Raw genomic sequence first — 144,179 nt, forward strand, 5'->3', positions numbered from 1 at the left:
CGTGTCTAAATTGAAAACTAAAAGATGGAAGGGTAGACGAAACGGAGACATAATCTCAGGATCAAGTAATCCCTTTTCCTATATTCAACCAAAATTCCAAAATTCCAAAATTCCAAAATTCTTTCTACATTCTACAACGAACCGTTTGAAGATTAAAAAAAAACACCTTGTATATGGCCGGTACTGTACGCACGTATGTATGTATGTACGTATAGAGATGGTGAAGGGTGGGGATACGCCCGTTTCCTCCCACAGCTTATCCACCTCCATCACCCTGAAGCCCACGGAGAGAAGGGAAGAAGGAAGCCTGGACAGAAATAAAGCAGAAAGAGGGGGGAACGGAGGGACGCAACACGCCGAAGAATTGTCTGCGATTTTGTTTTACCTCTCGCGGCTACCTCTCGATCGCGTTCATCGATTTCTCACACTAGCGTCCCCTTTAGGGGCCGTCGTCCCCGCAGGGACAGAACCCGTGTCTACGTATGCGTACACACCTACGTCTACGTCCGTGTAAAAGAACGCAAAGTGGCCTGAAATCCTGGTACGCGAATCCTTTCGCTCGGATCTGCGTGCTGTTCCACACAGCCTATGTGTCTATCTTCCTCCCTGAGAAGGGTTGCTGTGATCTTCGCCAGAGAAGCAAGCTTGTGGTAAATGCCTGGAATTAGTTCCACGTATCGCTGCTGACGCGTCCGGGTGGTTGATCGTTGCTTCTCGCGTACACTGACGCAACAAGGGGAGAATTCTTACGGGGGGTTAGGTTGGAGGGATTCTCAAACGGACTGCTTTCTGATCGATCTCTTTGCCTCGATACCAACGAAACGTTCAAGAGTTTCGATAGACAAAGCGCAATCTTTCTCGTTGCTGTTTCCGTTGGTAAGACAAAACTCGACAAAAACACCTCTCGTACCTCTAATCCCTCGATCTCGCCATATCCAACCAAGCTAGGCCTCGAACAAAGAATTACGCGAAATCTGTCAAAAACCAGACTACATCGTTTCGACCAACCATCAAACTTACTACTTGTCCGAAAGAATCGGCTGGAAAGGACGGGCAAGCCACTCTCGATGTGGCAGGCACGACTTAGGGAGTATCCTATGCTGCAACCTGACAAGCAACGGCTGATTCCAATGTCCAGAGTCTAGAGTAGATTGTTTTTTCATCCTCCAGGAAAATGTATGAATCGTGTCGTAGAGAGCTTTGCAAGTGTGCGGCTAATGGCTGCGGAGAACTTCTCTCTACACCCTAAATCCATTCTATGCACGCGCGCGCGCTCTCACACACACACGTACGAGATGCTTCGCGCGTGTAAATCTGCTGGCGTACGTCGGCCGACTAGCAGAAATCTCATTTCATGCCGGAAGCCCGAAAAAGGGATTAACATTGACCATTTTCCGCGGAGCCGGTTTTAACTTTCTCGATGGACCGCCTATTAAACCGATTACTCGTGGCTAGCCAGCTACGGAAAAGCCTGCAACTCCCAGCAGCCCCCTGTAGTGTGTCTCCCCTGTAGACACCGAACGAGCTTCGCCTTCCAGGCACCCCTTGACCATGAAAAACGAACGAGACTGATCTTTCGTTGCCGTTTTATCTCGCGGGATTAGCCCACGTCCGTGTTTTTCGCGTCCGGGATTCAACCTTTTTCTGGAATAACGCGTCGTCGTCGTTGCGTGATAATTGCGAAGCGAAAGGGAAATTGAAGGCGCGTGAACGGTAAAAAGCCTGATTGTGGTAGGTGGAAAAGTGAGCCAAGTCGAGCGGAGGTTGGTGAATGGTGCCAGGAATTTGATCGATTTCGATTTACTCTGCCCTTTCCCCTCTTTTCCTCCCTTTTCCTCTCTTTTCCTCTCTTCTGCAGAGTTAGGATGGTAATCGATCGATAAAAGTCGACGGATTCGTGCCCTTTTTAATTGATCTATTTTATTTTAGTTATTTATCGGCTCTACGCCCTGTACTATCGTAACGATCGATACGATAAAATAAGTAATCAGCATAAAAGTAGAGAAAGTAAGCTACTATTAATTATTGATACAATTATATCGTGCGTAACCGGTTCGGCGGATTGCTTGCGAGAGAAGGAGACGATGTCTGATGGAAGACCAGCGGGAAAGCTGAACGTCGAAATGCGTTAGAATTTCGTGACAATCTATCGAGCCGGTCGGTATTTTATCCGCGAGGAACGATGCTTAGAGCAGTAGAGGCAGACGACCAAATATCCCCAGACAAATGCGGCTTCAGCTTCTAAACGATCTAAAATCTAAAACTTGCGAAGAAACCCAACTGACATTCTCTCTTACTTCATGTTTCCTACGAAATTCCAATTTCCTCGTATCATTGATACCGATTTCAGTTGGCAGTTGTTGGGTTTTCAGCATACAATTTCTATTACGAAAATAAAGGGTAGGCAGAAACGAACATTTTGACGCAGAATGTTGGAATTTCGCTTGGCCCTGATATTCGTTCGATGATCCTCTCGATAAACAGATGTCGACGAGAAAAGAAGAGCACGTTTATGCAACAGTTCCAAGAGCCACGGATTCTCACAAACTCTCATGCTGATTATCAATTATTAAAAACACGTGGTCGTGCCGGTCTCCGCTCTCATCTTGCCGTTTCGTTCCACGAACACACCATCGTGTGTTGGCTAACTCCCACGAACTCGATCTAAGAATACTATCGTTGATTTTAATAGCATTAGAGTCGCACGATTTAACTCGTCGACCACCAAGAGATCGTCAGATGATTTCTTCTATCTATATGCGCCTGTATACATGTATAACCATGTATACCTATACCGATACAATAAAATTACATAGAGTAAAATTTTCACATTTGCCGCTTTCCAATTAGTTTCTATTGGTTTAAACAGAATTTGACCCGCTGCTAGACTTGCGTTTATCACGTTACAAGAAGAGCAACAAGAGTTACAAGAAGAAGCGGCTGTTTAATTATGCGCGGCGTATGGAATCATATTTTCCATCTGCGACGGCATAATTCATTTGGGGTAGCGTGTTTCGGCTTTCGCGGAATGAGAATCGGTCGAGCCGGAAATCCAGCGAATTTTTTTCATTCGAATTGTCGTCATGCGCGTCGTAATATGCCGATAATTCTGCAAAGCATGCGCGCGTTATTCGATGCACGACCAGTCACGATAACTATCGCAAATGTTGAAGCTCTTATGGCCACGTGACGAACGTGCAGATCGAGTAACGGTACATCTTCGGTTGCATCTTGCACGCGCGATCGTGCAAAATAGACGACCTTGATTCCTTCGAGGCTCACGATCGTCTACCTTTGGAAATTCCATGGCCTTCCATACATCGTCGAAAAATATCTGACCGAAAGATCGTCAAATTAGTTTGATTACCTTAGTCAGCTACTTGGTAGGTTCAAAATACGAGAGAAAGTGTTAACTAGGTTAACGTTAGCCAGGACCAACAATCGAGGCTTGAAACATGTACCAAAGAAATCAAATCGGCAGATATACGATGTATAATATACGTATATAAAAGTATAATATACGTATGTACGCCGTACTAACTAAATTAAGGCCAGAACATTTTTCACGATAAATCGTAAATTCATCGTTTCGACAATTTGACTACTAGACATTTTCCAAAAATCTATACCGATCGAGAGTTTCTAATTCCCAATTCCTAATTCCTAATTCCATAATTCCGTATAATTCTGTCACAGTTGTGAAATTCCCAAATGACAAATATCTCACAGCGTCGCTGGGATACGATTAAAATGTTCGCCAACAGCAAACGCACTTGTATCCAACAGAGTATCCATAGTAGAGCTTTCCCACCGTAGAATACACGAAACACAGCAGACATATGCGCTTCTCTAAAGTCCAGCAATAACGGTAATTGCGTTATTAAGGTCGAGGGTGAACGATTCCTGGGGTCTCTGACGAGTTCTCTGGGTTCAACGAAGCGAACGCTTGACCCCAGCGGCCAAGTGGAGAGAAAGGACCTAAGTATGGTCAGCGGACGAAGGACGCGTTATACGTCATTAGACTCGGACAGGGTGGTTTTCATGAAGTATCCGTGGGTGTCAGGGAATCGCCAGATGGTCCTCTCTGGCAAACAGCAGCGATACGCTCGCTAAATGAAGTGCTTTCTCTCTGAAATTCGTTCGATGTTCGTTAACGGAGAAATGTTTCGTCTTGAGACTGATGGCGAACCCTCTTCCCACTTACTCCTACCCTTATCGAGATCGTTTCATCATATACATATAAAAGCTTTCCTGCTTCCTATCTCGGTATTTTAGTATTTTACTAATTTAATGTTCCTTCGATCCCTTACCCACTATATAATTGAATCACACAGATGGCAGGAATTTTTTTACATTACCTACTTGTTCGCCCTTTCCAACGTTCAAATTATTTTCTTCGTCTGCATCGATATGCGAAGGTTTACGAATCGAACATTACGAATGATCGATAGAAATTTTGTTGAAAAAAATTCCTAAACTACAGACCTATATGATATCTAAATGATTGTTCTTCTCGTAAAGAAAATACATTCCCAATATTTTCCATGATATTTTTCTCACGTTTAACGGTAAATCTAAGAAGTTTCGGATCTTTTCACAAGATTACAGACAATTCGGCCTAGCTCTTGACAGCGAACATTCGAATATTCTTCGTGCCTGACACGATCATTGAAAAATTACACGGTAATTCATGCCGAGCAATTACCAATTCGATACTTGGAAACAAGAAGATCATCTTGAAAGAGAAAACCGGCCCAGTACTGTGACCGACCAATCGGTCGGAAAGGGTAAACGAGCGCCTCTCGCAGATGTTTCAACCCCTGCAGCGAACACGTATCAGGAACAACGGTTCTAATTCTTGTACGGCGGCGATTGGCAGTCGCGCGTCGTTGGCAGGAGCTGACGAGAGCAAAAAGGGGCCATGGAATATCACGAAACGCTGATGATGATTGCGAGTCCACATGTTCGGCCACACGATTGCTAGACAAGGGGGAGGGGGATGATCTTTCGTTCCTTTGGGAGATTTTCGAATCCTCCGAGTATCCAGGCTCGATCCTCCACCCTCCCCCCATCCCCTCTCGCCCCCCCCCGGTCACTCCATAGGTCCTGACTAATCGGTTGACGCGTCGAACTGCAAACACGGAGATGGACAGTTTGCACGTGAATTGCCGTTTCACAAGCAGAATCACACTCGAAGAGATCGCGAAGAATAAGACAGTAGAAGATCAGAGAATAGTCGATGAAGCGGTGAGTGGAAGATTAACGATTATATACAGTCACGCTACTGTTTAAAAGCATTCGAACAATTGGCCATCTTTGAAAATTAGAAACCAAGTTAAAATGATTTTATCGTTTACAATCGTCATAGATACGTATTATGATAAAATATATATGACGCGATATATAATATACGATACGATGAAATTGATGCATATACATATAATTGACGAAATGTATATATATATATATATATATATATATAGTAAAACGTTGTAACGACAACTCGGGCTTTAGCATCTTCTATCGTTTTGAAATTCAGAGAGACTATCATGGCTATCATGGCTATCATGGCTATCATGGTCGGCATTCTTACGGCATTCGAATGGCAACAAGAGTAGGAATCAGGTAGATATACTATAACGTGAGCCGTCGTTCGTTGCGTATTCACAGATGTCGTTGGACCGTTCGATTCGCAAGCTCCTGGAGGAAAGAAAAGCAACACGGGCTGCAGGATTCAGAGGGGGCGAAACAACACGCGGGGCTTCAGAGAAGGCCAGATAACCGGTTTCGATCGGTCCAACACGCCCGAAACATAAACGGAACAGAAACCGTCGGACCCGTGTAACCGTTCGCAATCTGTATACATCAATACGTGTAATTTCGAGCTGACGGTATCAGCGTACGGCGTGGCAGTGTATGATGCCGTCGGTGCAGCTGCATCCCCCGAGCTTGCAGTCCTCTATAGCCACGAATTGTACGCGATGTTCTATACGGCTCACAAGTTTCCCAGGAGGGGGAGGTGGGTGAGGGGCTGAGCGAGGTTTCCCGGAACCCGTCGACTATACAGCCTTCCTGGATGGATACAGAGGCCAGGATTAGAGCTGATTGGGCCGGCCTCGTCGTGATTAGAGATGTTATCAGGCCGGTTACGCTCTCACCAGCGTTCGCCCTCTGTATCGTGGCTACGTGTTTGTGTTCTTCCTCTGCTTCACCCCTTCCCAACCCATTCGGAATGCGTACTCTCTATCGTCGAATTGTCGTTCCTTCTCTCTCTCTCTCTCTCTCTCTCTCTCTCTCTCTCTCTCTCTCTCTCTCTCTCTCTCTCTCTCTCTCTCTCTCTCTATGTCTATCTGTCTCTATCTCTCTCTGCCACTCTCCCACCTCCCTTCGCGTCTATATCTATTTCGTTTCTTTGTCTTTCTCTCGATTATGCCGGATGTCGGACTTAATCGCTGGATTTTACCATTTGTCGGGTAAAATTGTATCGCGCGACGATAGGGTTCTCAAGGTTTTCAAAGTGAAAGTAGAATTTCGATCGACGGTTTAGCTGGGGGTGTGAAATGCCTAGCGATGGTTGTGCCAAGTATGAGAATCGCGAGAGAAAGGAAGAAACTGTTTGAGAACAAAACGTCGGTGAACGCGTTACGTAGCTTTGAAATATTTCTTCCATACATTTCTTCGATCTATCGATTCTGCATTCCTTCGCAAAGTTCTCGAACGTTCGACAGCGAATATTTTCGAGAATAATATCATATTTCGATGATCAAAGTGCAAAGGGACATGTTTGGAGTACAACGTAAAGATACATCGCCTGAGAGATTAGTGAACATCGGAAATTTCATCGGCAGAACTATCGTGTCGTCGAGCATCTTGAACTGAATCATTGATGACGTTACTTACACAGCGACGGTACACCACTGGTCGACATGGTTTTGGACACGTACATACGCGACAGGCTCGTGTACTATCGCGCTTTCTTCGCTTTCAGTGTCAATTCCCTGCTATATCTCCGTGGAAAATCTTGTTACCGGACATCGGTTCCTGCATCTTTTATGATCGCCTTCGATACACCGGTCCCCTGACGCTCAAAAAACGTGCGAGAGGACAGATCGAGAAAGCTTTTCTCGCAAAATCGCTCTCTGTTTCTCGTTTACGATCTTTCCCGCAACATATTTCCGTCATTCTGCCCTTTATCGTACTTGTATTTGAAGATACTAGATAGATTGTCCGGAAAATTTGTACGCCTTTCGATAGCTGCTATTCCATGAAATTACTTAATCTTTGGACAGATTGAAAGAGAGTTTCTTACTATCAAGCTGTACTTATTAAGAAACTCGACTCTTCGTTTCTTCGCTTCGAACCATGCGTTAAAACAGTCTTCTATCCATATGATTATGACGAACTGATAACGATTAAATTATACACAGAATACGTAGATTAATATGTATCGTGTGTAAAATATGAATTCGATCCTTTATCTGCGTGTCCTTGTTACAGCCGTGAAAAGTTCAAAAGAAATTTCACTCGCATCGATCTAACCCTATCTTGTATGAAAAGTTCGATTCTCAGCGATGCAAAGATCATCGACGATGATTTAAAAGGCGCGGACACGTGTCAGCGCGAAAAACGTCAACATATTAGGAACGATGAACAGGCGAGATAGAGGCGTACTCGAAAGAGTCCCTCGTTCATATCGAGGCACCGGCTCCACTCGAGTGCCATTTCAATTACTCTGAAAACGATTCTCGAGTACCTCTTCATGTCCGTAGATAAAGTATCGCGAAGGCACATGCTCTCGGACGGTCGAACTGATCCACGCACGAAGCCTGTAAAACGCGATGGGTCCGATAATCAGGACGCTGGATCGTATCGTTCAGTTGTAGAGTATGCCTCTCGAGTCACAGATTCTCGCCGATATCGCGTACTTTCGTTTTTACGTGGGCCCCGTAACATCTATTTCGAAAATAGAGTACGAGTAGTAAATGACCCGTGCTTGCCAGCTCTCTCGCCTTTATATATATCTATTCTCATGCGAACGAATACCATATAAACGGTCCCTTTGCTAGACAACCAGCTTAAGACTCATTTAGGCGCGTATACATAGCCCGTTAAGATCAAAGGTAAAGGGACAAAGGCGATCTTTGGCAATTACAAACGAGAGATCCTATCGACAACGTGTCGTTCTGCTTCGAACGATAATAACGGCAAAATTTCGTTCGAATCTAATCTAATTGTAAGAAATTTACGATGCCTTGTTTCTTTTTTCTTTTTTCTTTTTTCTTTTTTCCTTCGAATTTGTAAATTTCAACGCTCGCGTTAAACTTATTTACGCGTATTCGTGTGCACAATAAGATATATCCGCAGAATCTATCCGAATACATAGACAGAGAAAGTAATTCGAAATTTTTGGTCGACAATGCGCATCTTTATCTCGACTGAACGCACAAAGATCTCTGAAAGCATTCGTCACCTCGAAGACGGCGTGCGCCGCGGTACTTTCCAGCGCTCATTAGCGTCTGACGGCAGCCACGCGTTCTTCCCCCCTTAAGGTCGAGTCATAAATATAACTTACGGGCGAGTACCTATGAAAAATTTGTCGCGGCTTAGCCGCCAGACAGATTGCGCCACGGCGTGCGACTACGTCTCTTAATTTCGTTGGTCGCCTCTCTAAATCTGGCGCTTACAGGCCCGTGTTTATGTTACCAAGTGTTCGCAACATTGCACCTTCTACGTATCTATCATATCAACTTTCTATTCGTTTTCCCTATCCTTTCGACAACAAGAAAAGCAAGGAAAAGCATTTAAGAAAATGTAAAATGATTTCAGTCTTTTATTAAAAAACCTTATTTCACACCAACTGATTCTCTAACAGCAATGAAACTTTTTTTCTTTTTTTCAAGTTTTAGAACCTAAAGAACCAAATCAGTCAGGGCGACCGATTCGTATCGCTATCTCTGTTTGATATTATTTGGAATATGTATGTATACGAGTATTCGAGCAAAGAATTTTTGACTCATTCGTAGACATATTCAACGCAATCGTCCGTCCGTCAACTATAAACTCGCGTCATTCGCGTAATTCAAGTCAGAATTCTCTTACCTATGAGGCTGACACAGCAAACAACCCCCTGTTAGCAGTGCGAAAAGGTGTGAGGAAGCACCGTGTACGACATGCTTCGCTAAAATATCGAGTAAACAATCACGCCGTGGGTGTCGAGAGAAAAAAGGAGACTTATCGGGCGATTTTTACGTTCACGGGTTCGAAAGGTACGGCTTCGTTAACGATCCGTTCGATGATTATTATAGAAGGTTTATGGCGAGACTCAAATCGATGGATGTCCAGCACCGTCACGTCGGTCGGACCGGCGCCGTCTCGACTCCCAATTAGCAGCTTATCGTTTATTGGTTTTCGATATTTGTTTTTCTTTTGGGAGTTGGAGCTGGGCCTCGGATAGTTCAGAATTTCCCGAAACATGGAAATCGGTCGAACATCCGTCAGAAAACAACAACGATGCTTCTAACTATCTCGCGTTTGACTGTAAAAATGTTCAGTCGATGCACCGTTCTTTTGCTCACGGATAATTAAGCAACGTTAGGAAATGTACCGTAGTTGCTTTATTTTTACCTTTACTTTACTTTATACGTTACCAGAGGAGTGACACGAATAGGGAATAAGGTTAATTATATAAAAAAATTGTCAGAAAATTATTAATTACTCGATGAGTAACGGTCATGATCTGGATTATCGATTTAGATATAACTAGATAAATAGACCAATAGACTTAATAGCCGATAGAAAATTGTTAATTATATCGAGCTATTTGTACAGATAGATAATATAAGTAGTCTGTGATTTTTCGGAATCTCTAAAGAAATATCTATCATCGAGAAGAACGGTCGATAAGATCGAATCTCTACGATAATATCCTTCCTTTCACATCTATCTAATACGTATATCTATTATAGGTAATTTTATTGTATGGCACTTTTATACTAGCTCGCTTTTACGATTAATTAGTCAAAGGATCTGCAAACATTTGGAGTTGGATCGTTACTCCGGCAACACCGACGGTAAGTATGCGAGTATATACGGTTCGACGCGAACGAAATCGTATTCGGCGCGAAAAAAGACGGACGAAGATTCTCCGAAAAGACGGAGAAGGGATTGTAGGATGGCGAAACGGAAAAGCGTCCGGGGAAGATCCACGGCATCCCAAACACCGGGCTAAAGGGGGGAAATAGCCTTGCTACCCCCGCTGTTTCTGGGCAGGGAGCGGTTGGGAAGAGGGCCAATATATATATATCAAACAAGTAAAACAAAAGCTTCGGACAAACAACGAACGGTGATGTGTCTACCTCAAGGATGGTGGAGCCGAGGGAAATGAGGGTTGCACAGGGGAAGGGAGCGAGAGGAGGGCTGGAGGGACGCACGGGTTAAGAGGAGAGAGGGTTGCGAGAAAGAGAAGAGTGAGATATATGGGGAGGCTTTTAGTTTCGTTAATGGGTATCTCGTAGACCGATAAGTGCTGAGATCTGTCTACCTCTGCTTGCTTTACACCTTTTCCCGCTCCGTGATGCACGCTTGGTGCGTACCTAGCCGTTTTCCGGGAAAAATCGTAACATCGTAGGTATAAAGTCGTTGAACCCTCTTACGATAGACGTCGCGTCGAGTATTCGAAGCGAGATTCTATACTCTACGATTCTACCGATCATCGCGATGACGTTCATTCCGTTATGTTCTCTTTCCCTTTACTCTATATACCCTTATATACTCTACAACGTATTACTGTATACCATACATCGTTGAAGAATCTCTCGAGTTCAAGAAACACACGATAGAATCGCCGATACGTGGATACGTAAGATTTCCCTTTTAAGATTTTCTCCTTTTTTAGATTCTTTCTTAAATCGATCGTTTGCAAACACTGATGTGCTTTACCGTCCAATTTAATCTACTTTGATACGGTTGGAAATTTCCAACGATGATCGATCAGCGAGCAAAGAATCCTCGATCTTGCCCATTCTTCGATTATTTGTAAGAATTTCTCGATAAATAGAAGAATCAATGCTGCAGCTCGTCAGACAGTTTGTTGCTTGTCGGTCGGTGAAATGGCCAAAGGGGCTGGAAAAGTCTTTCCAACGACTTTCTGTCCGTATACAAAGGGGTTAGAGGTGGCACCGACGAGGATTTGCCAAACAAAGCAGCACGGTTGATTTGATTACAACTGGAAAACGATCGATTCCACGAAACGGTGCATACGAGAATAATCAGACGCAATCAGGCAAGTCGGCCGGCATCGAATAACGTCAACAATTGGAAATCTAATCAGAATCGGCTGCTACAATTTGACGGTGCCGATTGATCGGTCCGCTATCGTTTACAAAGCTTGCAAACCGCGTGCTTGCCATCCAACATCCCTGCCCCCTGCCCTCAAATCACCACCCATCCACCACCCTCTCTACGTTTCTCTGCGTTAAACCGTTATCAACGCGAACCCGGAACACACCTGCTCGGATGCAAACAACCCGGCCTGTATTTTCGAACGCACTCGCTACACCGCTATTAAAAATAGTTGTTAATGTTCGGCCTGCATTCGACCGGCGACGTTGTTTGATGTCGTTCCGTGAGGAAAATTAACGCGATGCAATTAAATTAAAATGAAATTAAACGACCGAGAAAGGGAGCTGGCTTGTGCGACGATCGTGTAGGATCCTATAGAATCGTACAGAATTTGATATTTCTAGGGTATTGTGCTGAAAAAGGAAAGTCAGCATGGCGAAAAAATGAAATTTATAGTGTCCACTTGACAACTGGTACTAGAAAGCTTAATTTCCAATTAAACGCGACACAATCAAACAAATTTGAAATTCTGGAAAAGAAATACATTTTTTCGATCGGTGCAACGACTCGATCGAACAAGATTTGCCGGCAGGTGGACATGAAAATCGAAAAGGGAGGAAACAGAGGAAAGAAAGGAACGGACGCTGAATGAAGATTCTATCGGTTGTCCGAGCAACAATGCCGCAGCGGTGAAACGATGGAGCAACCTCGGCAAAGACAAATTGCACTTCAGATTGGACGACGCGCGTGTGCGACAACGTGTAGGAAAACGCGCGTAATACCGTGGCTCGCAGACTCTTGCAAACGGGATTTCGTGGCCCGTAGCAACCTGCCCGTTTGCATGTTCCACGTGCTAACAATTCGGTCGCGGTTGCGATGCTATTTAACTGCTCCACCGCTCTGATTACTCCCCCGTCCCTCCGGGCACGAATCAGGATTTAACGCGATGATCAGTCCTCGGGAATGATCGTTCGCGGGCATCGATCTCAAAACCGCCCACGGTTCTGCCCCGAATCCAGATAACCGTGACGTTTGTTCTTCGGTTTGCCATTATACGTACAACTTTGTTCCCGTCGCTCACGTTCGTTGATGGACTTGCCCTTCTAAAGCAATTTCTCTCTCTTCTTACGCAAGATTCCACGAATTTTTACGCCGAAGCATATTCTTCATAAAGTGATTTGTCTTTACAATACAAGTATTTGTCTTCCTGTCGATTTTCGCTATCGGATCTACCATCCTTCGATCGTTATAATTAAAAGCTAACACGGTGGCAGTAACTAGAAAATTCTATCTCGACGGAATGTTTTTCGATTTAATTATTTGCAAACAAGGCGACATTTTCTTCCACGAGAACATCGACGAGCTACTCGTTCCGGTGAAATACGTTACCTCTGCTAAAATAACCGAATCCGACTTTCACTTTCAGCCCCTGGTTCAAGAGGGCAGCCCGTCCCCTTCCTCCACACGCTAAAATATTCCTCTCGAGGGAAACTCGAAACTTTTCGGTGACTCGTGATTTTTCTCCTTCTTCCACGATCCTAAAAATGTACCTACATAATATAGGCACGATACTAGCCATAATATACCTTTTAATATCGATTAAAAATTAACTCTATACAACTAGAAGCAGAAGCCTAGCAATAATTAATGACTATAATTAATCACTTACCACCTATTACGGCAAGAACGGACAAGCGGACACATTGGTTTGTAGAGCGATATTCACAACGAATATTTTCTATATTGGGGAAAAATATTATTTTACAAGATATTTCCTTTACACGTATAAACAAAAACTTAAACTTTATTAATAGAATAATTCAAGCAGTTGACTTGACTTTTCTTGCTGAATTTAAAAAGAAATGGCCTACTATGTCCGGAAATTGGCGAAAGGCCAATCCCAACACTCAACCTTGCAATCACGCAACCGAAACACGCAAAGTCGAATCCCGAATTTTCTCAAGAATTATTATCATCATCATCAGCAGCAGCAACAGCAGCAGCATCATCATCATTGTCATCCTCATTATTATTATTACATATGTACACGTGTGTGTAATATTTTTTGCGGTATGGCCATCTCATTGTCCCTCTTTAGGAAGGAAGTGGTATTCCGCGTGGTTCCTCGGGAATCGCTGAAAAGCTGCCGACGTCATTTCCGCGACCAGGCGGTGTATAACAGGCCGTGACGTGATTTGCTTATTGCTGATTGGATCGGCCCCGTAATAAACGAGGGGCCGTGAAACGCGTGAACGGCACGAGATGAGCCCACGGACCTCCCATCGAATTCCCTTCAACATGTTCGCGGAACAAAAGAATTCGTAACACCGTGTCAGAAAAAACCGGCCACTGACGGAGGATCGATCTCTTCTTTATCGAATATTCTCATTCGGCTGGCCAGGATTTATTATTTGCCTTCGATCGTACCGATAACTCACATCGAGAAAAACGGGGTGAAAGGGATATGCCTTTGATCCGGTCTTTTCGAGGGTATTTATGTGATTCAGCACTGTTTGCCACGTTATCTTGCGGCTGAAATTGCCTTCGAACCTGGACCGAGGATATGATTCGATCGTATTCATTTTAATTATCGGTCTCGGTATCTCTTAAGGAAGGAACTGAGAATCGTGTTTAATCGTTTTTTCATCGATTTGAACAATACTCTGGTGGAAATTATTTATCATCGATTTTGAATATATTTCCGACAATTCCGTTTTCCAACAAACGATACGCGACAAAATATTTTTCAAAATACCTATACATGTACGTATACCGCAGTCATCGAGTACGTTATCTAACACAGTGTTGATCAAAAGTTACCGTCGCAATTATTAACTGCTCATTGTAGGCTTACTACAGGCTTATTACAGGCTTATTACAGTCTTGTTAGAGGATTGTTACAGGCTATAGATTGGCTTTCTTTCGCGGTATCCTTCGGTTTCGAAAACTGGCAACGAGCAACGGGTGATCAGCGAGCAACCTTTCGATCGAGACTGTATAATTAGACAGGTGAAATTCGATTTTGAAAAGGGACTGTGAATGACCAGATAAAAATAATGCGAATCCGTGTACCGTCTGCCAGCCAGAAGATAGATGGAACGAAGGTATTTGGCACGATGGTCGAGCATAAGACTTGGCAGACGACGAGATGAAATACGCCGATAAGAAAGTAGAAATTCGATCGGCTACCTATAGACTTCCTACTTTCTTAATAAAAACACTGCGATTCTTGAGACGATTCGTTTTTCAACTCGAACGCGTGTCATTGTTCGCCAGTATCTCTGTATAAAATCATCTTGGTGAAATGGTTTATACGGCGCAATATTTCCGAGATGGATACCAGAGCCGCGATCTCGCGATGCTCGATCCTAGGAAACTATGAAATTTTCTGGCTGTGCAAATACGCGATAAATCAGGTCCAATAATAGTCGGGCGGCCAGGGCGCGGATCGAGCAGCTGGCCATTCGACTGGTTCACTGGTTATTGTTCAACGAGACGGACTTCATTTTTCATCGACACGCCGCAGAATCGATCGTCAAGCGACCGGAATGTTTCCCGAGATCCATCAAATTCCGCGTGGGCTAGTCGTGCAATAAAGTTTTCTGTTTACAAGCACACCGTCACGCCGCGCCATGCCGCGCCACGCCGCGCCACGCCGCGCCGAGAATAGTACGTACGAACCACCACCGCGAAGAACGCTTCTTATCCAAAACGCCATCGAAACGTCTAATTTCGTCCAAAATCCTTCAAAATCATTCTACATTTTGTCATTGGCTGTCGCAGGTACCGTTTTATCTTATTGATACGGATCATTCACCACAAAACGTATCGTCCCCGTTACGCCGAAAGCACAAGTACGCAGTTGCACTCTTCTTCCTAATTAGATATCTATAACGATAAACGAAGAATATGGAATGATAAGCATAAAATAACCGCAATTACCATACAGCCAACTCGACTCGTTTTCGCTATTGTCTAACTAACCTTTCAATTAATAAATGTACTTTGGATGCCACGGCCGCTGCCGTGAGATTGATGATTGCAGATCTTCTCGTTCGCGGATACGTAACTCGTTTAAAAAGCAACTGCAAATAAAATGGCGGAACTGACGATTCTCTCTCATAAATCTGGAATAGCGCGCCGATGTTGGGAAAATATAAGCACCGAATCACATGGAAATTATTTCAGTAAAATATATACAGTTTTGAAACAACTATTGGATGAAAACAAGTAATCGAGTGTCCTAACCAACTTACCTTCATATTTTCGATGATTTCCATGAAACAGAAATCGATCGCAAAACTATATACGTTACAACAAATACGTACAGCCAACTGATAGAAAATTCATCGGAATCTAAATGCGGTCCGCCAGTCAGTGCGTTGACGTTACATCCCGTCTTCCTAAGTCGAGGAACAATTCTCGCGAGAAGCGTTGTTTGGGAATACCAAAGTGGCGATGCGTTTCGCGTGCACACTGTCATCGTGCGTGATTTTCGCACGCGAGCAAACGGATCTTTTTCGCGACTGCTGAGCAAAAAGGGGCGATGAAAGACGATGGCGCGAGAAGAAAGGAGCAGAGACGAAAAGAAACATAGAGGATCGTAGCGAGGGGAAGAGAAACCAAGAGAAAGAGAATAGAAGAGAAGGGAAGAGAAGGGAAGAGAAGGTAAGAGAAGGGAAGAGAAGGGAAGAGAAGGGAAGAGAAGGAAGCGGACGAAAGAGCGGAGACGAGGTGACTTTTGAACGAATTCCGCTCACTCGGTTCGCGGCTGCTACGCATATTGTTCTATTTATGTAACCATTGTTCATCCATCGTTTAGGATAAATTTAGATGGTCGACTGAGAGAGCCCGTCTCTCGCTCTCGGAATGCCGGGTCGACTTCTTAAACGTTTCTTCTCCCGGCTTCGATTCCTCACTCTTTCTAGCTGCCACCCTCTCCTCGCGCCACCTCCCTCAAACACTTTTCTCTCTCTCTCTCTCTCTCTCTCTCTCTCTCTCTCTCTCTCTCTCTTTCTCTATCTATCTATCTATCTGTCTGTCTGTCTCTCTGCCTCTCTCTCTCTCTCTCTCTCTCTCTCTCTCTCTCTCTCTCTCTCTCTCTCTCTCTCTCTCCGTGTCTCTCTTTCTTTCGGTACTGCTCGCGTGCTATTAATGATACCGATTAATTTAGAACTATTGGGTTTCCCAATTAGCCAATCGGAGCCCGCGATATGCAGCCGCCTCTGCCTTTCCGCGGCTTTCTTCTGCCCTGCCCGGCCAAACATGGACACAATTTCGGGGAAAAGAACATCCCTCCGCGATTCGATCTTAACAAGGGATCATTTCCAAGATTGTCGCCTCTTTTTGCGTTGATAGATCGATGACTGTTTCTATCGATCGTGCGTCTTCTAAAGCTAAGATATATCCTTTTCATTGTCACATCTCGTTCAACCATCAAATTACCACTTTCTTCTTTCTAATTTAATTAATTGCTTTCCTTTTTATAATTTACTTTCGTATGTACACGTTAAGTACAGACGGTATAATTTAATTGTGCAGTGAACTATTTATAGAGAACGTCGTTAGTTTTTTCCTAATCCTTTAAACTAAAAGTCATTTATAAATCGGTGAATTAATTGACAGTATATTTTGAGACTTACCTCGGTTTTCGATGGTATATACTTTTCACTGTATAGAGTGTATTTCCGTAAAGCGTCGTCCAACTAGGTAGAGCTAAGGGTTAGCTCAAATCAATCCTTTATAACAGCTTGTAAGATATCTCTATTTCTTCAAGTCTCATTTCCTATACTTATCGGCCTATTATACCATATAACTGTAATCTAAGAATCCTATTCATCTAGATTGAACATTCTCCTGATCCAGCTTCTGCATGTGACTGATCGACACGAAGGGGACACTCCTTGTAAACGTACTAATCGAAAGAGAGATGTGCACGATTTGGCTCGACGTCAACCTAGTAGTCGCGTTCGTATCGTAAAGCCGGTTCCGTGCTGACACATTTAACTCTTTAGTTCTTGCACAGAACTTTTATCTTGCTTCAACGATCGGCATTCAGCTAGAACGTATCGCGTACTAGACAAATTTATAGCTCTAACTCTTCCAGTATATTCATAAGAACTTCTGATCTGCCTACCGAAAGATTTACGGGCCTTCAAATACGGAATAAGCTATGGAGATTTTTTCTTTCGAAGGGAAATTATGAAAACCTCTTAACCTCTTAAAGGATTACATTTCTTCTCGCACGATCAAAGTTCGTTGCACGAGATTGGAGCGTAGAATTCATGGTCTTCCAATCCAAGATCGTTCGTCTTATATAAAGTAACGAAAGGTCTAGCGATGGATCGATCCTTTGCCATTCTGTCTCTACGACGCCCGATTACCGGCATATTGCAAATTGTTAACAGATTCTATCTCTCTCGACCTACATTTTTGAAGGAACCTGCTGGCTCGAAATTCTTCATATCGGAATGTTTCGATTTTCGATTTTCGATTTTCGATTTTCGATGCGCGAACGCGTCTTTATGAATAAAAAAAAGTCAAAAAAAAAAAAAAAAGAAAAAGGAAAAAAGAAAAAGACGAGAAAAAACAGAAAGAAGACATTCGTTGGCTGCCGGTCGGATGATCGCATAAATCCATGCCGCGACGATGGAGTCCGCGACGAGCGAGCGAGTAAGATAAAGGACGTATAAATACGTACCCGGGACGTGTTGTGATATTAATACAATCACGGATCACTCCCGGGTTGGCCGGCAGCCGTGCGCAGACACTAGATTATCTGAATCGGGGTGAACGACTTGATATAGCATAGCACTGATCGTGAGTGTCTTTTGCCGCTGCTTGCTTCTCGCTTTGTTGTCGGGATTCGGTTGTTCGAGCACACGTTGAATCAAAGGGTCGCAGAAAAAGAGATAAAGAGAAAGGGAGGAAAATAGTGGAGACGGGGACGGAGAGGTTGGGAATGGAACGCACGGAAGTATTCGAACGGCGGAAAGTTCCTTCGGGGGTTGACGCTTTTAATTTCTTCGCAGATTTTTTGCCCGACTCCGAAGATTTGTGGAGTCTTCGTCGCTCTTGGCTCGCCCCTGTCTTTTTCAAATTGAACCTCCTCTCGGTCTCGTTTTCTCCAGCGAATAGCAGCTTTCGCGATTGGTTGAGACTCTGACAATGAGATGGCAAGGAGAAATTCGCCAAAAAGACAGAGGAGCAGAACAAGGTAGAATAACGTGCATAGAAATTGTACGAAATGATTCGATCGACACGAATATTTTGACACGACGTTGAATAGAAGACAAACAAGGAAGGAATGTATTTTACGATTACATTTTTATTTAACAATTGAAGAAAGAGAAGTAGAAACGAAGAAAAGATAGCCGACAGTCTTGCGTCTGTACAAGTGAATAAACGAGGGATAGCAAACGTAAGCAAGCATAAAATCATATAAAACAGTTCCCGAAACATACGACTTAATTATCTAGGTAATGCTTTAAATTTTCTTCATCTATGTATTTCCGTTCTTGCCTTGCACCTTGTTAACCGCACCCTTACACAATCGGTCTTCATAACTTGAAACAGACGACGTTCTACCGTTCCTACAATACTCCACGAATTGAGCGACGCATAAACGCAACATAGTACAACGGCGTTAGCCACTTATCCCTCCTTCCATCGTCATTAACCTGTCAAGCTGTTAAAACTTACTATTAAAACCAGTCCACAATGTCGTTTCTGATCCGCAATAAGATTGGACAAGCTGCTATATACACGAGCGCGAGCAATTCTCCAGGCGTTCTTTACATTTTGAACATGCGATCGTTAGAACACCGATTCAGGATCGAACGTCAGTCATCCCTTAGCGAAAAGAAAGAAGCCCGCGGCCACGCTCTCGTTTTTCTGCCGGGCACTTGACCTCGCGTCAGTCAGCTTAGCGTGAACAATGCGGACGATTAACGAATCAACGGAAGAGACGTAGCCGCGGAGTGTTCTAGTGCGCTTCGTGGAGCGGAAGTGATCCCCTGCCTGGTTCTGCCCCTCCTCGACTTTCAGTTCCCTATCATGCCATCGAGTTTTACCTCTTGCGCTGCCCAACCGCCCCTCCCCTCCTCTCCATCCCTTCCTCTCCTCCCTGCAACGAGCAACAGTCTCCCTCCGGCAATCGGCGATCCGATGAACCGGAACCTCTCGAATTCACCGAGCCAGCCCACGAGTATCTCGCTGAAGACCGCTCCTTCGACGGCATCGACTGCCAATCATGCGTTTACTCGGACGGGTCTAATCCCTCGAGCACTCTTCTTTGGGATAGGCTACGGAAATGTTCCACCGATTGTCTGGCGCTACGCGAGCAAAGGATTCACTTTTCACGCCGATTGACGTCTGCGCGTATACGCTACGGTTGATGAATGACATTTTCATCCGATAACAACAATTTTCTTCTTTTCCCAACATCCTCGAATTTACGATTTATAGATTCTTTATAATACGTTTCACCGTGATTCCTTTGTGACATTCCAGCGTACATTTCAATCGATTAAAATCGAAAGAGTCCTGCGAATCCATAAAAATTGTCAATAAAATATCGAATCGAAGAACAGAGTCAGAAAATTTAGGCACTTCTTTAGTTCCAAATTTAGCAACGAAACTACAAGTTCAGGATAGCTAATGAAATCGAAAAATACAATTTTCTTCAAATGCAATGAAACTGGTGGAACAAAGTTTCATATGGAAACGAACAGAATCCAAGACTTTCTTAAAGTAGAATACGCGTATATGCTGGTGTACTGATTAGATATTTTATCAACAGCGGTTATTAGCACGCATCTACTTTTATAACATTAACAACGTCATTTTCCAAATATTATTCGTTAATTGTCGGTATAAGTGGACGCGTGCTCGTAAGAGATAAATATTTCATCATGTACCGATCTATGTACGGAAGAGCGCACAAAGAATCCGCACAAATGCAACAATTTCGAATGACGATGGTATCGATAACATCGAAACTGGGTCCGCATCCATCGCTGTTCGTTCGAAAAACGCATAATAGCAAACCGCTCGAGTTACACATGGTCCCATAGAGCCACCAGCGCTACAGCGTATTAACTGACGTTATTGAATTGCACCGGTATTGAATAAGTGCGACGAAGCCTATCGTGTCATGATACCCGTGCTTCCGGTTCCCGACGTCCACGAAACCTCCGGATCTATCCGATCAAACATCATTCTCGTAACACGCACACAGAGGCGTGCGCGCACAGGTTACAAGTTCATAACAGAATATTTTAGAATTGTTATGGCGCATGTCGATGCTACACGAGTACGTTCGATTAATTTTTCATATACTATACGTATGTAGTACAAGAATTGTCCCTCCACCAATTGAACGTGTATAAAATTTTCCGAAAATATATGTGATTCCCTACCGTTAACAGAATATTTCCGAATTAATCGAGTCTTTGTAGATCAAAGTATTCTTTGAACGAAATTTTTTACGAGTATCTTCGCGTCATCATCATTGCGCGAAACTATGGCGAGTGTTCCCGACAAAGCAGCGACGACGAAAAAACGACGGATCGGTCTGTTCGATGGCTGTTTTGACAGGAATACGGAGTTTTTTCGCGAGTTCGATCCGCTCGTTACGACGACCGAGTAGCCGGGATCATCATCCGTGACCAACACCTGGAGGAATAGCTCCTCTTCAAGGACGCCGAACAACAGATATCTGCTCGGTCATCATCCAGTCGTCAACGATCCTTTCATTCACCTTGTCGATGTCTTTTTTCTATTTCGACGCGCGCCGGTGTTCGTTCATTGATCCAAAACCTATTATGCAGATATACGATACTTTTCGATTCTAATCAAAATTCGATAAATCATCGACCGTAACCCGATCGAAAGGCGAAAGGAAATCGTCCAGCGTACAATATGCTTGAGATATTGAAAGCAGCTATGATATCGATTTCGATTCTTGAAACGGTTGTAGATCATCTTTACTCCGAACGTGTAATCGTTGTATGAGAAATTGAAACTTGCCAACTATTAATTTCTTTCGATCGTAATTCTTACAGCCACATGTTTTCGTATCTCGTATCATTCTAAAATAGTTACCTTTCTTTCTCTAAATATGCATATTGGCTTTTGGAAGAAATAATGCCACGATCTTATGTTGTCAGTTTTCAACCAAGTATTTAAAATTATACAACAAAGAAATTAAGATTACGAAATAAAAGTTGGCAGAAGGAAAATTCCAAGATAGATAGAAGAAATGATAAAATTCGATTTTCTCAATGATCGCTATGGTCTATCAGCACAGACCACGAAATAACGGTGTATGTATGTACGTACCTTAGTTTGTTTTCGCTTAAAATTATTCCTGTTGTGTCACACAGACAACTGACGCAATTGGAAAACGAAGTCGACTAAGCTCGTTCCTTGTCGAAAGCTAAAAGTAGAAGACCGATAAGAAGCAGTCCTTAATTGATTACTAGGGAAACTTTACAAATGACCTATTCCGCTTCTAGCCACTAACGCGTTCGCATACACGTATCGTTATATTAAAATGTCTATTGAAACGATAAATTATGCGCAAATTATGTGCGAAAATAAAACTAAACGTAGGAACGAATTTATCCCTATGTGGTTTTTAGACGATTCGTTGATGTTACAAACTCATTGTCATACATTCCGACTTAATTTATACCTATACCTGATTATTACGTACGTAATTTTCCTTTTATATTTAAACAATTGGATAGAATTTACGTATCTAATTTAAGGGTCATCTCTTTACTTGGAACTGTTTCACATGGATAATTTCCAATTTCTAATTGTATATTTAATATTTGATATTTTAAAACTCCTAAACCATACATAAATAATACATAGTAAATGGATAAATAAGAAAATAAATAAATAATTTTCTACCTATTTACATTTACATCGACTGGAAGCAGACGAGTAAAAAGTGAAAGGAACGTGGCAAAAAGTACGATTTGCTACACGAAGAGAACAGATCACATTTCCACTAATAATTCGAACGTGAAGTTGATCAGGTCAACTTTCCTTTTCTCTGGCACGCACGGATGAAGAACACGGACTCGCGTGTTTTCGACCCTGCCGCTATCGATACATCTGCCATTTGTCACGTCAAATTACATTCGTCGGCCGGCCGATTTATGAGATACACGACGGACACGTCGCATCGGCCAAACGGATGGCCACGATTTAACGCCGATCCTATCGTTAAACACGAAGAGTTCCATGGTACCTGCGCCCCTCGTGCTTCGACTTGTACGAACTGTTCCAGCGGCTGCGGCTGTGCCCGGATCTTCCGGATTTACGTATTAAAATCACCACGATATTCCTGTCCGAATCATCTTCTCCTTCACTTTCCGACTATATTATACTTTCCGTCGAATCTCTTCTTGTTACAGTATGCCTACCTAAGATTATCTATCGTCTATTGATTTATTTTTATTTCAAACGGCAAAACAACTTCAATTCAAATTTCAAATTTCGCTCGTATGATTAAAGAATGTTCCGCTTTGATATTAAATTCTGATAGAAATCACGGGATAAAAATGTTCAAGTGACACCAAATGAGAACCGCTAAGGTCACAACTGGTCTGCGTGTATTTCGACTGAATGAAATTCTATTTTCATGACGAACACATCCCGGTAAAGACACGAGCATCGCGTACAGTAGAGTGTTTGATGCACCGTGGCTAATCGGACGAGTGAAAAATGAAAAATCAGATTTGGACATCAATAATACCTGCATATACTTCTTCTCTTTAATATGAAAAATAGACAAATAACGAATTCTAGAAGATACTATAGATAAATACTCCAGTTTATAAGTACATTCTATAAGTACATTCTCGTCGCAGGACTTCATTACTAGAGGAGGTTCGCTTTCTCCTCCCTCCCCCCCCCCCCTTTTTTTCCTAGACTTGGGCGATGGATCGTGCGAAGTAGAATGTTGCGCGTTCTCATCGATTCGAGAAATGTGTAGTAGGTAAAAGAAGAGACAACGTAATCGATACGTCTCGAACGTTTTTACAAGGTTCCAAGTTATTGGGTGGTTTGAAATATGACCGAGTCATCGTGCAATCTGCTAGTCAAGTTTGCCTTCTTCGCTACCTGTTATAGCTGTAGCAAGGCACGGTATAAGTGAACGAAAGTCATAAACAGAGAGAATATCAGATTTTTGTCAAATCGGTTTGTACAATTAGGGAAAAAAACATTACCGTTTCTCTGTACAAGAACCTAATACAATTTCAAAAATGTACCTATCGATTCGTATGATTCTTATTTTTGTTCAAAATTTTCATTTTAAAACAATATCACGATCATAGGTACTTGTTTGTTACGTTAGTCGCAACGTGTCGAGTTAACAGAATGCTAGAGAGTTAATCCACATTTCAAAGCTACTTCTACATCTGTATCATACGCATATCGTAGAATAAAGTTATCAAGTATCGATCCAGATTCGAGTTTCATGCAGAAATTACTGTGTAAACGAGCAGCCAACAGTTTCTTGGACTGCATCTCAAACATCCAGAAACTAAATGAACTCTAACGATACGGATAAATAAAAGTAAAGCGGCAATCCCAAAAATGGTAGCTTCTAAAATTAATTCCGGGCTTTCTTTCAAATCGTCGAATAGAAGAGGAAAGCAAGGCCGTCGTAGTCTCATCGATAATGGTCAGCCGGTTAATTTGCACGGTCGGATGGCTGCTCGTGTACGCGATGGAACAAAGCTATAATTATTAGTGCGCGTCGTCTGTGCACTTACCGTGGTTATTTATTACGGGGCACGGCCGGCGCGCGTCCCGTGACTGCGACGCTTATGACACACACCTCTCGTCCATTCTCACCGAGATTATGAACTGCCGGCGAAGATGAAATTCCTTTGTTCTAATCCGCATTCGCGCTGCCGGTTAATTTGTCTGGGGCAGCTGCGTATATATAGACTGAACCGAGACCGAACCGCGAGTTCATCGTTTATCCGGCGTACTACGATTACGGCGAATATAGACCGGTTCATTGAAAAATCGATAACGACTACCGCCGAGAACATTGAATTTTCAGCGTAATATTTTCGAAAATGCCTGCGAGACTCGAGTACCTTGTCTCGAGTTGCTTGTCATTTCGAGGTACGATAATTGCTGTTGAATAACTGGGTGAACAGTTCTTTAATATTAGCAATTTACGCGTAAAGTTGAATATGTCGTGGGTCTTGTTCGATATACCAGCATAGAGTGATCTCAATGATTTTTCAATTTGTTGTCGGGGCTTGGATTTACAACTTTCTTCTTACATATAAGCAGCCGAAGGCCCTAGTTTCCGAGATATTCGCAAAAAGTATCGATACAGCGAATTCTGCTTATAATTGCGCGCCCGTGGCAGAATACGTGTCAGTATTAGCCGTTAACCGCTTTGCGAGATACAATGAACTAACCCAAAGCTAACTCCGTCCCTTTAGTTTATAGTATATACGAGGTGTTCACCGATAACTGTCGACCGAGCGAACGATCAACGGCAGTCCAACGTCCATGTAACACTAAGTAACTAATAACCGAAGAATCGACAATCGCACGCCTCCTAGGTAAACATTGTATCGCATACAAAGAAGCTGTTTTAAGAAACGCAGAAAGATCTCAACTCCCTATGTTTACAAATTGAAACGTTAGACATATAAACGGATCGCTCACGAGCATATAATATAATCACGTCCGTAGATAAACCGCCGTAAACCGTAAGCCAGCCGGCAACCGATATTAACGTTATTAACGCATATACCGATGTATCGTGCACGCACGATAATCATACGAAGAATTCACTGTAACGGTATCGATAGTAGATGTTTCGAATATCTCCGATAGATAGGGCCGTTTACTGCTTATATATAAGGAAAAAGTTGTTCAACATATACGTATGCGTGAACAACTTCTTATTTAAAAAATCATTGAAATCGTTCTTTGTTGGTATATCACATATCACAGCTGAGTATAGAATTGAAGAATTTGTTTTGATAAATGTTGCATCTTTTAAGATTCTTTCTAATTAATTTAAATTTAATTAATTAAAAAAAGCTGCGTACCGAGCTAAGGAATTCGAATTTTTGGTATTCACAAAATTGAATATAAAAAATCTTATACACGTAGAGTGGCCCGTCTCACCAACTTTGTCCATCTGAAATATCTTCGTTATTTCAAATAAGATGTGAAAATATTACTGGTAAAAGTCGTAGTCGTTCGAAGAAATACACGGATATGGTTGTATTGAGAATTAATTTTAACAGAGAAAATGTTGATTTTCAGTTAAGTAAATTAAGTGCAATCGCGAATTCTGAATATAAAACTTATTTAACATTTATCGTGGGACAGCATAAAGAACTGTCATACAAGTGTTATACGCGATAACGAAGGTATTTCAAATGGACAAAAGCGGTGGGATAGGCTAGATATAAAAAAATTTTTGCATTAAAAATCTAGTGGACCGAATTTTGGAAATTTGGAAACGTTGAATATTGTAAATTCATACAGTTAGATATTAGATATTCATGTCATAACGAATAAGATCTTGTATTTCGAAAATTTGTTGTTTCAGGAACTGAAAACTAACGGGAGCTAATTTGGTAAGAAATTTACGTTAAAAATGTATACGACTAACGCCAAAAGTGACAAAAAGAAAACGATGAAAATAATATTCGCGCATATTCCATTCTTGCTTATTTTGAATGCACGATCGTTCCAACGACGCAACGGCGCGACGGTCGTATCATTCGTATATATTATAGAACTGTGCATCGCCTATAGCAAATGATTGATAGACCACAACTGCAAGCATCAAGTACATGAAATACCAAGCAAGTTCTCCTCGCATCTCTCATGAAAATGAAAGGACAGAAAACACAACGGTACTCTATTCTTACATCCCATTGTCCAATTAATAATTTTTAATTGTAATTTATGAAATTATTAAAAAATTAACCTGCCGCTCATCCGTTTCAAATAGTCCATACTGTCGATGGTTCTCCTATTCATACAGAAATGAATCGTAAAGTATAATTCGTATCACAAACGAAAGCATAAACAGTCACTTTACACTGTTCCACGTTTAAACTATCGGACTTTGAATTATTCTATACCAAAACATCAAGAAACGAAATATTCAGTCGCGCACCTTTTTCACGAAATCTTGTTACGGAACAACTGTTACCAACTGCCATCTATCGGCAAGGCAACGGACTACTTGCGCGTTTTTATGTGCTTCTCGCAAAAAAGGCGGGTTTCACGGGATTCAGTGTTGGTCGCGTGACAGTTATTTTATCCTAAAATTGTCAAACGATTTGTCATTGATACACAGGTAAGCTTATATCGTAATACGCTACTAAGTATTTGGATTAGTTGAAATATTTCGAAAATTAAATTCCATATTAGCATGGAAAAGAAGCATATGGCATAGTTGCATTCTTTCGTGCATACATATATGAATAGTTTGTGCACTTTAACCTGTATTCCATTATCAATCAACGCTAACATCCAACGATAAGTATACGTATGTCGTTTCTTCAACGAAATCATATTTTAAAAGAATCATATTCTTAACGTTGAAAAATGTACTTGCTACTGTATCTTCTTGGAGAATTTGAATCAGGATGCTTACACACTGTTTACACTGCTTATGCATGCTTTGTCTTTTCGACTTTTCGATAATCCAACTATGTCGCGAAAGTAAAAAAGAGTGTTAGGTTAGGTAAAATAGTTAAATTGTTGCTTGTTATCCTATTCGCTATTGTTATTTCATGCTACTTTATTATTTATCAAATATACGTATGTGACGATATTAGTCGTCCAAATCATGCAAATATATTGAAAATATCAAAACGGTATAATATATTTAATATATATATAGTATATAGTATACTCGTTATTTAATATAGTATTTAATATAGATATGCATCTTAGGAAACAAAGCATTGTTACATATTTTCTATGAAAATTTTCTAAGCCTGTTAGAATCTTTACATCATTCATATTTTTGTGTGTTTTAAAACTATTATCCGCTTATTATAACCGTTATAAGATACTGTGAAAAACGAACGTAACGTTTGCTCGCCAACTCACTTACAAACATTGTTTAAACAATCATTTCCAAAATATCTCACTCATGATTTTTAATATTCGATGAAACAACATAATGTCAACAGATTCGATAAACATGTTAAAAGATGGTAGTATATTTTCACGAATGTATCCGCTGTTGTAGAAACGAGATGCATCAAGGCAAAGTTCAAAGTGAGATTCCTCGACGACAGGGGTAACGAGTGTCCAGCAATCTTCTAAAGAGAAGTCTTCCTGGAGTCCTTTTCCGTACTGTCGTGGAACCAAGTCCCAGGAGGAGCCAGAACACCGTAGGTAGACCAGATTTATGTGCAAAACTCGAACCGTCGCGTCCCCCTTCGTTCGAGCTGACGGGGATGCAAGAAACGATCCCGGAGGATTCCAGGATAAACTTGCTTCTAACGATCGACGGATCTGCATGGACGACAACCTGGAGATTTGCTGTTTGAAATTTTCGTCACCCTCAAAGAGATTGCCAGTACATCGATGCGGTGAGTCACATAGATATCAAACAATTATATCGTTCTTTAGGCGTGCTTTAGCAAAAATATGCAAAATATAATGAAACTATTTTGCATATTTTATATATTCTTGCGTGTGCGTTTTGCGCATTTTCGCACTTTGCGATTTCCTAGACACGCGGATCTAGACGTAAGAAACTCGAATCTAATGAAAAAACATAAATGCAAGCGTCTCGTGGGATAAAAGTTTCTCACGCGACACTGAAAACGAATCTGTCAACTATAAAAGGGAGATTTAGTAATTTTTGTTTCGCGTCTTTTCTGGCAAAGTTACGGCCACCTGTTTTCAAACATTAAATATTCCGCGCAACAGTGTTACATTCTGTAATATTCAACTCGTATAGCTACTCTGGATGCGCCTTCAGTTTTGTTTCAATCTTTTCTGCTTCCATTTACATGACTTTCTCTCTTTATGCCTCTTAGATGATATCGCTGTTGCTTTTCTTATGTCCAGATACATGACTGGAACTTACAAAAGGAGTAGGTATTTTGGCCACGGTGTCCGGTTTAAATATTAAAATTTAAGAGTGGGAACTTTGTAACTACATACATATGTACGTCCATCCAGTGCTATTTAATATTCCGCTCGGTGGCTTCCATCGGTTTTAAGAACTTTTCGTTATAAATTCTTACCTTCGCTTTGTCCAAATAAATTAACCCCGAAAGACTATCATGGCTGAAATTTCACCCCATTCCGTTTCATTATTATCGTCGCCGTGTTATTTGTAACCGCTGGAAATAACAACTTTTCTACGTCTCAGCATAGTACACCGCTGTATACGTTATTTATTTCTATAGGCAATATCATAGAAAGGATAATGGAAAGTACCGGAGTAAAATTTCACGCGTGATAGCGTGAACGTGATTTTCTTTGGCGATAGCTTCTAAGGGTTAATGTTTCTACTGTTTGAAAAATCGAATAGCACTCGTCTAACGCCAAGACTATTTCGTTTTCCTCCGACACGCCGTTTATTCATGCATGTATCGAACGATTCGACTCTTGAACGAACCGACAATCCGTAAATACAGACGCATGAAAATCCAACATGAGGCTTAACGATCCAGTAGACCCGATTGGTGGTTACTTGCTCGTCTAGTCACCTAATTGTAATTTCCAAGGGGCGCGCGATGCATTAGAACATGATCACGTATGTATGTGACACGTCAGCCGGTTGCGACGATGTTCCGTGTCCTGCGTGGGAACCGTCCAGGTCACGCGTCTAAGATCCGCGCGCGGAATCGCCAAGTGGCCGAGTAGCAGACGTCGCGTACTCGCCCGCTGGAAAACGACCAGCCGGGCCCTCTCCGCTTTCGATATCTATGCTTTCCAGTGCACTCGAATTGTCACGTTTGCGCTTTAAAGAACCAAGCTATTTATTTCCATAGCCTCTACGCGTTCGCCGCGATTCACCGAGTTAACGTACCAACGAATACGGAACCGCGTTTCTATCTTATAATATAATGTTATTATATAATCTTATAATATAATGTTATAAAACGATGTTTCGTGTACACCTTGATTTTACCGAATCGATATTCATCAATTTTTCTTTCGTAGCTCATTATTATTATCATCGTCATTGTATTTATTTATACGGATAATGAGTCGTCGCTGTTATGTTTATTATATCGGTCAAGTTTGAAATTTCACATTCGAAGATGCACGTACGAGACAGCTATTTCAAACATACGAGATACTTTCAGAGATTATAAAGGTATATGAACAGTCATCTATTTATTACATCGATAAACTTCAATTCAATAGTATTTAGTAAGTATGATGTATGTATGTAAGTATGATATACGTATATACACATATATCAAGATATCAACTCGTCAACGTATCACAGTGTTATCCGACACATTGTTCGTATAGACGAGATAGAGATGTTACATCGAGGCTTTTGATCTCAACTACAAGGTGTAACTAATTGTTCGATAACAAACTGCGACGTTAGATCTTAAGAGCAAACTGTGACTTGACTTGAACCGAAGTGTAACTAGTGTCAAATGTAATCAACTGAACTTCCAAACTATGTACCAAAGAAATGTAAACTCGATTCTCTGTTTTCACAAAGTTACGAGGTTGAATTCACAAGTCAAAGGATCCTATTCTTCGGCTAGGAATAGAAAGATCCTGTTTAAAAAATCTTCTGTCAAAAAAATGATTCGACCGTTCTTTTTCGCTCGGAAAGTTTAGCTTTATTCGTTTCTTCGAAAAATCAAAGATCAACTAGAACGTACGAAGGAACAAATATAGACAGGACGTTCGAAAAAATAATATGAATTTTAATATTTCAAGACTTGGTCAAAGTAGAAGCTCGGCATGCTATTCCTTTTGCCTTTTTCACCCAAATAACCGATATTTTTAGAAACTTGCAACAGATCGAACTTTGAAATTTGAATCGCAAAATTCTTTCAACGTGTTGTGTGAGTCTTCATTCGCCTTTTTCCTCTTTTCTTATTTTCAAGAATCAGATACTAATTTAAATTTTCGGTCAATTCGTATAGATAAAAATGCAAGTTTTGCCACATGAATGACAGGAATACTGATTTTCGATAAGAAATACGAGGCAAATGTTGTTCGGACGTAGTTGAGACACATTTGGGCCTGACGTATTCGATTTTCGACTCATTCAAAGTCAACGGGGGCGACACTCAAATATCAGGAAATTGCTAGGTGAATGAATAAGAGAAAGGAACAACAGTATTCACACAGGCTACGTTACTCTTTGTTTTACGATCAACGAAAATAGAGAGTCAGAATCAGAATCAGAATCAGAATCAGAATCAATGGTCATAGATTCTGTACATGTTTAAGGAAATTCAAGTTTTCATCGTATCTTTCTAAATATTATAACATATTATATGTAATAATATATCTCACATATCTTTGCGTATTATCTAAATTTTCAACGCGCGCGTAAACACCCGCAGTCTAATCGTCGATTCTCGTTCATCATTGAACTTTCCACGTATTCCTACATATTTTATTTTCTGCCTTTCTCCCCAAGATATCTGTAGGTACGTGCTTTTTAAACTCTAAGGGTTAAACGAGACTCCACTGTTTGTAGCATGCAGTTTATAGTATGCTCGGGCATACGATACGACGAGTCCATTCAATGATTCGAACGTTTCCGAAAGCGTGCGCGTTCGTGGATAAAAAAGAAATTCGGCACATTCATTCAGCATCGATCATACATACGGATCGGAACACGTGAATCATATTCATATCTGATTCGAATAACAATGGCGGTGAAGGATCGCGAGTATTGTTATGCGGCAACATGACGGGCCGGTGGCATTCCGTCATGCTCGCGTTTCCCAGATCGAAATAATGCTATGCGGACATTATAATCGTAAATATGGGGCCTCCAGCCCCGTTAGGAATCTGCCTGGCACCCACCTATTTCAAAAGAGAATCATAATTTATTATTACATCGGTTCCGAGCTGAATAATAATCGGCCGCGAGCAACTCTTCCGAGAATCAGGTCGAGTTTCGATCGATCTTTGAATACTTACGCGAGCCTCGATCCTCATCCGCGCGCTTCCTTTGCTTGTTCTCCTGTTTCCTTTTACTTACTCGCCATTCCAATCGATCGTAGAAATTTTCTATGAAAAGTAACATCTTTCCTACCTTTATAATGTATGTATACTTTGGACGTGAACTATCTGTCTGTCCGTCGATGCATACAGATAAATAGAGCTCCACTATGATTTATATTTCATATGTTTCTCTAATTACATATTGTTAATTGCGAAATAATTACATACTGTTGCTGTTCGGTAATATGCCTGTCCACGTATCCTTTTGCCAATATCGCAAACACGTACCGCTACACGATGTACTCGAATCGATTCATATTATTAATCTATAAAGGAATATCTATGGATGTAAGGTTTATAAGAATGAACGAAACGTCTGTTCACGAATGAGGTACTTGTTATTTTATCATTTTAGTTGAACATTAACACGATTTAGAACTGGATTTCTGTCAAAATTGTAAACACGATTATTACATAGCGTTAAACAGTCATTTTCTAAAACATAAACTTAAACTTCCGCGTCGAGACAAACTCCTAGACATTTTGATGGTTACAACCAGGTTGAATATCTCTTAAAGCGTTCAACGCAGAAATAATCAAGAGCATGATTTTTTCCGACTTTTTCCGAGCAACGATTACAACGAACTGATCCAAGTAGTTAATCGAATTTTTCCCAGGCAACCGTCCACTCTCCTATTCCGAACGTGGAACTTATGGTAGTTATAGGAGCGTCCGATAAATCGAAGAAACCAGTCATGGAATACCAATCGAACCAATGGCCTCCAGTGGACGTGGCGCGACATTGAAAGGAATGTAAATGCGTTATGAACGTCGGCCCAGTTCCACACGGTGTCACAGATCGTCTGCAGCTTACAGATTGCCCCATAAACGGAGCTCGGTTCGAAAACGCACGACTCGAGCCATGGACGATGTACGTGATACGCGGTATTCGAGAATTTTGTCAGCAGAAACCGTTTGGGAATACGCTGGATCGACGAAATTTTTATTACCGACTAGCAATGGGCGCACCCATTCGCTCTGTCACTTGGCGATTTCTCAAGAAATTTATGTTATTCGATCTTTCTAAAAAACAATCAGAATGTTGGGTGGTCTGGAAAATTAGCGGCAAACTATCCTTATCGTACGATAATTCTGAAGGATAGTCCAAAATGATTGATTATATGGAAAACTCGGCGAGATTTTTTGAACATTTTTTATTGTAAGAAGCGTAGGAAAAGTGGTAATTTTTGATCATCGAAGCATTGATTTGTTGAAAGAATCCACAGTGCTTGAAAATCTATATAAATTATCGATATATATAATATATCGAATTCAGGGATTTCAGAAGGTTTGGTAGAGAGCGTGCAAAGAAATTCGAAAATTTTCAAGTCCATTGCTAGCGGATACCAGCTTGTGCATTCGTAGCACGTAGCATCTTTCTGAATATCGCACGAAATGTGCTGTTTAACACGAACCGATTTCGCAACCACGGAATTCGCGCGTAGCTATTTCGGTTCCGACACGTAAACGTTCCTGTGGTTTCTGAATTTTATACGGAATTACCATTATACCTGTATATCGTTATTATCGTTATTATCGTTGTTATTATTAAATCTAAATAGACGAAACAAATGAATTCCGAAAAAATCTTGCACCAGCCATCGACATCCACCAGTATTATTCTCGCGCCAAGCAAACCACGAAAGAAGCGCTCGCCCAACCGTTAACACGTCGCATTAGTGTCGCAATCGCGATGCAGTGGTTAACCAGATAAATCGACTCGTTGATCGCGAAAGAAAACTTGTCTAGGGAATTTCCCGATTTTTGCCGCGTGGTCAGCCTCGCGGGGTTCCCTGGACGTCGCGTCTCGCCGCATCGATGGTCGATCGCATTCGAGAATCGATGTTTCGTTAAAGGCTGCTTGGACCACCATGATCGACGGGACGAGCATCGCGGTGTCAATTAATGAGTCGAGAGGGGGGGGGGCGGGCGGAAGGAAGAGGAGGAGGAGGAACGGTACGTGGAACGAGGACCGCGGGACCAAAGCAAAAGACCGAGGCTCCGCTGGTTTTGTCGCTCGGTTCCTGGTAGTCAGCCATAATAAATACATAATATACACATAAAGGCGAGCCGGCGCGATCGAAATGATCAAGAGAAATCGTCGATCGTCCTGGCAGGGCGCCGTGGGTGGCTCCGGCTACCGATCGTTTCGAACCTCGAATGAAAATCTCCACGCTATCTGCCTTGCTTGAGCGATTACACTCTACTCTTTTCGGCCACCTAATCGACCAACTACGCTTCTTTCGGTCGTTCCTTATTCGATCGCTATCCCTTTCGCGACCGGTTTGTTCGAAATCGTTCCAACAAACATGGGCATTACATCGACGGATCTCTAGGTGATGACGGGCCTCTTCATTTTATCCGTTCGAAGCTGGCATTAAGCTTGATTTCAGAATCAAGCAAGAAGTTAGAAGCGAAGAGATTTGAACTGGTACCACCTTGGATGAAATTAATCTTACATGTATTCGAGTAGTAGCGGCTCTTTCGCGTTAAGATAAGATTGAATTATTAAACATTCGTAAGTCGAGCGTGACAAACTTGTTGCCTCGATTATAATCGTCTCGCTATTAACTCGGAGAATAATTGACCGATATTCGATTCCACTATATCTTTCTACTACTGTCGCTACGTGGCGCATTAAAATTACGCGTATTTTAACGAAAACATCGTGCATGATATACGATAGCAAGTAGGAAAAATTTCAAACGCTATTTACACTTGACCCATCGTCAGCTGACTACGTTTCACCGCGTCTGGTAACGATTCGTCGTCAGTGGATGTACGAAGCCGTCGTCAGCGTTTTTGTGCTCCCTAATTTCGGACGGTCCGTGTTCATTTTTATTGCGATTCCTGCGATCCGTTCAGTTCCCGCTTTGGATTTTACGGCGGTTTCTTTCTGCAATGTCCCCGATTCTGATGATCGCGCGCGTGAGAATTGTGCGAAACAGCCGGTGAACATCAGCAAACGCGAAAAACGAGGGTCAGAGGGGTTAGCTACAGCAACGGAGGACAGCTTCATCTCCGAGGTGGTCTCGTGTGCCAGCAAAAACTTCCACGCGCAATATCTCTCTCCTTTAATTTCCTCTAAATATGCACAATTTTTCGGAAATTTGAAAAATTCGATTCCTAAGCAGAAATACGTTCTATACGACCAATTGATATTATCAAATAGATGTTGTAGCAAGTATTTTGTACATTTTTTTTTTACTGTTAAATTTCCACGAGCAACTCACCCGATTATCGTCGTTCTTTTTTCATATCGAACATCTTATCGAATATCTTTACAAGCTTAACAATAAGCATAATAAGCAATTGAACATGTTCGCATCTCCGTGTAAATAAGAAACAGCCAAGCTCTGCTGCAAAGTAACACAATTTTCAACAAACACGAAACCAATCGTGACAACTTTTTTCACTGGTGCAAATAGCACTTTTAGTTAGCCTTAGCGTTCGCTTATCTGGTCGATGGATCGGCCGGTCGATTCGAGGGATCCGTTCTTACCGATCGATAAATAACGAGCACGCATGCGCTTCTGGCGTAGACTTATTTAATAATTTATATTATGCGCGTGCACATAAATCGACCTGGCCTGGCGAAGAAAGCCATGATGTATGGGATAATTTGACGTATAGCGAGGCCACCGATCGTACCGGCCATGTACGGCTGAATGACCGACTGTAAATTACTGGCACGTCGCGTAAAAACAACAACGGGGCTGGCTGTCCGGCCTCCCTTGACCGACGCACGTCGACGTCCATCGGCGTCGATGCCTCATCGACACTCGAATCCCCATTAACTGTTGCCTGACGCGAACGCTGAATCCACTTCGTCCTGCAAGATGCTCGCGTAGACTGTGTACACCGCGATTCCAACGTGTTCCGATTCACCTTTGCCTTCTTTGCCGGCGAGAAAAACGCGAGATCAAGCGCTCGATAGGGTTGCAAAGCGTTTCGCATTGATTTTTCTGACGGAGCAATATTTTACCATTTTCTCAGTCATCTGTTTGTATCTCGGCGCTTGATCTTTGATTCCGGGTTCCGTTCTTCAAGAGTCGAGAAATATTCATCTCCATCATATTATATATATATATATATATATATATATATATATATATATATATATGTTTATCACGCTGCGTCCCTAGCCAATATCGTTTTCTTCATTTTTTCATTTAATTTCTTATACTTTCCTGTTATACCTAGACGAATGTGCCACGTTCACAGTTTCGCCAATATAGGTACTATAGGTACTATAGGTAATAGGAGCGCGTGTTATCAAATGAACCCATCAATAGGCTTGCTTTGCAAACGATTTATTCGAGAGGAAAATTAAAAGAAGAAGAAAACATGGAGCAACTATACGTAAGTGGTGTTCTTCTTATCTAAAATATCGTTATTCGTTCCTGCCAATTAACTCGAAATTCTCTCAGAAAAAATTTGGAAAGTAAAAACCATCTAGCCCAAATGTATAGGGATTGAGCGAAAGAGGAGAGCAGCGAGAAAGTTGGTGGCGAACCTCGTTAATTTATAACGCGTCTTCCGTCTCCCGTCTCCCGTCTCCCGTCTCCCGTCTCCCGTCTTCCGTCTTCCGTCTTCCGTCTTCCGTCTTCCGTCTTCCGTCTTCCGTGGTAAACGAAATTACGTAAAGGGCGTTAAAAACATTTCGAAAGCGGAGCACGAAGACGGCGCAAAGATGGCGGAAAAACAAGCAGGGCGAAATGGCCAGCTAACGTATTCGCCTCGAGTAGACGGTAGACAGTAGACAGGGATCTCAGGTAACGATTTTAACGGCATCGTCCATTAAAGGCTCCGTCATTATTCACAATTTGAGCTAAACCCTCCGTTTCCGGGATCAGCACCCCGAACGACTTTTAATTACCTACATATCAAACGACACGACGGAGGGACACGATTATTGATTGTTTCCCTGTTTATTGTATATTTTAAATTTAATTCGGAGTCGCAGGGAGGCGAGCTCTACCGGCAATAGCTGTCAAACGGTGCCTCGTTTTTAAATCCCTCTTGTAAAGTAAAATGAGACAAGTCTCCTACTCTCTACCACCCCTGCTCTTTCTGTTACTTCGGGCTAGACTCGTCCCCTTGCCACCCCCTACCCGCCCGCCCGCTCGTCGTCCCCCCCCCCTGCCTACCCCCTTCCTGCCCCCTTCCTCACCCTTTCTTTGTCTCTGATAATTCGCATCGATACGACATACGAAAGACGAATCGAGACGGAAGATGTTGCCGAAGATTCGACGTTTCGACTTTTTATTGGCTGAGCCGTGATTGCGTTTCCCCATCATACTTGATCGCGCCGACGCGACGTCGATATCGATCGTAGTGTTCCTTCGCTTTCTATCGAATTTATTGAAAATAACGAGTAACGAGATCAACTAATTACTCGAATAAAAGAAGAAAAACCGAGTAAACGAACTATCGACGACAAACGCTTAACAGTCAGTTGAAAACCAAAGATACGAGTATAGATGTATGATAAATGAATTCAAACGTATATCGTTTTACGAATAATGAGCAAATAAGAATAAGCCAAGGAACCACGCACGCAAATAGCAATAATTGTCTTTAGCTCTTTCGAATAACGCGTCGCTGTTTCTCCGATTCTCGCAAAAGTTGTTACGGGATCGCAGATAGCTCGCTTCCGGTCGCGCAGTGACTCCTCATCCGTTGCAGCATACTAGTTCTTCCGGTCATTAAGTAGGGGGTCACCCTGTAATTTGCAGAGACATTATACGAGTTGATTAAAATAATAATGCCGAGCTGGCATGGTACGGCACAGTCGATGAGCGGCAGACCGGGTCGAAACGAATCGGCTTATGAATATTGATCCCCATCCGGTGTTCGGTAATAAACATATCGTGCGGCATCGTTTTTACATTCGCATCACAATGGAGTCGAGCGAATGTAATGTCACCGGTGGCCACGGATTATTGTAATCGAATTATTTCACGTCCGCTTTTTCGCCGCTCTTCTTTTTCCATCAGCGCCAATTGAATATTTATAGTTGCCACAAGTCCACGGCTAATTACGCAGCTCGAGGCACGATGTTACGCTGACTATAAGTGAGACTGCCTTTTTGCAGTCGAGTGGCTCGTCTGTAAATCGAAATGGAGCCACTGGACAGTTTGATGAGTTTGACGATTCTGTTTTCTTTCTTCCGAATGGATGGATATCTGGCACCTTGTTAACAAAATTGATTGGTCTTGGCGAAGCTACAAGTACTTAATATAATGTACAAGTTACGCAACCGACCGTAAGAAGCAATAATTTCTTTTCTTGTATCATTTATAGCCGATAATCTTTGAATTTTCAGAGTTGAGCTCTATGAAGAATGTCATTTATATAAATTCGTTGCATCTGTGTTAATTGTAACAATAATAATGGTAATAATGATAATAATAATAATAATAATAATAATTGTAAGACAGAAAACGCGTAAAACTATATGAAACGAATGAAGATGAAATAGCGAAAAGCCAGCAATATAAGGACGGGGGTCCATGTAAGATCGCAGGGGGCCGTCGAACAAGCGAGGGCAACTCTTACTACCGTTAGGTAGCGGAACCCCCGCTGACAATTCGGCCCCCCCATCGACACCTGACAACCTGCTGGCTGCTACCTACAAATTGCCTTGCGTCCTGACCCCTGCCATTCCGATACTTATCATCGGTTGTCTGATACGAGCGTCTCAACCTGCGCCAACTTTCAAAGTTTTCAACGATTTCTAAAAATTGGAAACAAAAAAAAAAAAAGGTAAAAATTTTCTCATTAGTAAAAAGATATAATCTAAGATATGATCTAATCAAAAAGCAGAAGTGACGGTAACTAGACAGGCGCGTATGTATTAGTGAAAGTTTATATCAACGTAAAATTGATCGTTGAGTGTTGTAACAGACGAAAGAAATTTCAAACTCTCTATTGTATGGTACAAAAGGTTAAACGTGGACATTCGCGTACGATTAATAAACACGATAGAATTAACGTAGAATTTTGAAATTACTTTATTCCGCTTACGTTATCGACTACTGCTATGATCGTTCAATCTGAATCGACTGATCGCAAAAACTGATACATGTAAATAAGTAACTCGAAATAGCTTGAAGTACCTTTCTAACGGCTCTCTGTTTATTTTCATAAAAATGTGAAGATAAAATAGAACGAAATTTCTGTGGAACGAAATTCGGAAGATCGTTACATGTATGTACAACGTTCCATATTATGTTCGACGAACAGGAGGGCAGATCCGCGAACAGATACGAAAGAAATAACAAGAACGATGGGTCAAGTATATAAATCCAAGAGCGAATACCACACGGTGGCCCCCACACTGTTAATTACTGGACCACACATCTCGCCACGTTGTCCTTTCAACGTGTAAATTCCAGGTATAACATTCTATGACGAATCGGTGCAAGAAAAGAACCCATTCCCTCCTATCCTCGAATGGACTGGTCTTCTCTTCTCCCTAAACGAGCCAATGACGGATCAAATATTAAGAATATCCAACCGTCTAATTAGAAATCAGATTTCTCTGCCTCCGTTAATTCCTTTCCCGAACATCATTGAATTCTGTTTTCTTTTTTTTTTTTTCTTCTCTTTTTCTTTCTTTTTTACACGGTGCTTATGAAAAGAAATTCCAGAGATTCGTTTAACCGGTATCTTTTCGTCCATTTTTTTCGTCCATTCTGTTAGATCTTATATTTTTATAAAGTTTAATGAAATCGAGGAACTTACAAACGCTATGATAAGCTATTGTCCATCTTTTATGCCTCTAATTTGTGCGATGGTCCTCTAGTAAAGTATCTACTACTTCAATTTTGACAAGTACAATCGTCACGCGTTATTTTACTTCATCTTACCGTTAATCTCTTAACCGGTTAAAATAAAATAATAATCTCCGACGAGAAAAGGTAACTCGAGCGGATGCGTCGAACCAAGTTCGAATCACGCGGAATATCGAGTCTGTCTATCTTTTTCATCCATCTATCTGTAACGTCCGAAATCTATGGCGCGATAAGAATAATCCGAGCGAGAAAGAAATCTGCACTGCATTAAAACCCCAGAGGGGTAGCGCGTAAACCGATCGAGTCGGGGGCGGTTACGTAGCGAGCTATAATAATCCCATAGGGCCGGATTCGTAACGCGACAATTTCTCGGTGCATTAAGGGGACTTGCATATTTTATGAGGACTTTTGCATATAATTTTACGCCGTGTTAAAGCGACATTAAAACACGCCAGCTGGATAAACAAGGCGCGACTTTTCTTTTTAGAAAAGCTAGGGACGTTGATGTTGCTGCCCGAGAGATGGAACATGGGCAAGGGAGGAAAAAGAGGTGGGGCGAACGCGAGGTAGCACCCCCTGGGAGAAACGAGAGATAGAGCTTTATGGCAGGCACGGAGAAGGGGTGTTTGCACAACCTACGATACATGTGTCTATGAACCCTCCGGCCAAGGGGTGGCAGAAACGATTCGACGATTCACTCAAGAGCTACTCCTCGCCTTATCAGCGATCGGACTAAAGATAATCGGTGCACTTTCACGGCAATCTTTTTCTCCACGAAATGCAATCATATCGGCATCGAATAGATCTTGAATAGAGAATAGTCCGAGGGTGAACACCGAGGCGCGAAGAGAAGAAAGCAGCCAGACTCTACAGCCGGTTGGATAACTCGCCTCGAGTAACTTTATCGAGCAAAGTAGGATTATTTCGGTGGTGTGCTGTTGTTCAATGTGGCGGTTTTGTTCAGAACTAGAGAATTTCACACATTTATTTCACTAGGTTCTGAGCTTATGTCGAAGTAGTTGTATTATAATTTGCTTTCTGTTATTAACACGTATCGCACCGGGACAATTTCTGCAATATGCCGCTACTGGTTAGACGGCAGCAAATCCGAAGAATTTTACGAATGAATTTATGAGCCGCGCTCATGCGTGCACCCTGTGCACGTATCGTATCGTACAGATGCGTGTTGATGTTGTTGTTCGAAAAGTTGATAGTTTCTTTTAGTAGTAGAATTTAAGAAATATCGTGTTCGATGAAATGCTGTATTCTGCATATGAATTTTTCAACCGCCAAAACGATCATTTTCATTGACAAAATTTCCAGAAAAAATTGGATCTTCCTTCCTCTCAAAGCCACAATCGAACCCCCGAAACCCCGTTTTAAATAGAGAGCGCTGCAATTCGGCAAAGATTTTTTTTTCTTTTATAAAGAAACGGAATCGACACTTGACGCGCTTTAATTAAGTTCGTTGATTTCCGGATTCGATTCGGCAGTCGAAGCTGGACAAGCGAATTCGATAGATAGATAGAAGGTGAGTGGTGAGTGGTGTGTGTGTGTGTGTGTGTGTGTGTGTGCGCGCGCTTTTGTGTGCGTGTGTGTGCGTGTGTGTGTGTGTGTGAGAGAGAGAGAGAGAGGCGAAACGGCGTAGGGGTTGCAGGGGTTGCCGGATCGCGTAATGAAATATGCGTGACGAGAGGTCCCACGAGTCCTCGACTCGCACCATTACTCAGTTCGGTTCAGCTCGATGCGGTTCCAGTTTCTGCTCCGGCAAGGGTGGCTGCGCGCGTTATATTATTCAATTATGTCATTCCAGTTATACGGGCGCGACGGAGGGACTCGTTCTCGTGGAAGGAAAGAGAGACAAAGGGACGATCTCCCCTCAGAGGCGAAGCAGTGCTGACGAGGACCAGGGGGCGGCCATTATGAAATTGTAGTTACTCGATTAATTTCAACCCTGCCGCGCGAATTATCATAAGATAATGGGCCCGGTTTAATTCGCCGACGGCAGAGGTAGGGGAAAAGGGGTGGAGAGGTGGGCGATTCAGCCAAGTGTTTTATCGCTGATTACGCGCGCCGTACTCTTTCTCTCTCTCTCTCTCTCTCTCTCTCTCTCTCTCTTCCTCTCTCTCACTCACTCACTCACTCACTCACTCACTCACTCACTCCCTCACGCTTTCGTTCTTTTAATCAGGAAATTAATCGTGAAATTTTAGAGGATGTTTCCACCAGGATGAATCTAATTTCTTTTCTCGTAGCGTTCGGAATTAGATCGAATTTTCTTTTTATTTCTCAAGACGCTGTTGTTAGGATACTGTTTAAAAGAACCTTGTTCCGAAATGGCTTCCGTTTCAAGTTTTTGGCATACCGTGAGATTACCGATGCTGATTTGTCAACGTTTATCAAAGTTTCTTAATAAAATTTACTAAAACTATGGCACATCTTAATAAGCAATTGTTGTAGATTCGTATGACACAACAATTACCAATTAACAATTGATCAAGGTTACATCAGATTTTTCTATTTCTTTCACATATCCTTGTATATTTATTGTGTCGTGCTATAACGTTCTCGTTTCGATCATTTACGGCATAAATCTAGACAATTTCATGAAAATCAGGGCCGCGCGTTCCTAGAAAAAGGTCTTTTGTCAAGATCCGTTTCGCTTCCTCTTAAACGATACAAGCTCGACGTCGCCTCTATCTTCCTCAATTTCCCGCAATAGTGCAAAACCTTGCCCCTCTCGTTTAAAGTCCCTTTCAACCCTCCTACTTTGAGCGTGGCGCGTGGACCGATCCTTAGGTAGTTCCTGTCCGCGGAATTCCAGAGGCAGAATCAAAAGAGGACCTCCGGTTCCCGGGGGAACGTTGCCGGCGCGGTGCCGTGTCCGGGACGCTCGTCCTTCGCTTTGATTTATGTCATTGTAAGTGACGTCACTCGTGTGTATCCGTCGAGCCACCCCTCCGGTAGGTCCTGTGTGCACAAAGGATCCAGCGTCATATTATCCCGGGCGTACCGTATATAAATGACCGAAATTGGGACTTATTGTGTTTGTCATCGATGCCGGAAAACTGCCCTACTGATTTATCATCCGGCTTCGCCTTTTCCGATCCTTGCACTTTATACACCCTTTCCGAGTCCAGATCCCCCGCCGTCTCGTTACTTCTTTTTACTTGCCCGTCTAGGAACGAGCGTTTATTGAAAAAATGGGAAATTTTAATAAAGAAACGCGTATCAGAATCTCGTGGTGTTAATATTAACGATATGAATAATATTATCCGGAAATGGTACGTTTAAACAAGCAATGGAACCGATTTTTTTTAAATTATGAATTACTGCATCGTTCTTTCAAGGGGTTCGAGCTAACTTTGGGACTAAAAGATTTCTACATCTTCTATTATTTATTTGCACTACAGAGGTCGACACAAATTTTCAACACAAAAAGCACCTTGGAACGAAATTGAATTTCAACAAAATCTATACATAACGTCTCTTCGTTTGCTTTACTTTTCAATCTATAAAGTTGATCAGTACAGGTCGGATATACTAGTTTCTCGGTCTTCATATGCGTCAGAAACGACAAAACTGTCAACACCTTTCCCTTCTATGAGTCATAGAACCAGATTCGTTACGTTTCCGTCGCAAAACTCCTCTAAAGCTCATCTACATGTTTCTTGCTCTGGTCTGGCTTTATCGCCGTGCCGCGTCGGTATGCTAATTCTCGGGCGGAAAGATGCAGCCGCGTTAAAGCGATCGCGCGAATAAGATATACCGTGCAGATATCTCCGGTATAATCCGTGGTATTAGTAAGCGTCCCCGTGACACTAGCATATTCTGCCGGGCCACTCCATTTGCACCCGGACCCCTATCTCGACGTCCTTCCAGTTCGATATAATACCCGGTAATTCCCCCGGGAAACGATTCTACGCGAATCCAAGGGGACGTACGACTCCTTCCATCCCCGGTTCAGATTCAAACCCCGTAAAATAACGGGACGGATACGTTTTGACAATTCTATTACGATTATTTCGTCGTGACCGACAGCTGCTCCACGCCTAACCCTAACGCTAACAGGTACTCTTTCGTTCCGTTTTATCGCGTAATTGAAAGAAGGGGGCGCGTGAATCGAAAAACGAGCCAAAAAGAAGCTTACCCGATTGCGTTCGCTCTGCACTTGATAGGAATTTGAATACGAAACGTGGTATCGTCGGCTTGATAAATACAACGGATATCGTCGACTTTCAGATAATTTTGATCCTGTTCCAGATCTTGTTGCCGATCCAGTCCCAGTTGTAAATATAAGACGTACCCATGTACGGAATTAAATATAATTTCTAGCGATAAAAATCTTGAAAGAAGCCGAAGAGCTATCGAAAGTAAGAAACCTCAACGATGATTACTCCATGTAATAAACATACGGTATTCTGGTCTCCGCAATGATCGTTGATTTAATAAAGAGCGGGAGAATCATAGTAGCCGATTGTTTCCGTTCGATATCATACGGCATCCAGTTTGCACAACAACGAAAACGTTGCAACGGTGCTACCTACTGCCACGAATTACGTGGATATTCCGTTTCCTGGTCAGCCAAGCCAAGAACAGTAAATGCAAATGCGATGGGTTCCCGCGTGGTTAATATTAATGAATGAATTTTCTCTTCGCGCCTTCGACCGCGCGTCCTTAAATGCGCTCTTTCGAATATCGCGGACAGGGAATTTGATGCGGGAATTATTGCGAATCCGCGCATAATTTTCACATTAGTGCAGCTCACGCGTGTAACGAGGATTCTTGAAATTTGTTTGCCAGAGTTTCAATTGCTTTCTTTTATCGTTGATTCTAATGCTTGGTCTCCTGATGCTATCGCGCTTCGTAGAAATTTGTCTACCTACTATTTCCTATTTAAACGTGTTTCATATGTATACGACATATGTACATGTATATGTATATGTATATGTATATGTACGGTAGATTTTATATCTTGGATTCGATCTAATTGTAAGTTCTACCATATGGCAAGAAGAACGTACATACATAAATGTATAACGTATACAGGATGTGCCGGTTTCCTGCAAACATATTCTATCAAAGAGCAAGCAAAAGATAGGAAGATGTAAGAGCAGTTGTAAGAAAAACATGAAATGACAACGGATAGATCAAAGATCGATTTTACAAACTGGAGAAAACTTGTAGAAACCTTTGAAAGTGAAACGGAATAACGGAACAAGGATCGACTGGCAATTTAATTCAGCGAAATTCAAAGCGGCGAGCAAAAACTATACAACGTAATGAATTCAATTCTTACGCTTCGACGGTTTCAAGTATGAACACTGTCATAAGGAAATGAATTTTCTACCGTTTGCTCTATCATTATTAATTCGTATTTGTCTTGTAACTTTTCAGCAAAGTATTTACGAGCTTACATTTACATGACATTTCCTTCTTATCTTTACTCGCGCAACATGCTCTAGCACCACTTTGCGCAAACAAGCCAACACACCCTGACCCTGTATAATGCCTTTTGAATACGAAAAACATGCTTACCAGCTTCCCTAACAGCGAAACGTCCTCAGAAGTAGAGACTGCATCACGTAGAGCAATACCTAAAAAGAATAATACTTATTCTCGATGCAGCATCCCGTTTAGATTCCTTTTATGTGCCTTTCTGAATACTGTTAAAGCACAGGGAGCATCTTAGAAGTTACATTTACCCCCCCGGTGGCAGTGGTCGTTAAGAGGTAGAATTTTAGAGTGTCCCCCGTTGATCTTTCTGCTTTTTCGTGTTCTCTCGCTATCGTTCGCTCGGACTGGTTGTTATTCCCGACAGCTGTAGTTGCAGCAACGGGGATTGGCGATATTTTATCGAGACGGTGGAGCGCGCGCGTTTCTCTCGGGGCCGACAGGTGAGCACTGTGCACGTGGACAGAGGCGCATCGAATAAGGAATGCAGCTCCCGACAGCCGGAAAAGGCAGCCTGGACCAGAGGGAGAAGAACCACTGACCGGAACACATGTACAGGACCGTATATGGGAAGACATTGTGAGCGCAATCGCGTGCCACATGAGCGGTACATATTGCCTTCACAACCGACTGCTCCATTTAGGGATGTCGCCTTTCATATCGTAGCAGTTTCACCACTTGTCCCGATAGCTGATCGCTATCGGCTCACGCACGCGCGCACGCGCATGCCCACACTTCCACGACGTCTCGTCCAGTTCGTCCTCCGTGCTGCTTCAGCCAGGCTTCTTTCAAAGAAAAATTCGTCGAAATGAAACGAGTTTCGCGCACAGATTCGAGTTTGGATCGATTACTTTAACGCAAGGGTCGTTCGATCGTTCGAGACGAACAGGTAAATGATCAATGTTTTAATCCTTTACTTGCCATAACTCGAGTTGCGATACACAGGGGAATTTCAATTAATTATCGCCCTTTCGATGCAACTCAATAGCTCGACCCAAACTATTGTAGCTATAAAGAAGAATACTTGTCCTATTTCTTCTTTATTACAAGTTACAAGCTATCTTCTTCTATCGTATTTCATTATTTTAGCCAACCGTATAGAAACGAACAGGTCGTTAAAGGAGCAAATAAATCTCAACGAATACAGATGCTGATACGGTTGACGGATTAACGATTCGATTAACGATTCGATTAACGATTCAGGGAAACCAGTATCCAAAATTCAAGCCAGTCCTAAAGAGTTAGAACAGTTAGCGCTGCGTGGAAAAAATCAGTTTTACCGATCGCACAAGTCAATCGTCAGTCTCGAGGGAGGATCATTAAATTCGAAATGTAAATCGCGAAGGGTGCGGCAAGTGGGTGCTAATATGCGCCAGATCCATTAATCATAATGCACGGGGATACCACGCAACCCCTGTTCGTGTCCACGGGGGTTGGAAAACTGTGCGAGCGGTCCGTAACTGAAACAGGTTAACGTTAGACATACCCCATCGCGTCGCTCGTTTGAGGGACAGCCGGCATTGTTCATGGCGCTGCACTACCCTAAATATTAACAACGAGCGAACAGGGGTCAGCACAACCCCTCGAAAACTTTTCCCCGGCTGCTGTTCCCTTTCGGTTGTTCCTCCTCGTGTTCGCCAACATCCCCGTGCGGGCCACAGCCGATTTTCTTTATGGCTTTATGAGAACGTTGGAATGCCAAAAGTTTAATCTTCTATCGGGAGAAATTTTTCACCGATGTTGCTTCTTCACTTTGCCTTGACCCTTCCAGTAGTTTTTCACAGAAGAAAGCGTGTTTCGGTTCGCGACGGTTTATCTAGAAAATATCATTTCTAGCCATTTCTAGAAAATACCAAGAAGAAATTAAACATAAAAGCTCAGATAGACGCGATAGACTGGCATGGAACGCAGTACCTGCAACGAGCAGCTGTTAAATGTTTAAAAGTATAATAGGCCACGATATTTAGTAAATAACAGCAAATGATAATATTATACTATCGCGAGATCGCTTCTTCTTCTATCGTACCCTGTTCTTAATATTATTATATCCCTTCTTCTTAATATTATTATACTCCTTCTTCTTAATATTATTATAGTCCTTCTTCTTAATATTTTTCTTTAGAATTTTATACGATGTACGATACCGTATTGTGTGGCCATTTCACAAACGACTAGTTTCTGTTTCGATTCAATCGGTATGCCGGATATCGCGGTAAAGATCAAGCATCTTCTCTTGTTCTCATCTTCTCTGATTACCGTTGCCACATTCTGACTTTCAGATATTCGCGACGGCAGTAGCTTTAGCGGATAGCGGGCAAACTTGATTAAATACTTATTTTACCAAAACTTTCTACAGACAACGATCGACAAACGCTTGCGACAAAATGGTTCAAACTGGGGGTTCGAGTAACGCAGCTCGGTTGCTCGATGAATAATAAACTGGACCATGCGAAGAAACACAGAATATATTCTTCGCTAGGTCGCATCTGACGGGCAAGATTCGCGTCGAATGGGTCCTTGGGAATACGTCCAGCCTGAATTCCTTGTAAACGATGCCGATGCAGTTGATGACGCCGCTGGTACGTGCGGCAGCGGCCGCTGGGTCAGCAGATGGACCAAACTGACCGACGCTTTCAGGGGAACAATAAAGTTTCATGCACATTGTATCCCACTAGAGTGTCCTATTGTCGTCGATATATATGAGCTGACCGATATAATTGTGATTTCACCCACGAATCGATCCGGCTGTTCTTCAATTTTCTAGAGGACCGTGAACGTTTCTCGGGTCCACGGTGAATCACAGATGAAAGCTGTATATTCTCGATCGATAGCCACGTGCTTCGACTCGACGATGAAACGATTGGCTGAAAATTTGGAAACAGGCAGATTCGCAAAACGATGAAACATTTTCATAGCGTTGTTGCCACCGTTTAATCGGCGACACGACACAAAAATTCCATCAGACCTTTTCCAACTTGCACTTTTCCATTATTTGACGTTCCCAGGCCGCGTGGTTCCCGCGTCACGTTCCCTGTTAGATGCGAGATTAGCAGGCGCAGGATCCCGGGTCCGTTTCACGCGCGATGCCGATCGACAACCCCTTACACGTGTTTCTAAACAGTTTAATCCGACGATATCGCTGGCCGTAGCTCACATGCGTGAAATTACGCAATTTCGGCCGATTCCAAGCGAGTAGCAAGCGTGAGCGAGTCGTACTGCACAGGCGGCCGCCGTAAAAATGAAACTAATCAGCGCAGATCAAACAGGTGCATCGGGGTTCCACGCTCCGATGGACTTTGACTTTCGTTCAGGTTCCTTAGCCGCGTCTTCCTGCCGATAAATATCGCGCCAACTAAACCATCGTATAGATCGTAGGTACTTATACGTCGCAACTCTTTCGCTTCTCTTTCTCGATCGCGACAAGAATGTTCGCCCTCTGACAGGCTAATTTCTTTGGTCAACGGCCGTGACATCTTCCATAGCGAATCTACGTGTTTGTAATTTATTGAAAAATCCCAGACGCTTTATAATTTCATTGCAACTGGATTTCACGAAAAATTTGCCTTCCACGATTAAACATTTAGATATTAACGGCATAATTACGTTAAGAAGGGCTACATAGGTTTGCGTTAAATATCCAAATATTAAAGCTTCGGATCTCCACGTATCCAGCACATGAGGGCTCCGAATGCGCAAATATCCAAGTACCAAATATTTGATATTATTCTATTATCTCTATTATATATAATAGATTATAATATATGTCGATGATCGCTGACGACGAAAACTGACCGATCAATCTTTCCAATTTCCATCTGCACATGCTGGTGGAACGAAGGCGAATGAAAGGTTGCGGGATGACCTGTGGGCCCTCGAAGCCGGCGCGCGGTACGCAAATCGAAATAATTAGGGGCATCGAAAGGCAATGTAGTCCCGATGTCCATCTGGCACGGCTGGTCGATCTCGCGCCACGGGCATCGATCTATCGCACGCGATGGCCGCGCGCAAAGAGGAAACACGGACGAGACTAATGATCGAGCATCGACGTTAGCTGGCGTGCAACGATCCAGCACGAGACACGCAAAGCCCGGGGCAACCTGGACTCGTGTGTCAGTCGGCTGATTGACAAGCAGAAAGATTTAGCCGCGATTATTATGATCGTCGTATCGGCCGGTTGCTGAAATTGCCGCCGGGTCGCGGCCAGGTCAACGTTAATTATAGTGGTACCAGCCGGATATCTATCAGTTTATCGGATCACCGAGTCGCCCTCCAGTCGTTCTGTATTTGTTCCGAGCGATGCCAACGAGAACCGAGCTACCTTTGTGGGAACAAAGAATCTCGACGCGAACTTTCCTTCGAATGGTTGCGTGGAATTATCGCGAACAGGTGTTACAGGTACTCGTAGTTACCGAAAGAAATATGCCAAAGTCATAAAAGTCGGTCGGTCGTTGAGGTTTATACGTCTCGAGAATTGAAAGTGTAACGCGGAACGTAGAAGGATAGATAAGGGGACGGACGATGAGAATCGCGCAGAATCGTACCATGCCAATTCAGAATTAGTTCTTCTTTACAGTACATTTGACACGTTCACCGCGCATCGCACGGACCATGCTCTTAATTACCGCGTATGATATCAACAGAAACGTGGAATCCGACTGCAAAATAATAATCATTTGTCGTCATAGAACGTTTTTGACGATGGAAGGAAATTTGCGCAGCGATTACGGTTCCTACAGATCCGTAATTTAAGGAGAAGCGAATAAGCGCGTAAAAGCGTATAGCGCGTAAAAATGGTTTGACCATCGCATCGCGTAGAAAAAAAAGATTATCGTAATTCGAGTAGCCCGAACGATGTTGCTCTCGTAGGAATCGTTAGACTCGCTGAGACACGTGGAAGCGGCGATTATAAGCATGGTGGTAGGGGTGCGCGAAGGGGTTGACGGTTTGCCGGGGCTGCCTTGCCCGGCTACACAGGGGCTCGTTGTTATTTACGGTATTTAGATAACCGGCTTACGGAACAGTCTCGCGGCCCCATCGGACCTGATCCCATGCACGAGATAACGGCGACATTGCCACCACCGACAACCTGCCACTAGGCTATACGTGCATTCCGTTCGCAGATTATTATAACGAGCATGCTGTTGCATTAACACGCGTATCTGCTCTCACGGGAAAGCTTGGAGCGTCTGCCGGCAAGCGCTATCGCGTTTTCGAGAAACGTCGTTGGGAAAATTCTTGTTTCTTTTCGGTCACTCGATGTATCCTTCTCAAACAACCTAAAACTATACGATAGAAACTATCGTTAATTCATCCAGACAATCCGCACTCTGTTTTCGACTGGTTCGTCCAACTTGCCACGAAATTTCTTCCACCGTCCGAAAATCAACGCTAGTAACCGTAGTAACCAAGGGACGCGACACGTAGTCCGTAGTCCAGGGTGCATCGTTCGCGACCAGTTGAGATTGAGAGAGCGGCAACGATTAATAACACCGGTCCGTGTCATGTTTCTAACTGTTTCCTTGCTGTCCAACCTCTCTCTCTCTCTCTCTCTCTCTCTCTCTCTCTCTCTCTCTCTCTCTCTCTCTCTCTCTCTCTCTTTCTCTTTCTCTCCGTCCAAGCCAGCAACCAACTGGCAGACAAATGAACGAACGGTGACGAGCAGCATTTCCCGCTTGGTCTGTCGTGAAAACGTCTGCCAGAGCCACCCCTTTCGATACCGATCGTCGGATAAAAACGTAATCGTCATCTCATAAATATCTTTAATCTTCGTCGAGGACGAGGTCGCCCGTTTACGAATACAAGATCCGACGATGCTATCGACGGATTATTTTCTGGATAAATGGACCTGTCTCCGGCCCGTGTCGCGATTCTATCGATCTCGTTTTGAATTAGGGGAAGCGTTACGGATTAGGGGCCTAGACCATATTTATGGTACGAACATTGTTACAATATATGTATATGGAATATATGTATGAATATGGAAGAATAAGAAACGCAACTGTGAGAAAAGTCGTGTTTCATTTTCCAGGAAACGAGGAGAGAACCGAAATATTTCTAAACCTACGACTAACTCGTATTCATCGACAACGTTCCCAAACGCAATCTATAACTTTTTCTCGCATTGCGACTTTTCATAACTTCTTATAGGATAACTTTATAATATATGCATAAATTCTGGATCTGTAAATTCTGATTCGATATCTCTTTGCGGAGCAATAACTATATTTTCCGAGAATAGGTTCTTTCGTAAACGTCATTGCTTACATCGCGCAATAATTTACACGGATACAGTTCCTAAACGAGTCGCCTGAATGAACATTTGGCCGTTACCACGATCAGCCGGATCATATTACTCGAAAGAATATTTCGAAAGAAACTCGGTTCTACGAACTTAAAGGTTAAAAACTCCGTCTCCAAGAAATTGACAAATGGGTGACGAAAGAAAAATTGCGAGGCCTCAAATGTGGCATTCGCGAGTTCGTCGCATCGCGAGAGACAGGCTTGTCCATGGAGGTAATAATAGAAAGGAGCTTATAGCCCTCCAAGTTCTTGCATTCCAGCACGATCCACAATGACACTGGCGCGGCGTGGGTGAAGGTGCTCGGTGGAAAACAGCCCTTCGAATAAGGCGTGGTGAAAACGTTGCGCGATATTAGGCACGGTTGGTAAACGCGATAAATCTGGAAAGACGTAGTTAGACGAGTGTCAGCGTGATGTATGAGGGGTTGGGCAGGCGACGACCCACCCCTGCGTGTTTCCTCCTCCGCGCATAAGCGAACGGGAGCAGAGTCTTGTTCCTTCGTTCGTTCGTGAAACGTTTTCCGCGCTCGACTCTGTATCGAGGATAAGGCCAGGGAAGGATTTCGCGGGAGGAATCGATGCATCACCAGACCGAAGTAGTAGGCATCAGTTCGCTCGACAGTCGCGTTATCTGGAATAGACGAGCCATCATGGCTGCTGCTGCTCGATTTTACATCCGCGCTGCCAATACATTTTCCACGGACTCGGAATTTGATGTTTCGTTGGAATAGACAGCCTTCGAAGATCTATTTTTTCCAGAATATTAGACAAGCGAGCAATGGTAGGTTCAATCTAAATTGGTTTCATCGATTTATTCTAGATTTTAATTGGAAAGACAATTTTGCGATATCTAAAATATCAAATGAATACTTATCTGTGCCACGTATATAAACCTCTTCTTTCAAAAGATATTGGCAAAATCTGTCTCTCCACGTTACCGTGGAAAAGTGAATTCTCCCAATCGTATACAACGTAGATAACGTAACTGCTAAATAGATACCTAAAATTGGTCTTTGCTAAAACGCAATTGAAAGTTCAATTATTTGAATTTGTAATTCGCGATTCACAGAGTTGCGACTACATTTTCCAAGATTTTTATCGCGCTAATATTTTCAACTCAAACTAATCGTAAATGCGTCTCGACGTCCGTTTAAAGTCAACAATATTTTAACGCTTCGCCAGGAATTTCTCATTTGCAAGCTTCATTTCAACCCCTCAAAAGGAAAAATTTCGTGAGAGCTACTAGGTGCGAGCCGCCATCTTCGAATTCGCCTGACAATGAGAATCGTCACGAAGGGACGAGGACGATGAATTTTATTTTATAGCCGGCGTGGGGAAGAAGCCTTCGGGATCTTCAGGGTGGAATATGTTTCGTATCATCATAGAGGGGTAACCCGCCATCTCCTTCCCATCCATAACGCTTCGAGCCGTTGTGGCAGCCATTTTGAATACATTCTCACCCAAGGAGAGTTATCTCCGAAACGTTTCGATTTCCCATTTAAAGGATCTTATATATACACGTGCTAGAGGTGGCAGGGGTGACGAGGTGAGCATCGAGAAACCGGCTAGGGGTTGGTGGTGTCTAAAAATATTAGCTGACTGCCACCACCCCGACGCCATCCTCTCTCACCCCTTCTCGCACAAACCTATATATACTTTGCTTACTTCCGAGGGAAACCGAGTATCCCTCCATCCTGTTGCCCGCGTACCTTCTCGCTTGTACGTGTTATATCCGGCTTAGAATCGTATTTATTTCGTTGGAATTATTTCACACTATATACTATTGTACTAAAATACCTTTGCAATTACTCATTCACGAATATCGTTCGATATACGTTCCATAGAATTTAGAAAGTTGCGTCGCTCGGCAGAGGTAAAGAGGACGATGGGTTTCGCAGAAACCAAATGGAAGATTACGTACGTAGAATTTACAAAAGTTGGAAAATATGCAAGAGAGTAGAGTTTTCAGTTCTTTATTATTTCAGATCTTTATTTTTATAGAATATCGAGCGTCGATGCTATTGGTCGTTTCTCTATCGATCGATCAAATCATAAGAGTAACTATTAGAATAGTTACACGTGCTTACTTGTCTATATTAACTAAACAACGCGTATCCCAGATGCAAACAACTTCGTCATCGACGCTAATCAACGATAGAGCAAAACATACTCGATAGCGAGCAAAACATATCCCGATCAAAAACCGCGCGGGTCTTCCACGCGAACGCAGAAAAGGAAAACACTAATGCTCCCGACTTTTTACCGGTTGCTTTCGCATTCAGTCCTCGACGGTGGCGAGCAATATGGGAAAGCCGAGGGGGTATCTTCTTTTCCCCGTCGTTGCCCTTGGAAGGGGTGGGCGTTGAGGCGCGGCACAACGTGGCGCAACGTGGCGCAACGGGAGTTACCGCATCACCGGCGTATGCTTATTTCGATTGAAACAGTCCAGCACCTCTGCTGGCCGAGCCGTCGAAGAGACAACCCCTCCCGAGGATATTGTTTCAAACGAATATGCAAATCATGAGAGCTAGTCGAGTACGTGGTCCGCTGTAATTTCTATTACCAACGCGAATGGATATCCTTAATGCTCTCCAGATCTAAAGGAAAAACGTGCGCCGAATGTGCTGCCAGCTAACCTGCCAGCTAACCTTCCGCCCCCACGTACAACCAATTCCCCCGCTGAAGATCGCCGTTAACGGTGTAAACAATTTTCATTAAAGAAAACTGGGGTTGGAGTTTCTCTTTTTCTTTTCTTCTCTCTTTTTCTTCTCCTTTCCTTTCCTTTTTTCGGAGGCGGTGCGAAAGTTCGAGGATAGAGGTATCGATTGACAGTATGCGTACGTTTCGCCGATTCTTTCGTACATAAAGTTCTTGGTGTAAACCACTTTTGTGTTAACTTAATTCCTACGTTCGATCAGGTTACCGATCCTGTCTTTTTTCTTTCTTTTTTTCTCTCTCCCTTTTTTTAATCTTTCAGCGTTAAAATGTTTCTCAAGCCTATGCATAGAACGTATATTAAGGAACGAAACGCAAACGAAAGTAGAAGAGGAAGGATTCTTTTAACGCTAGATCGATCGATATTCAATGTCTATTTGAAATTTATTTTTAAATAAAGCATTGTATGTGAAGCGATACCGCGAAGACAAATAGACAAATATGGATTTAGATTTGCAAGGTAGTCTTGTCATAGAAGTAAGTCTATATTAGATATAAGTGATTTAAAGGTTAGCGGATATTTTAAGAAACGATTACAGATTTCGTATGAAAGGAGGTGATAGGAAAAACTGTTTCATAGGGCGCAATAACTATGCGCGTCGGTTTCTCTCAATGATCACGGAGTCTATTATCAAGCACCTTGAAACGGGACTGGCTATCTGAAAACAGCGGCGAAAAGAAGCAACTGCGAAAATCAGATTTGTCCAGACCAAGAAGGAAACGAAATTGATGTCCCCGGGGCTGCAACCCCCGGCCGCCGGGGGTTAACTAAGTGAGCGAGTGACCCGTACTTTGTTCTCCCGCGGCCGGCAAGAATATATTGATAGTCAGCTCAAAACTCCATTACGACCGGGCCGACTATTCTCTCGTAAATACGGAAATGCTATCCCATTATTTACTGGTTAATTGGATTAATGAGACTCGTTATTTCGTAGAGGGCGCCGCGAGTCTTCCGGCATGGCAACCAGAGTAGAGAAGAGAATTAAGAGGGGTGAGAGGTTCTGGGGTCGGAGGTTCAGGGCAAAGGGTAAGACCGTCACAAGTACGTGGACAAATACGGTTCGGAACAATGTTCACGCTTTTCTCTTCCTTCTTCGTGGATGAACATACCACCACGATATATGGAGCATACGGAGAATCGCTAAAATTTTGCGATCGTGTTCTTCTCCGTATATTATCTAGGAATTCCGCAATCGAGTACTCCATAGTACACACTTCCCTTACTTTTCTTCCTAAGTAAAATCTCTTATCTGTGAATTTCTTCATTTTCAATATGTTCTCAGATATTTGAAACTCGGCGTATCTTTTCTTCTTTGCACGTAATTAGAATGGCCTGCATGCTTTATTAACAAATTTTGTCTCTCTCGAGGGTAACGCTATCGATAAAAAAGAAAAAATGAAAAAAATTGAAAATCAATCAACAGTCGAAAACGAAAGATAAACTTGTATCCTTATGACTCTATCTTCAATGCGATTAAGAGAAATTCTAAAGGCTGCTAAACACGTCGAAAACAAAACGAGGTATTCTTATTGTGATTTAAAGTATAAAGTAAGATCGGCAGTAAAACTGATAACATAACATTGTACAAAGTTAGTTATTCATCTAAGAAGAATCACCGTGGCTCGATTAGAAATAAAAGTTGCCAACATAAAAAGAGTCAAAGTGACCTCTAAGAAGTTTCCACCCTACGACCCCGCAATCCCATTTCAATCAGAGTAAAAAATGCCACAGACACTTGCTTGACATCGATTAATTATTCTTAATGATTCTGTACGGTTTAGTTGGCGAATTTCGATTATTCGCGCGATATTGACGCGATAAATCAAAGATTCTGGTTACTCGTTCGAACACCCTCACTACAGAATTGTACTTCCGAAGCTGTGACTCGATTCCATTAATCAGCGTCGCCAGTGGCCCCATATTATATAGAATAAAATTAATGAGATACACAGAAACGCACTCGACTTCCGGCTCGCAGTTCCGGCAGACCGGGACACCCTTTGCTCGAGCGGTTAATGTTATGGGTGTTGAATGGAGGACACGGCTCTCCACGCGCCGATGAATTTCAATACTTACGTGTTTAAAGATTGCTTATGGCGATCGTTACTTATGTATTTTCTATGAAAATCATTCCCCTTACATTCGGAGTTTCGAAACGGACTTTCAAAATTCAATGTTTTACGGTAATGTTTCGTCCTCTGTATACCGTACAATGCTTATATATGCACAAGTACCAGTAAGTAGAAGTATCAAGCATACAAATTAGTAGATAATTTGTATATTCAAATAATTGTTTTCACATTTTAGAATAAGCGTGTAAAGCATACTTTGATAGTTGAACTAATTACGAAAATGATCGATTATTTCCAAGTATCGCGTTTAATCTTCGCTTATATTAGGTTGTTCGGAAAGTGTCATTCTTTTACAGACACGTTCTTTACAACGACGCATCTTTATACAAACATGAAACCTAATCTTTCGAACGTTGTAATCTTTATCTTGATAGAACAAAATGGATCATACGTAATTCGATAAAATAATATAAAACGGAAAATGTTGTGTATCCATTATTTCCTTATAAAATGAAAGATAAAAATTCCGTACTAAAGTAGATAGGCAATTTTAATCGAATTTCTACTTTCCACGAACCGACTGACCCAAACCAAAAAGCCAAATCCGAACGCAACAGCCTAATGTTTCTCTCGCTGTGCTCGCGAGTTCACGAGCCGAGAGCACGAAAAAGAGAAGTCTACTAAACCAACCATCCGTGAAATCCAACCTCCGACGACTAGTAATAAGAATTTCTCGAAGCTCCTTATCTCGGACAAAAATCGAGGGGATGCAAAAACTAAAAGCAGCTCGTTCCCCTTTTTACTTGACCATCCGGTAGAGCGTAGACGGTCGAGCAGGCAAAGAACAGAGAAGCGTCCCATCCCCGGAAACTCATCAAAGACAACTAATCCTCGCGACGATGGCAGGTTGGACGGCTCGACGGAGGAACGGCGGAGGCTGGTAGCCAGCAGGAGGATCTTCTGGCTATACGTGGTATGTATATATAGTACGTGGACGCGTATACGAAAGGGCGCAAGCAAGAACTCCCCTCCTTCGTCATCGGCACGCACGTGACCACCGGCCACAAGCAGCACACACACGGAAGGGCGAAAGGGGGAAGAGAGACAGAGAGAGACAGATAGATAGATAGATAGATAGATAGATAGATAGATAGAGACAGATAGAGATTTTGTGTGTGTGTGTGTGTGTGTGTGTGTGTGAGGGAGAGAGAGAGAAAGACAGACAGACAGACAGACAGAGAGTCGGAGGCAGAGAGATAGATAGATAGATAGAGAGAGTGAGGGAGGGGGGAGAGCAGAGAAAGAGAGAGAGGCAGGGAGCGCCGGTGGTCGTACAAAGAGAGGTTTTCAGAGGGATTGGAAAGAGAGGGCTATGACGCGCGAGAGAACGAAGGGTCGCTGCGGGGTGGCGGAGACTACGAGCTTGCTGCTCCCCGGCTGCTGTTACTACTGCTGCTGCTGCTACTGCTGCTGCTGCTACTGCTGCTGCTGCTGCTGCTGCTGCTGCTGTTGCTGCTGCTACTGCTACTGCTGCTGCTACTGGTATCCAGGGAGGGACGAGAGGGTGTAAAGATGGCGGCCAGGGAGGGGGAGAGAGAGAGAGAAAGGCCGCGCGTCGGTTATGATAAGGCGATGCTTTAATGACAGCGCGTTTCTATGGCAACGGGCGTGTAGGGGCCGGCCGCCGCGACGCCCGGCGTCGGTCAGCACCAGGGTGGAGGGCGCATTGAGCGGCCAGCCGCCATACTAGTGGACACACAGCCTCGATTCTCAGGGATGAATTTCTGTGTGCGCGTGCTATTCTCACCCCCTTGGTTACCCTGCCACCCTTCTCGATGTATACGTGCTCTTATTCTCTCTGCCTCGCCCTCTTCTCTGCCTCCTCAGCCGCCGTCTGCTGCTCCTCTTCGACCCTCTTTCTACACCCCCTCGACGTATATACCCCCACACGCCCACCCCCTCCTCTCTTGTCCTCGTCCTCCTCATCATCCTCCTCGTACTCTTCGCTGGCTTCCACAGCAGGGCCGCAACAATGCTGCGCTATCTGAAAACTGGACCGGTGACGAGTCTCGCGTTTCAAACAGAGCGAAAGGTTCTTCCACGATTCGCCAAACATTTGTCCCTCGGTGGTATCTATCGACGTATCTTTGAACGCTTTCAGCAGCGTTCATACACATATTTATATACATATCTTGTATTATCAATATTTATCGACATACGCAACCATATCCGATTGATTTTGCCAACTGCATCTTCTTCGAAACCTAAGCCTTCCAGTGAAACCTCGCTATTTTCAATTTTCGTTTCGATTTTAATTTTGATTTTCACTTTGATTTTATCCAGCCCGAACTATCTATTTCGAATATTCCTCGCCTGTAATACGATCTACAACCGATCCTGTATTCTAGCAAGTCGAACTTTATCCAAATTAATCGATTATAATAAAATATCGTCCGAGAATAATACGCTTCGCGTCATTTTCGAACGGCCATAACTTTGACACAAGATACGAAAGAACCATTCTGTTTTTGCATCTAAATGGGATAATCTAAAAACTAAAACGAGTTATTCCACGCGAGAGCACTCATAACACGCCACTTTCTGAGCCATCTTTCGCGCCAGATTTATATCCTTTTTCAACTTCTCGATTATCGAATAGTTGGGGGAATACCAAGCAATTTTGCGTACACATCCGGTTGACCGGATGCGGTGTGTTAATTTCAATTTGTACGGTCCTAGGGCAATATCGTGTCGGTAGGTAGGATGTACATAAGGATTTCCCAAGTTATTAAGCGGCTTCAGAAGTTTCCCCGTAAGGTTCGGATTCCCACAATTAAATGAACCGTAGGAAGCCCCCGTTGCGTGCGAGAAGGCAACGGGCTGCTCACCTGCCGGAATTGCTTGGGACAAGGTCGCCTTTCAGCAGCAACATTTTAGACAACATCAAAGAATCTTTAATCGCCCCCGCGTGCGATCCCCTCCGCGCCATCTCTCGGTGAATACCCGCGATAATCGGGTTGCCCTTCACCAGGCGGAAATTTTCAAAGGGGGAAACTTTGCGACACCAAAGTCAATTCTAATATTAAAAGCTGCCACCGCGAATCGTTTGATAGCCGTCCTTCCCGCTCGTCGGTCACCTCTCCATTTACTCTTCATTCTCTTCCAGTATTCGCATCTCTATAATCACAAGAACGTTGTCATTTTCCTAGTTCTCCAAAAAACCGTAGATCTAGGAATATTCAAGTCTTAAAATCAAACGACTTAAAATAAAATCCGCATATAGAGTTTTTGGTAGCCGCGAAACACCGAATGTAAAATGATAAGAGTCTAACCTGCTGAAACTTGAAAACGAAGCGAAATCTGGAAAACGCGCACGGAAGGTGGACGGAACCGGAGATAGTCTCGCGTGGAAGTAAAGACAGGAATAGATAGAGCGACGATCACAGAATTTCGAAGGGTGCCCAAGCCGATTGCCGCGGACAAACCGAGTATCAAGTATCCGGGAACACACACGGGGGATGTTTAGGGGAACGCAAACATACCGTGTCTCTGCATTATGGATGCAACGGAGTGGACCGCCGCCACCACCCCGTTCTCCCACCCACTTCGGCCTTCACCCTCGTCGTGTACACCGTGCGAGATGGTTGGCTGGAGCTACGCTGCCGCTCGCATTTATTTATAATCAAATTCCGTGTATACCGGCGACCGATGCCCGACTGAATTTCTATCCCCCTGAATGTGTACACGCGCCCGAACTCGCGCGAGTACGAGCGCGAGCGCGAGCGCGAGCGCGGACGCGAACACGAGAGCGCGAGCGCACGCGTGCAACCATCTCACGAATAGAAATGCCAGACAGAGATGGAAAAATGAAACTGTACGTCTGATAGAGGGAAACGCAAGACGAGCAAGAGGGTTCGGATAGAGAAAGATGGAAGGGCAGAGAGTGAGAGAGAAAGGCAGAGCGACACGGACGGATTCGGCACAAACAAACGTGTACAAATACGTGTACGCTGTACACCCTCCTGATCGAGGATAGATTCTACCGTCCAGCCCCAGCAGCCGTGTGGGTGGCGACGAGGAAGGGGCGGAGGGGCAGAGCGCGGATTCGCTCGGCGGTCAATTTAAAAATCAATATTGACCGAGGAGCAGCCAATCCTTTATTTATCGACGCGGATTGTTGGCTGCAGAGACGCGGCAAGTAGATTGCTCACCCCTCGCTCTTCCACCCCCCCCCTCCCTATCCTACCCGTTGCCATGTTGCTTCAAACGCGTCCTGAATAATGCGGTCATTCTTGTTACAGCCCGAACGAAAGACGGCCGTGCCGCTTTTGCAATAACAATCGTGACTGGGTTTCTTTTCGTTTTCCATGCTATTCCGGGGTTCGTTGCTCGTCGACCATGGCACCCGAAGTCGCTTCGAGAGTCGGGGCCGGATTTACGGAGACGGTTTACCTTTTGCGTCTCGTGCAATGATACGACTTTTCAAAGGAAAAATCTTTTCTTTATGCGTAAACTGTTTTCAAAACTTTATGAATTAATAAAATAATTGATATTTATTGTCATTCAACCACATAACCCCAAATACGTACAATCTCTGTCGCTGTATAGTCTGCGAGTCTATATAATACGCGTTCGTTTCTGCTCGTTTGCTTGGTAAAGTAAAAGCATTCGCATCGACGATCGTCTTCTTGCCTGAGATAGTGAGATACTCGTTACTCATACCCCATGTGAAATAATCTCGACAACTGTAACAACCTTTAAACCACCACTAACGATAGCTGCAAAAATGTAAAGAGGTAATCGACAATTTGTAATTTCGTAAATGATAAAACGTCGAGAAATCGCCTTCTATTTAACGTTGTGCATTTGCAATATGGACGCGACGCTTCGCGACCAAAATACCGCCATCGAATCCGATTGTCTTTAAATAGTATCGGATACGGATAAAAGCCAGGAAGCCGTAAAAAATGGCTCCCTCTTTCTCGAACGAGTAACCGATCGAACAAAGGGAAATCGTTAACCGGTTTACTTAGGAGAGTAAACGTTCGGTGTTGCGAGAGGTGATCTCGCCGATCATCCCCGCGTAGAGGGTAGAAGACTACCGTGGAGGGTAGTACATAATCATGGCATGGTGGTCAGCTTTGGGGTGGCCTGGCTCCATTTTTTGGATTGATTGTCCATAATAGTGGGTGTTTGGGGTTGTGGCCTGATCAAAGGCGGCAGAGTCAAGGCGGAGTCCGGAAGATGCGAGGCTCAGCATCGAGGGTTCAACCCTCGGAGGCGAACTTCGAGTAGACGCGATCAAGAAACCTGATATCGCTAACTCAAAAAGAGATGACTCTTTTCACAATGGTCACACGAGCTTCTACGACGTATACGGTTATACAGTGACGTTCAGATTTCTTTTTCTTTTTTTCACGTATGCCTACCATTAAGAGATCAAGCGCGTCTTCGTCTATTCGGCGGACTAAAGTCGGATTAAAGTATCGTCTTAGTAATGGTTCTTCGAACGAGTCAAACGATTGCTATCGACTTGTCTTCTTTGAACATATTCATCTTCAACTATGACGACTAAGCGGCGAAAGTTATCATTTTCGTTTGTATTCCACTAGCGTATTCTTTTCTCTCCTCTTTGCGTACGTTCCGTTGGAAAGAATGACGGCAGATTATTCGTTAACGGAATAAACCTTGATATTTTTACTGTCGCAACACTCGTAAGAATGTTTCATACACACACACGCACGTGCGCGCGCTCACACATAATATGCGTTGTACAATGTAGAAGGTATAGAACGTTTGTAATAACATCGACGAAAACAGAGTTTCCACTTGTGTGCGTGCAGTAAGAAAACAGGAAACCAAACGAAGAGATTGACGTGACAGCCCTATCTTATTCCAAGTCTTCCAACCGACTTGTTAATATTTGTTCAACCCTTTGGTGCCATTTGTTTTCATATGACAGGGAGATATTAGACAGAAATCGAAATCTAATATCGATCTATCAATATCCTTTCTCCACTAACATAAATATTTCCGTATGTTTGCCGAACGTTTCCGATTGTGAGAAAATTTGCTAGAAAATGCAACCGGCCGGCTTTATATGATCGAATGTTTCGCGAATAGAGAGAAACGTTGGTAGGATAGCTAGGATACTGGGACGAAAAGAAAGATCAACGGACCAATTATTCGGAACATAGACATCTCCGAATTGGCCTGATCAAAGTGAAAGTTTTCCAGTCCATCTGGGATCAGGATGGACAGAACGGTAGCAGCACGGAACAGCCAGTCAACCAGGGTGGCTGTTGGGGGTGGGTGGTTGGCTGGACGCAGTCAGCTCGGTGTGAAATTAGCGCAGATGTCGCGGTGACGGCTCATGGTGCAGCTTCTCTGTTCATTTTCCAGGAGACTGGATCGGAAAGGGGACGCAATTCCTGCGAGTCTGGATTTTCAGTCGCCGCGCACTACCGGTATTAAATGGTCGTTGACCCAATTAATCCTTGCCCGAGGAATTGGCCAAGAAAATGTAATTCCCTCGTATTATTGTTGTTAATCGGTAAGACGTTTCCCGACCAACTTCCAATTAAGCGGAGTACTCGCTCGATTTAGAAAGAATATTCTTAGATTTATCGTCTTCGAATAGCTTTATGTTCCGCATGGCTACGAATCCGATCGATATTTTAGGAACACGTACGCGTTTTCATTCGAAAGAGGGCATAAAAAGACAATTTTCTTCGATGGAAGACATTGATCATTACTAATACCTACGGATAATTATTCGACTATATTCAGTTTAATTTCCTCGGGACGAAGATTTCCTCGCGTTTTCTGTGAATCCTGCTCTCTGCTCGCGAATCAAGCGACAGATACATCGGCGAATATTGCTATTTAATTGTAAAAGAAAAGCAAACGTTCGCCAAGGTTCTCGACCCGCGATAGAAATTTAGAGTTTAGAATCATCCGAATAGATAAGAAAGTATTAATGGCTACTTCTACCATTATCTTAATTTACGATTAATTTATATTATATCTTAGTCTTACCTTAGTCTTATCTCCTATTATATTTTAGACAATCTATATCTGCAACCCCTTTGAGGATTGCCGCTCCTGGTTGGTCGTTTCAACTCACTTACCCTATTGCACCGTCATCGAGAGCGGAAACACAAGCACGGTAACTCACGACGACTGAGAAAGCTGTCGCGTGTACGTGTACAATATCGTAGATGTACGTACACGCGTGTATCAAGGAGCTTCGGTCCCTGGCTGGCACATAATACAGCATCGACAGCGGAGTTTTCGCGAGGCCGTCTGGGCAAAGGATCGAACGGTTGTATGGCGCGGGGTCGGAAGGAAGCGGGGGCGGAACAGGAAGCCAACCACCCCTCCCTCTACCCTTGGAGGTTCGCTCGTGCCGCGCAGTACAATATCGCGGCAACATAACTCTTCTCCCCTCGTTCATTCTCCGCAGCCCGGCAGAAACATCAACCCTCATCCTCCTCGGTAGCCATGTGCCCCCGCTGCAACCCCTCCGTGCCAGCAAACTTCGTCCAGCTACACCTCCCGTCCGCTTTGTTTCAATAATACTGTTTATATTGGAACGTGGAGCATTGATCTGTTTGCGCGGCACGGCAGCCGGCTCGCGTCCACGTCGCGCTAAAAGATGGACATATCGGACGCGATTTTCAGATCCGGGTTCGCACCATCCCCCGATCCTGCTGCCTATGCGTAGCAAGATGGGCCGAGGTGATCTCACCTGTATAGTCGCGTACTGAAATAATCACGAATCGTCCTTTTGTCTTTAAGTCGATGATCTTTCGAACTGCTCGTTTTTAAAATCGTAGAATCGTCGCTTCCTTCTCCCGCCTCCCCGAATCATGTACTTTTTTGAGTCGTTCGTTTATGAGACGCAAGGATCTATTTTAAATCGGCGATCGAAATTTTAGCGTCACTTTCTCTATCGTACGGTGGAAAGCATACATAATCGAAACTTTGCCAGTTCTTAGTTCTTAGACATATTAAGTGATTCTTATACAAGCATTCGACGCGTATTTCTTTATTGCCCAAGGGGTGAACATTATTTTTCTGACGGACAAAAATAGACGAATATGTTTAATAACCATGTAATAGTCTAATGCAACCTAGAATAACAGGATGACGGTAGAATACAAAGAACGTCACGTTAAAGAAGAAAACCGACGATCGTTTTCACTTATTTGGAAATAAAATTCATCGCTCGGTAACGCTTACTGTAAGGTTAAATACGAAAAAGATGTATTCAGCGAGGCAACACTTTTCATCCGCCAGGCCGTTTGCCCGTGAACCGTGTGTCGCCATACGATGAATCCAATGAATTCCACGGCTTTCCAATTCCGTTCTTAGAAATGGAGTTTGGATGGAGTTGATGAGGTTTCCTCTGGAAAATACACACTCGAGTGGCGGAGAGAAGCGGCAGGAGGGAGTGGATGGCGGCAACGGGAGGGGGGTCGTTCTCAAACTTTCTTTTTTCTTCGCGGGGAATGTATCTCGGGGGCAAGAGTGGTACGAGTCAAGGGGTTTGGTCAGCGGCAGAGATGGACCACGCGATTCTATTGGTCAGATGTGATGCGCATGAGCCGTAGGGGTGAATGAGAAACGACGGGAACCTGCAATATAACCTGAAGAAAGACTCGATCGGAGTCAGGTCACGTAATGTTCCTCCACCTCTTCGGGCTCTACTTTATAACTTCTATTAATCCTTTCGCATCGGGGCTTAGGTTGCCCTAATGAAAAATCCTTTCCCCACGACCCAACACCACCCCCGGTCCATGGTCCCTGGTCCCCGATCCCTGGTCCCTGGTCCGTTTCTATTTTTCCTACTTCACCGATATATGGCACCGTTGAGCACCGATGCCCGATATTGCGTCGAGCGTTCGATCCTTTCACCGTTGAATATTTCCGATAGAAATCGTACGGCCGCCTTGCCTTCGTATCGATTTAAAAACTCGCTGAAAACCAGTGAAACTCGTTAGGTGATCGTTAAACGCGAAAGAACATTTAGTCGACATAAGGAGGGCAAGCTCCATCGAACCGTTTTCGAGTCGACTTTCGAGAAAATTCAAGTAATTCGAAAAGTCAAAATCCCCGGCTGATTCGAACAAAACAGTTTTGAAACTCGCGCGACTCTGAACTTGCGAACTCGTTACATTTTACACCATATCTGCCACGCTTCTACACTCTCAAGATTTAAAAAGATAACCGTTCGAGAAACCGTTAACGCGATGCGACGTCCCCGTTAAAATATCCACTAAAAGCTATATTGATATTGTCCGCGATACCAAAGTGTTAGAAAAACGCAGCAATCGCGAGAAATCGTCTGGAATATTACGAAATGACGCGAAACCGAATTGAAATTCAACGAAGGGATGTTCGTCGGAGCTGGCGGTCCAAGGAGCCGAAAGTTGTTCAACGGAACGAAAACAAACCCGAAGTCGAGATGCGTGCTGGAAAAGCGGCAGCCAGGAACAATGCGGCTAGACCGAGTCTCTCGGTCCCTCGTCGAAAGAACAGAAACAGCTTTTCACGGCATTGGGAACACGGAAAACTAGCTAACGACTCGACAATTCGCCCTTATTCGCCAATCTTGGCCCCGGCTTTCGGGGGCCACTGTTTATCCGACCGTGTCGAGCATGACTAGAGTACGACATGAATAACCGAGTAGTTGAATTCTGCTTGTCGCGGTTCTATAATATTATCAGAGCATTGTGCCCGACTAATTAGCTGTACTAATGCAATCTTGCCTGATTACGCATTCCGCTCGCCGATCTCGAAGCCTCGGCCTCAACTTACGTAGAACGGTAGAAACGACATCTCGACGTCTTGCCTAGGTGGCAAGATCGTGAAGTGTTTCCGAAAACACGAGCCAAACGTCGAAGAGGCGCCTTCTTTCATCATTACGTTGAAATTTCTATCCTCGAAATTTATTTCTCTTCTCAAATCTTTATCAAATCTTTGCTAATTTACGTGATTGTTCGTTTTTTAACACTTGAAAAAGCTGCAAGGTAATTCGTCGAATTTTCTAGTAGCAAAACTAGCGTTTCAAAAACGCTATTAATATCGTACGTGGCTTTGGCTGCGAAACGAATCGGTTTAACCTCGAAAGAGAATCACTGCAATTTCATGCATATTCAACCGTTCTAAAAAGAATTTTCAACTATCTCAAACAAAAGATACACGAGACGATATTTTATTTCGTATAAACCACACAGCAAGCAAACGCGACAATAGTGTAGAAATTATACAAAAATATATGAATATACTTCTTGATACGATCCAGATGAAGAATCGGGCTCTGATCAAATAAACATGCGTGTGATGTGTAACAAAGAGTATATAACGTGGATAACATCACGTTTCCGAAGATGCGGCTTTAAAAAACGGATTCAAATTATCGTTTCGAAATTTAAAGTACAGCCTGCTACATACCGGATTCCAAACTTGGAAACTCGTCGCTTCGAACTTTGAAATTCGAATTGTTCGTGAGACGACAGATTTCGAACTGAAAATTATACGGCGCGATCCTTGCCATTGTCACAAACCGAGTAACTGTCATTTCAAGTTCAGTCTCAGATTCCGATCGATTCAAAAACTATCTCTCTTCCCACTCTATTATTCTACGTCGACATCTTTTCGCATCTTTTGATACGTCCAAGATGTGGTTTAATTTTCTTCTTGGCTATTTAGCCGGCTTGCATCGAAATATTACAAGCGATTTTATCTGCTGCACTTTACGTGCACGAACCTACCAATTTATATCAAGTCCGAGCGCCGACAATTTTTATATCCTTAGACAATATTTACAATACCGTGTTTTTATCTTTGGAAGCTCTCAGGAAATGAGCGGAGGTAAACGTAAAAAGAGTACGAAATAAAGAATCGATCGATGGTTACCGGCTGGCTACGCGACTTTCATTCTGTTCGGCAAATATTTGATCAAAACTGACGTCAGAGTGGAAATCCACGGTCTCCGGGGCCGTTGGGGGAGGCAGTGGGGGAGAGGGGTGTCATTGTTTCGAAAAAATTTGTAAAGATCCAAGCCGATCACAATGATGCAAACGTGTAATCACCGACTTTTCTTTTTCCTTTTTTTATCTTCCTTTTTTTTTTTTTTCGCCCATTGAATATTTTTGGTGCGCCGCGCAATTCTTCGACCGGGCCGATTCGAGCTTTTTCCAGGCCATCTGAAAAGCTGTGATCACCGATTGTCACCGTCGGACCACCCGGTACCGGACCAGTTGGAATGAAAAATAGATGAACGCATTGAACCCTCAACCCCCCGGCCACGCGGGATTTTTTAGCAAAAACGGGAACGCGTCGGCTAAACGTTTCGCTGCGTGGACGCTCGTTTTAAGAGAGATTGAGTTACGTTGTTTTTTGAATTTTCTGTCCACCCCCTTCTTTTTTCCTTTTTTTTTTTACTGCCGTTTTTCCTTTTTCCCTTTTTTCTTTTTTTTTTTCGTTTTTGCGATTGAATTGTCGGGTAGCAATTAAGCGGAACTGTCGATGGAAATATTTGAACGGGCGAAAATTGTCCGCGTAATGAAGATGCACCGGAGGATTGTATTTCGTCAAACAGATATTGTAACGACGCAGCGAATCGATCGTAATAACGTGATTGAAGCGGGAAATATTACAAGTTGAATAATTAATTGGAAAATTTAGGCCATCTAATACGGTAACAAGTAGCGAAATGAAAAACGGTAAAGTCGTACTTGAGGTATGTTCAATATTAAACAGATCCTTGATAGATCCTGGATACGGAACCGTAGAATGCAGAAACGAGGACATGGGCTTTAGTCTGGAGGAGATTTTTTATGAGACAAAGAGAAGAAATAGTAATTTTAAATAAGTTGATACGATTGTATCAACTAGTTATTTTACGAGGTTGGACGTTAGTCACTCGTAAAACCGATCCGTGGTCTGTCCCCCGTAATTAATTCAGAATTTAAGAAACGTGACACTAGAAAATATTCCAAAGTTTATTAAAGTTTATTTCTAACGGATTAGTAATAGTCATAGACGTGAAAGGAATTAATAAGATAAAATATTTGAAAATATCCTCCATTATGCATAAACGTTTCATCTTCGAGTTGTCATGGTGCATGGCAATCAAAATCGATTGGTAACTGACATCGCCGATATTATCTAGCAACGATTAGTTTCACGGGTTCACGAGTCCGGGGATCACTCGTTGTTTGCACAGTTACGCGTAAATCTGTGGTGTAAGCATCGGTTCCATATTAACACCCCTATGCTATTCTCCGATGGTAACAAATAATAGCCGCGACAAGGGTCGAAGAGGGTCATCCTCCTCTCACCTTCTCGTTCTACGATCTGTGTCCGATTTTTCCAGTTTCTCGTCTCTCTTTCCCTCATCCTATCCCCCATGCCGTTCTCCACGGAGCAATTTATCCGCGTTATACCCTCGGTTAGCCACGGTGCGTGTTTTGACAAGGAACAGCATTATTAAATGCCCCGGATATCTGATCCTCAGACGAACACCCATAATCTACATAATATGCGTTTACGTCACGCGTGAACGGTCATCGTCCAGTGCCATCCATCATGACCACTAGGTGGGATTATTTTCTGTCCTGTGCTTCTGTCCTGCTTTGGGTGGAAACGACGTTTAGTTTATTTATCTTGCCTTCGTTACCGTCTTCGGTGAGTTAGTAGTAACTGAAGAAATGCAAAATGCGTCGATCCTTAACACGGTAATTTGTATCGGAAAGCGTCCTTGACAGTTCGTGGCAACTTTAAACGTGTAAATAGGTGTAACACGTAATATTACATGTAACGATAACGCGGAAAATATTAAAGGCACAATATTCGCTACGTAATAAGTAGGTATTTAAATGACGAAACAAATGTCCGTTAATACGCATTTACGTAAATATTCGCAGTTCGATGATTATTAACGAAAAATTAAACAACTTGGTAAATTACCAATTTACCAATTCGCGCATTGTATCAAGGATAGTAGAACAAATGCAAGAGCTATGCACTTTAATCGTAGGCGGAAAGACGTCGGCCTTAAATATAATCGCATAACGCGCGAAAATTGAAAGACGCAAAGGGAGCAAAGGAAAGGAAAATGTTAAAGGTACAGGAGGACCGTAGAAATCTGCAAAAGGGAAATTAAAGGTCTGCGAAATGCTAAAAGCTCCGTGTTAAACGGTCCTACTCGGCCGATCAAAAAGGTGGCTTCTTTGAAAAGGAGTGACGACGTGGAAAAGCGAGCAACCCTCCCCCAAGCCTGGTTTGGCTGGCAGTCTGGCAGTCTGGCAGTCTGGCAGTCTGGTGGGCCTGGCAGCCTGGCAGCCGACAGCAACCCCTGAGTAACGGGGTGTCTTGTCATAATACAGGCCGTAGTACAACTTAATGATCTATTGGTGCAGCGCAGTCGGGGATGTAGCATAATTCTCGACACGCTTCCTGTCACGTGGATCGGCCATTCGATACGTCCTCCTGCCATTGAACGGGATTACAGCCGTACATGGCTAATTTTTCTCATGCCCACTGTCAGCCTGTTATCTCTGGATGATCCGGCTTCCATTTGGCCCACGACATCCTGTCGCTCCATAAAGAACGTGGGATTTCGCCCATTTCCGCCGATGACGCGAAAATGACCAAAAGAGATAAGGATGATTGGTGACTTTCCTGATCGAACTCTGATTTATCGTTGGATGAAAGAATCCTAGCGTTTGTGAATACTGGAATCATATACGTCACCGTTCATTTTCTCGACACTTTGGTCGATTTGTATCAACGGGATCTAAATTTCGCTATAGTATAGAAATTAATGGTGAATTAATAATTAGCAGCGGTACTTCTTATCCCGCAGATATAGAATCCGCAGATTAAGTTTAAATAATATAATAGAGCAATAATAGAATAATATAACAATAATAATAATCCGCACATTTTATCAGTTACTGCATTGCGTATTACGTAGTCATATAGTTGTACGTATCGCTTGCATTGATGTTCAAAGTATTTCCATCGGCTTCGAAAAATTCTACCACCTTCTTAATCCTCGATTGAATAGAATAATAAATTAAGATCCGAAAATGAACTTTTACCGAGCGCTTTGTTTTCCAAATAATAACTAATCATTTGCCAAATATTTGATTTAAATATCCCAAGCCTAAATACTTTTATAACTTGTAGAACTCTCAAAGTTTTCTCTTCGACTTTATCCTCCTGTTGCCTACCATTACCCCAGCCGACATTCGATATCTCCTTAATTTTGGTTGTCGAAAAGGAGCCTAACATTTCATTTTCCCCCAAGGCTCTCTTGCATTGACGTGTCCCGTGCCGCGCTGCGGCCAATGAATCACTTTTTAACCAGCCTGATAACCCGTTCGTCGAAGCTCATCCTCACTGACATCGATTCCCGATTTATCGGGGCCGCCATTTCATTTCGAACGAATCACGTGTCTTGGAATCGAAAACCGAACTCCTTGCTGGTTTTGCGTGTAATAACACGAGAGGAAGAGGAGGGAGGGAGGGAGGAAGGGCCCTAGGAAATAATTGCGGTACAAGTACGTGCTCGCGCCGAGCACAGTTTAATTCTGGGCGATATTATAATTAAGTGGTTCGAACCGTAATGGCTGGCGTCACGTAAACCGCCAACACCGGGACTTGGTGCTCATCATACTGCTTTGTTCAAACAATCAGCAACCCGATGGTGGCCGTCACGCGAACGTTTTGCCTCGGTGAAAGTGGCCTTCCTGCCTTCGAGCCGTCCCATCTCGAATCGCACGCTTGAAACATTTATTTCCCACTCCTCACCTGATTGACGTACAAAAGCCCGAAATTTATGCTCCGATGGACAGTTGACTCGACGCAGTTCAGCGAGTAAACTCATTATTCTCGAGTAAACTCGACTATTTAGCGTCGACATTCAGCGATACATGTATAACGTATATCGTGTATCGTATACATATATCGCTATATGTTCTCTATAGGACATTAGAGTCCTATAGATGGGAAAAGTCAGTTTAGAAATAAGTCAAACGGCCAACAATTGCTATCTACTACATATAATATACTCTGCTAGATACTGCGTATCTCCGTATCATTAATCTCGAATTACCAATAAACTGAAAGATCGTTGCGCTTGAGAAACGTAATGATTCGAATCTGCGAGGAAATGTAATAATATTAATAAATAAGGTAAATAAGGTAGTAATATTCAAAGATTTGAGATAAATACACGCTTATTACGTGTTAGTAGCGTTACCTGAAACAAAGCGTATTAACGATTGAACTTTCCGTTTAAGCAACATCCAACATTTTCAAACATCCGACAGATGTTCTCAGCGAGAAAATGGTAAACGAGAAAATTGAAGAAAAAATACAAACGGTAACTTGCGATAGCGTAAATTGTCAGATTGTCGTGCGAATTAACATACGTCAATCTGAATGAAAGTTAACAGACCGATGCGATGAGTCCGGCTCTCCAGGTAACCAGTCAACGAACCGCAACCGGAAATTGGCTGCTCGGTTATCAAAGTTTGCGGGTTGCGTGTCTGTCGAGCCACGAGGAGAGAAGTAACTAGGGGGTGGGATATCCATTAATAAGCGAGTGAAAGCGCGATGCCTTCGTATATCGGGGTGCCAAGGAAGGTAAATATTAATTTGCCCAAGCAACCGCCAGGATCGGCCGCGAACAGGTGAAACTTGTTTCGTGCGTTCAAATAATTATGGTCCTTACGTGTAAAGCGAAGCGAGTGAATGCTTCCCCTCTCTTTTTCCACGTAGCGACGAGATAAATTCCTATATTCGTTGCAACTTTGCTTGATTCTATGTAATTTTGCAATTTTGTAATTTCGTAATTTCGTAATTTCATAACTTTGTAATTCTATTTTCCAAGTATCGTGTTTTCGTGTTGCACAATTGTTGTATTCGCTGAAAGCATGTTCTTAGGGATATGACAGCATCGTATTGACGTAAATCATACACGCGTGAGTACAAAAATATCAGTTTATTATCGTAGAAATCGCCCATTCAAATACGAGCTTATTCCATTCTATACCCAAATAATAAGATAACTCGACAAAAGATCATTTACTCGTTCAAAGTAACGCACAGTGTCCAAGCGTAAAAACAAACGTGTCTCCGTTGATAATCTCAACAAAGATATGACAGAGGCAGAGTCATCGACAGAGGCAGCCTGATAGCTTGCTCCATCCATTTCCCTCGGCGAATAAGCGCAAGCCGTTCCTTGATACGTACCTTCACATACGCAACGATCCCTGGGGAAACGGCACTCGAGGCGGGTTCGAAATACACGCGCCATAAATTCAGCCAGCCGAAAGCCATTTTCCATTCGCGTTTCCCCGATATCGCTCGCGGAATCGGCACGCGGCAGCCGTCGCGTCGCGAGAGCTGAATAATAAATTACGCCGTTAGTTGAAACAATTAATTAATAATTCATGATAGGCGAGGAAGGGAAGTCCGCCAGGTGGCAGTAGTAGTGAGGGGGAGGGAGAGTAGAACGCGTAGAACGCGTAGAACGCGGGGGTGGCCGCGGAGGGAGATCGGGTATACTTGGCGTCTGCGTCGACGGGATACAGTCGAAAATCAGGGGTTGAAGAGGGATGCGAAGAGGGTGACACATCCACCATGCTGAATATAATTTACTTGAACAAACTAAAATCCCTCGAAACCGTGGATCCTCGTCGCGCTTCCGCGACCGCGACGCGTTGTCCTACTTCGAAGCAACCCTTCCTCGCAACCCTTCCGTTCCTCTCTAACCCCATACCATCGACTCGCTCCTCCTTTGCGAATACTTTATAAGCTGAAAGACGCGGCTCAATGCCGCCCAAACTTTATTCTCTATTTATGTTTACCCGCGGCCCCGGAACACGAGCTTTTCCGCCAAGCTCTTTGCCTTTTGGAGGGGGATTATGCTAGCCCAACAGTAGGGTAGATATGAGACCCGTTTGCGGAGAAATCGTGCACTCCACTCGCTCCAATTCTCCATTCTACCCGGCTTCCGCGCACCGTTTCTTAGCGGGGATAGGTTGTGTTTATAATTCTATTCGGCTGCGTGGTTGCAAGTGGCTCGGTTGCTGCTGTAGCCTTGGTTTCACGAACGCTAGGCGAATGAATTTTAAATATCAGTGTTATCGTAATGCAGCTACTGCTAGAATTTTTAATCGCAGGGCTGGTTGATTGTTCGTCTATAGATTTCTTAACCTATTAAACGGGTACGACGCTGCAACGTAACGGGAACCAGAGATGGAATATTCCTGAAGCAAACGATACGAGTAAATCAACAAGTATATCGCTTATTATAAGAGATAAATAATAGTAGTTAAACCTTTTCCGCTGTTCCCTCGTTGCCAGTCGCTGCACCATGCGGTTAATATGAAATTAAAAAGCTAAAATATGTAGACGGTAAAGACCTAGCTGTGCTTATCTCGTGCCTGTCGCGTATGGAAATCCCAGTATCTGAAAAAAAAAGAATAAATAGAAAAAAAAAGAATATATATATATATATACACATACATATATTTCAACTATGCCAATCCGAATCATCAGCTCGTGGAAATATCCAACGAAACGGACGTTGAAAGAACGACACCCCGAACAAGTCGAAGCACCACGGGGTCTCGATTCCGTGGCAGTCAGGATAAAAATCGAAAAGGATCGAACACAGCGGTGCTTTCGTTTCACAGGGAACCCTGGAAGACGAGTGTCGAGGCAGCGGGCACGAAATCGAGGGAAGGAGGAGCGGGTGAACGCGGCACAATCAGCAGGAACGATGCCGGGCGGAACGAAGGGATGAACCGGCGTTCATAAATCTCGGCAGATTACTAAATCCCCGGTTTGATGAAACCAGGCTGCGTACATACGTGTGTCTCTTTGGCGACGAGACACGTACACGCATACGTTTGTGCGAGTGACGATGCAACCGCGGTTGTGTTGGTATCACGGTAGCTCATCGGGGGCCGGGCGCTGATAACATTATCATAAAACGGCAATATCGCACAGATATTGGCCTGATGGAGCGCCGCTGCTACCAGCCAGCCTCGCGACTATCGAACCGAGTTAAGAAGTGATCTAGCGCGCGTGGCTTACAACTTTTTTCATATGCAAACGACGAATCGAGACGCTCCGCGACTGTTGCCCAAGTTACGTGGTTCTGGAGGGGTGGCTTTATCCGTTATCGGGCACAACTTTTGACGCGGCTTTTCACTGGTCGTGCGATCGTTCCAGTCAGAAATGGCTATGGCTTCGAGACAGCAGCGAGTAAGTGTTGAGAGCTTTGGCAAACCGACTCTAATAGATGGAACAATTTGGTAGATAATATTCAATAGATAACAATTCGGTAGAATCGTATTTTGTTGATGTTTGATTTTTGTTCGACCGAGGTGCGTGTAATTTGAATTTTGGAAAGATTATCGCTAGGTAAATATCATGTACACCGGTCCATCTTTTTAAAAGGATTCCAATGCTTTAGGAAATCAGCTAATACTAATTTGTGATAAAGATATCGCAAAAATTCTTCAACAATTAACTTAACGCGTAATTTAAAGGTCGAAATTCGTGATATAGCGGCATTCATTTATTATTTGGGTAGATATTAGAAGCTTAGCAATGTAAAAATGTGAATTCGATAATCATTTTCGTTAGTTCGAGGAAGCGCGTATCTGTTTGAATGAAACAGCCGTGCTACGCTCTGTACGTTCATCATCCAATCGAATTAAAGAGCGACTCGAACCGACAGCAATCTACTTTCGCAATTTGTTCGCATGCAAATGTCGTTCGCAAACTTTTAATTAACTCCTTAAAAGCTTCATTCGACACCTTCGACCAACATCTTCTTTAAATGGACGTGTCATTTTCGCAACGGGTGCTTTCTTCTGGTCACTGCCACTCAGCTTACTCGATTATAAAATTGAAAAATGCCATCGATATATCAGTAAGTATCTTTACGATACGATATAACGATAGTACGAGATCTTTTTTAGTTATTAATTTAATTAATTTATCTAGCTTCGTACATTTACCAACAATCAGAAAGATACTTCTTACATTCTCTTTCGAATATTTTAAATATTCTTGTATATATCGCGACTATTCTATAGGTTTCTCCCTCTTGATGTTTCTCATAAACGCATAAACATCCGCGGTCTGGTTATCGATAACACCGCTTAGTAGCGATGTTAGTACATCTCAAGCACGAAGCGATATTTCGAAGGGGATTAATAAAAGACGAAACGTAGATGACTCAGAGAGCGGATAAAGGGTTGGGGGAGAAAGGGGTGAATCCTCGTGGCCGTGAAATCGTCTACCCCCGCCCCCGCCCTCCACCGCTGATGTCTAATATAGCAGAAGGCCTAGATGATGAGACTTGGCCCCGCCTCGACTCGGTTCAGCTCAGGTATTACATTATGAATATTCATGACGGTGTGTCTGCGCGGTGCTTCATTACACCTTCTCCCGGCGCGGCGGCTGCTCCGTTCTCCGTTCTCCGTTCTCCGTTTCACCCCTGTTCTTCGCCGCCTAGTCCTCCTCATCCCTAGCACCGTCAATCAATATGCAACGGCACATCGAGCTTTGCTTATCTTCTACGAACCGTGCCAGCCACGTTCTCGCTGATACGCACCAAGACTGGGGTTCTTCGACGACACGAACCCTTGTTAATTGCAACGCTATTCAGAGAAAAGTCTTGCTTCCAAGAAATTATTTATCCAAGTCGTTCCTTTGAGACTCGAAGCCCTTTTGTTAAATCGGTGCAATTGCCGAGTATGCATTATATTTTCTAACATGGAATATCCATGTGTTTACGGTTTGATCAGCAACGAGATTAACACCGATGGATAGAGGTAGGATCGAGTCGATTGGAAGAATAGTCCTATTCGTTACTATATATTATTAGTACTGGCGGTGGATAGATGAGATCGATCGACTGATCGGGTACGGAGACAAGTCCATTAACGCTAATGGTGATTATACAAATTCAGCGCACGAGAAACACGCGCCTACGTTTATACAATTCCCATACTATGTACCACAAATGTATGTAAATATTTTGCAATTCGTATACTATTTAATTCTTAGAAGGCATGTTTCATTAACGACCATACGTAAACGCAAACGATTAAAGATCCTTTCGCCTTTCATATTTGAAATTCCCACGTTCATAGGAAAAACGATAAATAAAAAATGTCTCGTTCAATGGGAATCAAAAGTTGAATTTTACAAAGAAGATTTGTTACATACATTTTCAAAAATATCACCGAAACATCATCAAACCAATCGAAAGAAAATGCCCTGTCTGACTTAATATATATATTAACATACAAGCCTCAAGTACCTGTAAACCCGCTAAAAGAAACAGCCAAAGGCGCACCTGTCCCCTTGATACGATTGCCCTCTCAACGGACCAAAAGCACCCCAACAAAAAGGTGTACGGCACCAACAGGATCCTGCTCGTCGCTTCTCACCCTCTAAACATGTGCCGAGCGTCCCGGGCGCCCTTTTTCGCGCACGCGGGGCGTCTGAGCGGACAGAAGAGAAAAACGATGGCCCGATTAGCGGCTGCGCGTATCGCCCGTGATTACACCGCGTCCCGACGCCGTATTACCCACATGACCGGCCAGATTTGACGTCTCGGCGCCCCGTCGTTCTCGATGGAATTAATAAAGCGGGGCCGAGCAATCTGCTCCCGCGTCCGGACACTCGGCGCCCAATATAACAAAGTGGACGGGGTTACCCCCCATGGCGTCGTATCCTGCATGATTTGATTAGCCCCAGATTGACCCCGCTTTCTCTCCGTCACCTCCTTTCTTCTCGTTTAAGCACCCTACACAAGACAACATGAGACAATGTCACATGCGAAACCATCTCAGTAACATGTACCTGTACCTGTATCTACAAGTCTGTCCGGTTTTCAAGTCTTACCATGTGACAAACAGATTGCAATTCGCGTACGACTGTTACCCATCGAAGAGAAAGTTTCACAAAGAATTCAGAGTCTTCAGAGTTCCCAATTGAAATATCCGTTGGATTGTTCCTTTTCGGATCATCGCATCATTTATACGACGACATGACGATTTTTTTCTCATTTTTGTGGAAAACTTGAAAAAAACAATGAAATAAATTCTCCTGAAAACGCATCCCACTTTTGAATCTTAAGAACTTTATTGTTCCACTAGTCCACGCAAATAAATAAAGTAAAACATGAATTTCACTGGACGACGGTCGTGCCTTTGCGATACGCATTACCGTAATTATAGGTAAAAAGACTGTATAAAAATGATCCACTGGTGTAATACATATATCTACCTATATGCAAAGTTCCCAACCCTAAACGTATTTTTACTGCCTGGCCATCTACAGCTAATTTGTAAATATAGAAACTGTCTCTTTGGCGAATTTTATTAAAATCAATGAGAATCGTCTCAGACGGCAACCCTAGTGAATCTTGTCTCAAGGAAAATGTCAATCACGTTACGACCGCCTCAACTCTACATCCGTAAAATCTTTGATATTTGTATAAGGAACAATTTCGTTGCACGCGACGGGCCTTATATCACAGTGTGAACGGGTACCTTACGCTTCCTTTGCCGTCTGCCGCATGCTTCTCGGGATTTTGTTTTCCAGCCCCTCGCACGATCGTTCACGAGTCTTCTCTCTCTTCTTTCCCGAGGCACGGTCCAACCCTCACCCCTCGCTCCATTACACTTACGCTAGCCACTTTATGTCGGGAAATTTGCAATCTTTCCATTTAATATATCGACGCCCGGCGAACAGGGACGGAGGCATGCGATTTGAATACATTAAGCGGACACCCAGGTCCTTTCTCGACCCTCTGTCTCGTATACGCGTGGACGTAGCCGGTGACGAGGCGTTTCGAGACGAAAGGAAGCCGGGAAGACAGACGGTGGTACTATGAACAGCTTGTTTTTTTTGGGGGGGGGGGGATTATTTAGGATGGATCACGAGGAAAATGAATAGCAAATTAGAAGGGTACTCGGCATGGTGAAATTTAAATGATTAAGGGATAACGAGAGACAGGCTAATGATTAACTGTGAAACCATTTTAATCCTTCTCATTCTGTTACGATCTGTACTATGATACTCTATTAGTATATACCATTCTTCCAATCGATCTATTAAGCGTTCTATAAAATTTGAAATGATCGGAATCAGAAAGTATCAAGGGAACCATCAACGGAAACAACGCTCATTAACTTGCAACGTTATGAATGTAGCACGGCGATAATACTCGTAATTAAGTCTCGTGTGAGTGAGAAGTCTGCGAGTAATTTTCCCACTGTTGCTTCGTCTCGATTGATCGCGAAAACCAGGTTAGATGGACCGAGGCAATTCAACCAAAGTGTGTCACTCGGGTTCGCTCTCTCTTTTTTACCCCTACCTTTACTGAACGTTACACAAAATTACAATAGATTTATTAATGACACCCAGAATGATTATCTTTTCGATTTAGAGTATTTATCCCCAACTCATAATCCTTCCAACTAAATTACGTCCTATCAAAACTAAGCATGAGTTCATGTATGTATTTTTATATGTATATGTATATCCTAATGAAAATTCGCATCGTCACGCACGACAGACGTCTTCTGATACGCGAATCGAGACAGATGTAGCATACGAGTGTCGATTGTAGGGGGGAGGGGGGAGTGGTTGGTGACAGGATCTCCGAGAGCGGCACCCCTGGCCGATATTCGCTCCCCTTGCGTCTAGTATTAACTACATTTATACGCGTTGTCTCAAATTAACCCCTGACTCCCCATTCATTTTGCTCTCGCATCCCTCTATATTCGTATCTATCGAATGTCGAATGCTGCCAGTAATATTCACTGCATGCCTATTACCATTAGAATACCGAAACGAGATAGGTTTCGTTATTGCGTCAGACGAGTGGATTCCAGTCTCGTTCTGGCTGTCGGTGCCGTTCATCGCGTGTCATTCTACTCGTCGCATCCCGAATCCTTCGTGCCTCTTGTTCCGTCGTTTCCTACACTGCTTTTCTTGTCATCGAAATTATTCCGTTACCATGGAATTCGAAATACAGATTAACCTTTAAAAACAGATGTATATTTGCTCGATAATACGAAAGAAAATTACGATTTGTTCGAAATTATCGATTCCTCTTAATTTGGAATATTGGAAAATTATCTGCTACAAATATTTGAAACTCGTATAAAAATTGCTCGACTCTTTTACCGCCACCGACGCATGCGACGCTTCGATTATATCCAACTACGATACAACGAGTAATACAATTTCATATATGAAGTAGTTCTATTCCAGTAACCGCGAATGTATTATATGTATGTATTATATGAGACGCGGGATAACATGAATGAGTTAAGATTGCAAAACATATAGAAATCGGATAAATGACGATATCGAATAAGATCGGATAAATGATGTTACACGGGGCGCATAAAACACGAACATTTCTTATACAAGTTGTAGAAATTCTTGGTCGTTTGCTTGTTCCGTGGTTCGACATCCACTGACCGTACGTGTCGAGCTCGTAACACGAAATACGCCGCGATCAAACTGCTCGACTCGAGTCGTCGATTCCCGAGGCGCATAAAAGTCAACTTAGACGAACAAAGTTGGAAGATGATGTTCGTTATGGGTACCGTCCGGTTAGGGGTGATTCGGACAAGGTTGAATGTAGCTGGTACGTATAATTCGATTAGACGTTAACCTTGCGAGGCACGGAAAAGAGGCGGACGATAGGATCGAACGAAGAAACTCCATGAACCTTCATTATGTTACCTCACCCTGGATGGCTCGTCCTCGGCATTAGCGTTAGCCTTAACGGTTTCCTCCGCTAAATTAAAGGAATTAAATGGACGTAAGATGACCGGAGGACAAACCTAGCCAGCGGATCTGATTATATCACGAGTTGCGATTCGTATCTGGTTCGGTTGACGAGTAACCACACCAAATTTTCATTTATCTCTGCAAATCGACCAACACAGCTCATTCGTGTTACTCGGTTAGGAAAGTATTAACGAATGTCTGAAATTCTCAGAGACAAATTGTTTTATATAATACCTACGCCATCGTTTAGGTATCACTTTCCTTCCTTTTTCTTTCTTTTTTCTTTTCTTTTTCCTTTCCTTCTATTTCAAACAAAACTTCAACTACTCTACCAGCTCCTTCGGTAGCGTAGAAACTACTTATATATTTATTCGAAATAGTCTTCGCATTGTTCAATGGTTTGCCAAGTTGTCGATAACTTTGTACCTTCTCGACTCTCTCTCTCTCTCTCTCTCTCTCTCTCTCTCTCTCTCTCTTTTGTTCTAAACGCAATTTTTTGAGAAAGAAATCTCGAGCGTCCTTTGATGAGCAAAGCTACGTTCAAAATTAACTACCTATGTACATATATCAAACTTTATCGTAAAAAGCGTTATGTCGGCAAATCACAAGCAGCAGGCGTGGTCGTAAACCTGGAGAAAGGGCGAAAACTCCATAAGCCCAGAGAATAATCCAATGCTCGGTTTAACGACTGCTAAGTTCCGTAATGGCTGTCGGTGGAAGTGGAAGTGCAGGAAGGACGCGGGGGCATCGGTGAAAAATGGAGACGCTGCGCTGGCCCGGGAAGAAACACTGGTCGGTTCGCATCATATATTGCCCGAATGGAAGAAAATCGTTTCTCGAAAGGAGGGCCAAAAACGTTCGTTCGATGTTGCAGGATGGCAATCGTGAAAAAAAAAGGCGCACAGACACAGCGTCACCGGAGGCGTAAGATTTGTTGCCATAAAGAAGATTGCTTGGTGCTAATGAAGAAACATTACCACGACGATATTGCGACCTCTTTTACCGCGCCTGCTTGTATTTATGGATGAGAAGATAAACGGGATCGATCGGTCCGAACGTTACCGTTCGGAGGAACTTTGTTTCCAGTTTGATAAAAGTTTGGTTAAATGCCGGTGTTAGTTAACAATGCGAAATATCAAGTAGATCGTTTAAACGTATACCCTGCCAACCTCGTAAGAAAATACCAATTTGTACATTCTGATAATATTTATAGGTATACGCGATATGCACGACACATAGATCTCCAGAAATCCATAAAACTATCGTGATATTTATGACAGATAGTGTACATGGATCTCGTGCGTCGATAGCAGAGAGTCGATCGAGCGCATTCGAACAAAAAGCCTGTGGCCTCCACGTAGGAAAAAGTCGGCAATCATGAGGCACTAGCGATCAGTTCTCGTGATGGCATGGACGAAATCTATCTGCCCTTTCACTCGCAGCCGAAATCGATCGTCCGGGCCAGGAATCTGACAACGAGAGATACATTTGGTAACACACCGATGATTTGTGAAACTGTCCGGTCAGCAAGTATACCAGAATGTGTATGGGGTTCGCGCAAGCGCAACCCCTTTTTCCGACCCCATGTATTGACGCGGTGGTCACCCTCAGTGACCAGCACCCCTCTGTTCCGTTCGACCGTCCACGGAGAAGGCTGTATGTCTTACGGAATGCCTATGATGCCTTCCTGCAGCCCTTCTAACTCCTCCACGACTATATAGTATGCGCACGCACTCACACGCACACGCACGCGCGCGCGCGCGCGCGCACACTCACACACACACACTGCAACCCCTGTCCAACCCCCTCCAACATAGCCCGTCTTCTGCGATAGCCACACGCCGCGCCGGTGACAAGTGCGAGGCGGCCATCCAATAACCCGCACCGGCCACTACCCACCACCCGTCAACCCCCTACCTCCAACCTCCAACCTCCAACCTCACCGGCCAACTTATTGAGGACTCGGAGGAATTAGGAAACGGAGAGTGGCTTCCTTCTCTTCGCCTCTGTTCCTTCCCTTCCTTGTTTTCTTCTTCTTCTCCTTCCTATCCCGTTTCTATTATCTTTTTCTTTTCATCCATCATCTTGCCATCTCCGCTCTATGTTTCTTCTCCTCTCTTTTCTCTATCACCTCCTGTCTTCTACCAATCACCTCCGCTTTTTTCTATTTTCTATCCTCCACCTGCCTGTCCTCTTTCATTTTCTATCCATCTTTCCTCTCTGTTTCCTGTATCTCTGAATTTTCTCGTTTTCGCATCTCTATTCCCCTATGTCCTTCGTTTCTCCTTCCCGCTTCGTTCCTCTTTCGTTATCTTTCTCTATCCTTCTCCGCTTCTCTCCTGCTGTCTGGTCCACTCACCCTCACGCCTCTACCCCATCTTGGCTAGCTCTCTCCTACAGGGTTATGACCGGCGACCACGAAATACCCGGAATTTCGCGTGGCCGCTCTTCTGAAATTCGATCGGGTACACGGACGGTCTTTTTACACGGTAACGAAGGCTTGGCCGCGTGGAAAAAGGCCAGGACTCGTCCGACTGAAAGAGATCATACGGAATGCCGCTATTCCGATGGGACACCCTATGAGAATTTCCTGATTGATTGTTTAATCGTACTTTCCGGCGATCTTTCTCCTGTTCTTCTTTCTTTTTTCTTTTTTTTTTTTCTTCTTTCTCTTCAACTATCTTGCTGCATTTTTCCTAAGGATGAATCTAGGAAACATACAACTGAGATTAATCGGCGGAAAGTTTAAGGGTAGAGGCTGAGTATCATATGATAGAGTAGCGCATGATCGACAATATTGTTAATATATAATTTTATTCAGAATAAAGTTGATATTAGTTTAAAAAAATGGTAAACTACATTATGGGGTTAAGAGAGAAGTCCTTTAGTTTGAAAGCAAAGAATCGAATGAATATATACATGCCAATATCAGAATTTGAAATTCGACAAACGGTCACCAATGTTTCCGAAAACTTTGAACAAAGTTGACAGAACGATTCCCATTACGGTATCCTCACACGTAACTCATTTGTCAGCAATTCCTTCTTAATCTTTCTCCATTCGACCTTACAACCGCTCCTCTGCAAGTCTCGACCCGTAAACTCCGAAACTAATCTAATTTACGGTGAGCAAAAAGGCCGGTCAGCATTCACGATCAACCTTGCACCTTCGAGCGACTCGTTTGTCCCGAGATTCCGAACAGAAAACAAGCGTCCCACTGTTTCCTACGTGAGAACGAACCGCGCAAAACTTTCAAACTTTCGACACTGATTCCATGGGTAATTAATTCGTTTTCATGTCTGTAAATCTCCCGATTATTCCCCGTAGGAGAAGTATTTAGTTTATCGAAGATACGTTTTTCTAATTATTCGATATGATTATTCATATATTCGATAAAATTATTATAGATTCTTGTAGGTACTTGTAGGGACGTTGCGCACATACATACAAGCGTATACATATAAGAAAATAGTAAGTAAACTTACCTAATTGTATTACGAGGAGTTTTATTTCCACTTCTTTTCTTTCTTCTTTTTTCTTTTATTTATAATATATAGATTTCGCAATATATATTTTTATAATTATAATGATTATACAGATACTAAGTTATCTATTTATATGCTGACTACTCCTTAAATAACAAATCTTAAATAACAAATATCGATTGTATAGAAAAATGACAAAATAATGCTCCTTTCACAGATAGTAAACGATAGTTTGGTAAAGATCTCCGAAACCTGAACGCTAACCAAGTTAACTAAATTACGTACGAGCGGTAGAAAGATTCTCTCGCTGCTAAATCGTCGAATAAGCTAAGAATTTTCTACTTTAGATTCTCTATTTCGAATTTCTTGAAAATTCCACTTTCCTAGATTGTGTCACTGCTTTTGAAAACCGACGCTATAACATGTAAAGAGCCAGAAGAGCCGATCAACACCGGTCAAATTGGGAAGCGTAACGTTAATCCGATAGAATCGAGCAGACTGAAATATTTTGCGGTTAATTCTGAGGAACAAGCTGTCCCGTTGCAGCAACTGCAAAATGACAATAACATTTCCGCGATAATCGGTTTAACCGAGCGGCGTAACTGAACGCCGCGGCGTAATTAACAAAGGAAAAAGCAATAGCGGTGATCGTGCTTGTATGCACTCACACGAACACAGTCGTGCTTCAATCTGATCGCAACACAGAGAACCAGCCTGCAGTTCGAACGAAATACTCGTTACATTGTACCGACAAACGGCTGTTTTTAACCATTTCGTCACGATAACGGTTTTTCGATATTTCCGTCCGCGGAAGCTTTGAAGTGTATTTTACATTTAAACGTTTCTACCTTTCTTTATTATCCTTTTTTCCTCTTTTCTCCCTTTTTCTTCTTTTCTCTTTTTCTCTTTTTCTCTTTTTTTTCTTTCGACTCTATTCAATTTCGAGTTTTCGTTCCATTTCTCGAGGAGACCGTTTCGAACCAAGATTTTTTACAAATTGGAAGAAGCTTCAGATTAAGAACGAGAAGAAGGGGAAGACCTTTGATCGTTAGACAATATCTCTTGTCCATCACGTCTCCTTCGTTTCTTTCTTTTCTTCTTCTTCTTGTCTTGGATCATTTCGAAAGAAGTAGAATGCCGTCGCGTGCTTTTCAGGGCATGTTAGTTTATTCGTGCCAACTGTTTCATAGACAATTAGACGAGTTTTGTGAGTTTATAGCATGGTGGCCTATGTACGTATAATTCTATGCAATTAGATAATTCTAAATTAACGTTAAAGATGCAAGTAGGATATTTTATCTTACAATGGCGTTATAAAGATTATGTCAGCGAATCGTCATACTTTTTCCGAATCATCAAAGGTTTCTGCTTGTCCAGTAATAAAGGTAATAACGATAATGTTGCTTTCACTTTTCAAACGAAACGAGCGCCTTTTTACCGCCATTCCGAGATATTTCTATTGTACTTCGCGTTTTAAACGATTATTCACAAGATGCGATTGACGAGATCGATTCTTGGTCGAGGAATTTGAAGAATGTTTTGGAATAGTTGTTTTCAGACCAGAAACAGGGAGACTGGGTTTTGAGGGTGTTCCGCGAGTTCGAACCCTTCGAGATGTTGATTTCTAAAACTTCAATATCGCAGATGATTACCGGTTACCATTCCATCTGATATCTATATCGGAATAATTAAACTAATCCATTTTTTCCACGTCGTTTCCTATACGATAATTTGCCAAATGTAACGTAACGTAACGTAACGTAACGTAAATTGTTAGACACAATTATTAGGTACAAAACGAGGCATACAACAATTAAAGGCTGGTTATAAAGTAAATAGTTACCAGACTTTCCGATTATTCGTGCATGGAAAATTACTACAAACTGTATTAATACGTTCGTGCGTTAATAAACCTAGATATATGGAAACACAGGTATAAGAAAAAACACGATATAGCTTGTACTGTTTCAACCGGTCGATTATTATCTGAGAGTCTGGTGTCCCGCTACGTACGACGAGGCAAGTCTCACCGTGTGTAGGGTACTTAACGCCAGTCCAGCCGGGGGCGTTCAGTTCAGGCGGTCACTGTCTATGTATATGTATATATGTATAGCGCACACATAGGCTGGAACTCATACAGAGAGAAACGGCAGTGGGAGAAAGGACGGAGATGAGGCGCGTTTATATGGACACGCACACGCGCAAGCAAGTCCGGCGGTCGGTCCAGTGGCCTGTGCTGCGGCCGGCAACTGCGGGGGTGGCGATCGGGGCTTCACCCCGTAGAGGGTGGCGAGGCGTTGATCAATACGTGAAGATAGAATCCGATGCTACCCATCCAGCCCCGCCATCCCCCTTCGAGCCTCAACCGCTGCCCGGTCCGGCTGAGGGTATCGCGGCTCAATCGACTGATTTGTCACCCACGCATCATTTTCTTCGACGCTGCGGGGACGAACCGGCGCGACGCGACCTTCCCAAATCGCAGACCTTATGGCATTCGCTTCGTTAGGGTTTCCTTATTAAGACTCGATGGGGTGCGCCGATGAGAAACCGAAGGCATTTTCGATTCGAGTCGTTCGATTCAACCGAACCGCATTTGTAGACCATGTTGTAGATCGTCGACTGTAGACTATGTAGACCAACGTACATCGTCTCTACACGCGTATTGATGCCAAACCGGCTTGATGCGACAGTTGAGAAAATGAATACAGATGGTTTATAAAAGAAAATCTTCAATTTCTACTCGAGTATAGATACATTGGTGACGATAAAATACACACCGTCTTACAACACGTGTACAATACGCACAGTATCGAGTGAATTTCATTCGTATCCGTAGTTAAGACGACGCTATTTCTATGTACACTTTTCATATATGATCAAATAACTCGATTTAAAATTACAAAGTAAAAATTAAAAATATGTTTGATTTATAAAGGCAACGGTCATCTTTATCTATGCATTGCAGTTAACTCGAAGATACGTCTTTTCGTTGTTGTATCATACTAATCCAACGGTACTAGAAAGTTCTGCTTCTCACTGACCAAAACATGATTCATCTTTTCGTATCTTATTCCCAACGCACGGTGAAACGTCCAACTTTCCTGCATCGTGATTGTGATAGTTGTCAACTATTTCGAAGTCTTTATCGATCAGCTTGACCGACCGAAGCTCCAAGGGAAGGTAGGCTCGCCACCGATATCACAGGCAACCCAGTACCGTGGAAAATAGCCTCAGCTAACTTCTTTTTCAGCAATTCGTAGAGGATGGGAACGATGTCGCTAATGGGATATGAAAGCTGGGGAAAACAACGGACTCCGCGACACGGAGGATTAGCGCGATAGAGGGCCGGTTGTCCAGTATTTTCGCCAGGCAGACAGAGGGAAACGCCGAGCCGGTTAACAGGACTCTCGTCGTGAAAGGAAAGTTAAATCCCTTTACAGTTTATACGACAGGCGCGGCTGTTTCCAACTTAGCTGTTTTAGGGCCATAAAGCTTGCCCGGGCATGCAGAGGAGGACGCATTTATAACTAACGTAACGCGAGGCCGTTTAGCTAAATAATTAAAAGATACGAGCGAGCATGTCCTGAATACCGGCTCTTTCAAAGTCCGACGAGTCTCTTTTGTTTTAAAGCCTCATTTCCGATCGCCAATGTTAGTCGGATTCCAATAAGTTGACTGCAAGCTTATTATGTTCGTGTAAGTCGAGCTAGTTGATTTGAAGTCGTTCAAGTTCCACTAATCCGAATCACATTAACGCTTTAACAGTCAATTATATTAAGCCCAGTTCAGATTAGTCCAGTTACTCGACTTTACGTTTGTATTCATACGAATTCAGCTAGTTGTCTTGAAAACACTCGAGTTCCAGCAAACTGGCTTACATCGAAATCAAACATCGTTCGCATCGAGCTTGATTTTCCATTGATCTTTAAAAAAGGAAAAAAAAAATCGTAGTGAATTACTGTGTAAATTGCATTTTATGTTTAATTTATTGTTATTTCATTACTAATATCTAAAGATATCTATCTATGCTGTTAGTAAACTCAGTTACTCATTTTATACATTTAAATAGAGAGACATCAATCAATAAGATTTAAATAGATATATGATAAAGTTGTACCAAAAATTCGAATATTCCGATAGCATTGCGTATATTAAAATTTATACGATCGAAAACTGATACTTCATTCGTATCGACAAATGGCTAAATATGTATATTCGACAAAGTCTGAAGATAAGATCAGCATGAATGCAATAAAATAAGGTCGTATTAAGTAAAGTATGTCAAAAAGAATCTCAAAGAAGAAGACCAAATTTCACAAAGTTTATCGTTTTAATTGTCCGCGTATCTAAAATTTAAACGGAAAAAGGTATTGGTGCGTGACTATGCGTGGTGTTGGCCGACCACACTCGTTCCATCCTCTTCGAAGCTCGTTGCGAGTTCGTTCAGGCAGTTTGTTGCGTCCAGCTAGTGGAAAAGAGAGCCAACTGAAGTCGTAGTCCTTAGTCGTGCCCAGGCAATTGATTCCTTAACGAGTTTGCTCCCGTGACGACCATAAGCGATCGACCGAAAGCCGCATCAATTTTGATGTTTCTTTTTGCTACTCGCTTGTGTTGTCTCTAGAGGCTCTTTGCCTTCGAATATGCGTGCTTCTTGATTTCGAGAATCATGGAACCCATTGCACCAAATTTCCTTAATTCGATTCTCCTTAATTTCGTTCAAATTCCATTCATTTTTCCCTTAATCTAACAATGTTCGATTAGCAAGTCGAGTACGAGTACGAATGTATAGCTTTGTCGAATACAAGTTCAGGAACGAAATCTAAATAGAAGTTGTGGTTAGAGCATTATAAACATTGTATTTCTTCTTTTCCTTTGTTCGAAAAAATTGCAAATTCAAAAAAATTGCATATGTGATATATCATATGCAATCGGTGTCAATCATAGACCGTATTTTAAGACCATATCGGATCGTGCTTACAGTTTTAAATCATTAGTTAAACCTTAGGTACAATTAGGTTAATAATGTATAACGTCTATAATTACGTTGGTAATTAAACTAGGAACAAACTTGAGATCCAAACATTTGCAAATTCGCTAATTCCACCCTCAAAGATTAACAGGTTTGAAAAATTAAACCAATAGGTACTAAAAAAAAAAAAAAAAAAAAGAAAAAAGAAAAAAAAGAAAATAATAACCTCGTCCATAGAGTCGCATCAATGTCGTTGCAAGACACACGCGTATCTCTATAGATAGCAATGGTTTAAACGTCGAATAACATCGCCCTGTTCGATCAATCCACGACACGCGATACAAGCTTCTCGCTGACGATGTATCACCTACGCTTATACATAGATACACTTGGACCACAAAACCGTTGCACAGTTCGCGGACGGCGGGCGGGGGGGAGGGGGTGGTACTGGACGGGGAAGTAGGAGGACGAGGAGGAAGACTTCTTCAAAGAGGCTTTGTGCGGAAAGTTGATGGACGAATCGTGAGGATAGATAGCTGAAAGGATGTTGCATGGATAGTGTGGGACTAGGCCGTTGATGAGACAGCTCGAGGCTGCATGAGAAGAGAAGCGTAACGTTAGCTTTATGTTAATCCAGGCCGGCAGCACTGCGGCTGACAACGATGCTGTCGCTGTTAATATCGCCGGCTGACGTAGCAGTAACTAGTTGCTGGTATACCTGGCTCGCAAACCTCGTTGCACCAGGCTTCGGTTCGAGCGTATACGTGAAACGTAGTAGCTCTCTCTATGCAGCATAGAGAGCGGAACGGTGCTGTACAGGGGGTATGGTGGTGTAGCAGTGGTGAGGGGTGGCGACAGGGGTGGCAATCAATATGGGCCTCAACGCAAACACGGCGCCGCTGTTGTACTAACATCAAATAGGCGGATAGCGACCGGTCGCCTGCCTCGTGTGCATTGTCTGCTCTACTGCTCTGTATAAACCGGCCGGCGTTTTTCAGACACGAGTACCGCTGATCGCCTCGGTTCGCCTCGTTCCAAGATGGAAGACGGATTTTCGAAACGCAAACCGCTACGTATCTTCAATTTCGCTTTATTATTCGCGACCAGTACTGGCAGGAACAGATACATATATTATCGGCAGGTTTGATTAGTAAGCGCAAATTGTTTTTAATAATCGGCGAGTACTTGGAAAGAAAAGGGAAATGAGTATTTTGAATATATTGAGTATATATTTTGAGTATATATATATAGACGGTGCCTTATAATTATATAACTTTAAATCTAAATCGATTCCAATACGATAATATCGGTTTGTAGGGTTTCTAGCGATATACTTACTAAAAATATCTCCTCCATGTATTTGCTAAGTATGTACATGTCCTATCTATATTCGCTTTAGTCTATTCTATTCTATACGAACTAGCGCCTGTGAGTATTGGAAAATGTCTTGGATATCAAAGTCCACTTGGATATGAAAATATTTTACGAAAACTATATTGCTGCTGTTTACTGTAAATGAACCATTAGCCGGACATTGGCGAATTGCGTGTTTCCACTTCTTCAACGACATCGAAAAACCAGGAAAAATCGTATTTTGTTCCTGCGAGAGTGCTCTCGAAAACCCCGAAAGCGTCCGAAAGAAGAAAGAAAAAAAAAAAAAGAGAGAAAAGAGAAGAAAGAAGAGGACTGAAGTGTTGGAACACAAGTCCACGTAATTCGACTGTTTTGCGTATCCGTTGACCGAGAGCACACAAAGTGGAGTGCGCTCGCTCGTTTGGAAGGGTGGCAGGGTGGAATCAAGTCGAGTACCGTGCTGGAACCAGCCTCGACTGTTTACGTTGGGGAAATCTTACTGAAGAATGGCACGGAGAACTGGCTGGGCAAGAAAACCAGCTCGCATCTCATAACAGGGCCGTTTCCTTCGCTTTTTCTTCTCTTCCGTTCCAGGGTTAGAAACGACGAACAACCGAGGGTCGAGGAGGGTAGTAATTATGCTACCGCTGTGTCCCCGGATAATATAAAGTGTTCCCCTCGAACCGTGTCTTCTTTGTAATCTTGCATAATTTATTTCCCGCTATTGTTCCCTCTCCATCTTGAATTTTTCTCTTCCTTCGGGGGAGCGAAGCTTAATTCGTCAAAGAAAATTCTACAGGCAGGAATTCGCCGTCCTATGCTGCTGGTTTTAGACATTAGACGTACTACCGGCTCTCTCACTTTCGTTTCGCGAAACCAAGTTTTTGTTTTACGTCGCTCCTTCAGGACAATTGGAATTACCGCTTCTGATTAGAAATTGTCCTGGAATTTTCATGAACTCTTCGCCCTTTCAACAGCCATTCTCTTGTGATCTCCATTCTATCTATCTAATTTATAAAATAAATTAAAAAGTTTGATAAATTTATTTCCATAATTTGCGTGAATTTCAAGAGAGACACGATCTAGGCTAATATCTCCTAAGAATAAATACCAGACTGACAAGCGATTTTATTAATTAAAATCAAATTAATTTATATCAAATAAAAAATATTAAATATATTAAATAAAAAATGGGTCTTAAAATACAAAGATTAAAGCGTATTAATTCTTAACGGTTTATCAATCATCAATCATCGTCTTATCAATCTTCGATAACCTTAAATAACCTTATATACTTTTTCATGTTGTCGGGATAAAGTAAACGATTATATCAAGTTATCGTCATAATATCTTCTTAGTATAACTATTATATATAATCCGACTTTGCATACTACGCCCCATCCGCAAGCTTCCGTCAGTTTGAATATTGAAGTGCCATCTTTGAATATTGAAGATGGATGGGTCCTTGAACATTGGAGGCACGATCCTCATCTATTATAAAATCCTCGAGTTCTCTGGAAGACGAGAAAGACACTCTCGACAGACAACCTACAGATTAAAATCCTTGTTCCTTTCAGCAAATCTTCGTGTCGAATTTAAATATTTATTTCACGGGCTGAAGATGAAAAAATATATATGACAGAAAATTTTCTTCTCAACTTCAAAGAAGCGTCAATTGCCATACGAAATTTTACAATTGGGAAATATTACGGAATTATTATTACATTGTAGAAATGAATACACACATATATACACATATAATGCAATTGAAAGTCGCAAGAATTTTATATAATACAGAGAGATAGAAACAGACAGAGACAGAGACAGAGATTTAAGAACGATGAGAAATTAAGACAGAATGTTATTACGAGAGATGAGAGATAAAATAATTACAATTAAAATTAAACTTTACAAAGAGATATAATACGTGTACCTTTAATAGGTATATGAAAACGTATTCCACCGCGCGAAGATATGAAAGGAAGTTGGCACGAATGAAGACGGCCTCCTTGGACCACGGGGGTGTAAAGGGTTGATGGAAACGCAAGATGTTAATGAGACTGGAGGGTTGGCATTCCTAGCGGCCTCCAAGACTTCCAAAGATTTCTCCTTGGTGACGTCAAGATTTTGCTCTTCCTCTATTCTTCGTTCAATTATGACGCGTTTATCTTCAGGCGTTTTATTAAATTTTAATACTGCTTTACGGAATATCGATCATTGCAAACACGCAAACACCCAACATTTCTCACTCGAAGCATTGCCTTAGAGATTTAACGAAACGAACAAATTACTTGTATTACTACTGTGATATTACCATCGTATGATATATTTCTTTAATACAATATCCTACGATACAATAAATAACAAAAACAAATATAATACTATTGTAGTGATGCTGTCACGTGACAATACTATTATCTATACGGAAATATACCTTACTAATAAATACTTGTAGAACATTACAATATTCGTGTCGTTAGATAATGATACATATTTTTACATTACGTATCTATTTAAACTGGTCATTTGATTAAGGTGTTAGAGTAAACAATTTCAATGGACCCATCATCATAATGCAGAGCTTCATTTTTCCCCCTTTCTCTCACGAGCAATGGCGGTTGCGGCCAACCCTGCTGCTCTTAAATTATTGTCTCTCGGGGTGGAGCGTACCGCGAGGGCGTATCATCGGCGAGATATGATGATATTTCAGAGCTAAGGGTTGGTTCCATCTGATGGACTAACGGACCAATAACGTTTCACCGTTGGTCCATTCATACTCGATTTCGTAACCACGTTGCGCTACTCATATATTAAACAACAATTAAACAACGATGCGTAATATAGAAGAACCAGTCTTATTTCGACATTTTTTCATAACATAATATTTAAACGTAAGGACGAAAAATTTCATTAATTACAGTTAAGTAAAGTAAAATGTAAATTAGGTGTTAGGTGGGATATAAAAAACATGCAAACAAAAACGTTATATAAGGGTTAATAATTTTCTACCTTCAACATTTCTCTTTTTCGTGTCAACATCTTACACAATCTACTTCTTCTAGTTGTGTCGCTCCGCTGATGAGCGATTACTACCTTTCTTCTGAAAATCTCCGCTTCTACGCCATTTACCACTCTTACACCTATTCGTCTTTAAAAAGTAAAATGTAAAATGTAAAATATAATAGATATCAGCACTCGATAAATTCCTTCCTTTGCGTCAAAGAAAAAAAAAAAAAAAAAAAAAAAAGAAAAAGAAAAAAGAAATAAAGAGAAAAGAGGAAAAAAAAAACGAAACACCAACAACACTGACAAGCTTATTTAAGCTCGTGGAAGAAGACAGGCGGAAGGAACGAAAGTCGCACGATGGTTCGTTAGTTGTCCACGAACGTAAACCATCGCAGAAAACGGGATCGTCTGGACTTATAATTTTCCAAGAGTTCAGCAAGATTGCAAACGTCAGGTACAGCGAAACGTCTAGAAGATCCAGAGAAGGGGTGAGTTGCGGTGAAAACGTGAGGCTGCAGGGGCTCGGTTAGGGAGGATACAGGGCTGCTGTCACAAGCACACCAGCTGTTACTTCTGCTCCGGTAAATTCTGCGCTCAACGAATGATCTTCGCCATCTGCGATCGGTTTCTAATGCCTCGACGAATCGCTGTATCGTCTTTCTTCGTCTATCTTATTTCGTTATCGCTAGAACAACTGTCTCATTTAACGTGAGAACGCGATGAATTTTGGGTTCTTAACGCCAGAAATCTAACTGCTTTCGAGACTCGAAGAAGTACAATTACTTGAACTATCAAGTTAATTATGAAGTTAGGTGCAGGCACAAGAAAGGACGAAGCTTTTTATACCTAGTTGAAGAATGTTTATTTAAATATGAACTAGAAATACAAAGTCTGAAAACTTTTATTCTTGAGTCACGATGAAACATTTACGTTACGTTAGACAAATTTCTTAAAACAATTTCGTCGATCCTGAAACTCTGTAGCCTCAAACATGTCGGATAACGAATACTCTTCTATCTGCCTAATAGAAATATCACCGTGATTAATTCGAACAATGGTAGGTAACGATAAGTTGTGCGAATAAATTCGTAATCTGAAATGATTACGTGGTTTAATCGGCTACGAGGTACAAAGTGATTCGTCATTTAAAAACCTTGACCTTTAAAGGATTAATACCTCTTTCAAGAACGATTACAAATTTGTACCACTTGCGCACCACTTTCCATCATCGGGCATATTCGCTTCAAAAGCTTGTTCATTAAAATTTCAGTTTACCACATTATACCTTCGATAAACATATATTCACTAGTGAAGATTCTTTCTCTTAAAATAATCGTAAATTTCAATGCATCCTCCGTGCAAGAATATTTTCATTCGCAAAGGTTGTACGTTCGCCAAAATATCCTAACAGTAAGATGTAAATGTAATAAGCTATAAAATTTAAGCCGACATCGTTTTTCACCTCGAAAAGCACACTTTGGCCGGAGTCGACAAAGAAACCGGCCTTTAATGGGAGGAAATTACGCAGCAACCCCCGCGGAGTATCGGCCGTTTAAAAAGGGAAGCGCGGTTTACGCGAATCCCACCGCGCGCCACGTTGGCGTATCAATTTATACGCAGCATCGGGAAATCGAGCGAAGGAGCGACCCTAAAGCGCGCACATGCCTGGAAACAGGCCTGAGAGGGGTTGGAACTCCAGGCTCTAGGCTTTGTTTTATACTTACACCGATTCAGGATCGTGATGCATTCAAACGAGCAACCTTCCCCCGTATAACGGAAAACTGCCGAGAGGCATGAAGGGGATGATGGCCATAGTGGAAATCAAACTGCGATTCCCATTTTTATTTTCATTCGGATTTTCATCCACGCCGGCTGTTCTCCAGCGGAATCGAGCGTGTTGTGGAAGAGAAAGTGAACGGAGGACGAATGGCGGGGCAAATTGTAGCGATTATATTTGCCACGCTGTTTCGTACGATTCCGCAATTTCACAGAAGAAGAACGAAAATGGCGAAATGAGTAATTCTTTGCTCATAAATGTATAAATAAATGTTACAAGGAGCATCAAGTACACATACTTTGAATATTTTGTATTTATTTCTCGTTTTTACACATTCTTACACATTCTTACACACTACTTCCATTCTACGCGTTTTCGCACTCCTAAATTTCCCCTATAAGTAAACGCCTAGACATCTATAATCGTACGTTCTCAAAATCTCCGTTTATCTATACACTCTGTGCGATATACACGAATAAAAATACTCTCATAAATTCCAAGATCCGAGTGATCAGAAAATTACGAGTCTCGAAAATCAGGAATAGAATCATGAGCCATAAGTTTCTGGTGGAGGAGGTGGGATGGTTTCCAAGCGAATAAGCCGAAGAGTAAAACACACCCGGCTGCGCCCCCTCCCCCTCCCCCCCCTCTGTGAGAATAACGGCACGGCAGTATCGTTCGGCAAATATTTCGATAAATCAGCGCGGCGGAAGGCGGCGCGGCGGTAAGGTATACAACGCACACCTTAATGTCGCATAAATCTCCCACTGGAAAATTACACCGATGTGAGACAGAGGCAGAGAAGGGAAACAGACGGGAACGGAGGCGAGAAGGAGAGAAACGTAAGCTGTTCGGGCCGATGGAGGAGGAGAAAGAAAGAGTCAGAGAGGTCTTTGGGACTGGGAGGTGGGTTTGAGGTGGTTGAAGGGTAGCGATAGGGGGGGGGTGAGTTGGCGGGGTGGAAGAACCAAGAGCAAGCGAAGGCGCAGCTTCGAGATCTAGAGGGGTGTAAAGCGTACGTTTCCCCTCCTCCTTCGCCAGGAACCCACCAGCAGCAGCAGCAGCAGCACACCAGCAGCAGCAGCAGCAGCAGCAGCACACCAGCAGCGACAAGGAGAGTGTTTCCTCTTTCTCCAGCGCCATTGCAACCCCAAAGCCAGGGGCAGCAACAGCAGCAGCCGCGGCGACGCAGCAGCTTTCCCCACTTCAGAAGAAAAGCACTTTCATAAATCTGCCAGCAGATATATGTGCGCACAATTTCCGAGATCCGGCCATTAAAGAGCCGCTTCTCCGCTCTACCCCTGCCTCGACCACCCGTCCACCACCCGTCCACCACCCAACCACCCTCATCGCTGTGAAACAACCCCTACCAGACTACGAGCCGGCGTAGATCAGATCCGGATACCATTTATTTCGCCATCATATTCCAGCAATTGATATTGTAAATACATATACCCACTCTTAATTAGATTATGGATGTTTATTCATACGTAGGATACGCAGATTTCTAGTTCATAAGATTGTATCAGCGCTTATATCAGGCGTGGTATGCAAAAATATTGGATCGATCGGAAGGTTCTCTCGTCATATTTTATCGACGAACTTTATTCGAGAATCGAGAATTACTACATATTTCCAGACACATAAAACAGCAAACGATAAAAAAATGCGGCGTTCGAATTTTTGTTTTATGTACAGGTATTATCAATTTTTGCTGTTTAATTCGTGATACGGCAAACATTACATTTTAAAGTAGCTGCACAAGCGTGGAACCCGAACGACCATTAAACAACAAATTGTGTGAAATTTAAATTCAATTTGATGATATTTAACTACTTAATCGTGATTTATCGTTATAGTTGTGCGAAAGTCGCACGAATAAATTTTGTACACTGCACACGATATAAATTAGGCATTCTAATAATCAGTAGGTTTCAATCGAATTTTTCTTGCATTATTTTGTCGATCGGATTGACTGAAGCGAAGGGTTTCTGCAGAGAGAATACAAACCGCGTTGTAATTTATTTATCAAGCTTGAAATAATTGGAACGTTTTATTCGATTGAGAATAAAAACAACAAATTTCCAACCTTATATAGAATCGATAATCCTTACATTGATCGATTAACGAATCAGCTAAAAAAATCATTATTTTTATCGAGTTTGCCAAAGTTTTGCCAACTTCACTTTCACTTTCCGAAGCTGATATGTGCGCCTTTAATCTTATTCTATCTCATATAATAACAGATTATTTGGTTTCTCTGATTCTCTGTCGATCGTTTTAACATTGCCGCTGTTGCTAAATTTTTTCGTCACTTGCATTGTTAAACTATTATTTTGACAAATAAGAAGACTATTGACGCTTCAACGGATTTTAACACATACAATTGAAATGAAACATCACGCCTCTCGTATTTACCACAAACATGTGATAGCATTTAGATTTTAACGATAGGAAAATACGCTTATGTGAAAAACCAATCAAAGAACACGAAAGACTCAACGCTCGCCTATAATAAAAGTATGCTTCATCCTCAATTCCCATAAACAATTGTGAAACACTGAATTCGCCATGTTTAATCTAGGTAAATTCAGGCAAACCGTGAATATGGACAAGATTGGAGAGTCTGTTGCTCCGATCTGGCAAAGTTATATCTTGATCTCGCCCTTGCTTCCGGTAGTTCAAGCAGCCAGCCAGCTCGAGAGGCTATGAAGAATAAACGGCTAAGCAATGCCGGGACCCCAACTCCGACTCTCACCTCGACGAAAACTCAACGCGTTTAGATAAGGCGGCCTGAAACGGCTCGCACACCCTGTTACCCTCTCTAGCGAGCGCCACGTGGAGTTTGCCCTATGCTCAGCAATCCGCGAGTACGAGAGAAAAGAGAAAGAGAGAGGAGAAGATGGCTGGCCCGCGGACCGAGGAACACGCTGTAAACAGTTTACTTGTAAACCGGAGAGTTACCTATGTATTTTCAGATAGGGGTGAGTTATGCTCGCCAGCGGCCCCGGTGAACGCGGGCCGTTTTTAAAGATTTATCCCGCCCGTTGTCGTGGAGGACCTGCTTGATAAATAAGCGAGATACGACGAGTTCGGAGGGAGTTTCAGGCGACTCACGGCTCTCTCCTCGCCTCGATGGGGATTCTTTTGATTCTTCCGAGTCCTCCCCTTTTCTGGCCTGAACCGGACATTTTGTTAACGCGTTTCGTCCTTGATAAGTTGCAACTTCTATCAACTTGGAACGCAAATTAATAATTAATCGGTGATTCATTTATCGCGATACCGATCATGAGTAGGATAAATGAAAGAAGCCATCGTAATTATTGCCTGTAATTAGTTCATCTCTTATACCTGTCATACTTAATTATCCGATATTTTTAATATTTGTGCAATATGTTATCGCAATACTCGCACAGATGTCTTGTCTTAAGGAACGTCACTAACGTCGTTAAATGCCCATTGCCGTTAAATACCTATCCATGATAAATAAACAATATGATAAATCACATTTACGAGACTTGAAAGATCCTCGGTAAAACCACTTCCAATCGTCAACAATGTTCTCATGAAAAAAGAAAATTTCTAAGCTTCGTTCAGTTAATTTCCTTTTCTAGCCAAACTCCCAGAATAACCAGAATGGAATTGTTGTTGCAGGTTGTTACGACCAGGATCAGGCGAAGCGCGTATATCGTTCAACCTTTGAGCGACCAAGTGAAGGGTGGTTGCAGAGGTAAGGGGTGAGATTCTCCCTACGAGAGGGGCAGACAGATGACCGACTTAACTGCGGCATATTATACGAATTAATTACCCCCCGGCTGAATGGCACGGACATATTATTTATCTGTGCAAGTTCCACCCCATCTTCGTGAAACATCCCCGGGTAGTTGAGCTACCCTCATCGCCGGACGAGCCGGCATCGTTTGTCTATCTTTCTATATCCACGCTCGAGTAACTCACAATTCCACCTTCAAACCGGGACAAAGGGCAGGCCAAGTTTGCTCGAAGCTTCCCGTCCTTGTAGATAAGGGGAAGTTCTTTCTGGGGATTTTAATCGGCCGGATTTTTGCTTCAAGATTTCACTGGCTGAGGCGCCGAATGAGATCAGTCTACGCGCACGCCTTTGTTTCCTTATTTCTCCTTTTCCACCTTTCCTTTTATTTTACATAATTTTTCTTCTTTTAGTAATTTCATAAATCAAGCTCCTATATATACATACGCGCGCTGTCTGTCTGTGTGGAGAAAGTGTAAGGAAGAAAAACGAGAAAAGCTTTCAAAGTATGCCTAATATTGACGACAATTGGGTCGCTTCAACGTACTCATTAATTTCAACACGACCAAGAGATTAAGATGAATTTTTATAGAAATAATTCCAGAAAAGTATTAAAAATAAGCACACACTTGTGTGTTGTCTTAGCATACAAGATATGACAATTTTTATCATATATTTATTATTTAGGACAATATATTTGCAAGTGTATTGTTAAACTTCAACGCTCATACATCAACTCGTCCATTTGAATATCTTCGAAGATACAACATCAATAATACCTGAGATATTCATAAATATTTATTAACATCAAGAAGAAGGACTAAGTAGCGAGAAATAAAATGAATTTGTTGAAATGTTCGAGTTACTTTCTGTATCCACTTTCCAAGCGAACGCTTTTCAACTTAACAAAACATCCAATACAAACATCGTCACCGCGAAAAAATCCGGAGAGAAGCAGGAAAGAACGAGGGGGGAAAAGCGAAGAGTGATAGAAAATAAGCGGACGAGGCACCGAGCAAGAGGGAAAAATCGATATGGAGTGGCCATCAGCTCCCAGCAACAATCAAATTCGACGAAGAAGGAGAAAGTTTAGGGTACAGCAACGGGTCTCGTTCCTGCCAAGCTTCGCGCGAAACGAAATAAAAAGGGAGAGAAGCGCTACAAAGGGGATATTGCCCTTTTACGTATAAGCGCACCGAGAGATCGTTAATTCTCGCCGGTGATTACGATCTAAATGAAAGGAACGCGTCCTGAATAACTACCAACGTGTTTCCGTACTTCTTTAACAATTTATTTTCAAAGGAAATAATATTTTCAACAATATTTTCAAAAATAATGCAAACTAATCAAATTATTTATTATACACACACACACATATTATAATTATATTATATATTATATATTATATATATATATATATACACACATACACACTTTATTGTACCTATTTAGAGTAATAATTTGAATAAAATTATCAAAATCCTCAATGCCGGCAATTTTTTTGATCTATTATTCCACCATTTTATTAATCAAAAATTACTTGCACTTTAAGGAGAATGTTCGAAAGACGAATAAGAATATTAATAAGTGGTATATTAAGTAGAGAGGTATTTAAATAGTTCGATATTTATATATTTCCTACATTTAAATAATTTAAAAAGATGATCTTTAACCAGTGAGAAAAGATTAGGAGTGAAAATTTCGTCGGACAGTTCCTTGAGAAGGCCACCGACGCCGCCGCCGCCTCCCCCTCGTGCCATTCCTGCTACCAAAAGGGCAGAACGTCGGTGGACAGTCGTGGAACGGTATCGAAAACTGGCCCAAGCCGTCGAGTCGCGTCGAGTCCATTTGCCACAGCAAAGCACGATTTCACCCCCTCGTCTCGAGTCTCACCTGTTCCCAAGCGAAGGATGGGGGTGGTGGCAAGCGAAGGAAGCAAGGCAAGAAGGGTGGAGAAGGCGAAATACATCAGGATTGCATCCCCACTCGGGACCATTTCCCCTTCTCGTGGTCGCAGCAAGGGGTAGGAAACCGGACGAGGGGGTGACTCGGTTGTGGCTGCGTTGAACGGGGTGTCGGCAGCCCCGCCCGTCATATTCCGCGAGGGCCAATCCCGCGTGTGCTTTTTATTAGATCCATAAATCCATCATATCGCGTTCACCCCCCGCGACTCAGCCATTGGCCAGGCTTATGACTTAGCCAACACTGAAAACGCGAACCGAGTTTTATGGCCATGGCGCATTGCGGACGTTCCCTCAGCCCGCCTCGTTATTAATATTGAATTTTTACCCGCGAACGAGACAAGAAGGCTGCAGGGTTAGCATTCAGGCGCACGCGCGCACTCGCCTCATCGTATCCTTCTGTCCACTGGTTTCCTAACAACCTCTCGAGACAAGCAGCCCGTCGCAACGAAACGCTTTCCGAACCGATCATCGCCCGCGTGTCCAAGCTTTGTCCGCCTGCATTCCGTACGCTACAGTACACGCTGCTGTACAGACGAGACAGACGAAACAGTCGGACCGTACAGAATCTTGCTACTCGTGAAAAATGCAGGCCGTCATGTCGGGACGAGATGATCGCGGTGTAGTTTCTTCAAGAGGTTTGGGAGGAGGGGGGGGGTTGGACGAATAGGAGGAAATGAAAGGGGGATGGCATGGCAGTGCGGCTAGAAGACCAGGGGACTCCTTGACGGACGCGGGGATCAATAACCTCCGATAGCATACTCGGAAAGCTATATACGGGGCCATTTCCAGCGGCAATAAAACGCCATAGCTACGTGTATTGCGATTCTCTTGCCTGCCTCCTATTGGCCGTAAAACACTGGCCGGCTGAAAGGTTGAATTTTATCGTAGGGGGGAAGAAATATCGATGGGAAAAGGAGAACGCCACCAACCCCCTCCATCTCGTCGTTCGGTCCCGGTCTAGAATACATGCATCCGGGGGTGTCTTTGGCCGGGCTTGAATTGTTGCAGGGGTGCGTTCCACGTTCCCTGAACAGAGCATTTGATAGGACAGGGGTAAAGAGTGGAAACGAGAGGGTCGTGTGTATGGTTTTCGGTTTCGCGCCGAAAATATTCGCGACTCTAGCAAGAGCTTCGAATCGACGTCTATCGTTTGAAACTATTCTGCAGGATATTTATTCGGACAACACGTAGTTGAAATGTCGACAGAATTTTCGTGCGGGTTTTAATCTTAAACATTGAATTCCTAAACAAACTATATATATGAATATACTTTTTCATATGTACTTTATAACGTAATTTTACAGATAATTCAGTCCTTTTAAAGACCTGCTGAACTTGTATCGCTTACCGTCAGTAAAATATGTGACTCCGTCTAATTGTGTAAGAACAAAATGTCGGGACGTCACATAGCAAATAAGCTAGTACCTGTACACACTACGTAGTACGTACTATCTACAAAGTCACGTAGCACCTACTTTCAGAAACTCAAACGATATCGATAAAAACTATTTTTAACGTGAATTCCCCAGGAAGAGGGAGGCTGTAACGCTTTATACCTTGTACGGCACATATTCTGTATCGGAGTTGATTGGACAAGCGTGGCGTCGCGCGTCGTCAAATTGCAACGAGCAATAAATAATTTCTTAGAAAGCAACAATGAACGATAAATTGTAATAATTCTCCACCTGTATTTGCCAGTAATCGGAAGAATGATTCAACAAGTAATTCAACAGAACCATTGAAAATATCTCGCAAAAGCATACCATTCTGATATGATAAATGTTGTGCGTATCAAATAATAGATAATTAGTATAAGCATTCTTAGTTAAACTACGATATGCGAATTATTATAATTTGTTGAGAAAACAAACTAGAAAACAAATAGTGCAACAGTTCTTCTGGGAAACATTTTATTTAACTACGTGGTGGAATCGCGTGACAGGGTTGTAACATAAGATCGATTCAAATACCTAAACATCAGGGGCTGTTAACTTTAAGTCGAAGGGTAGTAGATGGGGAAGCAAATCCATAGATACTGGCTAGCGTTACTTTTTTTAATTCCTACGTTGTCCATTTTGTTTTTCTGTTTCGATGTTTTCAAATCTATCAAAACGTTATTAGGTATTTTTCAAAATCTGAGTCATAAATCTTTTTACGAAGACTTATTTTCTTATCATCCCGATCATTACTTATCATTCCCTCCCTCCCCCTCCCTTACCTTTCTTACTTTGTTAGTTTCCAGTTTTGTTTTAATAGCTAAATCATAGACGAATAAAAAATACGGGCCATTAGTGTTAATTAGAGGTAATATCGTATAGTTTATATACTTGGTTACAAAGTCTGTAATGGAGAACAGTTTATTTTGTTGTTAATTCGAATATTATGAAATTTTTAAAATTTTTAGTTTGAAATTTTTCATTTCAATATTTCCGTTACTTTATAATTGATAATTATTTACTTTACTTTATAGGTATAACGGATGAAAAGTTCCTTCTACCAATAAGATTTCAGAGAAGTCAGGTTGAAGAGGGTAAGTTTCCAAGTGGAAGTAGAAGGCAGCGCATACGAATATGAACGAAACTGGTTACGCGAGCTCATTGGATATTGCCAAGGTCCAATCATAAAATGGCACGATATGAACCAAGCTATGATATGATGTTATCATAACGCGAGCGGATTATTATTGGTCCAAGTTACCCTACTCCGGTTTTCCTTGCTCCTTCCTTTCTTCCGGCATTTCAGCCACCCCCAACGCATACGTTTCTCGGCCGTCGAGGTGGGGCTCAGCCCCGCCAGTCGTCCCTCAACCCTCTTCAACCCTCCCTTTGCCACCCACTCCGCCGACACCCTCCAACCCCCCGAATTATGAGGATCAATACACGAGGAAGCTTGCAAGGGCAGCGCCGACGCTACTCGCTTGTCGACCTCCTTCGAGCACGGACTCCCTCGACTCTCGACAAGCTGGACCATCCACGGCCCGATAGTTGCTCGACGGCTCACTCTTCGATTCGATCCACCTTCTCTCACCGTTCACCAGTTCACCTTCCCTTGCGTTTTCACCACGGATCTTTGTTCGTTGGTTTTCTTACCTATACATAGTTATATAAGTTCGTCAACTTACCTATGTTTATACATGTATAATATGTACATTGACAAAAATTGAAAACAATCGGAGGCTACGGATTCAATGGAATTTTTGTTTCATTCTTCGAATATCTTACTTTCTGCCGAGTTTCGTTTAATCATCGAAATATTCGGCAACTCCGTCTTTTGCAAATTTTTCGATTTCTATACCAGCTGAACTCTTGAAGAATCCGAAAGATAAATCGAACGTTTGATCGATCGTGAGTCTAATCCCAAATATATCGAGCATAGACATAATAACTAAATGTTTCTTAATTTCGTCAAAAGAAAAAAGAGAAAAGAGAAAGAAAGCAAAAGTCAACGCCAGGAAATATCATTCTCCTTGTCGAGAAAGTCCATTCAACAATCTCTTAAGAATATATTGGAGATTTATAAATCTCCATACTATTTCACCAACTATTTCAAAGGCGCAACGCTCAATTAAAATCTTATTTGGAGAAGCAACCCAATAATATTTAACGAACGTAACAAGTCTCTGCCTAGGTACCGTTTCTCGAATTATATTCATAAAAATACGGACTCGCATAAAACATCTCCAGCCGGTTTATCAGGACGTGTAAGCTAATATCTCTCGTTATCTTTTCTTCCCCGTTTCAGTGATAATCGAAGAGATAGGGGTTGCAAGCGATCCGAGAAACTGGCCGCGCGCCACCTCAACTTACCTATCCCTCGTCAGGTTGGGACGTATCAACTGGTGGGGCATAGGCTGAATAAAAAACACGCTGGAAAAGACGCGACGCGACGCGGCGCTGTTGGATACACGAATACATCCCCTTGACGGGAGTTGCGCGGCCGCGGTCTCACATGTGCGTGGCTGGCATTATATCGCGGAACAATCGATACATGCCGTCAGCACCACCAACTCGTTGTTACGCGAACTAAACCAACCAATCCTTTGCATCTTCCCGACGACCGCAAACTATCTCAAAGAGAGAAAAATTCGTCATAAACGAGTTGAAATTATCGGTTTTTATTTTTCAAATTTCTTCGATATCAACGAAATAAGGAATCACAAGAGGAAAAGATTTTGAACCTTCGAAAATGAGGTTCTTTTTAAGTTATAAATACCTATATACTCTGATCTTATAGAGCTCTGGAGTTTGAGTTTGTACGAATATAAATATTTAGCATAGAATATAGCTTAACCAAGAGAACATTATTTTACCGTTCTTTCCTTTTTCTCTTTTTTTCTTTTATTATGTCACATATATCACACATATGTATATCGGAGTATTGAGATATTTTGCGCTTATATTATGGTTGAAAGAGATACTAAGATTAACTGCGGTTATCTGCAACTTTTCTACAAGATTCAATTACTTACTACCAATACTTTATCGAATATTGCTCAGACATTAAATTACCGATGATATTTCATCGTATATTTCACGATTGAACAGTATCGTTGGCTACATTGATATCTACTCTTCCGCAGAAATCGCGAAACACACACACACACACAAATACCTCTATTCCATCTCAAAAGTCGTGCAACCTAGCGAAACGAGGAAGAGAAAACCCATCCCCTTCTACGATATAACGGTCCGTTTCAGTGGACCATGCACACCGCCAGCGGGCCACTCTCGACGAGACACCGAGGAACGGACCAAAGGTGTCGGCGTGTAAGTATTCCCTAGAAAATGGGACGTCGGGCCGCGCCGTCGTCGTCGTCGTCGTCGTCGTCGTCGGGCCGCGCCGTCGTCGTCGTCGTCGTCGTCGTTGTTGTTGGACCAAGTGGCGAGGGAGTGGGTTTCGCAGGCTAGTGTGGGAGACGAGCCGGTGGTCGAGAGGAGGAAGTAAAGCGACCAGGTCCCCGGGCAAAAAGGAGGAAGCCGAGTGAATTTTTTATCGGTAAAAACTCCATTAGAGAGAGAGAAGTGCCGGTGTTTGTTATTGGTCATCCTCGTGGAGGCAAGACGGCGAGTTGGAGGGGCTTGTCCGGCGCAGAGATATCCATTGATCCAGGGGGATGGTAGATCGCGAACGGTACGCTCGTATCCCCTCTCCAGGCCCAGTAGTCGAAGCATCTACAATGTTCCTTTCGTGCGGCCGCTATCAAAGAAATCAATTACCCGGCAACACGCGCGAGTTCCAAGCCCCTGCGAGCTGCCGCCGGAACGGGAAGCTGAGTTCGCTGTTGCTCTGCAAGGGAAGGAAAGGGAGGGATCAAGGTGGTGTGGAGATGAGGAGGAAGGTGGAACATCGCTTGGCCGTCGCACATATTTATTTTATACTGGCCGCTCCTTACGCCCCGGCATGGGATGGAATCCTTTATCAAGTTGAGCCGCGCGCCCGGAGAACTCCGCCTTTTTCTTTCGCTACCGATCGATCCCAGTCAGCCCCATCCCGATACTCCATATAGCTACGCAAGCGATTTCAGCCGTTTTAAGTTTACTTCACGGGCTAGTTTTCACGCAGAGTGTAGTATGTCGGTTACAGGTTGAGATTCAGCAAGTCTTTCGATCTTTCGATCTTTCGATTTTATCAGACAGCAAGCCAGTTCTGATAAATAGACGGACGAAGTCTGTGCAAAACGAATACTTCTCTGCCAATAGATTATTCATCCCTTGTCCTATGACTCTTTCAACAACTACGGGTAACCTGCACAAAACTTTCTTCTTTAAAATTTATACCAATACTTGTACAACACAAACGTATATTGTACTATATTTATTTTCCTAAGTAATTTGAAAAATCCAGCGGTAATTCGACGATTACTGTCTACCATATTATAATGAAAATGACGTTTGCGTATATTATCGCATTGCGTATGAATATGATGTAAGTAGCTTGGACAAAGATTGGCCACGATGTGCAAAGCGTACCAAATGAGCACACGAAAGCTGCACCAACTGAAAATTCAAGGACCTTGATGATCTTCAACGTTACCGTTGTTAGGTCAGATCAGGGCAATATCGTGGTATATATGTTGTTTGCCAATAGATCAAATTCGGTAAAAGAGAAAACATTGTTCTGTCGTTCGCAATTGGTTTTACAAACGAAAAGGTTACAGATTCGAAACTCTTAAGCCATATGTATGCGATTTTGTACATGTTGTTCTTCCATATCCACGTAATAGCGTGCTTGAGGCCAACGATCGTGAACCTACCCGCAAAGATTAACACAGTCCGACTTATTGCCTCAGTCTCTCCCGATCGAGACTTCAAGATTCAATCTCGGAAAAAGGATTTCTTTAAACCTTCATCTTCATCTCCATCTTCTAACAAATTATCCTTCAACTACCAGGAACCCAGGAAAATCGGTTATTCCCGATCTCGAGTTTGAAGAAACTCGTGCCTCGTCTAGTAGCAAATAGTGCTAACAAACGATATCTCTGATTTCTCGAAAATCAGGTGAACGCGTCAAGTTGTGGCACAGTGAGTAGTGTGGGGTTGATCAGACAGGTGAACGAGCGAGGGTGGACCAGCACGATGAACGTCGGTCGGCTGCAGGAGACCGATAGGATATGGCGGGGGTGGCGGTGTAGGATCTCTTGACGCGTGCATCGATGTCCACTGGCTCCCGAGGGAAATCCACTTCATGATGGGAATCCCATTATTTCCCGGGCGATATAAAAGTAGGTAGTCCACGTGCTGTCCAGTTCAGGCCATTCCACTGGCTCTCTCACCCCCGATCCGCCTTCCCTCTCTGCCTACAGCCACCACCGACGACCGCCGCCTCCTTTCAACCGAGCTGCCCAGCTCCTCGCCATCCCCCTTTACTATTGTCTCTCGATCCATTCACAATTCATTCCGGATTCGGAATTGTCCATGGCCAAGACGACACGGACCGTGAACAGTTTTTGCGTTCGATTAATACGTCGCCTTTTTTCGAACAGAATGAAATCAAATCGAATATGTTGTATGTATCGCATACTTGGAATTCTTGAACAGCAACAGTGGAATATAATACAAGGGATGATACTATCAGCTTTGTCCAACTTTAACTAAACGCAGCTTTTTTAGCACATGGTATATCGATGCTCAAGGATTTTTTTTTTTTTTTTCGTTACAACTATTTTCAATAGTAAAAAGCAAAAGTAAAATTTATCGTATAAAAGGAAAATATCAGTTAATTATTGATCAGGTAAGTAAGATTCAGAGAATATTACAAGACTTTTCGATTAATAGATATCGATGATACGAAATTAGTTGATTAGAAGCACATCATATGATTCTGATCAATTCCATTTTCGTTCTTGCAACGAATTGTTTTACTTGAAACGAATTTTTGATTTTTCATCCAATTGAAATTGAAATTGCGTTAAGTTTTCACAATTTTGATCAATATAATAGAACACGATGCTATACAGCAGAAGAGTACGGATAATTCTTTCTGTCGATTGTTTTATTCGATCGTGTCGGTTTAATGCGTCGCGTCGGTTCTTTTTGAAACTCCTTTTACTAATTGATCGCACGACGATCAAAGATTTGCACAAACGAAACACGTATCAAAAGAAGAATTTATTCAAAAACGAATAAACTTTTGTGTGCGAAAACTGTAGGGGATAAAACATAGGTCTCCGTGAGCAACAACCTCCACGTGGTTAACGACCTGGCCAATCATTATTATTTAATTTACAATTATTATATTACATCTGACGAAAAGCTTTTTATCACGCGTAATTATATAAAATAGACAAAGTCGCTAAGATTTATAAGGAATCTAGCGTCACTTTATTAATTCATCATATTTTTTAAGCAAATGCGCTTCACTTCTTTCAAAGATTAATTTACAATATCGCAACTTTTAGGCCATTCTTTTTAATACCAAGCCACCCTTAATCTTTTTGCCCATTTTAAGAACCTAATTGGTGTTATTGCGCTCTATTAAAAACATTTTGTCAGAGGTTGCATCTAATAACCATGATCCAATTACGAATTATATAGCGAAAGATATAAGCTAATTAGCTACGTTTTCAAATGTATAATCAGAATGGATTAGATTACAGCGAGACTCCCGTTAATACAGACTCCTGATACTATAGATCAATATTAGATTCAGAGAAAAGCTTTCGCATTCTTTTTTGATAATATGTATAACGAAGTAACGTAAAGTCTCTTTAACTAGACGATTTTATTTCCAAAAATAACTCCGTTTCTCTTTCATTATAGCTGACTTAACCTTCACTTACATTCTCTATGACAGATTCTACTTAGTGTTACTGTTCTAATTAATCGTTAGTGGTAAGAATGGATGAATATTGTACACGTAGTTCGTTTTCGATTAGAAAATATCCGATTTTATATCTTAATTCTACATAATTTCATAATCAAATTCAGCTTTGATAATCAAATTCTTAGTCTATACGACACCGATAACATCGCATGCGACACGAAAGTCACATAATGTTAAATCTCCTATTATCGACTGTTGTAGGTAGATTAAATATTTTTTAACCATGATAGTGGTGAACTACTTTATCACAACTTCTTTTACATTACTTACTTACAGGATTGACGTGATATCGTTAACCAAGAACAGAACAGACGTGACATTAAATAAATGGAGGAGTTCGTGTTTCTGTTTCTCGGATACCGACCTGGAAAGAATCAGAGTGTTCCTTGCGCTCTCTGGATTTGTTATGGCGAACATAGGAATTAATAATTAATTCAATCATCGAAAGCCGAAGTGTAATATAAACAAATGTGTCCGTCGGCTGGTTTACGATTATTTCCTGATAGTTTTCCAGCATCATTTTTCTAACGTTGCCATTACTAAATTCTGTATTACCAACGGAGAATGAAACGAGAGTGTTCACGCTTATGAACCTGCTTGTTGCCAGACCAGTGCTGCACCATGCGGCCAAGTGCTGAGTTTAAGTGACGTTAGAATATACAAGAACCTATTTCATCGCACGATTTATATCTTTCATATCTACCAGATCGTATCTACTTTTCTATCAGAGATAGACAAGTATAAGAATGATAAAGTCGTCCAATAATGAAACTAATTGTAAGTTGCCCAAGGAAGAGAAATTAATTATTTACTATATTTCTGAACGATGACACATAAATCAGCATTAGAAATAGTACAGAATGTTAGAACATAATAGTTTATCAACCAAACACCAAGAAAATAAATAAACTTTCGCCGTTGAGAAAATCCCACCTATTGTTTGCCCTTCGTCCTTCCTATTGACTCTTGAGACTTTGAGATCTTCTTTCTTGATGTATTCTCGGGCGCGGATCTTCCTCGGTTTTAACGGAAAGCTCTCCTTCGGATGCTCCTAGAATCATCGAAGAAATTGATTCTTCGGTAACTTGGGTGGAATTCGAAACACAATTATTTTGTAGGTCAACTTCATAGTGACAAATTGCCTTACCTTACAAATAAGAGAGTCAACGGCAAATGGCGTCCTATGCAACACGAAGTAAACGAAGCCGTCAAACGATTAAACTCCAAGAAAACTGCTGATATGGATGGTATACCTCGGCATATAGTAAAATTAATAGCGGAACGTAGGCTCAGGATACTTTTAAAAACATGATAAATGATATTATGATTAGAACGGTTAAAATACCAAAAATTTGTAAAGTGTCCAGGGAAGGTGTTCCTTTCCAAACCTGGAAAGGATCTCCTCTCCTCCTTATCTCATTCAGACTAATTAGCATTCTACCGGCACTGAGTAAAGTGTGGGAGAATACCTTCAAGGCCCTCGTCGAGAGGTGCCTTGGAAAAAGGATTGCCTTCTACGTCAATCAGTACGGGTTTCCAAAAGGACGAAGTACCATCGAGGCTGTGTCGCATGTATGCAGGATCGTCGACACCTGCAGGAAGAAGAAACAGAGTTATATTTTGCGACAAGGACAGGCATACATGACGTCACAGACCAGAAGAACTATATTGTGCGACACGGGCAGACGTACTTTTGCCTCCAATTTCACGATTAATGGTAAAAGTCATGAACAAAATCATATCTATCATTTACAAAAAAAGAAAGAAAAAAAAAATAAAAAAAGGTCTGAAAATTCCCGAAATTTGATACGCAACGCTAATAAATATTAATCTACGCAATCGTATTTAAGTAGTACGCAACACTAATAGCGAGAGATCCCAGATCCGTTAATATTTAATATTAAACATAAATCGTATATCAAATGTTACCCATGCTCGAATAAAGAAATAACGAAGGAATAGAATCGTTTATACACGGCTGTCTTAGTTAAGATAAATTAAACATTACCAAATTTCCATGAAAATTCATCGGATTGATCATTAATCGTCGTTGCGTCCATATATTAATATTCCTGTTACTTGTATATTATTATCCCTGCTATCGACCAATAACCTGCACAAAAAAATTACTAGGAGAAGTTAAACCAAACGTATAAAATAATTAAATGAAAACGCAATCAAACTCTAAATTTATTACAAAAGCTTACGACAGAAGTTACCGGTAATAGTATCATTTAGTAGATGATTGAAACAAACATTAATTAACAAACGAAACAAACAAAAATTAAAACAAACAATTTCAGAAAACCGCTTAATTTAACGCTAATTTAATTAATATAACGCTTAATATGAATTTTATCTGTCTGATTATTTAATACTTTAATCAATTTCACAGTAACGTCATCGACCGCCGTTAGGCTTTTTTCCTTCTTTGTTCAAACTAATTGATAGTCGAAAACTAGTATCAAAGAAGTGTGAATTTAGTCTTAGTTTGTAGAAACTATAAAAATGGGAAAAATGGATATCGTATTAAATCGTTAAAGACGCCAATTTACGATAAAAATTCAGAAATTGTTCAATTTGATTTTGTTATAATGAAAAGACCACCTCCAGCTGTGTCAAAAAATCGTTACCATTTGATTAACGTCCCGACACCATGTTAAGTTATATAAGGAACACGCAAATCGCGCGCGAGCTTTTTCGTGCTTGAACTCCCGGAGAGTGAACATCGGAAAGGAACTTAAACATAAGGTAAATAAAAAAAAAAATATCAAATAATAACATTGAAACTAGTAATTTATAACGTCTAACCCATTAATTTACAACACTTGAGTAATTAATTTATAACATTTATGCTATTAATTTATAACATTTAAGCCATTAATTTATAACACTTAAGCTATTAATTTATAACATTTTAGGAATTAATTTCGAACATTTAAGCCATGAATTTACAACATCTAAGCTAATAATTTATAACATTTAAGGTATTAATTTATACATTAATTTTTAACAGTCAAACTATTAATTTATAACATTTAAGCTAATAATTTATAACATTTAAGCCATTAATTTATAACATCTAAGCCAATAATTTATAACATTTAAGCTATTAATTTATACATTTAAACCATCAATTTATAGCAGTCAAACTATTAATTTATAACATTTAAGCTATTAATTTACAACATTTAAGCCATTAATTTATACTTCTTGACCATTCATTTCTAACATTTAAACTGTTAATTTATAACATTTTAGGTATTAATTTATAACACTTAAGCTATTAATTTATAACATTTAAGCTATTAATCTATAACATTTAAGACATTAATTTATAACATCTAAGCCAATAATTTATAACATTTAAGCTATTAATTTATACATTTAAACCATTAATTTATAACAGTCAAACTATCAATTTATAACATTTAAGCTATTAATTTCTAACATTTGAGCTATTAATTTATAACGTCTAAGACATTAATTTATAACATTTAAGCAAATAATTAACAACGATTAAGCTATTAATTTATAACAATTGAAACATTAATGGACAACATGTAAAACATTAATTTATAAGAATCAAACCATTCTTTAAGGCATCAATAAGTCTCTCGCTAATAGCCTAATAGATCGATAGTTTTAACAAAGAAATACCTAACCGCGATTACAGCCAATTAATTGATGTTGTTCGCTACAAAATTAATAACTGTATCACGTACAGCGACGCGGGCGGTACTGAAGAAAAAAAGCCATTTTACGTTACAACTATGACGAGTAAATTTACTCGTTTCACTTGAGAGGAATTAAAGAGGAACCTGAATTTTAAGTAAGCATTAAGTAAGAATTTTAAACATCGCAGACAGTGATATAGGTGTTATTCAAGAAAAAAGAACATTTTATTTTTTAATTAGCACGAGTGAATGAACGAATATCGATAATATAATATAAATTTTATCGGTCCGATCATTTAATACTTTAACTAATTTCACAGTAACGTCATCGACCGCCGTTAGGCTTTTTCCCCTCTTTGTTCAAACTAATTGATAGTCGAAAACTAGTATCAAAGAAGTGTGAATTTAGTCTTAGTTTGTAGAAACTATAAAAATGGGAAAAATGGATATCGTATTAAATCGTTAAAGACGCCAATTTACGATAAAAATTCAGAAATTGTTCAATTTGATTTTGTTATAATGAAAAGACCACCTCCAGCTGTGTCAAAAAATCGTTACCATTTGATTAACGTCCCGACACCATGTTAAGTTATATAAGGAACACGCAAATCGCGCGCGAGCTTTTTCGTGCTTGAACTCCCGGAGAGTGAACATCGGAAAGGAACTTAAACATAAGGTAAATAAAAAAAAAAATATCAAATAATAACATTGAAACTAGTAATTTATAACGTCTAACCCATTAATTTACAACACTTGAGTAATTAATTTATAACATTTATGCTATTAATTTATAACATTTAAGCCATTAATTTATAACACTTAAGCTATTAATTTATAACATTTTAGGAATTAATTTCGAACATTTAAGCCATGAATTTACAACATCTAAGCTAATAATTTATAACATTTAAGGTATTAATTTATACATTAATTTCTAACAGTCAAACTATTAATTTATAACATTTAAGCTAATAATTTATAACATTTAAGCCATTAATTTATAACATCTAAGCCAATAATTTATAACATTTAAGCTATTAATTTATACATTTAAACCATCAATTTATAGCAGTCAAACTATTAATTTATAACATTTAAGCTATTAATTTACAACATTTAAGCCATTAATTTATACTTCTTGACCATTCATTTCTAACATTTAAACTGTTAATTTATAACATTTTAGGTATTAATTTATAACACTTAAGCTATTAATTTATAACATTTAAGCTATTAATCTATAACATTTAAGACATTAATTTATAACATCTAAGCCAATAATTTATAACATTTAAGCTATTAATTTATACATTTAAACCATTAATTTATAACAGTCAAACTATCAATTTATAACATTTAAGCTATTAATTTCTAACATTTGAGCTATTAATTTATAACGTCTAAGACATTAATTTATAACATTTAAGCAAATAATTAACAACGATTAAGCTATTAATTTATAACAATTGAAACATTAATGGACAACATGTAAAACATTAATTTATAAGAATCAAACCATTCTTTAAGGCATCAATAAGTCTCTCGCTAATAGCCTAATAGATCGATAGTTTTAACAAAGAAATACCTAACCGCGATTACAGCCAATTAATTGATGTTGTTCGCTACAAAATTAATAACTGTATCACGTACAGCGACGCGGGCGGTACTGAAGAAAAAAAGCCATTTTACGTTACAACTATGACGAGTAAATTTACTCGTTTCACTTGAGAGGAATTAAAGAGGAACCTGAATTTTAAGTAAGCATTAAGTAAGAATTTTAAACATCGCAGACAGTGATATAGGTGTTATTCAAGAAAAAAGAACATTTTATTTTTTAATTAGCACGAGTGAATGAACGAATATCGATAATATAATATAAATTTTATCGGTCCGATCATTTAATACTTTAACTAATTTCACAGTAACGTCATCGACCGCCGTTAGGCTTTTTCCCCTCTTTGTTCAAACTAATTGATAGTCGAAAACTAGTATCAAAGAAGTGTGAATTTAGTCTTAGTTTGTAGAAACTATAAAAATGGGAAAAATGGATATCGTATTAAATCGTTAAAGACGCCAATTTACGATAAAAATTCAGAAATTGTTCAATTTGATTTTGTTATAATGAAAAGACCACCTCCAGCTGTGTCAAAAAATCGTTACCATTTGATTAACGTCCCGACACCATGTTAAGTTATATAAGGAACACGCAAATCGCGCGCGAGCTTTTTCGTGCTTGAACTCCCGGAGAGTGAACATCGGAAAGGAACTTAAACATAAGGTAAATAAAAAAAAAAATATCAAATAATAACATTGAAACTAGTAATTTATAACGTCTAACCCATTAATTTACAACACTTGAGTAATTAATTTATAACATTTATGCTATTAATTTATAACATTTAAGCCATTAATTTATAACACTTAAGCTATTAATTTATAACATTTTAGGAATTAATTTCGAACATTTAAGCCATGAATTTACAACATCTAAGCTAATAATTTATAACATTTAAGGTATTAATTTATACATTAATTTCTAACAGTCAAACTATTAATTTATAACATTTAAGCTAATAATTTATAACATTTAAGCCATTAATTTATAACATCTAAGCCAATAATTTATAACATTTAAGCTATTAATTTATACATTTAAACCATCAATTTATAGCAGTCAAACTATTAATTTATAACATTTAAGCTATTAATTTACAACATTTAAGCCATTAATTTATACTTCTTGACCATTCATTTCTAACATTTAAACTGTTAATTTATAACATTTTAGGTATTAATTTATAACACTTAAGCTATTAATTTATAACATTTAAGCTATTAATCTATAACATTTAAGACATTAATTTATAACATCTAAGCCAATAATTTATAACATTTAAGCTATTAATTTATACATTTAAACCATTAATTTATAACAGTCAAACTATCAATTTATAACATTTAAGCTATTAATTTCTAACATTTGAGCTATTAATTTCTAACATTTGAGCTATTAATTTATAACGTCTAAGACATTAATTTATAACATTTAAGCAAATAATTAACAACGATTAAGCTATTAATTTATAACAATTGAAACATTAATGGACAACATGTAAAACATTAATTTATAAGAATCAAACCATTCTTTAAGGCATCAATAAGTCTCTCGCTAATAGCCTAATAGATCGATAGTTTTAACAAAGAAATACCTAACCGCGATTACAGCCAATTAATTGATGTTGTTCGCTACAAAATTAATAACTGTATCACGTACAGCGACGCGGGCGGTACTGAAGAAAAAAAGCCATTTTACGTTACAACTATGACGAGTAAATTTACTCGTTTCACTTGAGAGGAATTAAAGAGGAACCTGAATTTTAAGTAAGCATTAAGTAAGAATTTTAAACATCGCAGACAGTGATATAGGTGTTATTCAAGAAAAAAGAACATTTTATTTTTTAATTAGCACGAGTGAATGAACGAATATCGATAATATAATATAAATTTTATCGGTCCGATCATTTAATACTTTAACTAATTTCACAGTAACGTCATCGACCGCCGTTAGGCTTTTTCCCCTCTTTGTTCAAACTAATTGATAGTCGAAAACTAGTATCAAAGAAGTGTGAATTTAGTCTTAGTTTGTAGAAACTATAAAAATGGGAAAAATGGATATCGTATTAAATCGTTAAAGACGCCAATTTACGATAAAAATTCAGAAATTGTTCAATTTGATTTTGTTATAATGAAAAGACCACCTCCAGCTGTGTCAAAAAATCGTTACCATTTGATTAACGTCCCGACACCATGTTAAGTTATATAAGGAACACGCAAATCGCGCGCGAGCTTTTTCGTGCTTGAACTCCCGGAGAGTGAACATCGGAAAGGAACTTAAACATAAGGTAAATAAAAAAAAAAATATCAAATAATAACATTGAAACTAGTAATTTATAACGTCTAACCCATTAATTTACAACACTTGAGTAATTAATTTATAACATTTATGCTATTAATTTATAACATTTAAGCCATTAATTTATAACACTTAAGCTATTAATTTATAACATTTTAGGAATTAATTTCGAACATTTAAGCCATGAATTTACAACATCTAAGCTAATAATTTATAACATTTAAGGTATTAATTTATACATTAATTTCTAACAGTCAAACTATTAATTTATAACATTTAAGCTAATAATTTATAACATTTAAGCCATTAATTTATAACATCTAAGCCAATAATTTATAACATTTAAGCTATTAATTTATACATTTAAACCATCAATTTATAGCAGTCAAACTATTAATTTATAACATTTAAGCTATTAATTTACAACATTTAAGCCATTAATTTATACTTCTTGACCATTCATTTCTAACATTTAAACTGTTAATTTATAACATTTTAGGTATTAATTTATAACACTTAAGCTATTAATTTATAACATTTAAGCTATTAATCTATAACATTTAAGACATTAATTTATAACATCTAAGCCAATAATTTATAACATTTAAGCTATTAATTTATACATTTAAACCATTAATTTATAACAGTCAAACTATCAATTTATAACATTTAAGCTATTAATTTCTAACATTTGAGCTATTAATTTATAACGTCTAAGACATTAATTTATAACATTTAAGCAAATAATTAACAACGATTAAGCTATTAATTTATAACAATTGAAACATTAATGGACAACATGTAAAACATTAATTTATAAGAATCAAACCATTCTTTAAGGCATCAATAAGTCTCTCGCTAATAGCCTAATAGATCGATAGTTTTAACAAAGAAATACCTAACCGCGATTACAGCCAATTAATTGATGTTGTTCGCTACAAAATTAATAACTGTATCACGTACAGCGACGCGGGCGGTACTGAAGAAAAAAAGCCATTTTACGTTACAACTATGACGAGTAAATTTACTCGTTTCACTTGAGAGGAATTAAAGAGGAACCTGAATTTTAAGTAAGCATTAAGTAAGAATTTTAAACATCGCAGACAGTGATATAGGTGTTATTCAAGAAAAAAGAACATTTTATTTTTTAATTAGCACGAGTGAATGAACGAATATCGATAATATAATATAAATTTTATCGGTCCGATCATTTAATACTTTAACTAATTTCACAGTAACGTCATCGACCGCCGTTAGGCTTTTTCCCCTCTTTGTTCAAACTAATTGATAGTCGAAAACTAGTATCAAAGAAGTGTGAATTTAGTCTTAGTTTGTAGAAACTATAAAAATGGGAAAAATGGATATCGTATTAAATCGTTAAAGACGCCAATTTACGATAAAAATTCAGAAATTGTTCAATTTGATTTTGTTATAATGAAAAGACCACCTCCAGCTGTGTCAAAAAATCGTTACCATTTGATTAACGTCCCGACACCATGTTAAGTTATATAAGGAACACGCAAATCGCGCGCGAGCTTTTTCGTGCTTGAACTCCCGGAGAGTGAACATCGGAAAGGAACTTAAACATAAGGTAAATAAAAAAAAAAATATCAAATAATAACATTGAAACTAGTAATTTATAACGTCTAACCCATTAATTTACAACACTTGAGTAATTAATTTATAACATTTATGCTATTAATTTATAACATTTAAGCCATTAATTTATAACACTTAAGCTATTAATTTATAACATTTTAGGAATTAATTTCGAACATTTAAGCCATGAATTTACAACATCTAAGCTAATAATTTATAACATTTAAGGTATTAATTTATACATTAATTTCTAACAGTCAAACTATTAATTTATAACATTTAAGCTAATAATTTATAACATTTAAGCCATTAATTTATAACATCTAAGCCAATAATTTATAACATTTAAGCTATTAATTTATACATTTAAACCATCAATTTATAGCAGTCAAACTATTAATTTATAACATTTAAGCTATTAATTTACAACATTTAAGCCATTAATTTATACTTCTTGACCATTCATTTCTAACATTTAAACTGTTAATTTATAACATTTTAGGTATTAATTTATAACACTTAAGCTATTAATTTATAACATTTAAGCTATTAATCTATAACATTTAAGACATTAATTTATAACATCTAAGCCAATAATTTATAACATTTAAGCTATTAATTTATACATTTAAACCATTAATTTATAACAGTCAAACTATCAATTTATAACATTTAAGCTATTAATTTCTAACATTTGAGCTATTAATTTATAACGTCTAAGACATTAATTTATAACATTTAAGCAAATAATTAACAACGATTAAGCTATTAATTTATAACAATTGAAACATTAATGGACAACATGTAAAACATTAATTTATAAGAATCAAACCATTCTTTAAGGCATCAATAAGTCTCTCGCTAATAGCCTAATAGATCGATAGTTTTAACAAAGAAATACCTAACCGCGATTACAGCCAATTAATTGATGTTGTTCGCTACAAAATTAATAACTGTATCACGTACAGCGACGCGGGCGGTACTGAAGAAAAAAAGCCATTTTACGTTACAATTATGACGAGTAAATTTACTCGTTTCACTTGAGAGGAATTAAAGAGGAACCTGAATTTTAAGTAAGCATTAAGTAAGAATTTTAAACATCGCAGACAGTGATATAGGTGTTATTCAAGAAAAAAGAACATTTTATTTTTTAATTAGCACGAGTGAATGAACGAATATCGATAATATAATATAAATTTTATCGGTCCGATTATTTAATACTTTAACTAATTTCACAGTAACGTCATCGACCGCCGTTAGGCTTTTTCCCCTCTTTGTTCAAACTAATTGATAGTCGAAAACTAGTATCAAAGAAGTGTGAATTTAGTCTTAGTTTGTAGAAACTATAAAAATGGGAAAAATGGATATCGTATTAAATCGTTAAAGACGTCAATTTACGATAAAAATTCAGAAATTGTTCAATTTGATTTTGTTATAATGAAAAAACCACCTCCAGCTGTGTCAAAACATTGTTACCGTTTGATTAACGTTCCGACACCTTGTTAAGTTATATAAGGAACACGCAAGTCGCGCGCGAACTTTTTCGTGCTTGAACTCCCAGAGAGTAAACATCGGAAAGGAAGTTAAACATAAGGTAAATAAAAAAAATATCAAATAATAACATTGAAACTAGTAATTTATAACGTCTAACCCATTAATTTACAACACTTGAGTAATTAATTTATAACATTTATGCTATTAATTTATAACATTTATGCTATTAATTTATAACATTTAAGCCATTAATTTATAACTTTTAAGCCATTAATTTATAACATTTAAGCCTTTAATTTATAACACTTAAGCTATTAATTTATAACATTTAAGGAATTAATTTTTAACATTTATGCCATGAATTTACAACATCTAAGCTGATAATTTATAATATTTAAGGTATTACTTTATACATTTAAACCACTAATTTCTAACAGTCAAACTATTAATTTATAACATTTAAGCTATTAATTTATACATTTAAACCATTAATTTCTAACAGTCAAACTATTACTTTATACATTTAAACTATTAATTTCTTCTAGTCAAACTATTAATTTATAACATTTAAGCTATTTATTTATAACATTTAAGCTATTATTTTACAACGTCTAAGTCACTAATTTATAACATGTAAGCTATTAATTTATACATTTAAAACATTAATTTCTTACATTTAAGCCATTAATTTATACTTCTTGACCATTCATTTCTGACATTTAAACTGTTAATTTATAAACATTTAAGCTATTAATTTATAACGTCTAAGCAACAAATTTACAACATTTAAACTATTACTTTATACATTTAATCCATTAATTACTAACAGTTAAACTATTAATTTTTAACGTTTAAACTATTAATTTATTAAATTTAAGCATATTAATTTATAACATTTTGGGTATTAATCTATAACATCTAAGCCATTAATTTGCGACATTTGAACTATTACTTTATACATTTAAACCATTAATTTCTAACTGTGAAACTATTAATTTATAACATTTAATCTATTGATTTATAACATTTAAGCTCTTCAATTTACTACATATAAGCCATTAATTTATAACATTTAAGCTATTAAATTGTAACGTGTTAACCATTAATTTACAACATTTAAACTACTACTTTATACATTTAAACCATTAATTTCTAACAGTCAAGCTATTAATTTATAACATATAAGCTATTAATTTGTAACTTATAAGATTTTAATTTACAATAATTGGACCTTTAAGTAACAACATTTAAAAATTTATTGTAACATTTAAATCATTAATTTACAACATCTGCCCTATTAATTAATAACAATTAAACAATTAATTTATTGCTATCAAACTATTAATTAACGACATTTTAACCATTACTTAAAAACAATTGTAGCATTCATTTGTAGTATTTAAGCCATTACTTAATAACAATTAGTTCATTAATTTGTAACAATCAAACCATTAATGAACAACTTTTAAGCTATTACTTAATAGCAATTAAAGCATTAATTTATAATATTTAAACCACTAATCTATAACATTTGAACAACGATATCATGGTAAAAACTGTTTCAACACAATCGAGTTTAGATCATTCAAAACTGTCTCGACGATCTAGACCGGACTAATACCTCCCGATGGGTGGGACGTCGTGGGCAACCGCGGGGTACGGGCGCTTTGGCCTTAATTGTTCACAAGGTAAATACAGATGTAAAGTGCATTGTGATTCTATTCGGTACAATGATCCATCTTGGAACGAAAAATAAAAATCTCTTTTCTCTTCATCCTCTTGCTTACTACACAGAAAAAATTGTCCTCGTTATTTTTCGCTTCGCGGTCGCTTAATTCTTTCACACTGTCGCGTGGTATACTCCCAAATCTCTTTACGTAGGCCCATGGTCAAGTAGGTTCGTACCTCGACATTCTGCCAATGGGTTGAATGTCGTGATGAATGTATAAAGATAAATAACCCATGGGCGGGTCTCTTGCGTAGTCACCTCCTCGTGGTGAGACCTGGTAATTGGCTTCGTTTTCCAAAAAATTAATCCGTTGATTAATCTTTGGAAAACGATGCCAAGCTAAGAACTACGCACCAGTCCGGTTTGGATCTCCAAATGCCGCGAACAGAATTTTGGATGATCCAGACTGGGCTGCACCGTTGGACATCGTTGGACACCGTTGGACATCGTTGGACACCGTTGGACATCGTTGGACACCGTTGGACATCGTTGGACACCGTTGGACACCGTTGGACGACGTTGGATACCTTGGAATGCGTGCGTTTTAGCCTTAATTAATCGTAAGATAGATATCTATGTTAAGTGCATTGTGAGCTCATTCTGTACAACGATATTTATCCATCTTGGAACTAAAAATTGTACCCGCGATTTGTCGGTTCGCGATCGCTCAGTTGTTTCAAACTGTCGCGTGACGTACTCGCTCGTGCGTATTCCGGGTACGTGCGGGTCAACGTGCACTGGACAACTCTACGGATTCGTAAGGCGGCCCAAGCACACCTCAGGCTTGGTGACTGCTCGTCGACTGCTCGACGTTCGCATCGAATCGCGGGAGTTGTCGTCGCGCCGCTGATGCTTGCGAATCTGTTGGGGATTCAGTCGTGGATCTGCACTCCTGCCCGATTGGTACTTCGGTACTCGGGCAGGGACCTGTAATTTCACGTCCTCCGTAATCCTGTTCGGGCCCGTGGGGGTGGGCCCCACTGTTCAGTCGAAGATCATGCCTTCGTAATCCTGTTCAGCGGCCCCTCCACAGGGGTGGGCCCCACTGTTCAGTTGAGGCCTCTGCCTTCGTAATCCTGTTCAGCGGCCCCTCCCCGGGTTCCACATGTTCAGTTGGAGTGTGTTAAGTTGCCGGCCTATGTGCTGGATCCACGGCTGGATCACCAGCGGATCACTGGCATCATCGGTCGACGCCATCGACCGCGACTCGTATAAGTTTCGAACGGCGAAACAGGAATCGAGTTATGGTCAATACTTGGGCTTTCCGCTAATCCTTCGGGTTATCCGGTGCACGGGAGTACGTCGTGTAGGTTTGATAGTACGTTCGTTAGCTTTATTTTCTTTCACTCGTTCCAAGTTAGATAAATGTGTCTTTGATACCGAATGCTGCCGGTAGGGCTACGAATTATGTACTGATATATGTACGATATATGTACTGATCGATGTAATCTTTGTGTGGGAGATAGATGTTGTTTTATGTATGTTGTTCTACGTTTGTGAAGATTCATGTAAATGCTGCGTTGGAGATATGTGTTTCGCAGTTAGGGTACGAAACAACTATTTCTTTACGCAGGCCCATGGTCAAGTAGAGACGGTACTCGACATTCTGCCAATGGGTTGAATGTCGTGATGAATGTATAAAGATAAATAACCCATGGGCGGGTCTCTTGCGTAGTCACCTCCGCGTGGTGAGACCTGGTAATTGGCATCGTATTCCAAAAAATTAATCAGTTGATTAATCTTTGGAAAACGATACCAAGCTAAGAACTACGCAGCAGTCCGGTTTGTATCTCCAAATGCCGCGAACAGAATTTTGGATGATCCAGACTGGGCTGCACCGTAGGTCACCGTTGGACACCGTTGGACGACGTTGGACACCGTTGGACATCGTTGGACACCGTTGGACACCGTTGGACATCGTTGGACACCGTTGGACATCTTTGGACACCGTTGGACACCGTTGGACACCGTTGGACACCGTTGGACATCGTTGGACACCGTTGGACATCGTTGGACACCGTTGGACACCGTTGGACGACGTTGGATACCTTGGAATGCGTGCGTTTTAGCCTTAATTAATCGTAAGATAGATATCTATGTTAAGTGCATTGTGAGCTCATTCTGTACAACGATATTTATCCATCTTGGAACTAAAAATTGTACCCGCGATTTGTCGGTTCGCGATCGCTCAGTTGTTTCAAACTGTCGCGTGACGTACTCGCTCGTGCGTATTCCGGGTACGTGCGGGTGAACGTGCACTGGACAACTCTACGGATTCGTAAGGCGGCCCAAGCACACCTCAGGCTTGGTGACTGCTCGTCGACTGCTCGACGTTCGCATCGAATCGCGGGAGTTGTCGTCGCGCCGCTGATGCTTGCGAATCTGTTGGGGATTCAGTCGTGGATCTGCACTCCTGTCCGATTGGTACTTCGGTACTCGGGCAGGGACCTGTAATTTCACGTCCTCCGTAATCCTGTTCGGGCCCGTGGGGGTGGGCCCCACTGTTCAGTCGAAGATCATGCCTTCGTAATCCTGTTCAGCGGCCCCTCCACAGGGGTGGGCCCCACTGTCCAGTTGAGGCCTCTGCCTTCGTAATCCTGTTCAGCGGCCCCTCCCCGGGTTCCACATGTTCAGTTGGAGTGTGTTAAGTTGCCGGCCTATGTGCAGGATCCACGGCTGGATCACCAGCGGATCACTGGCATCATCGGTCGACGCCATCGACCGCGACTCGTATAAGTTTCGAACGGCGAAACAGGAATCGAGTTATGGTCAATACTTGGGCTTTCCGCTAATCCTTCGGGTTATCCGGTGCACGGGAGTACGTCGTGTAGGTTTGATAGTACGTTCGTTAGCTTTATTTTCTTTCACTCGTTCCAAGTTAGATAAATGTGTCTTTGATACCGAATGCTGCCGGTAGGGCTACGAATTATGTACTGATATATGTACGATATATGTACTGATCGATGTAATCTTTGTGTGGGAGATAGATGTTGTTTTATGTATGTTGTTCTACGTTTGTGAAGATTCATGTAAATGCTGCGTTGGAGATATGTGTTTCGCAGTTAGGGTACGAAACAACTATTTCTTTACGCAGGCCCATGGTCATGTAGAGACGGTACTCGACATTCTGCCAATGGGTTGAATGTCGTGATGAATGTATAAAGATAAATAACCCATGGGCGGGTCTCTTGCGTAGTCACCTCCTCGTGGTGAGACCTGGTAATTGGCTTCGTTTTCCAAAAAATTAATCCGTTGATTAATCTTTGGAAAACGATGCCAAGCTAAGAACTACGCACCAGTCCGGTTTGGATCTCCAAATGCCGCGAACAGAATTTTGGATGATCCAGACTGGGCTGCACCGTTGGACATCGTTGGACACCGTTGGACATCGTTGGACACCGTTGGACATCGTTGGACACCGTTGGACACCGTTGGACGACGTTGGATACCTTGGAATGCGTGCGTTTTAGCCTTAATTAATCGTAAGATAGATATCTATGTTAAGTGCATTGTGAGCTCATTCTGTACAACGATATTTATCCATCTTGGAACTAAAAATTGTACCCGCGATTTGTCGGTTCGCGATCGCTCAGTTGTTTCAAACTGTCGCGTGACGTACTCGCTCGTGCGTATTCCGGGTACGTGCGGGTCAACGTGCACTGGACAACTCTACGGATTCGTAAGGCGGCCCAAGCACACCTCAGGCTTGGTGACTGCTCGTCGACTGCTCGACGTTCGCATCGAATCGCGGGAGTTGTCGTCGCGCCGCTGATGCTTGCGAATCTGTTGGGGATTCAGTCGTGGATCTGCACTCCTGCCCGATTGGTACTTCGGTACTCGGGCAGGGACCTGTAATTTCACGTCCTCCGTAATCCTGTTCGGGCCCGTGGGGGTGGGCCCCACTGTTCAGTCGAAGATCATGCCTTCGTAATCCTGTTCAGCGGCCCCTCCACAGGGGTGGGCCCCACTGTTCAGTTGAGGCCTCTGCCTTCGTAATCCTGTTCAGCGGCCCCTCCCCGGGTTCCACATGTTCAGTTGGAGTGTGTTAAGTTGCCGGCCTATGTGCTGGATCCACGGCTGGATCACCAGCGGATCACTGGCATCATCGGTCGACGCCATCGACCGCGACTCGTATAAGTTTCGAACGGCGAAACAGGAATCGAGTTATGGTCAATACTTGGGCTTTCCGCTAATCCTTCGGGTTATCCGGTGCACGGGAGTACGTCGTGTAGGTTTGATAGTACGTTCGTTAGCTTTATTTTCTTTCACTCGTTCCAAGTTAGATAAATGTGTCTTTGATACCGAATGCTGCCGGTAGGGCTACGAATTATGTACTGATATATGTACGATATATGTACTGATCGATGTAATCTTTGTGTGGGAGATAGATGTTGTTTTATGTATGTTGTTCTACGTTTGTGAAGATTCATGTAAATGCTGCGTTGGAGATATGTGTTTCGCAGTTAGGGTACGAAACAACTATTTCTTTACGCAGGCCCATGGTCATGTAGAGACGGTACTCGACATTCTGCCAATGGGTTGAATGTCGTGATGAATGTATAAAGATAAATAACCCATGGGCGGGTCTCTTGCGTAGTCACCTCCTCGTGGTGAGACCTGGTAATTGGCTTCGTTTTCCAAAAAATTAATCCGTTGATTAATCTTTGGAAAACGATGCCAAGCTAAGAACTACGCACCAGTCCGGTTTGGATCTCCAAATGCCGCGAACAGAATTTTGGATGATCCAGACTGGGCTGCACCGTTGGACATCGTTGGACACCGTTGGACATCGTTGGACACCGTTGGACATCGTTGGACACCGTTGGACACCGTTGGACGACGTTGGATACCTTGGAATGCGTGCGTTTTAGCCTTAATTAATCGTAAGATAGATATCTATGTTAAGTGCATTGTGAGCTCATTCTGTACAACGATATTTATCCATCTTGGAACTAAAAATTGTACCCGCGATTTGTCGGTTCGCGATCGCTCAGTTGTTTCAAACTGTCGCGTGACGTACTCGCTCGTGCGTATTCCGGGTACGTGCGGGTCAACGTGCACTGGACAACTCTACGGATTCGTAAGGCGGCCCAAGCACACCTCAGGCTTGGTGACTGCTCGTCGACTGCTCGACGTTCGCATCGAATCGCGGGAGTTGTCGTCGCGCCGCTGATGCTTGCGAATCTGTTGGGGATTCAGTCGTGGATCTGCACTCCTGTCCGATTGGTACTTCGGTACTCGGGCAGGGACGTGTAATTTCACGTCCTCCGTAATCCTGTTCGGGCCCGTGGGGGTGGGCCCCACTGTTCAGTCGAAGATCATGCCTTCGTAATCCTGTTCAGCGGCCCCTCCACAGGGGTGGGCCCCACTGTTCAGTTGAGGCCTCTGCCTTCGTAATCCTGTTCAGCGGCCCCTCCCCGGGTTCCACATGTTCAGTTGGAGTGTGTTAAGTTGCCGGCCTATGTGCTGGATCCACGGCTGGATCACCAGCGGATCACTGGCATCATCGGTCGACGCCATCGACCGCGACTCGTACAAGTTTCGAACGGCGAAACAGGAATCGAGTTATGGTCAATACTTGGGCTTTCCGCTAATCCTTCGGGTTATCCGGTGCACGGGAGTACGTCGTGTAGGTTTGATAGTACGTTCGTTAGCTTTATTTTCTTTCACTCGTTCCAAGTTAGATAAATGTGTCTTTGATACCGAATGCTGCCGGTAGGGCTACGAATTATGTACTGATATATGTACGATATATGTACTGATCGATGTAATCTTTGTGTGGGAGATAGATGTTGTTTTATGTATGTTGTTCTACGTTTGTGAAGATTCATGTAAATGCTGCGTTGGAGATATGTGTTTCGCAGTTAGGGTACGAAACAACTATTTCTTTACGCAGGCCCATGGTCAAGTAGAGACGGTACTCGACATTCTGCCAATGGGTTGAATGTCGTGATGAATGTATAAAGATAAATAACCCATGGGCGGGTCTCTTGCGTAGTCACCTCCGCGTGGTGAGACCTGGTAATTGGCATCGTATTCCAAAAAATTAATCAGTTGATTAATCTTTGGAAAACGATACCAAGCTAAGAACTACGCAGCAGTCCGGTTTGTATCTCCAAATGCCGCGAACAGAATTTTGGATGATCCAGACTGGGCTGCACCGTAGGTCACCGTTGGACACCGTTGGACGACGTTGGACACCGTTGGACATCGTTGGACACCGTTGGACATCGTTGGACACCGTTGGACATCGTTGAACACCGTTGGACACCGTTGGACACCGTTGGACGACGTTGGACATCGTTGGACATCGTTGGACATCGTTGGACATCGTTGGATATCGTTGGACACCGGGGGACACCGTAGAATGCGTGCGTTTTAGGCTTAATTATTGGTAAGATTGACACCTATGTTCAGTGCATTGTGAGCTCATTCTGTACAACGATACTTATCCATCTTGGAACGAAAAATTGTATCCGCGATTTGTCGGTTCGCGATCGCTCAGTTGTTTCAAACTGTCGCGTGACGTACTCGCTCGTGCGTATTCCGGGTACGTGCGGGTCAACGTGCACTGGACAACTCTACGGATTCGTAAGGCGGCCCAAGCACACCTCAGTCTTGGTGACTGCTCGTCGACTGCTCGACGTTCGCATCGAATCGCGGGAGTTGTCGTCGCGCCGCTGATGCTTGCGAATCTGTTGGGGATTCAGTCGTGGATCTGCACTCCTGTCCGATTGGTACTTCGGTACTCGGGCAGGGACCTGTAATTTCACGTCCTCCGTAATCCTGTTCGGGCCCGTGGGGGTGGGCCCCACTGTTCAGTCGAAGATCATGCCTTCGTAATCCTGTTCAGCGGCCCCTCCACAGGGGTGGGCCCCACTGTTCAGTTGAGGCCTCTGCCTTCGTAATCCTGTTCAGCGGCCCCTCCCCGGGTTCCACATGTTCAGTTGGAGTGTGTTAAGTTGCCGGCCTATGTGCTGGATCCACGGCTGGATCACCAGCGGATCACTGGCATCATCGGTCGACGCCATCGACCGCGACTCGTACAAGTTTCGAACGGCGAAACAGGAATCGAGTTATGGTCAATACTTGGGCTTTCCGCTAATCCTTCGGGTTATCCGGTGCACGGGAGTACGTCGTGTAGGTTTGATAGTACGTTCGTTAGCTTTATTTTCTTTCACTCGTTCCAAGTTAGATAAATGTGTCTTTGATACCGAATGCTGCCGGTAGGGCTACGAATTATGTACTGATATATGTACGATATATGTACTGATCGATGTAATCTTTGTGTGGGAGATAGATGTTGTTTTATGTATGTTGTTCTACGTTTGTGAAGATTCATGTAAATGCTGCGTTGGAGATATGTGTTTCGCAGTTAGGGTACGAAACAACTATTTCTTTACGCAGGCCCATGGTCAAGTAGAGACGGTACTCGACATTCTGCCAATGGGTTGAATGTCGTGATGAATGTATAAAGATAAATAACCCATGGGCGGGTCTCTTGCGTAGTCACCTCCGCGTGGTGAGACCTGGTAATTGGCATCGTATTCCAAAAAATTAATCAGTTGATTAATCTTTGGAAAACGATACCAAGCTAAGAACTACGCAGCAGTCCGGTTTGTATCTCCAAATGCCGCGAACAGAATTTTGGATGATCCAGACTGGGCTGCACCGTAGGTCACCGTTGGACACCGTTGGACGACGTTGGACACCGTTGGACATCGTTGGACACCGTTGGACATCGTTGGACACCGTTGGACATCGTTGAACACCGTTGGACACCGTTGGACACCGTTGGACGACGTTGGACATCGTTGGACATCGTTGGACATCGTTGGACATCGTTGGATATCGTTGGACACCGGGGGACACCGTAGAATGCGTGCGTTTTAGGCTTAATTATTGGTAAGATTGACACCTATGTTCAGTGCATTGTGAGCTCATTCTGTACAACGATACTTATCCATCTTGGAACGAAAAATTGTATCCGCGATTTGTCGGTTCGCGATCGCTCAGTTGTTTCAAACTGTCGCGTGACGTACTCGCTCGTGCGTATTCCGGGTACGTGCGGGTCAACGTGCATTGGACAACTCTACGGATTCGTAAGGCGGCCCAAGCACACCTCAGTCTTGGTGACTGCTCGTCGACTGCTCGACGTTCGCATCGAATCGCGGGAGTTGTCGTCGCGCCGCTGATGCTTGCGAATCTGTTGGGGATTCAGTCGTGGATCTGCACTCCTGTCCGATTGGTACTTCGGTACTCGGGCAGGGACCTGTAATTTCACGTCCTCCGTAATCCTGTTCGGGCCCATGGGGGTGGGCCCCACTGTTCAGTCGAAGATCATGCCTTCGTAATCCTGTTCAGCGGCCCCTCCACAGGGGTGGGCCCCACTGTTCAGTTGAGGCCTCTGCCTTCGTAATCCTGTTCAGCGGCCCCTCCCCGGGTTCCACATGTTCAGTTGGAGTGTGTTAAGTTGCTGGCCTATGTGCTGGATCCACGGCTGGATCACCAGCGGATCACTGGCATCATCGGTCGACGCCATCGACCGCGACTCGTATAAGTTTCGAACGGCGAAACAGGAATCGAGTTATGGTCAATACTTGGGCTTTCCGCTAATCCTTCGGGTTATCCGGTGCACGGGAGTACGTCGTGTAGGTTCGATAGTACGTTCGTTAGCTTTATTTTCTTTCACTCGTTCCAAGTTAGATAAATGTGTCTTTGATACCGAATGCTGCCGGTAGTGCTACGAATTATGTACTGATATATGTACGATATATGTACTGATGGATGTAATCTTTGTGTGGGAGATAGATGTTGTTTTATGTATGTTGTTCTACGTTTGTGAAGATTCATGTAAATGCTGCGTTGGAGATATGTGTTTCGCAGTTAGGGTACGAAACAACTATTTCTTTACGCAGGCCCATGGTCATGTAGAGACGGTACTCGACATTCTGCCAATGGGTTGAATGTCGTGATGAATGTATAAAGATAAATAACCCATGGGCGGGTCTCTTGCGTAGTCACCTCCTCGTGGTGAGACCTGGTAATTGGCTTCGTTTTCCAAAAAATTAATCCGTTGATTAATCTTTGGAAAACGATGCCAAGCTAAGAACTACGCACCAGTCCGGTTTGGATCTCCAAATGCCGCGAACAGAATTTTGGATGATCCAGACTGGGCTGCACCGTTGGACATCGTTGGACACCGTTGGACATCGTTGGACACCGTTGGACATCGTTGGACACCGTTGGACACCGTTGGACGACGTTGGATACCTTGGAATGCGTGCCTTTTAGCCTTAATTAATCGTAAGATAGATATCTATGTTAAGTGCATTGTGAGCTCATTCTGTACAACGATATTTATCCATATTGGAACTAAAAATTGTACCCGCGATTTGTCGGTTCGCGATCGCTCAGTTGTTTCAAACTGTCGCGTGACGTACTCGCTCGTGCGTATTCCGGGTACGTGCGGGTCAACGTGCACTGGACAACTCTACGGATTCGTAAGGCGGCCCAAGCACACCTCAGGCTTGGTGACTGCTCGTCGACTGCTCGACGTTCGCATCGAATCGCGGGAGTTGTCGTCGCGCCGCTGATGCTTGCGAATCTGTTGAGGATTCAGTCGTGGATCTGCACTCCTGTCCGATTGGTACTTCGGTACTCGGGCAGGGACCTGTAATTTCACGTCCTCCGTAATCCTGTTCGGGCCCGTGGGGGTGGGCCCCACTGTTCAGTCGAAGATCATGCCTTCGTAATCCTGTTCAGCGGCCCCTCCACAGGGGTGGGCCCCACTGTTCAGTTGAGGCCTCTGCCTTCGTAATCCTGTTCAGCGGCCCCTCCCCGGGTTCCACATGTTCAGTTGGAGTGTGTTAAGTTGCCGGCCTATGTGCTGGATCCACGGCTGGATCACCAGCGGATCACTGGCATCATCGGCCGACGCCATCGACCGCGACTCGTATAAGTTTCGAACGGCGAAACAGGAATCGAGTTATGGTCAATACTTGGGCTTTCCGCTAATCCTTCGGGTTATCCGGTGCACGGGAGTACGTCGTGTAGGTTCGATAGTACGTTCGTTAGCTTTATTTTCTTTCACTCGTTCCAAGTTAGATAAATGTGTCTTTGATACCGAATGCTGCCGGTAGGGCTACGAATTATGTACTGATATATGTACGATATATGTACTGATCGATGTAATCTTTGTGTGGGAGATAGATGTTGTTTTATGTATGTTGTTCTACGTTTGTGAAGATGCATGTAAATGCTGCGTTGGAGATATGTGTTTCGCAGTTAGGGTACGAAACAACTATTTCTTTACGCAGGCCCATGGTCAAGTAGAGACGGTACTCGACATTCTGCCAATGGGTTGAATGTCGTGATGAATGTATAAAGATAAATAACCCATGGGCGGGTCTCTTGCGTAGTCACCTCCGCGTGGTGAGACCTGGTAATTGGCATCGTATTCCAAAAAATTAATCAGTTGATTAATCTTTGGAAAACGATACCAAGCTAAGAACTACGCAGCAGTCCGGTTTGTATCTCCAAATGCCGCGAACAGAATTTTGGATGATCCAGACTGGGCTGCACCGTAGGTCACCGTTGGACACCGTTGGACGACATTGGACACCGTTGGACATCGTTGGACACCGTTGGACACCGTTGGACATCGTTGGACACCGTTGGACATCGTTGGACACCGTTGGACACCGTTGGACACCGTTGGACGACGTTGGATATCGTTGGACATCGTTGGACATCGTTGGACATCGTTGGATATCGTTGGACACCGGGGGACACCGTAGAATGCGTGCGTTTTAGGCTTAATTAATGGTAAGATAGACACCTATGTTCAGTGCATTGTGAGCTCATTCTGTACAACGATACTTATCCATCTTGGAACGAAAAATTGTATCCGCGATTTGTCGGTTCGCGATCGCTCAGTTGTTTCAAACTGTCGCGTGACGTACTCGCTCGTGCGTATTCCGGGTACGTGCGGGTCAACGTGCACTGGACAACTCTACGGATTCGTAAGGCGGCCCAAGCACACCTCAGGCTTGGTGACTGCTCGTCGACTGCTCGACGTTCGCATCGAATCGCGGGAGTTGTCGTCGCGCCGCTGATGCTTGCGAATCTGTTGGGGATTCAGTCGTGGTTCTGCACTCCTGTCCGATTGGTACTTCGGTACTCGGGCTGGGACCTGTAATTTCACGTCCTCCGTAATCCTGTTCGGGCCCGTGGGGGTGGGCCCCACTGTTCAGTCGAAGATCATGCCTTCGTAATCCTGTTCAGCGGCCCCTCCACAGGGGTGGGCCCCACTGTTCAGTTGAGGCCTCTGCCTTCGTAATCCTGTTCAGCGGCCCCTCCCCGGGTTCCACATGTTCAGTTGGAGTGTGTTAAGTTGCCGGCCTATGTGCTGGATCCACGGCTGGATCACCAGCGGATCACTGGCATCATCGGTCGACGCCATCGACCGCGACTCGTATAAGTTTCGAACGGCGAAACAGGAATCGAGTTATGGTCAATACTTGGGCTTTCCGCTAATCCTTCGGGTTATCCGGTGCACGGGAGTACGTCGTGTAGGTTCGATAGTACGTTCGTTAGCTTTATTTTCTTTCACTCGTTCCAAGTTAGATAAATGTGTCTTTGATACCGAATGCTGCCGGTAGGGCTACGAATTATGTACTGATATATGTACGATATATGTACTGATCGATGTAATCTTCGTGTGGGAGATAGATGTTGTTTTATGTATGTTGTTCTACGTTTGTGAAGATTCATGTAAATGCTGCGTTGGAGATATGTGTTTCGCAGTTAGGGTACGAAACAACTATTTCTTTACGCAGGCCCATGGTCAAGTAGAGTCGTAACTCGACATTTTGCCAATGGGTTGAATGTCGAGATGGATGTATAAAGATAAATAACCCATGGGCGGGTCTCTTGCGTAGTCACCTCCTCGTGGTGAGACCTGGTAATTGGCTTCGTTTTCCAAAAAATTAATCCGTTGATTAATCTTTGGAAAACGATGCCAAGCTAAGAACTACGCAGCAGTCCGGTTTGTATCTCCAAATGCCGCGAACAGAATTTTGGATGATCCAGACTGGGCTGCACCGTAGGTCACCGTTGGACACCGTTGGACGACGTTGGACACCGTTGGACATCGTTGGACACCGTTGGACATCGTTGGACACCGTTGGACATCGTTGAACACCGTTGGACACCGTTGGACACCGTTGGACGACGTTGGACATCGTTGGACATCGTTGGACATCGTTGGACATCGTTGGATATCGTTGGACACCGGGGGACACCGTAGAATGCGTGCGTTTTAGGCTTAATTAATGGTAAGATAGACACCTATGTTCAGTGCATTGTGAGCTCATTCTGTACAACGATACTTATCCATCTTGGAACGAAAAATTGTATCCGCGATTTGTCGGTTCGCGATCGCTCAGTTGTTTCAAACTGTCGCGTGACGTACTCGCTCGTGCGTATTCCGGGTACGTGCGGGTCAACGTGCACTGGACAACTCTACGGATTCGTAAGGCGGCCCAAGCACACCTCAGTCTTGGTGACTGCTCGTCGACTGCTCGACGTTCGCATCGAATCGCGGGAGTTGTCGTCGCGCCGCTGATGCTTGCGAATCTGTTGGGGATTCAGTCGTGGATCTGCACTCCTGTCCGATTGGTACTTCGGTACTCGGGCAGGGACCTGTAATTTCACGTCCTCCGTAATCCTGTTCGGGCCCGTGGGGGTGGGCCCCACTGTTCAGTCGAAGATCATGCCTTCGTAATCCTGTTCAGCGGCCCCTCCACAGGGGTGGGCCCCACTGTTCAGTTGAGGCCTCTGCCTTCGTAATCCTGTTCAGCGGCCCCTCCCCGGGTTCCACATGTTCAGTTGGAGTGTGTTAAGTTGCCGGCCTATGTGCTGGATCCACGGCTGGATCACCAGCGGATCACTGGCATCATCGGTCGACGCCATCGACCGCGACTCGTATAAGTTTCGAACGGCGAAACAGGAATCGAGTTATGGTCAATACTTGGGCTTTCCGCTAATCCTTCGGGTTATCCGGTGCACGGGAGTACGTCGTGTAGGTTCGATAGTACGTTCGTTAGCTTTATTTTCTTTCACTCGTTCCAAGTTAGATAAATGTGTCTTTGATACCGAATGCTGCCGGTAGGGCTACGAATTATGTACTGATATATGTACGATATATGTACTGATCGATGTAATCTTCGTGTGGGAGATAGATGTTGTTTTATGTATGTTGTTCTACGTTTGTGAAGATTCATGTAAATGCTGCGTTGGAGATATGTGTTTCGCAGTTAGGGTACGAAACAACTATTTCTTTACGCAGGCCCATGGTCATGTAGAGACGGTACTCGACATTCTGCCAATGGGTTGAATGTCGTGATGAATGTATAAAGATAAATAACCCATGGGCGGGTCTCTTGCGTAGTCACCTCCTCGTGGTGAGACCTGGTAATTGGCTTCGTTTTCCAAAAAATTAATCCGTTGATTAATCTTTGGAAAACGATGCCAAGCTAAGAACTACGCACCAGTCCGGTTTGGATCTCCAAATGCCGCGAACAGAATTTTGGATGATCCAGACTGGGCTGCACCGTTGGACATCGTTGGACACCGTTGGACATCGTTGGACACCGTTGGACATCGTTGGACACCGTTGGACACCGTTGGACGACGTTGGATACCTTGGAATGCGTGCGTTTTAGCCTTAATTAATCGTAAGATAGATATCTATGTTAAGTGCATTGTGAGCTCATTCTGTACAACGATATTTATCCATCTTGGAACTAAAAATTGTACCCGCGATTTGTCGGTTCGCGATCGCTCAGTTGTTTCAAACTGTCGCGTGACGTACTCGCTCGTGCGTATTCCGGGTACGTGCGGGTCAACGTGCACTGGACAACTCTACGGATTCGTAAGGCGGCCCAAGCACACCTCAGGCTTGGTGACTGCTCGTCGACTGCTCGACGTTCGCATCGAATCGCGGGAGTTGTCGTCGCGCCGCTGATGCTTGCGAATCTGTTGGGGATTCAGTCGTGGATCTGCACTCCTGTCCGATTGGTACTTCGGTACTCGGGCAGGGACCTGTAATTTCACGTCCTCCGTAATCCTGTTCGGGCCCGTGGGGGTGGGCCCCACTGTTCAGTCGAAGATCATGCCTTCGTAATCCTGTTCAGCGGCCCCTCCACAGGGGTGGGCCCCACTGTTCAGTTGAGGCCTCTGCCTTCGTAATCCTGTTCAGCGGCCCCTCCCCGGGTTCCACATGTTCAGTTGGAGTGTGTTAAGTTGCCGGTCTATGTGCTGGATCCACGGCTGGATCACCAGCGTATCACTGGCATCATCGGCCGACGCCATCGACCGCGACTGGTATAAGTTTCGAACGGCGATACAGGAATCGAGTTATGGTCAATACTTGGGCTTTCCGCTAATCCTTCGGGTTATCCGGTGCACGGGAGTACGTCGTGTAGGTTCGATAGTACGTTCGTTAGCTTTATTTTCTTTCACTCGTTCCAAGTTAGATAAATGTGTCTTTGATACCGAATGCTGCCGGTAGTGCTACGAATTATGTACTGATATATGTACGATATATGTACTGATCGATGTAATCTTTGTGTGGGAGATAGATGTTGTTTTATGTATGTTGTTCTACGTTTGTGAAGATTCATGTAAATGCTGCGTTGGAGATATGTGTTTCGCAGTTAGGGTACGAAACAACTATTTCTTTACGCAGGCCCATGGTCATGTAGAGACGGTACTCGACATTCTGCCAATGGGTTGAATGTCGTGATGAATGTATAAAGATAAATAACCCATGGGCGGGTCTCTTGCGTAGTCACCTCCTCGTGGTGAGACCTGGTAATTGGCTTCGTTTTCCAAAAAATTAATCCGTTGATTAATCTTTGGAAAACGATGCCAAGCTAAGAACTACGCAGCAGTCCGGTTTGTATCTCCAAATGCCGCGAACAGAATTTTGGATGATCCAGACTGGGCTGCACCGTAGGTCACCGTTGGACACCGTTGGACGACGTTGGACACCGTTGGACTTCGTTGGACACCGTTGGACATCGTTGGACACCGTTGGACATCGTTGGACACCGTTGGACACGGTTGGACACCGTTGGACGACGTTGGACATCGTTGGACATCGTTGGATATCGTTGGACACCGGGGGACACCGTAGAATGCGTGCGTTTTAGGCTTAATTAATCGTAAAGTAGATACCTATGTACAGTGCATTGTGAGCTCATTCTGTACAACGATACTTCTCCATCTTGGAACTAAAAATTGTATCCGCGATTTGTCGGTTCGCGATCGCTCAGTTGTTTCAAACTGTCGCGTGACGTACTCGCTCCTGCGTATTCCGGGTACGTGCGGGTCAACGTGCACTGGACAACTCTACGGATTCGTAAGGCGGCCCAAGCACACCTCAGGCTTGGTGACTGCTCGTCGACTGCTCGACGTTCGCATCGAATCGCGGGAGTTGTCGTCGCGCCGCTGATGCTTGCGAATCTGTTGGGGATTCAGTCGTGGATCTGCACTCCTGTCCGATTGGTACTTCGGTACTCGGGCAGGGACCTGTAATTTCACGTCCTCCGTAATCCTGTTCGGGCCCGTGGGGGTGGGCCCCACTGTTCAGTCGAAGATCATGCCTTCGTAATCCTGTTCAGCGGCCCCTCCACAGGGGTGGGCCCCACTGTTCAGTTGAGGCCTCTGCCTTCGTAATCCTGTTCAGCGGCCCCTCCCCGGGTTCCACATGTTCAGTTGGAGTGTGTTAAGTTGCCGGCCTATGTGCTGGATCCACGGCTGGATCACCAGCGGATCACTGGCATCATCGGTCGACGCCATCGACCGCGACTCGTATAAGTTTCGAACGGCGAAACAGGAATCGAGTTATGGTCAATACTTGGGCTTTCCGCTAATCCTTCGGGTTATCCGGTGCACGGGAGTACGTCGTGTAGGTTCGATAGTACGTTCGTTAGCTTTATTTTCTTTCACTCGTTCCAAGTTAGATAAATGTGTCTTTGATACCGAATGCTGCCGGTAGGGCTACGAATTATGTACTGATATATGTACGATATATGTACTGATCGATGTAATCTTCGTGTGGGAGATAGATGTTGTTTTATGTATGTTGTTCTACGTTTGTGAAGATTCATGTAAATGCTGCGTTGGAGATATGTGTTTCGCAGTTAGGGTACGAAACAACTATTTCTTTACGCAGGCCCATGGTCAAGTAGAGTCGTAACTCGACATTTTGCCAATGGGTTGAATGTCGAGATGGATGTATAAAGATAAATAACCCATGGGCGGGTCTCTTGCGTAGTCACCTCCTCGTGGTGAGACCTGGTAATTGGCTTCGTTTTCCAAAAAATTAATCCGTTGATTAATCTTTGGAAAACGATGCCAAGCTAAGAACTACGCACCAGTCCGGTTTGGATCTCCAAATGCCGCGAACAGAATTTTGGATGATCCAGACTGGGCTGCACCGTGGGACACTGTTGGACACCGTGGGACACCGTTGGACAACGTGGGACAGCGTAGGACAACGTGGGACACCGTTGGACAACGTGGGACAGCGTAGGACAACGTAGGACAACGTGGGACAACGTGGGACAACGTGGGACACCGTTGGACACCGTGGGATATGTCTTGTCTCTCAAATCCATTCTGAGCCCATTCTGTATAATGGTACTTATCTGACTTGGAATCTAGTATAAAAATCGATTCTTTTTTTGCATTGAATCTTGTAGTTATTTTGTGCACGGGAGTGCGTTGCGTAAGTCCATTGATTCTTTGGAAAGATCGCGAACGAACGAGTTCGCGCCGCGATTTTTCTTTCATTGTCTGTTTGTTTGGGCTTCTTCTTAGTTTCCCATTTTTAAGAGAAAATTATTGCGGTCATGTTAGAGTTTATAACTTTTCGATATATTCAAAAGTTTTGAGCCGCGAAAATAGAACGTTAAACAGTTTAGAACAATGACTCGAATGTCCCTTTTTCAGAACACGAAATTGTGCATGCAGTGTCAATAGGTTCGGTTAAATAAATTATTGTTTTATTTCCGATATATGAGATCATTCTCTTATTTCGAACGAATTTTTAATAAGTTATTTTATTGTTTCAAATTGAGTTATATCTCAATAATTCACTTATGGAATTCAATTTTTTTTTGTTGTATTATGTGAATTTGCTTCAGTTAACGTCATAAACTTGCAACATAGTTACAGTTAGATTCAAATACCTCGAAACAAGTATTCTTTAAACATATTTAGTGGCGAACTTTTGAATTCTTGCAAATATTTTCCAATATTTATAACAGGCGACTATAGTGTATTAGTGCAATGTATATTTCGTATTCTAATAACGAAAATTCACAGTATATATTCTAATTGCGAACAGTATAATTCTTGAAATCGATTGCATTGCATTCACGGTATTCGTAAGCATTTGTTTGCTATGGAGATATATCTCACAATTTGCAACTTATAGTTTCATACTTGTTCCAGTTTCTTAATAATAATTTTTAAGTGTAAAGAAATAGCAGTATTTTCTAAATAAACGTTCAATAGGAAAAAGGAGAAAATTGTCGAAACAACGTTTCGCTTCTTTTTCACCCCCCCCCCCACCCCCGCCCTTAAACTGCTTTATTTTCAGGAAATATTTGTGACCGCGCGCAATGCGGTTGTAGAGTCAGTGTTTGCCACGCAATAGTTTCTTTTCAATATTTTAAAATCACGATAGTTTTGATCAAATTCGATCGAATAATCACACGCGAAAATAATAAAATTTTATCAATCAAATTTGTACGCGATATTAGAGTTATTGTTCGCCGATCACAATTTAAGCGGTCGCGGTAACGTAGTCTTTTATTTTTCTTTTTTTATATATTTATTTTTTTGAATATTCGTTTCCGGTATTAGAGTCAGTGCCTCGCTCAAGAGGATAAAGCCTCTCCAGGAGCTCAAGAATGTAAGTAGTTTTATATATTGTATTTCAATTTGTTCTATTTAGTATATTTTGTTTGAAATGTCGTTAATTACAAAATAAAAATGATGGATGATTTAGAAAGCTGTAAATGTCCTTTTTAATTGAAATAAAGTCTTGAAGTCTTAACATTAAAGTACAATAAAACTGTCTGATACTCATAAAAAATCACTGAATATTTGTTCTCAAATTTTTATATTAGATTTCCAATTTACATATTTATTAGAATTTAGTCTTTATTATTGCTAAAGTTTCAAGTTTGTTATTATATATTAACGATATTAATGATATCTTATGTTTTGTTATAGATATATCACTGCTTCAACTCCTTCGTCTTCTTTGGGAATGTTTTAACAGTGGCTAAAAAGCCAAAAATGTAATTATCTTTACACATTGTACTTCAATTATGTATATTCTGTATATTTTTCTTTGATCACTATCAATTAAGAAATACAATTTGATTGAAAATTTAGGAGATTAGTATTTTCTGAGGTTATTCTTTCATTAAAATAAAATAATTATTAAAATCTTAATACCGAATTATGAAACAAATGACTAACATATTTCAGAAATCTTTAGATTCTTAATTTTTAGATTTTAAACTTTCATATTAGAGTTTCAGTTTTTACACTTATCAAAGTTTATTAGAATTTCAATCTTTATTATTACCAAAGTTACTAAAGTTAATAAACTTTCATTTTTCATTATCTCCAACTTTTTAAATAATCAGCAATCACTCATCGTGTTTTGTTCTGTAACAGATTTTTCGCAATCTCCATTTCCACCACTGGACTCTACACAGTTCCTGATGATATTCGCTGGGGTGGCGCAGCATCCACGATACGTCCTTTGTTTCTCCGCTTCGAACGGTGAGTCGCATGCATTTCTGTTCCTCCGGTCACTCAATCATGTCGTAGGATGAAAGGTCCGAATCGGCACGGGTGATCGGTTGTATTACGTAGAATTTTTTTGCGAGCATAGTGACCGCGGGTATTTCTTATACCCGTGAGTAGTAACACTCATTTTTTGAAATTTATTAGTTTAGGATAGGTCTTCTCGCACATCGCGATTATAATAATTAGTTTTTCAATAATTAGGTTAAACATATACACTTGAGAATATATTCGTGTTAGTTATAAATATGCATGTTAATATTCCGTATGAATATTTGCAAATGGCAAATATCTACACGAATATATCTGTATGACACGAATATACTTGATCTTAAGCAATGAATTGATCGTGACAATCTTAAGTCACGTTCGTTTATTTCACTTTGGCTAGAACTTAAAATATGAGTTAAAATTCATTTTTTCCGTACGAAAATGTGTGAAATTTTACGTGCAAGAAGACACTTCGCGACAGGCAGAATTTTTAATCAAAGCAATAATTTTGAACATTGCTTTTACATTTTCGAGTATTTGCTTTGATAAAGAGTTCGCCTGAGATTATTTCTTTCTTACTAATATATTTAGAGTCAATTATTCCATTTGATCGAGTCTCAGTCTTTTTCAATTAACGCTACCTTTTCTGCAATATTAAAATTTTCTTCCGATTTATTAAATTAATGAAGTAGAATTACTTAGTTAGTATTAAATTAATAAAATAGAGTTAATCAGAAAGAAGCAGCAAAGAACGTTAGTCCGTTAAATAAAAATTACACAAACTAATCATCTTTTTAGATCAGGATTTTCAGGTTTAACCCTTTCCGTGCCCATTGTCAGGATCTCATTCACGTGCCCAGGTGCTACTTGAATGGGAGAAAGACACTGGGCACGATGGTCTAGAATTAAGTAATGTAATAATTTCTCAGCGACTGACGATGTGTTAGTGTATCGTGCACGACGTATTTTCCACATTACGTGTGTGTGTTGTTAGGTCGTGGAATTGCGTCGCTTTTTCTCATTCCTTAAAACTTGAAATATTAAAAATATCGAGACATATATCGATTCAATTTACGTCTCGATACAATTAGAATTTCTGATAATATCATCCACGCGACTAAGTGTACTCATACTCTTAATATCGCTATCAATCGTAATTATAATTCCAAGTTTACTTATATCTATTTTAAAAATATAATTTTCTCAGACGTGTTTTATCACGTATTACGCAATGGTCACTAGCCTTCGTCAGTCGATTTCAGGAAAAAGGTACGTACCTTAGAGCATGCATGATATGTTAAGCTCGGGTGTCGGAGGCGTCCCGGGACGTCCTCTCTAGTGTAGGACCTTTGCGCCCGGGCGTTTGTGTGAGAACCGTGGAGCGAGTGTGTTGGTGTGCCCGTTTTGCCATTTTTAAATATAGCGCTAGGTAGGATAGGTAGCATACTTTCTGGTATGTCTGTTAATTATAAGTAGGTAGGACCGGGCAGGTTGGCACAGTCTCTGGTCGGGTAGGCGCGTTTTCGCGTGACCAACCTGTTTCTGGAAATTTATTTGAAAAATCGACGGTGAAACTGGCACGAGTAGAGCATGCTCTCGTCTCTGGTTTTGCCTTTCGATTTTTCGAATTTCGCGGTCGCGGTCGCGAATGGGCTCGAAACGAACGTTTATTGCTCGAGCACGCACGTGCGAGTGGGCAACGATCACTGCTGTGATCGTTGGTCAGTCCATGTGCACTTCAATCAGCTTCCGCGGTTTATATTTTTATTTTACCTTTATAAGTTTTTTTTTTGTTTGCGATTTAGAAGTCTCGAGCTTAGATTTAAGTTACAGCGGGCATTGCGCCCGAAGAAGGAAGAGGCTATAAGCCGAAGAGGCCCGACAAACTGTCACTCAAGAGGGCAACTACTAATGGCTCCCCATCCTCTGGGTCATCCGGAGCATGGGAAGTCATTATCGTTACTACTTTGTCACTATGCTCGCTTTTAGTATTTGTAGTAGTAGTAGTAGTAGTAGTAGTCTTTGTTTTTTTGGCCGATGTATATATCGGTCCATCGTCCCATTGGGCAAATCGCGATTTTTCTTATTAGTGTTGCGACAAATTAATTACGGGTTGTATTAGAGTTGCGAAATAATATCACGGCTTTTCATTAGTGTGGCGAGAAAATGATTACGGTTTGAATTAGAGTTGCGATAAAATGATAATCGCGTTTGCTTTAGAGTTGCGAATTACGTTATCGCGATTGTCTTTTGCAATTTTTAGAATTTTTTCTGTTTTTCTGTTTAAGTAGCAATACTAGGATATTTAAAGTAGCTTTTTCAAATAGTAAATAGTAATTTTCATTAAATTCACTTTAAGAATTAGCGTTGCGACATTGTTCCATCGCGAGTTCTACTTATTTTTCCTGTTAGCGTTGCGATAATGAATGATCGCGTTTTGTTAAGTAGAGTTGCGTTCACAAACTGCCCAAACCCTCCGACTGCATTTGTCGGACACTGCTCCTGGATCACACGTACAGCCTAAAGAGCTGTACAAGTGTGATCGTTCATCGGCAACCTCCTAAATGGTTGCACTGCAATCTCTCGCTATTAGTGTTGCGTATTGCTTAAATACGAGTGCGTAGATTTATACTTATTAGCGTTGCGCATTAGATATCGGGAATTTTCAGATTTTTCTTTTTTTTTTTTTTTAATGGTAGATTAATTGATATTGCAAATATAACGAAGCACTCGTCGCGTTTGATTTTGAGAATTTTCTGCTTCATAAATATTAGTAGTAAATTAGCGTTGCGGAACAAGAATATTCAGTTCCACTCTCGGCGTGTTGATCGGGTTTATATAGAGTGGAAGACGATCGAATTTTAGTAGCCCTTCTGGCTACTGCTTTGTTTCTTTTTCAGCGCCCCTTATTAATGCGCCCCTTATTACTACGTTTATTACTGAAAATACTGCTATAAGACATATTCCTTTGTCAGCATTAACGTTACCATGACTGCTAAAATACAGAACTTTATTACGAATGTATAATATATATATATATATTTACATGTATGAAATTGTGAGCGATTTCATGCGCAACAAAGTATTATAACGAAATATCTTAATGTTGCTAGGAAGGCTGGAAATATTTTTTAAAATTTAATTCATTGCAATTGGAATTAGTGCTGGTGATTGTTCGTTCTTAGAACCATAACTTTTAGAATTTATTCGACCGCGATATTTTCACTTCAATCTTTTAACAGTAATGTAGAATTTTATAAATATTCGAATTTCATTTGCATGAAACAAAAGTTTCGTCACGAAACAAAGACATCGTCACGTTTGTAGCAAAAATTCTGCAAAAAATGACTTATGCACATACCTTTCGGTTTATTATGTTGCAAATCACTACGTTGTTGTAGAAAATAACAGATACTGCTAAAAGTTAAAAGATAAAGCAAGTGATTGTATAATAACCGGGGTTTCTCTCATCTTAATTATTCCAAACGAACTTTTCAATTTTTAATTCAGTTTAAATTCAATTACTTAAAATTCTTGTTTCCAACGTAACCCTAGTTTCGATTAAAAGATACACACGATTCTCTATATTTGCTAAAATTTAATCAATAGTAATTTGATCTATAATTGACCATTATTAATAGTTTATTTTTCATAAAATGTTTCATAAAATGTTCTCGTTCTAAGGATGTCTCTTTCTTCCATATACCAAATCCAGTAAATGAGTTTGTTTCAGATTTATCAATTTACAGAAAATACGTTTCAGTTACATATATGAACATTTCACAGCATATTAAATATGTATGCTAGATGCCCAAATGATTTTTCTACCATCGTCTGATTGTTCAGGCTTCTTCCCGTTTTCCCATTTTTAAAAGAAGAATATTGCGTTCACGTTGGAGTATATAACTTTTCGATATCTTCATAAGCTTAGTACAACGAGTCGTATGTCTCTTTTGCAAAACTCTAAATTGTATATACAGTGTCAGTACTTTCATTTCCTTTCTGTGGTTCCAAGTTAGACAGATGTATCATTGATACCGAATGTTGCCAGTACGGTTGCGAATTATTGTACAATGTTTGTACTGATCGATGTAATTGTTTTCGCAGATTAATCAGTTGATTAATTTTCAGAAAACGACTACATTGATAAGTACAAACATTGCACAATAATTCGATACCAAGCTCAGAATCACGCTAATACAGTCCATTTTGGATTACGAAAAGCCACGAAGAGAATTTTGGATAATCTAAACTGGACTGCAACGTGGGACGACATTGGACACCGTGGGACGACATTGGACACCGTGGGACGCCGTTGGACACCGTGGGACGCCGTTGGACACCGTGGGACTCCGCTGGAAACCGTAGAACACCGTTGGTCCAGTGTAGATCACCAAAAAACACGAAAAGAATTTTGGATGATCTACACTGGACTGCA

The 144,179-nt window shown here is 41.8% G+C and overlaps 1 long non-coding RNA gene across 1 annotated transcript; it reads left to right on the forward strand.

The window, feature by feature from the left end:
* Nucleotides 1–26,612: 26,612 nt before the first annotated feature.
* LOC126919991 (uncharacterized) lies at nucleotides 26,613–99,041 on the forward strand. Its single transcript, XR_007711859.1, has 3 exons — nucleotides 26,613–26,710; nucleotides 27,614–27,959; nucleotides 98,041–99,041. It is a non-coding gene; the product is annotated as an uncharacterized LOC126919991 (long non-coding RNA).
* The last annotated feature ends 45,138 nt before the right edge of the window (nucleotides 99,042–144,179 follow it).

This window comes from Bombus affinis, chromosome 9 (assembly GCF_024516045.1).
Source record: "Bombus affinis isolate iyBomAffi1 chromosome 9, iyBomAffi1.2, whole genome shotgun sequence".
Taxonomy (NCBI): Eukaryota; Metazoa; Arthropoda; class Insecta; order Hymenoptera; family Apidae; genus Bombus; species Bombus affinis.